Below are 117,375 nucleotides of genomic sequence, written 5' to 3' on the forward strand. Positions count from 1 at the left end.
AGGGCTGGTGTCAATCGCAGCACGCTCCCACCTCATTATAGAGGTCTGGTGACAATCACAGCACGCTCCCACCTCATTATAGAGGCTTGGTGACAATCACAGCACGCTCCCATCTCATCACAGATAGCCCATGACAATCACAGCACGCTCCCACCTCATTATAGAGGCCTGGTGACAATCACAGCACGGTCCCATCTCATTATAGAGGCCTGGTGACAATCACAGCACGCTCCCTCCTCATTATAGAGGCTTGGTGACAATCACAGCACGCTCCCACCTCATTATAGAGGCCTGGTGACAATCACAGCACACTCCCTCCTCATTATAGAGGCTTGGTGACTATCACAGCACTCTCCCACCTCATTATACAGGTCTGGTGACAATCACAGCACACTCCCTCCTCATTATAGAGGCTTGGTGACAATCACAGCACGCTCCCTCCTCATTGTAGAGGCTTGGTGACAATCACAGCACGCTCCCACCTCATTATAGAGGCCTGGTGACAATCACAGCACGCTCCCTCCTCATTATAGAGGCTTGGTAACTATCACAGCACGCTCCCACCTCATTATAGAGGGTTGGTGACAATCACAGAACTCTCTCTCCTCATTATACAGGTCTGGTGACAATCACAGCACGCTCCCACCTCATTATAGAGGCCTGGTGACAATCACAGCACACTCCCTCCTCATTATAGAGGCCTGGTGACAATCACAGCACGCTCCTACCTCATTATAGAGGCCTGGTGACAATCACAGCACGCTCCTACCTCATTATAGAGGCCTGGTGACAATCACAGCACGCTCCCTCCTCATTATAGAGGCTTGGTGACAATCACAGCACGCTCCTACCTCATTATAGAGGTCTGGTGACAATCACAGCACGCTCCCACCTCATTATAGAGGTCTGGTGACAATCTCAGCATACTCCCACCTCATTATAGAGGCCTGGTGACAATCACAGCATACTCCCACCTCATTTATAGAGGTCTGGTGACAATCTCAGCATACTCCCACCTCATTATAGAGGCCTGGTGACAATCACAGCACGCTCCCACCTCATTATACAGGTCTGGTGACAATCACAGCACGCTCCCTCCTCATTAAAGAGGCTTGGTGACAATCACAGCACGCTCCTACCTCATTATAGAGGGCTGGTGACAATCTCAGCACACTCCCACCTCATTATAGAGGCCTGGTGACAATCACAGCACGCTCCCACCTCATTATACAGGCCTGGTGACAATCACAGCACGCTCCCTCCTCATTATAGAGGCTTGGTGACAATCACAGCACACTCCCACCTCATTATAGAGGGCTGATAACAATCACAGCGCGCTCCCACCTCATTATAGAGGCTTAGTGACAATCACAGCACGCTCCCACCTCATTATAGAGGGCTGGTGACAATCACAGCATGCTCCCACCTCATTATACAGGCCTGGTGACAATCACAGCACGCTCCCTCCTCATTATAGAGGCTTGGTGACAATCACAGCACGCTCCTACTTCATTATAGAGGGCTGGTGATAATCTCAGCATACTCCCACCTCATTATAGAGGCCTGGTGACAATCACAGCACGCTCCCACCTCATTATAGAGGGCTGGTGACAATCACAGCACGCTCCCACCTCATTATACAGGCCTGGTGACAATCACAGCACGCTCCCTCCTCATTATAGAGGCTTGGTGACAATCACAGCACGCTCCCACCTCATTATAGAGGCCTGGTGACAATCACAGCACGCTCCCACCTCATTATAGAGGCCTGGTGACAATCACAGCACGCTCCCACCTCATTATACAGGTCTGGTGACAATCACAACACGCTCCCTCCTCATTATAGAGGCTTGGTGACAATCACAGCAGGCTCACACCTCATTTATAGAGGTCTGGTGACAATCACAGCACGCTCCCACCTCATTATAGAGGCCTGGTGACAATCACAGCACGCTCCCACCTCATTATACAGGTCTGGTGACAATCACAGCACGCTCCCTCCTCATTATAGAGGCTTGGTGACAATCACAGCACGCTCCCACCTCATTATAGAGGCCTGGTGACAATCACAGCACGCTCCCACCTCATTATAGAGGCCTGGTGACAATCACAGCACGCTCCCACCTCATTATACAGGCCTGGTGACAATCACAGCACGCTCCCTCCTCATTATAGAGGCTTGGTGACAATCACAGCACGCTCCCACCTCATTTATAGAGGTCTGGTGACAATCACAGCACGCTCCCACCTCATTATAGAGGCCTGGTGACAATCACAGCACGCTCCCACCTCATTATACAGGTCTGGTGACAATCACAGCACGCTCCCTCCTCATTATAGAGGCTTGGTGACAATCACAGCACGCTCCTACCTCATTATAGAGGGCTGGTGACAATCTCAGCATACTCCCACCTCATTATAGAGGCCTGGTGACAATCACAGCACGCTCCCACCTCATTATACAGGCCTGGTGACAATCACAGCACGCTCCCTCCTCATTATAGAGGCTTGGTGACAATCACAGCACGCTCCCACCTCATTATAGAGGCCTGGTGACAATCACAGCACGCTCCCACCTCATTATAGAGGCCTGGTGACAATCACAGCACGCTCCCACCTCATTATACAGGCCTGGTGACAATCACAGCACGCTCCCTCCTCATTATAGAGGCTTGGTGACAATCACAGCACGCTCCCACCTCATTTATAGAGGTCTGGTGACAATCACAGCATGCTCCCACCTCATTATAGAGGCCTGGTGACAATCACAGCACGCTCCCACCTCATTATACAGGTCTGGTGACAATCACAGCACGCTCCCTCCTCATTATAGAGGCTTGGTGACAATCACAGCACGCTCCTTCCTCATTATAGAGGGCTGGTGACAATCTCAGCATACTCCCACCTCATTATAGAGGCCTGGTGACAATCACAGCACGCTCCCACCTCATTATACAGGCCTGGTGACAATCACAGCACGCTCCCTCCTCATTATAGAGGCTTGGTGACAATCACAGCACGCTCCTTCCTCATTATAGAGGGCTGGTGACAATCTCAGCATACTCCCACCTCATTATAGAGGCCTGGTGACAATCACAGCACGCTTCCACCTCATTATACAGGCCTGGTGACAATCACAGCACGCTCCCTCCTCATTATAGAGGCTTGGTGACAATCACAGCACACTCCCACCTCATTATAGAGGGCTGATAACAATCACAGCGCGCTCCCACCTCATTATAGAGGCTTAGTGACAATCACAGCACGCTCCCACCTCATTATAGAGGGCTGGTGACAATCACAGCATGCTCCTACCTCATTCTACAGGCCTGGTGACAATCACAGCACGCTCCCTCCTCATTATAGAGGCTTGGTGACAATCACAGCACACTCCTACCTCATTATAGAGGGCTGGTGACAATCTCAGCATACTCCCACCTCATTATAGAGGCCTGGTGACAATCACAGCACGCTCCCACCTCATTATAGAGGCCTGGTGACAATCACAGCACGCTCCCACCTCATTATAGAGGGCTGGTGACAATCACAGCACGCTCCCACCTCATTATACAGGCCTGGTGACAATCACAGCACGCTCCCTCCTCATTATAGAGGCTTGGTGACAATCACAGCACGCTCCCACCTCATTATAGAGGTCTGGTGACAATCAGAGAACGCTCTCTCCTCATTATAGAGGCTTGGTGACAATCACAGCATACTCCCACCTCATTATAGAGGCCTGGTGACAATCACAGCACGCTCCCACCTCATTATACAGGCCTGGTGACAATCACAGCACGCTCCCTCCTCATTATAGAGGCTTGGTGACAATCACAGCACGCTCCCACCTCATTTATAGAGGTCTGGTGACAATCACAGCACACTCCCACCTCATTATAGAGGCCTGGTGACAATCACAGCACGCTCCCACCTCCTTATAGAGGCTTGGTGACAATCACAGCATACTCCCACCTCATTATAGAGGCCTGGTGACAATCACAGCACGCTCCCACCTCATTATAGAGGCTTGGTGACAATCACAGCATACTCCCACCTCATTATAGAGGCCTGGTGACAATCACAGCACGCTCCCACCTCATTATACAGGCCTGGTGACAATCACAGCACGCTCCCACCTCATTATAGAGGCCTGGTGACAATCACAGCACGCTCCCACCTCATTATACAGGTCTTGTGACAATCACAGCACGCTCCCTCCTCATTATAGAGGCTTGGTGACAATCACAGCACGCTCCTACCTCATTATAGAGGGCTGGTGACAATCTCAGCATACTCCCACCTCATTATAGAGGCCTGGTGACAATCACAGCACGCTCCCACCTCATTATACAGGCCTGGTGACAATCACAGCACGCTCCCTCCTCATTATAGAGGCTTGGTGACAATCACAGCACGCTCCCACCTCATTATAGAGGCCTGGTGACAATCACAGCACGCTCCCACCTCATTATACAGGCCTGGTGACAATCACAGCACGCTCCCTCCTCATTATAGAGGCTTGGTGACAATCACAGCACGCTCCCACCTCATTTATAGAGGTCTGGTGACAATCACAGCACGCTCCCACCTCATTATACAGGTCTGGTGACAATCACAGCACGCTCCCTCCTCATTATAGAGGCTTGGTGACAATCACAGCACGCTCCCACCTCATTATAGAGGCCTGGTGACAATCACAGCACGCTCCCACCTCATTATACAGGTCTGGTGACAATCACAGCACGCTCCCTCCTCATTATAGAGGCTTGGTGACAATCACAGCACGCTCCTTCCTCATTATAGAGGGCTGGTGACAATCTCAGCATACTCCCACCTCATTATAGAGGCCTGGTGACAATCACAGCACGCTCCCACCTCATTATACAGGCCTGGTGACAATCACAGCACGCTCCCTCCTCATTATAGAGGCTTGGTGACAATCACAGCACACTCCCACCTCATTATAGAGGGCTGATAACAATCACAGCGCGCTCCCACCTCATTATAGAGGCTTAGTGACAATCACAGCACGCTCCCACCTCATTATAGAGGGCTGGTGACAATCACAGCATGCTCCTACCTCATTATACAGGCCTGGTGACAATCACAGCACGCTCCCTCCTCATTATAGAGGCTTGGTGACAATCACAGCACACTCCTACCTCATTATAGAGGGCTGGTGACAATCTCAGCATACTCCCACCTCATTATAGAGGCCTGGTGACAATCACAGCACGCTCCCACCTCATTATAGAGGCCTGGTGACAATCACAGCACGCTCCCACCTCATTATAGGGGGCTGGTGACAATCACAGCACGCTCCCACCTCATTATACAGGCCTGGTGACAATCACAGCACGCTCCCTCCTCATTATAGAGGCTTGGTGACAATCACAGCACGCTCCCACCTCATTATAGAGGTCTGGTGACAATCACAGAACGCTCTCTCCTCATTATAGAGGCTTGGTGACAATCACAGCACGCTCCCACCTCATTATAGAGGTCTGGTGACAATCACAGCACGCTCCCACCTCATTATAGAGGCTTGGTGACAATCACAGAACGCTCTCTCCTCATTATAGAGGCTTGGTGACAATCACAGAACGCTCCCTCCTCATTATAGAGGCCTGGTGACAATCACAGCACGCTCCTACCTCATTATAGAGGGCTGGTGACAATCACAGCACGCTCCCACCTCATTATAGAGGCTTGGTGACAATCACAGAACGCTCTCTCCTCATTATAGAGGCTTGGTGACAATCACAGAACGCTCCCTCCTCATTATAGAGGCCTGGTGACAATCACAGAACGCTCCCTCCTCATTATAGAGGTCTGGTGACAATCACAGCACGCTCCCACCTCATTATAGAGGCTTGGTGACAATCACAGAACGCTCTCTCCTCATTATAGAGGCTTGGTGACAATCACAGAACGCTCCCTCCTCATTATAGAGGCTTGGTGACAATCACAGCATGCTCCCACCTCATTATAGAGGCTTGGTGACAATCACAGAACGCTCTCTCCTCATTATAGAGGCTTGGTGACAATCACAGCACGCTCCCTCCTCATTATAGAGGCCTGGTGACAATCACAGCACGCTCCCTCCTCATTATAGAGGCTTGGTGACAATCACAGAACGCTCTCTCCTCATTATAGAGGCTTGGTGACAATCACAGAACGCTCTCTCCTCATTATAGAGGCCTGGTGACAATCACAGCGCGCTCCCTCCTCATTATAGAGGCTTGGTGACAATCACAGAACGCTCTCTCCTCATTATAGAGGCTTGGTGACAATCACAGAACGCTCTCTCCTCATTATAGAGGCTTGGTGACAATCACAGAATGCTCTCTCTTCATTATAGAGGTCTGGTGACAATCACAGAACGCTCTCTCCTCATTATAGAGGCTTGGTGACAATCACAGCGCGCTCCCACCTCATTATAGAGGCTTGGTGACAATCACAGAACGCTCTCTCCTCATTATAGAGGTCTGGTGACAATCACAGCACGTTCCCACCTCATTATAGAGGTCTGGTGACAATCACAGCACGTTCCCACCTCATTATAGAGGCCTGGTGACAATCACAGCATGCTCCCACCTCATTATAGAGGTCTGGTGACAATCACAGAACGCTCTCTCCTCATTATAGAGGTCTGGTGACAATCACAGCACGTTCCCACCTCATTATAGAGGCCTGGTGACAATCACAGAACGCTCTCTCCTCATTATAGAGGTCTGGTGACAATCACAGCACGTTCCCACCTCATTATAGAGGCCTGGTGACAATCACAGAACGCTCTCTCCTCATTATAGAGGTCTGGTGACAATCACAGCACGTTCCCACCTCATTATAGAGGCTTGGTGACAATCACAGAACGCTCTCTCCTCATTATAGAGGTCTGGTGACAATCACAGCACGTTCCCACCTCATTATAGAGGCCTGGTGACAATCACAGCATGCTCCCACCTCATTATAGAGGTCTGGTGACAATCACAGAACGCTCTCTCCTCATTATAGAGGCCTGGTGACAATCACAGAACGCTCTCTCCTCATTATAGAGGCTTGGTGACAATCACAGCGCGCTCCCACCTCATTATAGAGGTCTGGTGACAATCACAGCACACTCCCACCTCATTATAGAGGCCTGGTGACAATCACAGAAAGCTCTCTCCTCATTATAGAGGGCTGATAACAATCACATTATAGAGGACCTACTCTAACGAAGGCTGACGCCGAAACGCGCATCCGGATGGGCGCATCCAAGGGCCACACTGCACTTATTCAGGTAGTTATGGATGATATACTTGTATGGCGATCTGTATATACACTTGACTATGATTTAAATTCTCAGTGATTATCAGGACTATTAACCTAATGCACTAGCACTTTATACATACACTCTGACTTTTCACTTGATTGTTATTTTGCCATTTTTTTGCATTGATCCATTTTAGCAGCATCATTAACTTCTATTTTCCTGCACTTTACATATTGTTGCACATAATCACTTTTTTTTCATTGCACAGCACATAATTATTTTTAGGCATGACCAATTTTTTTGCATGGGTCCTTTTTTGTTTTAATTTTGCTCTTACCTGCTACTTAATTTCTTTTCTTTCTTTTAAATTGATTTTTTTTTAAACATCTTTTCATTTATTAATTTGTACTTATTGCACATTAAATTTGTCTCTTGTGATGTGTCCCACAGTCTCCTGGTATTGCCCACTTCTACTACAGTGGTTTATTTCATAATAAATTATTCACTTTAATTGCTGGATTTTTGTTTTCGTTTTCTTTGTTTTTTTTATGCTTTCTTTACCAATGCTCGTCCATACATAAGCATGCAGCATACTTATACACCCATAGTGGTTCACGTTCATTGACATCTACGTTCATAATGATACGTGCTTTGTACCTTTTCTAGGTTTTTTCCTTAGCAAGGACCTACAACTAGTAGAACAGCGATGTGACGTCACCGCACAGACGTCAGAACGTGACGTCACAACACATGAACACCCCCCCCCCAGCAGCTGCGCACTCCTGCCCCGCCCACAGGGGAGGGCTTTGTCCCGGAAGGAGCGCGCTCATTGGCTGTGTGGACTGGACGGTGCGGCGTGCGCTGTTGGCGATGCTGTGGCTGCTGCTCGGTGTCCCCGCGGTGCTCGGTCTGGACAATGGCCTGGCGCGCACTCCCCCGATGGGCTGGCTGCACTGGGAGAGATTCATGTGCGAGACGGACTGTGTGAACAATCCCACCGGCTGCATCAGGTGAGGGCGCGGCCAGGAAGCCCGGTGCGCTAAGTGACGGGTCATGTGACTGACGGGTCATGTGACTGACTACTCAGACAGGCAGGTGCTGTAAAGAAGTATATTGTACCCACAAATGTGAAACGTGACCAAGAACAGGACAATGCTGAGGTATAGGTGAGCATCAAAAACGCATAGAATAGTTCACATACGGAGAGCTTGTGAAAACCGCACAGGCTGGAGGAGGATTCACCAGACTCTGTATCCTGAGTGCATAAAGGTAAACACCAAGGAGTTTGGGGATATCACACCTAGGTAGTGTGAGGGGTCCAAATTCAGGGCGATGAACCCATGGAAATGCTCATAGAAGTGTAGGGATCACATCCTGTGGTGGAGGCTCATAAATCAGCAGGGCGCACATGTGTGGCTAAGGCTGGTTTCACATTTGCGTTTCAAAACGCAGCATTTTAAATGCAAACGCATTTGGTGAAAAAACGCATCTAAACGCTGCGTTTTTTTGACGCATGCGTTTTTGCATGTTTTAATACAAATGCGGCGTTTTGACGCGTTTCCATGCTTTTTCATGCGTTTGCATTTTTTAAACGCATGATGAGAAGTGTGTGACAGCTGCCAATCATCAAAATCAACAAGAAAACCCACTATAAACAAAAATAGCTAGGGTTAGGATCCCTAGGGATCCTAACCCTAAGGGACCCTACCCCTAATTCTAAGGGATCCTAACCCTAACCCTAAGGGATCCTACCCCTAAGGGATCCTAACCCTACCCCTAACCCTAAGGGACCCTAACCCTAAGGGACCCTACCCCTAATTCTAAGGGATCCTAACCCTAACCCTAAGGGATCCTACCCCTAAGGGATCCTAACCCTACCCCTAAGGGATCCTAACCCTACCCCTAACCCTAAGGGACCCTAACCCTTAGGGTTAGGATTCCCAGGGTTAGGGTTAGGATCCCTTTAGGGGTAGGATCCCTTTATCAATTTTATGGTGTGGGGTGGCTTATCAGTGTGTCTTTTTTAAAAAAATAAAAACGCATGCGTTTTTAACGCATGTAAACGCATGTGCTTAAAAACGCATGCGTTTACATAGACAGCAATACATTTTGTTGCCGCAAAAAAACGCCGCTAAAAATTACTACATGTTGCATTTCTGCAACACAACGCATGCATACAAAAGACGCATGCGGTGGCAAAATGCGGCAAAACGCATGCAAAAAAAGCATGCGTTTTTAATGTTAAGTATAGGGGAAAAAAACGCATGCGTTTTTTTGCGCAAAAACGCAGCGTCAAAAAACGCAAATGTGAAACCAGCCTAAGGGTACATACCAGGGAGCTGCTGCACCAAACCCCAACGCGCGTTTTTGGAACAGACGCCCCTGACGAAGGTCTGGTCCTGGCAAATCGCTCTCTTAAGGATATACACTTCTACTAGCGTTGCCGTGGATAAGGAAAGCAGTAAACTCTACATTTGGTCAATTGAACTTTTACTGTGAAACTCAGACTGGTTACGCTTCCACCAACCAGCAAAATGTGACAGGTTAATTCACACACGGGGTCAGAGCTGAGCTGGGCGGCTGTGTTGAAAGTGTGGACTACGATACTATAACCTAATTGTGCACCTGCCTAGTGCGACTCCTGAGCATTTACCTGGAAGACTGGAACGATCCGATGAATGCCAGGGGCGGCCTATTGGTGATGCAGCACAGCAGCTTACAAACGTAACAAAACAACTCTAAACCCCGATGTAGAGCCCAGTTGTGGATTTATACACCTTCGTGTTTACTTTAAGGATCGTGTGAGTGCACTGGTCTGCTCCTCGGATCACCTTTCTAGACTTCGGTAGATCCCCTTTATTACTGTCATCTCTGTAAGGGCAGATTCACTCGTCCTGATATTTCCGGTATCGGAGATGACAGTGTCTGTGTGTGTAATACTTGCGGCACACGTGTGGCAACCGTGTGCCGCATCGGTGCTACACGGACGGGCGTCGGGAAAGGAGCACTGTACCCTGGCGGCACCAGGTGCTGAGGATGGCTCTTAATCATTCTCCCCTGCTCTGCTGGCTAGCAGGGGCGAATGATGAGAGTTGTGTTCAAGTGGTAATAATGACAGCACCAGCGGCTGATGAGAGTATTCATAGGTGCTGCCTGCACTACAAAAAAAAACTTAAAAGAAAACTGCGTGGGGTCCCCCTCATTTTCAACAGCCAGCCCTGGTAAAGCTGACAGCTGTGGGCTGGTATTCTCAGGCTGGTAAGGAGCCATTGATACAGGAACCCCCCCCCCCAGCCTAAAAATAGCAGAACGCATCTGCCCAGAAAAGGTGCATCTATTAGATGCATCAATGCCGGCGCTTTGCCTGGCTCTTCCCACTTGCCCTGTAACAGTGGCAAGTGGGGTTCACAAATATGGCCTACTGAAATGTATGTTCAGTAAATGCTCTCAAAACTTGGTCGGGGCTCCTTTTGCATCAATTACTGCATCAGTGTGGCGTGGCATGGAGGCGATCAGCCTGTGGAACTGCTGAGGTGTTATGGAAGCTTTGATAGCAGCCTTCAGCTCGTCTGCATTGTTGAGTCTGGTGTTTCTCATCTTCCTCTTGACAATACTCCATAGATTCTCTATAGGGTTAAGGTCAGGCGAGTTTGCTGCCAATCAAGCACAGTGATACTGTTGTTTTTACACCAGGTATTGGTACTTTTGGCAGTGTGGACAGGTGCCAAGTCCTGCTGGAGAATTACATTTCCATCTCCAAAAAGCTTGTCGGCAGAGGGAAGCATGAAGTGCTCTAAAATTTCCTGGTAGACAGCTGCGCTGACTTTGGTCTTGATAAAACACAGTGGATCTACACCAGCAGATGACATCTCTCCCCAAACCATCACTGATTGTGGAGACTTCACACTAGACCTCAAGCAGCTTCAATTGTGGCCTCTCCACACTTCCTCCAGACTCTGGGACCTTGATTTCCAAATAAAATGCAAAATTTACTTTCATCTGAACACAACACCTGGAACCACTGACAACAATCCAGTTCTTTTTCTCCTTGGCCCAGGTAAGAAGCTACTGGCGTTGTCTATTGGTCATGAGTAGGGTTGAGCGAAACGGATCGGACAAATTCAAAAATCACCGACTTTCGGCAAAGTCGGGTTTCGTGAAACCCGACCAAATCCTAGTGTGGGATCGACCATGAGGTCGCCGATCTGCACGCAAAAGTCACATCTCATATGACGCTTTCAGCGCCATTTTTCAGTCAAAGAAGGAGGACGCAGAGTGTGGGCAGCGTGATGACATAGGTCTATGTCCCCACCATCTTAGAGAAGGGCATGGCAGTGATTGGCTTGCTTTCTGCGGCGTCACAGGGACTATAAAGAGGCGTGCACGCCGACCGCCGTCTTACTTCTGCCGATCTTAGTGCAGCGCCCCAGAGACCTGGTCATTGCAGTATGACGCTCCGCCACTAAGGGGAGTGATGGTTCGTCTGATGGCACTAAAGGAGTTCTCCTGACCAGGTATCACCAGAACACATTACACTTCACACTCCGGCCACTATGGGGAGAAAAAGGCTTTATTTATTGGGCCACTCCTCACACTGGTAGAACTTGGGGCTGGGGAGGAAGTTAGTCAGAAGCTGACTGCCTTGGATTCAGGCAACATCCCGTGGCAGGGGGTGTTGCAGGGTGAAGACACAGGGTGGTCCCTGTCAGGCGTGGGAACCTGGCAAGTGCCTAGCGAACAGAACGTAACGGAACCGCGCCTGCACACCCCGCGGCGGTATCCAGGAGAGAGACACGAAGGGAAGGATATTGTGGAACAGAGTAAACGAGATAAAGCACAAAGGAGAGCCAGTAGGAGTTGTGCCGTGTAACCGAAGCAACATCTTACTGAGGCGCGTAGCCGATGGCCGGAACACCGCGGGAGTAACTGACTCTAGGCCTTACTTCAAACTCCACAGGACAGTTAATTATAGGTTGGCTGTCTACCTTACTACACCTACGAAGACATAGGGGGCAACGCGTGGAGAGGGGCGTCTCTAGGGTTCCGGAAGAGCTCTGAGCCTTCCCGTCATACGGGTGCGTCCTAGCCATAACATACCTGGGGGACGTTGAACTAGAAAGATCTGGAACCAAAGAACGAGAGAGAGCTGTAGAGAACGAACGAACGAGAACAGCAGTTGTGAGGACTATTCCAAATGCTCAGCAGGGTAGGACTACAACACACAGGCGCTAGTGGTAGGCAACGATTTCCATCTGCGAGGGAAACTCTGGATGTGCCCATCGGACCGGCCGGTCTCATATAGCCCTTAAGGCTATGTTCACACATAGCGTCCTGTCCCTGCCGGTTTTCCAGCAGCGGATTTGATAAATCTGCAGGGCAAACCCGCTGCGGTTATCCCTGCAGATTTATCGCGGTTTGTCCTGCGGGTTCCGCTGCGGGATTTTACCCCTACTATTGATGCTGCATATGCAGCAATATGCAGCATCAATAGTAATGTTTAAAATAATGATATACTCACCCTCTGACATCCCGATCTCCTCGGCGCTGCAGGCGGCGGTCCGGTTCCAAAGATGCTGTGCGAGCAGGACCTTCGTGACGTCACGGTCATGTGACCGCGACGTCACCGCGGGTCCTGGTCGCATAGCAAACCTGAGACCGGACGGCCGCGTGCAGCGCTGAGACTTCAGAGGTGAGTATATCATGATTTTTTATTTTAATTCTTTTTTTTTTTTTTTACTCAAATATGGTTCCCGGGGCCTGGAGGAGAGTCTCCTCTCCTCCACCCTGGGTACCACCCGCACATTATCCGCTTGCTTCCCGCATGGTGTGCACAGCCCCATGCGGGAAGTAAGCGGATCAATGTATTTCTATGGGTGCAGAATCGCTACGATTCTGCACAAAGAAGTGACATGCTGCGGGTTGTAAACCGCTGCGTTCCCGCGCGGTTTGTCCCGCAACATGTGCACAGCGGTTTCCATAGGGTTTACATGTTACTGTAAACGCTATGGAAACTGCTGCGGACCCGCAGCTGCAAAATCGCCGCGGTTCCGCGGTAAAAAACCGCAATGTGTGAACTTAGCCTAAGCGTACTCTGGATTGAGGATCCTGAAGTCTTCAGTAAAGAGGTAAAGAGACTGCAACCTTGTGTCCTCGTTATTGACCGCACCTTACACCATCACCTTTTACCCTACTGGGAAGCCCTGGGGACATACTTCACATGTGGGAAGTTATACCATCCAGCTGCCATTCCATCACCCCAGCGGACCCCACAGCAGCGTCGGTCCCCCTGACCGAACACCACAGGTGGCGTCACGAATCCTTGACAGACTGTACCACCTTTATTGGACACCCCTTAGCAGGGTCACGGACCGGGCCTAGCCACCGTGACAGCCTCAGAACCGAACCAGAGAGAGGCTCGGTACCGAGAACTCGTGGCCCTGTGTCTGGGGGCGCTCCATTAGCATAGGGAGAGGTTGCTGCAACTTCTTCAGAAGAAGGGATATAGTTAGGGAGGGAAGATTAACCCCCAAACTGCTTGTGCTGTAGCGATTTCCACTGTCCAACACCACCTTTTCTTTGCAGGGACAGTGGAATTTATATTTTTGTGCCTCAGCTCTGTAGCTTATTAGGCTGCCTTATAAGGCTCCCTGATAGCTGCATTGCTGTTTGTACGCTGCTGTGCAAACCAACTGCTTTTTTAAAAGCAAAAATCCTGTTGCTCCTTTCTGCACAGTTATCTTGTTTATTTGTCCACACTTTTGTGTGCAGCATTCCTTTTTATTGCTGCCATACTTGTCCTGAGATCATTGTAGGGAGATTGAAATTGTACTACAGTCCTTGTATTTTTTCATATATCTTCCAGCCACTTTCTGCCACTTACATTGTGTTGTTTTATACACTGGGCCTGAGTTTTGGTTCAGTCTCCCCCCAAAAAAGAGGGAGATTCAAATTCTCAACAAATTTATATACACCTTCTACCTTGTTTTACAGTACCATATAACGGTTGTTATTTTGGTTAGATTTTCCAAAAAATGAGGAAGTCTGGTGGAAGAGCCCGTGGGCGGTGGTTGCCAGCTGGTTCTGATGGTGGTGGTGCATCTGGTGGTAGTGGCAAAAGCACAATAGCACCTAAGGCTGGAGGTGTTGAGCCAGCGTCATCGTCTGGCTACACAAGGCCTCGAAGGCTCCCTTATCTGGGAGGTCACCACCTGGCGCAAGCACCCGTGCGAGTGCCGTTTGCCTGGACAGGTGGGTGGGCCCACTCTTGGGCAACGGCACTGGCACAGGGTCCCTCATAGTACAATGAAGTGTCTCTGACGGTGGTGGTGCACAACCAACTTTCAGACACAACGTTGTAATATGAGGGGCCCTGTGCCAGTACCGCCGCCCACGAGAGTGTTCCCCCCCAGCTCGAACAGTGCTCTACCACTTGCAATACTTACCTCTCCCTGCTCCACCACTGTGTAGTCTGTGCTGTTAAATCCTTCAGTGGCACTGCCAATCCAAATTTGTTGAAATGATAGTTAAAATATACAGGGGCCCTGGCCTCCATTTAGACCAGTTAATACTTTGCGCCTACAACCACTGTCTGCTACTCGGCATAGGAGCCAACTCCTGTACCTAGCTATGCCACCTGTTTATTTATGAACAGTTTTTAGCAGACATTTAGCCCACTTTATTATTTGGGCCTTCTAACTGTCTGTCACTCATTACAGTTGTCCTCCACTGAACAAAGCAATGCCGCCTGTTTAGTCCTGTTACTAGTTTTGAACTGCATTTAGCCTACTTTATTATTGGGGCCTATATGTGTTTCCTCCTCATCCTGCCCATTGCCCAGCCACTGCTAGATGAGTCTGCTGGTACATTGACCCAGACCACTACATTCCCCTTGCACTCTACACAGCCAGAATCTGACCCTGCTGAAAGTCAGGTTCCCCTTCCCGCATACTATACCACCTTACACGGGGACAAAGAGGAAGGTGCAGATGAAAGTGCAGGTTCCTTCATCAGGTGGGGGGCATACTCGTTAGCGACGTCACTGGCACTGGGCCCCTCATAGTACGCAAAAGTGTCTCTGCCAGTGGGAGGTGCCACCTACCGTCAAACACACCGCCGTACTATGAGGGGCCCTGTGCCAGTGCCAACGAGTGGGCCCCCCTGCTTGCTCAGGATCACAGCACTTGCAAAGTTGAAATACTTACCTCTCCCTGCTCCACCGCCGTGACGTATTCCGCGTTTCCTGGGCCCACGAAAATCTTGAGCCAGCCCTACCCCCCCACAACTTTAGCCAAATGACCCCCAGTTTTCAATGCCTAACTATTATTATAAAGTAAATTAAGATTGACAAGCTTAAGTAATAAGAATTGATGCTTTTGGCATTAAAATGGGCACTGTAGGTGTTTTCCTGTCCTCCACTCACTGCCAACTTTGATTCCCCATTGACTTGCATTGGGTTTCGTGTTTGTCGGCCCCCGACTTTTCGCAATAATCGGCCGATTTCACCCGACCCGACTTTTGACAAAGTCGGGTTTCGCGAAACCCGACTCGATCCAAAAAAAGTAAAAGTCGCTCAACTCTAGTCATAAGTAGTGTTGAGCATTCCGATACCGCAAGTATCGGGTATTGGCCGATATTTGCGGTATCAGAATTCTGATACAGAGTTCTGATATTTTCAGTATATGGGATACCGGAATCGGAAGTTCCCATAATTCAAAGAGCCCGAATTCAGCTAATGAGGAATGATTAGAAGTGTGGGCACATCCTGTTCTGCATGATAGGCATGTAACTACTGGCATGGCTGTGATTGACTGCTGAAATGATGTAATGATGCACTATAAAAGTTGCCGCCGCCATTTTGGGTTCACACTGCTGTGAATTCAGTTAGGGGCAGGACGCTGTGTTCTAAACTGTCCCTCAGTCAGAGATAGCGATTTGCTTCATTATGCTTTACCGAGGCTAATTTAGCAATCGCTGTGTGAGAACCTTGTTTTTGCCTTGCAGCGCTGTTCACGGCTGTCTGCACGGTCTTGCAGCTCACTCTGTAGTCTGTTCTGCCGCCACAGCCGGTTGTAGTCAGCTCAGGGTGCGCCACTGCCTCATAACGTTCCATTGTCCGTTTCTCAATTGGTTCTGCCTGCTGCACCTTTTTTCAAATTTAGCCTATTAGTGGGTTTCCATCCATATCCTGCTAGATTGTGGAAAAACACTATATAGGAGTACATAGAGGAGCTTTTTTTGGCCTTGCAGCGCTGTTCATGGCTGCCTGCACGGTCTCTGTGTGAGTGCAGACACTCCACTTTACAGTTGTGTAGGCCACATTAGCTCATATTAAAGTCTAGTCCACACTTTAGAAAATTAGTGTTTCTTATACCTGTTAGCAGCTGTTCAGGAATAAGCACACTAAGCTCTTTGTATTTTTCTGCCTATCTTTATCAGTCTACCAAGATGAAGGCAGGGAGTAAGGCACGTGGGCGTGGAGCAGAGAGAGAATGTGGGGATTCTGTGCCTGCTGCGGGCACCCGTGACTCATCATCACCCAGTTTCAGCAGGGAACAGTCTTTCATGCGCAGCTTTGTAGGAGATCGCCGGACCCCGCTGCTGCGGGAAGAACAAATTGAAGCCGTTGTCGGATGGATGGCAGCTAACGCATTGACTTCAATTAGTGCCACATCCTCTCAGGCAGAGAGCACCCATCTGTTTCTTCACCACCTGCCAAATTTCCCAGGAAGTCAGAGAGCCCAGGACAGGAGCCATCTCTACTTCTGTTCTCTGAATCTCTTGGCTTGGAAAGAGGGGGCCAACCAAGCAGCATTGGAGAAATGGAAGAAGAGGCAGTATGCAGTGATTCCCAACAGCTTTGTCTCTCTGAATCTGAAGAGGCGGGTGGGCCAGTGCCTCCAGTCAGCACACCTCAGTACACATCTGATGATGAGACTCAGGTGCCACTTTCTGGTGTGTACTGTGCTGCCGAGACTACCCAGGAGAAGCAGTTGGTGGAAGAGGGTAGTGTAGATGAAGAGCTCCTTTACCCATCACGGCGTGAGGTACAGGAAGGTGGTAGGAGCAGCTCTGAGGAAGAGATTCCCCAAACAGCCCAAAGAGGGAGGGGGAAGACTGCGTTGCCTGTAGCCTCCACTTCGGCACCCATTAGGAGCATGCCTCTTCCAAAAGCCAAAACGGGCGCTACCAAGACTTGCAGTGCCTGGTCCTTTTTTGACACAGCTGCAGATGACATTTGCTTTGTCAAATGCAAGTCAAAAAAGGGAAAAGTGTCCGCAACCTCAATACCACAAATATGTGGAAACATGTGCGGACCAAGCACATGGTGAAGTTACAAAAACACACTGAAGACCTGGGCCAACCAACAGCGGCACCTACCACCTCTTCAGCTCGTGTTGTGGCCTCTTCCTCCAGCTCACACACAGCTGGTTCGGCTTCCTCACAGGATCGCCATGGAAGAACCTCTGAAACTGTTGTCCAGAGACCCAGTGTAATTCCACCCACAGCACCACGTTCCCAGTCATCCTCACACTCCCAGCCCAGTCTACAGCCATCGGTAGCACAGGCATGGGAGAAAAGGCGGCCATTCTCGGCAAACCACCCCAGAGCACAGGCTCTGAATGCTGGCATTGCAAAACTACTGTCCCTTGAAATGCTGTCGTTCAGGCCGGTGGAGACTTACACCTTCCGTAACTTGATGGCATTGGCAGTCCCACAATACAACATGCCCAGCAGCTTTTATTTCAGCAGGCAAGCCGTCCCTGCCCTGCAAAAGCATGTGGAGGGAAACATTAAACATGCACTACTAAATGCCGTCAGTAGCAAGGTCCACCTCACCACCGATGCGTGGACCAGTCACCATGGACAGGGACTATACCTTTCCCTCACTGCCCATTGGATCAATGTTGTGGAGCCGGGTACAGATCTTGCGAGTGGCGCTGCATGTGTTCTGCCAACTCCAAGGATTGCAGGAATCCAGTCTGTACACATTGCCTCCTCCTCATACTCCAGGACCTCTGAATCATCGCTGCAGGAGCTGTCACGGTCTACCTCCACCTTGACCCGTGAACGCTTACCTGTTACGACCGATCTGAACACAGCCGTGGCCAAACGTCAACAGTCCGTACTGAGATTAATTTCTTTGGGGAATCGAAGAGACACAGCGCAGGAGCTCTGGAATGCCATCAAGCAGGAGAGCGACGTGTAGTTTGTGCCAACGAATCTCCAGCCAGGCATGGTAGTGTGTGACAATGGCCGAAATCTGGTGGCAGCTCTGGCCCTAGGCAACCTCACTCACATCCCCTGTCTGGCACATGTGCTCAACTTGGTCGTGCAGAGTTTTTTTTAGGGACTATCCGGATCTTGATGCACTGCTGCACAAGGTCCGCCTAGAGTGTGCTCACTTGCTGCGTTCCATCATGGCAAGATCGCGCCTTTCAGCTCTGCAGCGCCGATTCCAACTTCCGGAACATCGCATCATATGTGACCTACCCACCAGGTGGAATTCAACGTTACACATGTTGGAGCGGTTGTGTGAGCAGCAGCCAGCAGTAATGGAGTACCAGCTGCATCAGGCGCAAAGAAGTCGCACTGCGCTGTGCAGACTTCACAACCACTGAGTGGGCCACTATGAAGGACATCTGCCAGGTTTTGTGTGCCTTCGATGTTTCCATGCGAATGGCGAGTGCAGATGATGCACTAGTCAGCATGACTGTCCCCCTTATCTACCTGCTTGAAAGAACACTGCAAGAGGGATGAGGTTATGGAAGAGGTGGAGGATGAGGAGTCACAAATGCCATCTGCTTCTGGACAGTCTGCGCAACGTAGTTCCTCACAAAGGCCTAGGCAGGGGACACTTTGTGAGGAGGAGTCATTGGAGGAGGAAGACATCTTTACAGAGGAGGGAGTTACACAATGCTCCAGTAGTCAGTATGTAGAGCGAGGGTGGGGTGATACAGAGCAGGCAGATATCACGCCTCAAGCAGGGGACAGCGTTTCTTGGCCAGTTGGCAGTCTGCATCACATGGTTGATTTCATGCTGCAGTGTCTGAGAAACGACCGCCGCATCGCCCACATTGTCAACACGGCTGATTATTGTGTGTACACCCTCCTAGATCCGCGCTACCGGGACAACTTACAAACCCTCATAGCACCATTGAACTGGGAGCGTAAAATGCGAGAGTATCAAGACACACGGGTGCAGTCCATCATCTTCTCCAGTCCAACTGAGAGCAGTGCTGCTAGTGCTTTACAAAGCAGCTCAGTGCGTCGAGGCAGTGGAGGAAGCTCAGCACAAACGGAGCAGAAGCAGTGCCTCAGCACAAGGCAAGACCAGTATGGCCCAACTGTGGCAAACTTTTGTGTGCCCGCCACAAATGTCTACACCATCACAGACGGCTCCAGTCAGCAGGAGGCAACGTTTCTGTCAGATGGTGACAGACTACATGTCTTGCCCTCTCAGTGTACTCCCAGACAGCTCTTCCCCCTTCAAGTTTTGGGTCTCTAAGCTGGATACACGGCCAGAGCTTAGCCAGTATGCATTGGAGGTGCTGGCTTGCCCTGCTGTTAGTGTATTATCAGAACGCGTCTTTAGTGCCGCAGGGGGTGTACTAACAGACCGTCGCATGCGACTATCCTCCGATAACGTTGACCGGCTTACTTTTCTGAAAATGATCCGCCTGGATCTCGCAGGAATTTGCCACTCCTCTTCCAGATTAAATACTTGGTTGGCAACAGTATCCAGGTCTCCTGTTGTGTTCATGTTTCTACCACCTGAACTGTAATCCCTGGGCTCCAACACTGCCAGTTGCTGCTCAGAAGTGCCGTCTGCACAGTCAACACATGACCCAGTGTTATTGGGTTTCAGTAACGTCAGCTGATCTCCAGCTGTTTATCCGGCAATTGCTCCTGCTTCCTCCACACTCACACTACTACAGAAATTAAAGGAAACCTGTCCCCCCCCCCCAGACATTTGTAACTGAAAGAGCCACCTTATGCAGCACAAATGCTGCACCACGAAAAGGTGGCTCTTTTAGTTTTGCTCCTTGCAGACGCAGAACTTAACACTTATAAAATGTGTCCCGTCATACCATGAAACCATCCCGGAGGTGGGACTTTCCTTCATAATGAGACGCAGCACAGCCAACATTCCTTCCCCCTTGGCGCGGGACGCCCCCCACTCAGCGTTGTTTGAATCTGTCCTGGAGCCTGCGCTGTTATGTTAAACCTTGGGCATTCGCAGTTAGTGCTGCCCGTCTTCTGACTTCATTTGATGTCAGGCTGACTGCTGTGCAGTCGCGCTGTCCGAGATCCCGCCCCGCAGTGTCTTCTGATTTATTCACATTGCGGGGCTGGGATTCATGGCCATGCCCTGTGCATATCTTTGCCTGTCACTCATCTCTTTCCGCCTTCTTCAGACTGTGAGGAGGTGGGACTTTCCTTCTTAAAGAGACGCAGCACAGCCATCATTCCTACCCCCTTGGCGCCGGGCATCGCCTCCTCAGTGTTGTTTGAATCTGTCCCGGAGCCTGCGCTGTTATGTTATCCCTTGGCTATGAGCAGTTAGCGCTGCCCGTCTTCTGACATCATTTGTTGTCAGGCTGGCTGCGCCTGTGCGGCCGCCATGCTCGAGATCACGCGCCGCAGTGTCTTATTTATTCCCACTGCGGAGCTGGGATTTGTGGGCATGCGCAGTGCATATCTTCGCCTCTCACTCATCTCCTTCCGCCTTCTTCAGACTGTGCGGCGTCACGGCCGCGACATGTAATTAGGGATCAGCTGACGCCGCACAGTCTGAAGAAGGCGGAAGGAGATGAGTGAGAGGCGAAGATATGCACTGCGCAAGGCCATGAATCCCAGCCCCGCAGTGTGAATAAATCAGAAGACACTGCGGAGCGTGATCTCGGGCTGTGCGACCGCACAGGCGCAGTCAGGCTGACATCAAATGATGTCAGAAGACGGGCAGTGCTAACTGCGCATGGCCAAGGGATAACATAACAGCGCAGACTACGGTACACAAACAACGCTCAGGAGGCTGCGCCTGGCGCCAAGGGGGTATGAATGACAGCTGTGCTGCATCTCATTAAGAAGAAAAGTCCCACCTCCAGGACGGTTTCACGGTATGAGGGGCCAAATTTTATAAGTGTTTCGTTCAGCGTGTGCAAGGAGCATAATTAAAAGAGCCACCTTTTCCTTGTGTAGCATTACTGCTGCACAAGGTGGCTCTTCTAGTTGCTAACGCCTGGGGGGTTTAAAGTTTCCCTTTCAACTTGCTCCAATTAGGCCTCAGCCTACACTCTGTTTGTCATGTAATCCCTGGGCTCCAACACCGCCAGTAGCTGCTCAGAAGTGTCTTTGGCACGGGTACTCCCTCCTGCCCAGCCTTGTTCCAGCACGCCAGCTGTTTCATGGTAGTGTCAAGGTCACTTTGCCTCCAATACGTTGTCCTGTCATGTTGTGGTTCGGTTAGCCGACTCTATGGTGTATGCAGTTTAGGTGCTTCCTATGTGGGCTGCGGAAACTAGCAATCAAGGCTAGTTCCGTAGTGCCAATAGGACAAGCTCCCCCTGTAGTACTGTGGATTTTCGGTAACTACGGCCGGCTCGTGGCCTAGCAACTTTTGTTTTTCCTGTGGACCTTCTGCTGCCTATCTGAGTTCCAGCACCATTAGCTGGTTCTTAGGAATACAATCTTGAATAGGTCCCCCTGGTTCCAGTACCATCAGCTGGTTCCGGGCAGAGCCTTTGGCTTAGGTGCCTCCTTCTGGGTATCCGCGTTCCACCGTCTGGTGGTCCTTGGTAGTGCTTTCTGGCACGGGTGTCTCCTGCTTAGTAACTGGGTTCCAGTAACGTCAGCTGGTCCTCGGTTGTTCCATTGGCTCTTGTACCTTCTGCTATCCATCCGGGTTCCAGTACCGTCAGCTGGTTCCGGGCAGAGCCTTTGGCTTAGGTGCCTCATTCTGGGTATCTGAGTTCCACCAACGTCAGGTGGTCCTTGGTAGTGCTTTCTGGCACGGGTACTTCCTGCTTAGTAACCGGGTTCCAGTAACGTCAGATGGTCCGCGGTTGTTCCATTGGCTCTTGTACCTTCGGCTACCCATCCGGGTTCCAGTACCGTCAGCTGGTTCTCGGCATTTCCTCAGCCTTCTTGTACGTTCTGCTACATTTCCAAATTCAAGACCCTAAAGACGACGACCCTGAAGACCACCCCTAAGATGACGACCCCTGAGACGACGACCCTGGAGACGATGACCCTGAAGACCACCCCGAAGACGACGACCCATAAGCATAAGACTAAAAATCAGAGCAAAAGATATTATCTAAATTATAAGCAGAAGAAGACTAAGCAGTGTAATGGGGGTGAGTCCGTTCCTCCTCGTGCTGCCCCTGGAAAAAGTTTGCTGCTGCAGGCCAAACTGAACGCGGACAAATCCTGTTGTAATTGTAACTCTTTTGTGACAGGCAGAACGGAAGGTGTAATCCTCAAACTTTTATAGATAACTACGGGAAGTAGAATATGAAGAAGAATAAGGCTATGTGCACACGTTCAGGATTTCTCGCAGAAAATTCTGAGAAAAACCGGACATTTTCTGCAAGAAATCCGCAAGAAAACCGCATGCGTTTTTGACACTTCCCAATGCATTTTGTAATCCGCCAAAAAAACGCAAAATTAATGAACATGCTGCGGTTTTTACCGCGATGCGTTTTTTTGGCAGAAAAAACGCATCATGTGCACAAAACATGTGGAATTCATTCTAAATGATGGGATGCTTATTGTATGCGTTGTTTTTGCAGTTTTATAGCGTTTTTATCTGGAAAAACCACGAAAAAAACGCAACGTGTGCACACAGCCTTATAGTTTAATAAAAAAATATGAATAATGTAACAAAAAAGAATAATAGGAAGAATGTTAAGAAGAAGATGAATAAGGTGAAGAAGTTGATGGAAAAGATGCTGCTGCTGAGGATGATGGTGAAGAAAGTGTGGGAGAAGTAAAAAAGAAGGTGAAGAGCATGGAATTAGTGAAACATCAATATCTGACAAAATCTATAAAATCTTAACATAGTCAATATCTTTGTAACTCCGAACGTCTTAAAAAAAAAAAATTAATAATTCCTGCTATTCCATGTGATTGGGCTAAACCTCTATGCCTTTAATGTCTCCTCCACCTCTCCCAATACATCCTACATTATTCTTAGTTGTTTTCCTTCATTTAGAATTAACCTACAAGGAAAGAAAGGGTTTATTTTAATTCCGATATTTTGGTCCCATTGACTTGCATTGGTATCGGGTATCGGCGATATCCGATATTTTTCTAATATCGGCCGATCCAATCCGATACCGATATTTTCAAATATCGGAAGGTATCGCTCAACACTAGTCATGAGTGGTTTGACACAAGGAATGTATCACGGGTCACACCGTGCTGCCAACAATATGTCACGGATCCCGGGGAGGGAATCTTTATCGTCCTCACACCAATTTGTCACGAACCAGGGTTGTTTGGTTGCCCCTGGCTCCTTCCGAAGGGGATTTATCTATATCCCACTTCTGGTTTGGGACTTGCAGCTCTCTGGCGCCCCCCTTATCCTCAGGTCAGACTAGATACTGTACCTAGGGTAATTAGTCACCAGAAAGGCTGCCTGCTATGTACTGGCTATTGAGCACGCTGCAGCGAGGGCGTTATAACTACTCCCACGCAGGCGGGAACAATAATTATCAAAGCCGCTGTCACTGCAAAGATTCCCAATCACACAGAACAAACTATGCTGCCACCAGCTCCGATTCCACAAGGGCTAACTGGTCCGGAGCCAACCCAAATCAGTAGTGTAATTCACCTCAGAGGACGCGACAGTTTGTTTATAGAGTAGAGAGACAAGCTAGTAAATTGTTTATTTTACTCCATAAAAAGGTATAAGTATAAAAGATATTATAAAGAAGACAAAATTGTGTACATTACAGATAAAAAAGGATTAACATTGAAAAGAGAACTTACAGGTCATTATCTCATGGCATCATCATGGCAGCTGTGTGCTGGGGGGGAAGAGTGAGCATATATCCAGATGCATAAAAACCCTCTCTATAGCAGCTAGACCCCCGGACAAAAGACCCTGCAAACTTCTGTCCCAGTAAGTTATCTCACAGCCCAAAACCCAGGCACTCCCCCTTTGGTGACATCACTTAGGGGCTAATGCCTCCCTCTGTACTTAGAATATGAAAACTATTTTTATGCATATCTTGCTGTTTGACCCTCATATAATTAATACCCCAGGATCACGAGTTGCAGCACATCGGGGCGATCCTTTTAAGTGTAAATACGGATTAATTACATGACCTGCTTTCGAAGAAATCCACTTTGCACTCGTGCTTAGCTGTTAGCGGTTTCAGTGAGTGATAGATCTATAGAGGGACATCTTGAATATGTAATTCGCATATTTCTAGCCCGGGTCGGTGCCCATATATATCACGTTAATAGAACAAAGGAACTCAGGGTTTCTACACCAGTTTTGGCTGGTATTCAATGGGAGGGGGAATGAGTAGTTTTAGGAAGATGTCTGCTATTTGTAGCTAAAAGCAATACAAATTCTTTTGGGAGGGGGAAATGAGGGGATTAGGATTCACACACACACAAGCAGGCAAAGTGAGAAGAGGGGGGTCAGAATGGCCCGCAGCATGTCGGCTCAGCTTTAAGGGACTTAGCAGAGATCAGTGTGCGTGATAATACACAATCAAATACCTCATGTTCCTGACAGATGCGACACTTGTAGCCCATTTCCTAGAGACGTCTGTGTGTGGTGGCTCTTGAAGCAATGACTCCAGCAGCAGTCCACTCCTTGTTAATCTCCCCCACATTTTTGAATGGCCTTTTCTTAATAATCCTTTCCAGGCTGCAGTTATCCCAGTTGCTTGTGCACCTTTTTCTACCACACTTTTTCCTTCCACTCCACTTTCCATTAATATGCTTGGATACCACACTCTGTGACCAGCCAGCTTCTTTAGCAATGACGTTTTGTTTCTTACCCTCCTTGTAGAGTGTCAATGACTGCCTTCTGGACATCTGTCAGGTTAGCAGTCTTCCCCATGATTGTGGAGCCTACTGAAGCTAACTAAGGGACCTTTATAAACGCTTAGGAAGCCTTTTTATGTGGTTTTGGTTCATTCTAATTGACTGAGATAATGACTTTTGGGTTTTCATTGGCTGTAAGCCATAATCATCAGCATTAACAGAAATAAACACTTGAAATAGATCACTCTGTAATGACTATATAATAAGTTTCACTCTATGTATTGAAGAACTGAAATAAATGGACTTTTTAATATTCAAATTGTGTGAGAAGCACGTGTAACACAGCCACAGGGTGTCGCACACAATAATGGTGACCGATATAGTTCAACCAGAATCAGCGTAGGGTTTATTACAATAATTACGAAATTGCTGAATGGCAAAGAGACCTTACTAAAGATCCTTAGATAATAAAATAAAACTTTTAATGATTAATTACAATAATGAAAAATTGTGCTCATTAAAAATGCAAAGTCCACAATAGGTATCGATGTCCTGATTTGATGTATTGCATCAATGTAAGGCTATGTGCACCCGATGCGTTTTTTGCACGCATGTAAATGCTCCAAATACGCAATGGAATACTAAAGCAATGTAATTCAATGACAATCCTGAAGTGTGCACATAATTAGTAAATATCCGTCCGTATTTGCAGCATTTTATTTCTTATGGCATGTTAATTCTTTTTGCATCATATTTTACTCATTGACTTCGAGTCAGTCAAATTTGAAGCAAAAATGCAGGTGTTAAAAGGTTTCCATATGTGCTGCACATTTGCTACCAAAAACGCTGCGATTTGACAAAGGGAAATTATGTCAGAATGAGGAAGAGTGTGTGGTCAGAGAGTGTGTGTGTGGTCAGAGAGTGTGCGTGTGGTCAGAGAGTGTGCGTGTGGTCAGAGAGTGTGCGTGTGGTCAGAGAGTGTGCGTGTGGTCAGAGAGTGTGCGTGTGGTCAGAGAGTGTGCGTGTGGTCAGAGAGTGTGCGTGTGGTCGGAGAGTGTGCGTGTGGTCAGAGAGTGTGCGTGTGGTCAGAGAGTGTGCGTGTGGTCAGAGAGTGTGCGTGTGGTCAGAGAGTGTGTGTGTGGTCAGAGAGTGTGTGTGTGTGTGTGTGTGGTCAGTGTGTGTGTGGTCAGAGTGTGTGTGGTCAGGGTGTGTGTGTGTGTGTGTGTGTGTGTGTGTGTGGTCAGAGAGTGTGTGCATGTGGTCAGAGAGTGTGCGTGTGGTCAGAGAGTGTGCGTGTGGTCAGAGAGTGTGTGTGTGTGTGTGTGTGTGTGTGGTCAGAGAGTGTGTGTGTGTGTGTGTGTGTGGTCAGAGAGTGTGTGTGTGTGTGTGTGGTCAGAGTGTGTGTGTGGTCAGAGTGTGTGTGTGTGTGTGTGGTCAGAGAGTGTGTGTGTGGTCAGAGAGTGTGTGTGTGTGTGTGGTCAGAGAGTGTGTGTGTGTGTGTGGTCAGAGAGTGTGTGTGTGTGTGGTCAGAGAGTGTGTGTGTGTGTGTGTGTGTGTGTGGTCAGAGAGTGTGTGTGTGTGTGGTCAGAGAGTGTGTGTGTGTGTGGTCAGAGAGTGTGTGTGTGTGTGGTCAGAGAGTGTGTGTGTGTGTGTGTGGTCAGAGTGTGTGTGTGTGTGTGTGGTCAGAGAGTGTGTGTGTGTGTGTGTGTGTGTGTGTGGTCAGAGAGTGTGTGTGTGTGTGTGGTCAGAGAGTGTGTGTGTGTGTGTGGTCAGAGTGTGTGTGTGTGTGTGGTCAGAGAGTGTGTGTGTGTGTGTGTGTGGTCAGAGAGTGTGTGTGTGTGGTCAGAGAGTGTGTGTGTGTGTGGTCAGAGAGTGTGTGTGTGGTCAGAGTGTGTGTGTGTGTGGTCAGAGTGTGTGTGTGTGTGGTCAGAGAGTGTGTGTGTGTGTGGTCAGAGAGTGTGTGTGTGTGTGTGGTCAGAGAGTGTGTGTGTGTGTGTGTGTGTGTGGCTGGAGAATGTGTGTGGGTGTACAATATGTGCGTGCCTCTGCATGTGTGGGTGGAGAATGTGTGGGTGTCTTTGTGTGTGTGTAGGCGGAGAATGTGTGTGTGTGTGTGTCTGTGTGTGTTTAGGCAGAGAATGTGTGTGTCTCTCTTGTGTGTGTAGGCAGAAAATGTGCGTATGTGTCTGTAGGCGGAGAATGTGTGTGTGTGTAGGCGGAGAATGTGTGTGGCCGGAGAATGTGTGTGTGTGTGTGTCTGTGAGTATAGCAAATAGAGAAATGGCTGCACTCAATTGTACTAAAGCAAATGAATGTGTGATACATGAAATGTGAATAGTATAATGGCTTGTGAAATATATGAAGAAACACGAGATGCTTAACACAAAATTTGGCCAAAAATTGTGAGCCCATCCATCAACTTCAAGATAGTCTCATGGATCTGAAGGTTCCCTAACCTGACTGCCTGGTAAGATATTAGCCAGAGGTAAGTGTTCTATTTTGTGCTAAGCATCTCATGTGTTTTTTCATATATTTCACAAGCCATTATGCTATTCACATTTCATGTATCACTTTGCTTTAGTACAATTAAGTGCAGCCATTTCTCCATTTGCTATGTAAGTTGTTTTTGGTTATGCACCAGTTCAGACTAGTTCTCTGTTCAGTCAGTTTACCATTACTTGTCTCTGTGTATAGGTGGAGAATGTGTGTGTGTATGTGGGCGGAGAATGTGTGTGTGGATGGTAAATATGTGCGTGTGTCTCTGTGGGCAGAGAATGTGTGTGTGGCCGGGAATATATGTGTGTGGGTGGAAAGTGTGTGTGTGGCCGGAGAATGTGTGTGTGGGCGAGAATAGGTGTGTGTCTCTGTGTAGCCGGAGAATGTGTGCCTGTGTGTGGCCGGAGAATGTGTGTGTGGGTGTAGAATGTGTGTGTGCGTGTGTCTCTGCGTGTGTGGGCATAGAATATGTGCGTATGTCTTTGTGTGTGCAGGCGGAGAATATGTGTGTCTCTGTGTAGGCGGAGAATGTGTGTGTCTGTGTGTGTGTTTGGCGGAGAATGTGTGTGGGCGGAGAGTGGGTCTGGGAGGAGAATGGGTGTGTGTCTGCATGTGTGTGTGTGGGTGGAGAATGTGTGTCTGTATGGCCGGAGAATCTGTGTGTGTTGGGGAAGAATATGTATGTGTGTGTCTGTGTGTTTGGCGGAGAATGTGTGTAGGCGGAGAGTGGGTGTGGGAGGAGAATGTGTGTGTGTGTGTGTGGGCGGAGAATGTGTGTGTGGGTGGAGAATGTGTGTCTGTATGGCCGGAGAATCTGTGTGTCTGTGTGTGTTGGCGTAGAATATGTATGTGTGTGTAGGCAGAGAATGTGTGTGTCTGTGTGTTTGGCGGAGAATGTGTGTGGGCGGAGAGTGGGTGTGGGAGGAGAATGTGTGTGTCTGCGTGTGTGTGGCCGGAGAATCTGTGTCTGTGTGTGTTGGCGTAGAATATGTGTGTGTGTGTAGGCAGAGAATATGTGTGTGTGTGTGTGTCTCTGCGTGTGTAGGCAGAGAATGTGTGTGTCTTTGTGTGTTGGCGGTGAATGTGTGTGTGTGTCTGTGTGGGCAGAGAATATTGTGTGTGTGGCCAGAGAATGTGTGGGGGGGGGGGGGCTGTGGTGCAGTGACTTCTGTTACAGCTAGGGGGCGCTGTATGTGCTCCCCAGGACACACATGGAGGTGTAATGGGCAGGCCCGGATTTAGGGGGACCCAAGGGACCCGGGCCCTGGGCCACCCACCAATATAGGTATAAATATCTCAAAACATGTAAAATACACGTCTCTTTGCTGTGAAACGTTTCTAATGATAAGGAACATTTAACAAAAGAGAAACTATTGAAAGTGTACGGACCTGGCTACGATCCTACATCTCAGTGGTTGGCGCAGTCATGGCACCTTACCTGCATCAGCGTCCACTGACCTGGCTAGCCTAGCCAGACTTCCTTAGTGCCCTCCCTGTACCTAATGCTTAGCTTATGGCATGCGGCATCCTTCTCCGTTCCCAACAGAAGTTTCTAGGCGCTACCTATTCAGCTATATTATCGCTCCCTCGGATTAGATCAGATGAGAGTTTGTTCAGCTACTTTCGAGGAAGGAGGCAGAGCCACTATGTCGGTGCGAGAAGAGGCTTCTCCACTGCGGAGCGCGGCAGGACTTCACTCTGGATCTTCAGTCACTGAAGATCCAGAGGTGAAGTGGTTCAGTCTTAACAGTGTCGCGGTGGGTGAGTATGATCTGTCTGTGTGTGTATGTCTGTCTGTCTGTCTGTATCTTTCTTGCAGCTCCTGTCCTACACAGTACCATACTGTATGTACAGGTCCACACTATATCCTGCATTACAGTGTGTCTGTGTGTACTGTATGTACAGTTATATGAAAAAGTTTGGGCACCCCTATTAATCTTAAGCTTAATGTTTTATAAAAAATGTTTTTTTGCAACAGCTATTTCAGTTTCATATATCTAATAACTGTTGGACACAGTAATGTTTCTGCCTTGAAATGAGGTTTATTGTACTAACAGAAAATGTGCAATCTGCATTCAAACAAAATTTGACAGGTGCATAAATATGGGCACCCTTATCATTTTCTTGTTTTAAATACTCCTACCTACTTTTTACTGACTCAATAAAGCACTTTTTTTGTTTTCTAACCTCATTGAGCTTTGAACTTCATAGCCAGGTGTATGCAATCATGAGAAAAGCTACTTAAAGTGGCCACTTGCAAGTTGTTCTCCTGTTTGAATCTCCTCTGAAGAGTGGCATCATGGGCTCCTCAAAACAACTGTCTAATGATGTGAAAACAAAGATTATTCAACATAGTTGTTCAGGGGAAGGAAACAAAAAGCTGTCTCAGAGACTTAACCTGTCAATTTCCACTGTGAGGAACATAGTAAGGAAATGGAAGAACACAGGTACAGTTCTTGTTAAGCCCAGAAGTGGCAGGCCAAGAAAAACATCAGAAAGGCAGAGAAGAAGAATGGTGAGATCAGTCAAGGACAATCCTCAGACCACCTCCAGAGAGCTGCAGCATCAACTTGCTGCAGATGGTGTCACTGTGCATCGGTCAACTATACAACGCACTTTGCACAAGGAGAAGCTGTATGGGAGAGTGATGCGAAAGAAGCCGTTTCTGCAAGCACGCCACAAACCGAGTCGGCTGAGGTATGCAAAAGCACATTTGGAGAAGCCAATTTCTTTTTGGAAGAAGGTCATGTGGATTGATGAAACCAAGATTGAGATGTTTGGTCATACAAAAAGGCGTTATGCATGGCGGCCAAAAAACACAGCATTCCAAGAAAAACACTTGCTACCCACAGTAAAATTTGGTGGAGGTTCCATCATGCTTTGGGGCTGTGTGGCCAATGCCGGCACAGGGAATCTTGGTAAAGTTGAGGGACGCATGGATTCCTCTCGGTATCAGCAGATTCTTGACACTAATGTTCATGAATCCGTGACAAAGTTGAAGTTACGCAGGGGATGGATCTTTCAGCAAGACAATGATCCAAAACACCGCTCAAAATCTACTCAGGCATTCATGCAGAGTAACAATTACACTGTTCTGGAATGGCCATCCCAGTCCCCAGACCTGAATATCATTGAACATCTGTGGGATCATTTGAAGAGGGCTGTCCATGCTCGGCGACCATCAAACTTAACTGAACTGGAATTGTTTTGTAAAGAGGAATGGTCAAAAATACCTTCATCCTGGATCCAGGAACTCATTAAAAGCTACAGGAAGCGACTAGAGGCTGTTATTTTTGCAAAAGGAGGATCTACTAAATATTAATGTCACTTTTCTGGTGGGGTGCCCATACTTATGCATCTGTCAAATTTTGTTTGAATGCAGATTGCACATTTTCTGTTAGCACAATAAACCTCATTTCAAGGCAGAAACATTACTGTGTCCAACAGTTATTAGATATATGAAACTGAAATAGCTGTTGCAAAACCAATTTTTATAAACAGTTATTAAGGTTGAAGGAAGACTTTAAGTCCATCTAGGTCAACCCATAGCCTAACCTAACATGCCCTAACATGTTGATCCAGAGGAAGGCAAAAAAAACCCATGTGGCAAATAGTAAGCTCCACTTTGGGGAAAAAATTCCTTCCCGACTCCACATACGGCAATCAGACTAGTTCCCTGGATTAAGACCCTATCAAGGAATCTAGTATATATAACCTGTAACATTATACTTTTCAAGAAAAGCATTCAATCCCCTCTTAAATTTAAGTAACGAATCACTCATTACAACATCATATGGCAGAGAGTTCCATAGTCTCACTGCTCTTACAGTAAAGAATCCGCGTCTGTTATTATGCTTAAACCTTCTTTCCTCCAGACGTAGAGGATGCCCCCTTGTCCCTGTCTCAGGTCTATGATTAAAAAGATCATCAGAAAGGTCTTTGTACTGTCCCCTCATATATTTATACATTAAAATAAGATCACCCCTTAGTCTTCGTTTTTCCAAACTAAATAGTCCCAAGTGTAATAACCTATCTTGGCATTGCAGACCCCCCAGTCCTCTAATAACCTTGGTCGCTCTTCTCTGCACCCGCTCCAGTTCAGCTATGTCTTTCTTATACACCGGAGACCAGAACTGTGCACAGTATTAAAACATTAAGCTTAAGATTAATAGGGGTGCCCAAACTTTTTCATATAACTGTATATACTGTAGTGTGGACCTGTTTACAGTATAGTGCTGTGTATACACTTCCTCCTCAGCCTCTATTCTATATACAGCCGGCACAGCAACAGCCTCTGATATATATACAGCCCAGCAGCAGCTTCTAATATACACAGCCCAGCAGCAGCCCCATATATCTATATACATAATTGTCTAAGGGGTACTTCCGTCTGTCTGTCCTTCTGTCACGGTTATTCGTTCGCTGATCGGTCTCAGCAGCTGCCGGTCATGGCTGCCGCGACCAATCAGCGATAGCCACAGTCCGATTAGTCGCTCCCCTGCACTCACTGCCCGGCGCCCGCTCCGTAATCCCCTCGACTCACCGCTCACACAGGGTTAATGGCAGCGGTAATGGCCCACGGTGTAACGCACTCCGTTACCGCTGCTATTAACCCCGTGTGTCCCCAACTATTTACTATTGTTGCTGCCTATGCAGCATCAATAGTAAAAATATGTCATGTTAAAAATAATAATAAAAAAAAACCTGCTATACTTACCCTCCGCCGCCTTTCTCGCTCCTCGCCATGCTCCCGGGACCGCTCCATAGCAAGCGGCAGCTTCCGCTCCCGTCCCAGGGCTGGTGTGCGGCAAGGACCTGCTGTGACATCACGGTCATGTGACCACGACGTCATCATAGGTCCTGCTCACACCAGCCCTGGGACGGGAGCGGAAGCTGCCGCTTGCAATGGAGCGATCCAGGGAGCGTGGCGAGGAGCGGCAAAGGCGGCAGATGGTAAGTATAGCAGGACTTCAACGGGCTATAGGTGAGTATATGTTTATTTATTTTTTTTTTTTTTAAGTCTCTATACTACGTGGCTCTGTGCTGGGCAATATACTATGTGGCTGGGCAATATACTATGTGACTGGGCAATATACTATGTGACTGAGCAATATACTATGTGACTGGGCAATATACTATGTGACTGGGCAATATACTATGTGACTGGGCAATATATAATAATAATTTTTATTTATATAGCGCCAACATATTCCGCAGCGCTTTACAAATTATAGAGGGGACTTGTACAGACAATAGACATTACAGCATAACAGAAATACAGTTCAAAACAGATACCAGGAGGAGTGAGGGCCCTGCTCGCAAGCTTACAAACTATGGGGAAAAGGGGAGACACGAGAGGTGGATGGTAACAATTGCTTTAGTTATTCGGACCAGCCATAGTGTAAGGCTCAGGTGTTCATGTAAAGCTGCATGAACCAGTTAACTGCCTAAGTATGTAGCAGTACAGACACAGAGGGCTAATACTGCATAAAGTGTATGAGAACATGATGCGAGGAACCTTTTTTTTTTTTTTTTTAATTATAAATAGGCCACACAGGGATCGTTAGGTTAATGCATTGAGGCGGTAGGCCAGTCTGAACAAATGAGTTTTTAGGGCACGCTTAAAACTGTGGGGATTGGGGATTAATCGTATAAACCTGGGTAGTGCATTCCAAAGAATCGGCGCAGCACGTGTAAAGTCTTGGAGACGGGAGTGGGAGGTTCTGATTATTGAGGATGCTAACCTGAGGTCATTAGCGGAGCGGAGGGCACGGGTAGGGTGGTAGACTGATACCAGGGAGGAGATGTAGGGTGGTGCTGAGCCATGGAGTGCTTTAAGGATGAAGGTAGTAGTTTTGTACTGGATTCTGGAGTGGATGGGTAGCCAGTGTAATGACTGGCACAAGGTAGAGGCATCGGTGTAACGGTTGGTGAGGAATATGATCCTGGCTGCAGCATTCAGGACAGATTGGAGCGGGGAGAGTTTTGCAAGAGGGAGGCCGATTAGTAGAGAGTTACAATAGTCCAGACGAGAATGAATAAGTGAAACAGTCAGAGTTTTTGCAGAGTCGAAAGTAAGAAAAGGGCGAATTCTAGAAATGTTTTTGAGATGCAGGTAAGAAGAGCGAGCCAGTGATCGGATGTAGGGGGTGAATGAAAGGTCAGAATCAAGGATGACCCCAAGGCAGCGGGCATGTTGCTTTGGAGTAATGGTGGAACCGCACACGGAGATGGCAATGTCAGGCAAAGGTAGGTTAGTAGAGGGAGAGAACACGAGGAGCTCAGTTTTTGACAGGTTTAGTTTCAGATAGAGGGAGGACATGATGTTAGAGACAGCGGTAAGACAATCACTGGTGTTTTCTAAAAAGGTTGGTGTGATATCAGGAGCAGAAGTGTATAATTGGGTGTCGTCAGCATAGAGATGGTACTGGAAACCAAATCTACTGATTGTTTGTCCAATAGGGGCAGTATACAACGAGAAGAGGAGGGGGCCTAGGACTGATCCTTGAGGAACCCCAACAGTAAGGGGAAGGTGAGAGGAGGAGGAACCAGCAAAACATACAGTGAAGGATCGGTCACTATCGGTCACATATACTATGTGACTGGGCAATATACTATGTGACTGGGCAATATACTATGTGACTGGGCAATATACTATGTGACTGGGCAATATACTATGTGACTGGGCAATATACTATGTGACTGGGCAATATACTACGTGACTGGGCAATATACTACGTGACTGGGCAATATACTACGTGACTGGGCAATATACTACGTGACTGGGCAATATACTATGTGGCTGGGCAATATACTATGTGGCTGGGCAATATACCGTACTACGTGGCTCTGCTATATACTATGTGACTGGGCAATATACTACGTGGCTGGGCAATATACCGTACTACGTGGCTCTGCTATATACTATGTGACTGGGCAATATACTACGAGGGCTGGGCAATATACTCCGTGGTTGGGCAATATACTACGTGGCTGGGCAATATACTACGTGGCTGGCCAATATACTACGTGGACATGCATATTCTAGAATACCCGATGCGTTAGAATCGGGCCACCATCTAGTGTGTGTATGTATGTATGTATGTATGTATGTATGTATATATATATATATATATATATATATATATATATATATATATATATATATATATATATATATATAGTATGTATGTATATATATAGATATAGATATAGATATAGATTCAAGATTCAAAGAAGCTTTATTGGCAGGACCAAATACACATCAGTTTTGCCAAAGCAAGTGTATAAAGGCAATAGGGATAGGGACTGTGGGGATGTTGGGTAGGAGCTGTAGGGGAGGTGGATGGGGCAGGTCCATTGTGGGGGGTATAGTCCATGGCATAGGGGAGGTGGATGGGGCAGATCCATTGTGGGGGGTATAGTCCATGGCATAGGGGAGGTGGATGGGGCAGATCCATTGTGGGGGCTATAGTCCATGGCATAGGGGAGGTGGATGGGGACAGATCCAGGGTGGGGGCTATAGTCCATGGCATAGGGGAGGTGGATGGGGCAGATCCATTGTGGGGGGCTATAGTCCATGGCATCATAGTTCTCTTTCTCGCAGTCTATGACATTCGCTCACATACCGCGCTGCTATCTCCACTGCGCGCTCTTCTTCTCCCAGCAGGATATATGTTTTCTCTTCCACTTTCATGGTGATGAAATCTGGGAAGAGATGTGCGAGTCTCCTGAAGTGAGTGTCCCTCACTGCTGAGTATTTGGAGCAGTGTAGCAGGAAGTGGGTTTCGTCCTCTATGGCCTCCTGATCACAGTGTTGGCACAGTCTTTCCTCCCTGGGCTTGTAGCTCTGCCTGTGTCGGCCACATTCGATGGCCAGACTGTGGGCGCTGAGTCTATATCGGCTCAGGATCTGGCGGTCTCTGGGGTCCGGGAGTTTCTCCAGATATGGGGCCAGTCTGTAGTCTCTCTGTAGGCTCCGGTACATGGTCAGTTTCTGTGAGCTGATGATATCATTCTTCCAGTCACTGACATACCTCTCCTGGCCTTCGTCTGCCATCTTCCTAATTCCGGCTTTTGTCAGGTTGTTGTGATTGGTGTTCTGGTCCGGTTGGGTTTGGCTGGGCTGTTCCGAGGGTTCTGGTTTTTCTGTTTCACCTACATGTATCATGGCTTTATGGTGATGGGAGCTTGGATTGCTCCTATGCAGGTGAGCCCGGAATGACAGCGCCCTCTTTAGAACTGTTAGGTGTAGAGGGAATCTGCCCAGCTCGGCCCGACAAGCATTGTTGGAGGTGCTCCGATGGACCTGGAGAAGGTGCTTGCAGAATTCCAGGTGGAATATTTCTGTTGGACTGGAATCCCACTTTGACCAGTCTGGGTAGGTGTGAGGACCCCAGACTTCGCTGCCATACAGGAGGATTGGGGCGATGATGGAGTCGAAGATTTTTAGCCAGACCCTCACTGGTGGCTTCAGATGGTAGAGTGTCCTTCGGATGGCATAGAAGGTTTTGCAGGCCTTGTCTTTCAGGGTCTCTATGGCTTGTTTGAAACTCCCTGACCGGTGAATCTCTAGGCCCAGGTAGGTATATTTGTCAGTTCCTGTGAGGTCGCAGTTGTTGAGGACGAATGGTGGGTGTTGGTCTGATCTTCTCTTTCTCCTCTGGAACACCATGGTGTTGGTTTTCTTTAGGTTGACCGGTAGAGCCCAGGTGGAGCTGAATTTCTCTAGGATTTTCAGGTTGTCCTGGAGGCCTTTCTCGGTTGGTGACAGCAGCAGCAGGTTATCTGCATACAGCAGGAATTTCACCTGAGCGTCGTGGAGGGTGAGACCTGGTGCTGAGGAGGATTCCACCAGGCCTCGACCAGGCCTCGACCAATCAGCGACGAGCACAGCAACGATGATGTCATAAAGGACGTAGATATCCCGCGTCTTTGATTGGTCGAGGCCGCCAGGCCTCGACAAAATCAGCAACGGGCACAGCGACGATGATGTCATAAAGGACGTAGACATCTCACGTTTCTGATTCAGCGACGGGCACAGTATCGACGTAGATGTCATAATGGTTGCCATGGCGACGATGATGTCATAAAGGTTGCCTCAACCAATCAGCGACGGGCACAGTCTGCCGCGAATTCTGGAATCATCATTGTCCATATACTATGGGGACATGCATATTCTAGAATACCCGATGCATTAGAATCGGGCCACGATCTAGTATATATATATCTATATCTATCTATATACTAGATCGTGGCCCGATTCTAATGCATCGGGTATTCTAGAATATGCATGTCCCCGTAGTATATGGACAATGATGATTCCAGAATTCGCGGCAGACTGTGCCCGTCGCTGATTGGTCGAGGCAACCTTTATGACATCATCGTCGCCATGGCAACCATTATGACATCTACGTCGATACTGTGCCCGTCGCTGAATCAGAAACGTGAGATGTCTACGTCCTTTATGACATCATCGTCGCTGTGTGTATATATATGTGTATGTATGTGTATATATATATATATATATATATATATATATATATATATATATATATATATATATATATATATATATATATATATATATATAATCTAATATTATATTGCCCAGCAGCAGCCCCTCATATACATACAGTCCAGCAAAAGTCTCTGACATATAGAGCCCAGCAGCAGTCTTTGATATAGACATATCTTATTCTTTAATTCCCTTTCAGGACTTTGTGAGTTGACAAGGTCATTTTATTACTTTTAGATTACCATCATGGACAATTGTGAAGGAGAGAGGCACAGATATCGCACAAGAATTTGGGAGTCTGGGGCTTCTAAAAGACGTAAAGGTACCGTCACATTTAGCGACACTGCAGCGATCTAGACAACGATGCCGATCACTGCAGCGTCGCTGTGTGGTCGCTGGAGAGCTGTCACACAGACAGCTCTTCAGCGACCAACGATGCTGGTCCCCGGGTAACCAGGGTAAACATCGGGTTACTAACGCAGGGCCGCGCTTAGTAACCCGATGTTTACCCTGGTTACCAGTGTTAATGTAAAAAAAAAAAAACACTACATACTTACATTCCGGTGTCTGTCCCCCGGCGCTGTGCTTTCCTGCACTGACTGTGAGCGCCGGCTGGCCGTAAAGCACAGCGGTGACGTCACCGATGTAATCTGCTTTACGGCTGGCCGGCGCTGACAGTGCAGGGAAGCAGAACGCCGAGGGACGCGACAGACACCGGAATGTAAGTATGTAGTGTTTGTTATTTTTTACATTTACACTGGTAACCAGGGTAAACATCGGGTTACTAAGCGCGGCCCTGCGCTTAGTAACCCGATGTTTACCCTGGTTACCAGTGAAGACATCACTGAATCGGCGTCACACATGCCGATTCAGCGATGTCTGCGGGAGTCCAGCGACGAAATAAAGTTCAGGACTTTCTGCTCCGACCAACGATGTCACAGCAGGATCCAGATCGCTGCTGCGTGTCAAACACAACGATATCGCTAGCCAGGACGCTGCAACGTGATGGATGGCTAGCGATATCGTTGTGAAGTTGGTCAGTGTGAAGGTACCTTAAGGCAAAAGAAGCAACAATGAAATCAACAGAAGAGATAGCGAAGACAAGAAAATTGGACGAGTTCACTGTTTATTCAAGGCAAGTGTTGGAAAGGAGTAATGACCTTGTAGAATCTGATAAACCTGACAATGCTTCAGTGGAAATGGTTGTTGATCCTGGCAAAGAAAAGGCTGAAGTAGTAATGTGTACAACTGAAGAACACAAAGAAAAGGAGACTGATAGTGGCACATCTTATGAAGAAGGGGAAGTTGAGGGTCCTCCAGGGGGCGATGACATTGGACTTTGGCCATCCATTATTTCGGAACAGATGCGAGATTACTGGCTGAAAAGGGGTGTAGCAACAATCCAGCACTGTGATGAAAGTTTGTTCATTGCACACTTGGTTCAGCAACCTAGAAAGGTACTCAATATTCCAAAAATGTGCACACTTGGGTTTTTCTGTCGTCAAAATCATAATGGAGAAGTCATAACGAGGAACTGGCTATGCTTCTCTCCCTCTAAAGGATGTATTGACTGCTGTGCTTTATTACAGCATCTGAGTCTTCTCAGCTTTTGTCTAATGGATTCTGTGATTGGAAACATTCACAAGAACGTATAAAAAGTCATGAGCAGTCAGCGAAATATCTGAACTCTACAGTTGCCTTCAATATGAGGTTAAAAGCGATTGGGCGAATTGATACGGAGATAACACAACAGGTCAAGGCTCAGGAGCATTATTGGAGGTCAGTATTGAAACGAGTAGTAAATATTATTCAATTTATTGCCGAGCGTGGCTTAGCATTTAGAGGAGATAATGAATTGGTTGGATCACCAAGAAATGGAAACATTCTGGGCATTCTTGAACTCATCGCCCAGTACGACGACTTTCTTGCACAGCATATCAAAACTCAAGCCAATCGCGGCAAGTGTTATACAAACTATATGTCATCTACAATTATGGAAGAAATTATCAATGTAATGGGCGAACAAGTCCTCAGAGAAATTTTCTTGAGTTAACAAATCAAAATCCTACTCCATCTCTTTGGACTCCACACCCAATGCAGCTCACGTTGACCAACTAACCCTTGTATTGAGGTATATGGAGAAAGATGGCCCTGTGGAACGCTTTGTAACATTCAAGGCCATGGCGCTCAAGACATGTTCAATGGCTTGATGAAATTTTTGAAGAGACATGACCTAGACCTGGGAAATTGCCACTGTCAGTTATGAAAATGCATCTGCAATGGCAAATACATGGCCTGCAAGCCAAAGTGAGAGAGAAGAACAATCTTGCATCCTGGATTCCTTGTTCGGCACACTCTTTAAATCTGGTGGCTAAAAATTATGTAGAAAGCTGCTCGAGTGCTGTACATTTTTTTGACTTCCTTGAAAAGCTGTTCCTCTTCTTCACAGTTTCAACGCATCAGCATCAGCTCCCGATTGAGGTTTTGAAAAATATTGACTCAGCAACAGCATTGACTCTCAAACGTGTCACAACAATACGTTGGTCCTGCAGAGCTGACGCTACTAAGGCCCTTGAGGTACCGTCACACATAACGATTTAGTTAACGATATTGTTGCTTTTTGTGAAGTAGCAACGATATCGTTAACGAAATCGTTATTAATGACAGCGACCAACGATCAGGCCCCTGCTGGGAGATCGTTGGTCGCTGCGAATGATCAGGACCTTTTTTTGGTCGCTGATCACCCGCTGTCATCGCTGAATCAGCGTGTGTGACGCCGATCCGGTGATGTGTTCACTGGTAACCAGGGTAAATATCGGGTTACTAAGTGCAGGGCCGCGCTTAGTAACCCGATGTTTACCCTGGTTACCATTGTAAAAGTAAAAAAAAACTACATACTCACATTCCGATGTCTGTCATGTCCCTCGCCGTCGGCTTCCCGCACTGACTGAGTGCCGGCCGTAAAGCACAGCGGTGACGTCACCGCTGTGCTGTGCTTTACGGCCGGCGCTCACACAGTCAGTGCGGGAAGCTGACGGCGAGGGACGTGACAGACACCGGAATGTAAGTACCGTATATACTCGAGTATAAGCCGAGATTTTCAGCCCAAATTTTTGGGCTGAAAGTGCCCCTCTCGGCTTATACTCGAGTCAATGTGGGTGGCAGGGTCGGCGGGTGAGGGCGCTGAGGTATACTTACCTAGTCCCAGCGATCCTCGCGCTGTCCCTGCCGTCCCACGGGCTTCTGTGCTGCAGCTTCTTCCCCTCTTCAGCGGTCACGTGGGACCGCTCATTAGAGATATGAATAAGCGGCTCCACCTCCCATAGGGGCGGAGCCGCCTATTCATTCCTCTAATCAGCGGTGCCGGTGACCGCTGACAGGAAGAGCTGCGGCACCGAAGACCAGGCAGAGGGACAGCGCGAGGATCGCCAGGACTAGGTAAGTATAGCATATTCACCTGTCCTCGTTCCAGCCGCCGGGCGCCGCTCCATCTTCCCGGCCGGCGCCTCCATCTTCCCGGCGTCTGCGCTCTGACTGTTCAGGCAGAGGGCGCGATGACGCATACAGTGTGCGCGGCGCCCTCTGCCTGATCAGTCAGAGCAGAGACGCCGGGAAGATGGAGGCGCCGGAACGAGACGCCGGGAGCTGCAATCAAGGGAGGTGAGTATGTGGTTTTTTTTTTTATTGCAGCAGCGGCGGCAGAGATTTCTATGGGGCACAATGAACGGTGCAGAGCACCGTATATGGCACAGCAATGGGGCACAATGAACGGTGCAAAGCACCGTATATGGCACAGCAATGGGGCACAATGAACGGTGCAGAGCACTGTATATGGCACAGCAATGGGGCACAATGAACGGTGCAGAGCACCGTATATGGCACAGCACTGGGGCACAATGAACGGTGCAGAGCACCGTATATGGCACAGCAATGGGGCACAATGAACAGTGCAGAGCACTGTATATGGCACAGCAATGGGGCACAATGAACGGTGCAGAGCACCGTATATGGCACAGCTATGGGGCACAATGAACGGTGCAGAGCACTATATGGGGCACAGCTATGGGGAAATAATGAACGGTGTAGAGCACTATATGGCACAGCTATGGGGAAATAATGATCTATTTTTATTTTTGAAATTTACCGGTAAATGCTGCATTTCCACCCTAGGCTTATACTCGAGTCAATAAGTTTTCCCAGTTTTTTGTGGCAAAATTAGGGGGGTCGGCTTATACTCGGGTCGGCTTATACTCGAGTATATACGGTATGTAGTGTTTTTTTTTTTTTGTTTGTTTTTTTTTTTACTTTTACAATGGTAACCAGGGTAAACATCGGGTTACTAAGCTCGGCCCTGCGCTTAGTAACCCGATGTTTACCCTTGTTACCCGGAGACTTCGGCATCGTTGGTCGCTGGAGAGCTGTCTGACAGCTCCCCAGCGACCACACAAGGACTTTCCAACGATCACGGCCAGGTCGTATCGCTGGTCGTGATTGTTGGAAAGTTGATCAGTGTGAAGGTACCTTTAAGCATGACTATCAGCAGATTAAAGATGCACTTAAACAGATTGCTGATGACTTTGAAGAAAAAAAGCTGCGTACGTTGTGAAGCAGAAGGACTGTTAAGACAAATGAATCAGCTTGAAATTGGTATTAACGCCACCTTCTGGAATGATATCCTACAAAGAACAGATGCTGCTAGTAAAAATCTACAACACATAAAACTCGATCTATACACTGCTGTGGTGTCACTGTCCAGCTTAAAAACTGTCGCATCAAAGCGTGACTCCTTCAAAATTGATGAGAAGCAAGGCGAAGAGCTGTCTGGTTCATGTGATTATGTTCAAACGATAACTCGACACAGGTGCTGAAGTGTGTCTCAATCCATTGGATTATGGCCATACAGAAGAAGTACAACTCCGCCCTTCTGAAAAATACAGAACAGAAACTTTCTTGCCTATCATTGTTCAGTTTATCGCTTCTCTTGACCAACGTCTTCATATAAAGATATATCAAGCAAATTTAGCTTTTTTAGCCATCTGAAAGAACTGTCTTCAGACGAGCTTAAGGCCATAGCAGAGCAACTCGTCAGATCTTATTCAGATGACTTGGACATCACATTTATCGACGAACTGTGTCAGTTTGTAACATTTGCAAATTTATTCACAGGCGAGGAGCCAAAAGATATCAGCACTCAACTTTTCATGTACAAGCTTATCATGGAAAAGGGTGTGCAGGACGCTTTCCCAAATATTGAGATAGTTCTAAGGATATATCTAATTTTGATGGTAACAAACTGCAGTGGTGAGCGTTCCTTCTCAAAACTCAAATTAGTTGAAAACCAATTAAGGACATCCATGAAGCAGGAACGACTTGTAAATTTGCATATCATTAGCATCGAGTCAGATATACTGCGTGAATTTGACTTTAGTGACCTCATTAGTGATTTTGCAGCACGAAAATCAAGGAAATTGTCTGGATTGTAAAAAAAAATGAATGATTTTACCTGAATTACTCTGCGTAAATGATTTCTGTAAACTTGCGTTCATTTCGTTTTGTGTTTTTGCATTACATATTGCAGCGCCTTGAAAAGCCTCCATCCAAAATGGGCTCCGGGCCACCCACCTCTTAAACCCGACCCTGGTAATGGGGATAGTGAGACAGTGTCCGATATGTGTCACAGAGGAGGAGGTCTTCTGCGCTGTAAGCCTCCCTTGATATGGGGACCTGCTCCCTGCAATGCAACCCAGAGTATTTGGTCTTTGGTGCACATGAGCACTAAGATGCTTAGTGAATCTGGGTCCGGGTTTTGGGTAGCTATGAGCGATAGGAGGGTCTGGCTACCCACATACCTCACCTCTGGGTGAGGGTGCTCACTGTACCCCTTTTTCCTGCGGGAAGTGCAGATGTTTGAGGACCTGCAGTGATGTCAGGATCACGTGACCAGCCCATGTGATCCATACCTTACCTGTGGGTGTGGTTACAAACTACATAATGGAGGTGTGTTTGGCACATGGGAGGTTGTCTGGGAGTCTGTCAGCATGGACAGACTTCTATGTGTCCAGGCTGGACACTACAGAGTGGTCTGTGTGCAAAGTCAGTGACGGCGCTGTGCTGAGGAGCTACTGACTTCGGTGGACCTGGACTGTCGGGAGTTCCCTGGTCACAAGGACAGTGATCCCCGTAAGGCAGCTCCCAGGAGAGAGGACTGATAGGTCAGTTTGTGGAGCAGGAGCTCCGGGAAGATGACATCAGACAAGGGAGTTGTAATAAAAGCAGAGAAGTGTATCTGCTATATGAACTGACTGATGTCCTATAATGTTTCATGGATGTAAAGAAACGGACTGTACTCTATCTGGTTTATGCGGAGTTTAAATAAACCGGATTGCCTGCTTACATGAAGTAACTGTTCCTGTGAGCCTGAATATCGCAGTCAAGCGAGTGTCCCCCAACACGTTAGTGTGTGGAGAGGAGGAGGAAAAGATCCGTGCATACAAGGCGCACACCCCAAATCACAAGATAATGTTGAAATTATGTGCAATATTTATTAGTAGACATAAAGCCATTAAAAGACAAAACACATAGCCAGAAGTCTCATATGACTATGACATAACATTATAATGTCAGGCCATGTGTGCACACATGGATAATCAGCCCTGGAAAACAATATCAATGCCAATCAATCTTAAATCACATGAAGTCTCCCACCGGGCGTCCCCAGGGAAACAGAAGAAAAAAGGAACTTAAGGTACCGTCACAATTAGCGACGCTGCAGCGATCTAGACAACGATGCCGATCGCTGCAGCGTCGCTGTGTGGTCGCTGGAGAGCTGTCACACAGACAGCTCTCCAGCGACCAACGATGCCGAAGTCCCCGGGTAACCAGGGTAAACATCAGGTTACTAAACGCAGGGCCGCGCTTAGTAACCCGATGTTTACCCTGGTTACCAGCATAAATGTAAAAAAAAAAAAAAACACTACATACTTACATTCCGGTGTCTGTCCCCCGGCGTTAGCTTCCCTGCACTGACTGTGAGCGCCGGCTGGCCGTAAAGTAAAGCGGTGACGTCACCGCTGTGCTCTGCTTTACGGCCGGCGCTGACACAGTGCAGAGAAGCAGAACGCCGAGGGACGCGACAGACACCGGAATGTAAGTATGTAGTGTTTTTTTGTTTTGTTTTTTACATTTACACTGGTAACCAGGGTAAACATCGGGTTACTAAGCGCGGCCCTGCGCTTAGTAACCCGATGTTTACCCTGGTTACCAGTGAAGATATCGCTGAATCGGTGTCACACATGCCGATTCAGCGATGTCTGCGGGAGATCCAGCGACGAAATAAAGTTCTGGCCTTCTAGCTCCGACCAACGATGTCACAGCAGGATCCAGATCGCTGCTGCGTGTCAAACACAACGATATCGTTATCCAGGATGCTGCAACGTCACGGATCGCTAGTGATATCATTGTGAAATTGTTCAGTGTGAAGGTACCTTAAATGCAAGATCACAATAAATCCTGATATAGAACTACAAACCCCTCTTAGCAAGTAGAAAAGTGAGCAGTTTTCTGGTTGTATAAGAAATGGAGGAACGCTGAAAACAATTGCAAAAAGAGAGAGGAAAAGAGAGGAAAAAAAAGAGGATGTCCAGGATGAAAAAGCCATCCGATTTACCAGATAAATTAGTGAAATGGGCATCAGGGCATGAAGTCCAGGAGTCAATAGCCAAGGGACCGAGGCGATGTGGGGAGCCCAATGCGTTAGTGAGCGCTATCTCACAGGGCGGAGAATGTGCGTGTGGCTGGTGAATGTGTCTGTGTAGGCAGAGAATGTGTGTGTCTCTCTGCGTGTGTAGGCGGAGAATATGTGCGGGTGTCTTTGTGTATGTGTGTGTAGGCAGAGAATATGTGTGTGGGTGTAGGCGGAGTGTGTGTGGGTGGAGAATGTGTGTTTATCTGCGGAGAATGTGTGTCTGTGTGTGGCCGGAGAATCTGCGTAGGCAGAGAATGTGTGTGTGTGTGTGTGTTTGTGTGTGTGTGTGGACGGAGAATATGTACATGTGTGTCTGGGTGGAGAATATGTGTATGTGTAGGCGGAGAATGTGTTTGTGTGTCTCTGCGTGTGTGGGTGGAGAATGTGCGGGTGTCTCTGTGTGTGTAGGCAGAGAATGTGTGTGTGTGGGCGGAGAATATGTGCGTGTGTGCAGGTGGACAATGTGTGTGCCTGTGTGTATAGGCGGAGAATGTGTGTGTGTGGCCGGAGAATGTGTGTCTGTGTGTATATAAAATAGAGAAATGGCTGCACTCAATTGTACTAAAGCAAATGAATGTGTTATACATGTGTGATACGGGGCTCACCTGTAGAAGCGCTGTTGAGCGCGAAATGGCCGTCGTCAGCACTGGCTCACACACTCCATCTGTTCTCCTGGCCATGATGTTTTAAACGTTGAAATAAAGCAAGAGTTTTAAGGATCGGTGAGTGCTATCCATTTTTTGCACAGAATATGTGTGTGTCTCTGCGTGTGTGGGTGGAGAATATGTGCATGTGTCTCTGTGTGTAGGCGGAGAATATGTGTGTGTGTGTAGCCGGCGAATGTGTGTCTGTATGTGGACGGAGAATATGTGCATGTGTCTCTGGGTGGAGAATGTGTGTGGGTGGAGAATGTGTGTATGTGTCTGTGTGTGTGTGGCCAGAGAATGTGTGGCTAGAGAATGTGCCTGTGTGTATGTGTAGGCAGAGAATGTGTCTCTTGCGTGTGTGGGCGTAGAATATGTGCGGGTGTCTGTATAGGCGGAGAGTGTGTGTGTGTGTGTTTGGCTGGAGAATGTGGGCAGAGAATGTATGTGTCTGTGTGTATAGCAAATGGAGAAATGGCTGCACTCAATTGTACTAAAGCAAATAAATGTGTGATACATGAAACGTGAATAGCATAATGGCTTGTGAAATCTATGAAAAAACACATGAGATTCTTGGCACAAACTTTGGCCAAAAAGTGTGAGCCCATCCACCAACTTCAAGGTAATCTCATGGATCGTATGGGCCCATGACCTGACTGCCTATTGTGATATTAGCCAGAGGTAAGTGTTCAATTTTGTGCTAAGCATCTCGTGTTTTTTCATAGATTTCACAAGCCATTATGCTATTCACATTTCATGTATCGCACATTCATTTGCTTTAGTACAGTTGATTGCAGCCATTTATCAATTTGCTATGTAAGTTGTTTTTGGTTATACACCAGTTCAGACTAGTTCTCTGTTCAGTCAGTTTATCATTACTTCTCTGTGTGCGTAGGTGGATATTGTCTGTGTGGCCGGAGAATGTGTGTGTGTATGTGAGCGGAGAGTATGTGTGTGTGTGTGGATTGAAAATATGTGCATTTGTCTCTGTGGGTGGAGAATGTGTGTGTGTGTGTCTGTGTGGGCAGAGAACGTGTGTTCTCGGAGTGTGGTCGGAGAATGTGTGTGTCTCTGTGTGAGTGTGGCTGGAGTGTGTGTGTGTGTGTGTGTGCAGAGAATGTGTGTTTGTCTCTGTGTGGCCGGAGAATGTGTGTGTGTTGCTGGAAAATGTGTGTCTGTGTGTAGGCGGAGAATGTGTGTCTCTCTGCGTGTGTGGGCAGAGAATATGTGCGAGTGTCTGTGTAGGCAGAGAATGTGTGTCTGTGTTTAGGCGGAGAATGTGTGTGTGTGTGTGGGCGGAGAATGTGTGTTTCTGTGTGTGTCTGTGTGTGTTTGGCGAAGAATGAGCGTGTGGGTGTAGGCGGAGAGTGTGTGTGTGTGTCTGGGTGGAGAATGTGTGTGTGCCTCTGTAGGCGGAGAATGTGTGTGGGCGGAGAATATTTGTGTGTGTGTGTGGCCAGAGAATCTGTGTGTGTGTATCTGTGTGTGGGCAGAGAATGTGTGTGTGTTTGTAGGCGAGGAATATGTGTGTCTTTGTGTGTAGGTGGAAAATGCGTGTGTATGCGGAGCATGGGTATCTCTGTGTGTGTGTGGGTAGAGAATTGGTGTGTGGATGGAGAGTGTGTGTGTGGCCAGAAAATGTCTGTGTAGGTGGAGAATGTGTGTCTGTGTGTGTGGGCAGAGAACATTGTGTGTGTGGGTTAATAACGTGTGTGTCTCTGTGTGTGGGTGGAGAATATGTGCGTGGGTCTGTGTGAGCGGAGAATATGTGTGTCTCTGTGTGGGCAGAGAATGTGTGTGGGTGGAGAACATTGTGTGTGTGTGTGTGTGTGTCTCCGTCTGCTTGAGAATGTGTCTGTGTGGGCGGAGAACGTGTGTGTGGTGTCTCTGGGTGGAGAATATGTACGTGTGTCTCTGTGGGCGGAGAATGTGTGTCTGTGTGGGCAGAGAGTATATGCGTTTGTGTGGGCGGAGAATGTGTGCGTGGGTGGAGAATGTGTGCGTGGGCGGAGAATGTGTGTGTGTCTGTGTGGGAGGAGAATATGTGCATGTGTCTCTGTGTGTGGGTGGAGAATATGTGCGTGTGCCTGTGTGTGTGGGTGGAGAATATGTGCGTGTGCGTCTGTGGGCGGAGAATGTGTTTGTCTCTGGCGACGGAGAACATGTCTGTGAGTCTCTATGTAGGCAGAGAATGTGTGTGTGTGCGGAGAATATCTGTCTGTCTGTGTCCCCATGCGACGTGTGTACCCAGACATCGCCTGATGTGACTACTACTCCCATCCAGCTACGTTTTTTGTCACATATTACAGAGACAGCATGAGTCGATGATGGGAGAATAGTTAAGTAAATAGGGCAGCACACTGCAGCGCCAAAACATGCAAACTTGAAAACACGAAATTTGAACTGCATTACTGCACTAGAAATATGAAAAATGAGAGCTTTTAGCGCATAAAAATGGCCATATTTATGTGTACCTCGTAGCCACTTTACGGCATCTCTCTTATACGAGGTCCTACGCTTGACCTACCTCGCTGAGAATAAACGTCTCCATCTGAATGGGTACATGTGAAACCTCTTCTTGGACTCAAATTCTCTCTGTCTGTGGAGGGGTATTGGACCTACTATAATTAAAACACCTGTGGCTAGGTGTCCACAGACAGAGAGAATTTGAGTCCAAGAAGAGGTTTCACATGTACCCATTCAGATGGAGACGTTTATTCTCAGCGAGGTAGGTCAAGCGTAGGACCTCGTATAAGAGAGATGCCGTAAAGTGGCTACGAGGTACACATAAATATGGCCATATTTATGCGCTAAAAGCTCTCATTTTTCATATTTCTAGTGCAGTAATGCAGTTCAAATTTCGTGTTTTCAAGTTTGCATGTTTTGGCGCTGCAGTGTGCTGCCCTATTTACTTAACTATATACGAGTTGGCGACTCTGGGTTCAGCACCTGTTCATACTCAGTCTATGTTTGGATGTGCAGGTCAGGTTTTTGAAATGTATTCTTTAGCCTTCTGATCGTGCACTCCCCGCCTCCTAGCCACAGGTGTTTTAATTATAGTAGGTCCAATACCCCTCCACAGACAGAGAGAATTTGAGTCCAAGAAGAGGTTTCACATGTACCCATTCAGATGGAGACGTTTATTCTCAGCGAGGTAGGTCAAGCGTAGGACCTCGTATAAGAGAGATGCCGTAAAGTGGCTACGAGGTACACATAAATATGGCCATTTTTATGCGCTAAAAGCTCTCATTTTTCATATTTCTAGTGCAGTAATGCAGTTCAAATTTCGTGTTTTCAAGTTTGCATGTTTTTTGCGCTGCAGTGTGCTGCCCTATTTACTTAACTATATACGAGTTGGCGACTCTGGGTTCAGCACCTGTTCACACTCAGTCTATGTTTGGATGTGCAGGTCAGGTTTTTGAGATGATGGGAGAATAGTCTCATCACCCGGCGACTGTGTTCAATTGTAAAAAAAAAAAATAATCAAAACATTTGCATATTCACATACACAATACATGCTCACCGAACACCTAATCCCCGATACCGGTGTCTCCTGCAAACAATCAAAAATAATAAACCAATATATACTCACCTTTCCGCCATAGTCCATTTAATACCGAATGTCCCACGTTTATGTCACCCGGCCGCCGGCGATACACTGAGAGGAGGTGATCGCTCCTGCAGTGTATCACTGAGCCACTGTGAGAGTTCACCGGAGTTCATCAGCTGATTAGCTCCTGTGCTCTCTTACGGCACCGCTGTGTGGGAAAGTTCTCACATAGTAGTAGTGCCGTAAGTGAGAGCACTGGAGCTGATGAACTCCAGTGAATTCTCACGGTGGGGATACACTGCGGGAGCAATTACCTCCTATCAGTGTATCGCCGGAAGCTGGGTAGGGCGGTCACATCTCTCGATGTGACTGTTCTACATGTGAGATCGCCGTGGGACACTTTGTATTAAATGGACTACGTCGGACCGGATAGAATTATATGTTGGTTTATTATTGTATTTTTGTTGCAGAAGGCAAGGGCGTCGGGGATTAGGCGTTCAGTAAGTATGATAAATTTAGATCCAATAAAGGAGTCTGTGTGATTATTTCAAATAAAGGACTTTATTTTGGCAGTCTCTTTATTTACCATGTAACTATAGGATTAGTAATGGATAGGTTTCTTATAGACACCTCTTCATTACTAACCTGTGGGTTTGATGTCACCTGACAATACAAAGTTGACATCAACCCCTCAAATATGAACCCCACTTGCCACCGCTACAGGGCAAATGGGAAGAGCGAGGCTAAGTGCCAGAATTGGCGCTTCTATACGATGCGCATTTCTGGGGCAGTTGAGAGCTGATATTTTTGGCCTGGGGAGATGCCAATATCCATGGTCCCTTCCTAGGCTATTATCAGCCTGCAGCTGTCGCCTAGCCTTTGGTGGTTCAAATTTTTTTAGAGGGACCCCATGTCAATTTTTTTTCTGGGGTTCCCCTGTAAACTAGGTAGTAAAGGCTAAGAAAACAGCTGTGAGCTGATATTAATAGCGTGGGAACCTTTGGCAATTTTCTCCTTCCCAGAATATTACAGCATATGTAGGTTAATTATGTTAATGCTCCTACCCTACATAGGCTTGTGTGTGTGTCTTTCTTTATTTAATATTAATTAGGGTATGCCTGAAGCAGTTGAACAAGGAAATGACATCACAATTCTTTTTTTTTATTTTTTTTAATTTAAATATATATTTAGCTCTATGGATTTACAACAACACATAAAGTGCGTATTTCCAGCTGCGTTTTTCTGCCAAGAGATTCAAACACCTTGCAGAAATTTCTGCAAGCAAATATGCAACGTGTGCACATAGCCTTATACCTCCTCAAACAGTATGACTATAAACTGCTGGGGGTATTACTACTGTGGTAGATATTGGGAAGTATTTCTCTTAGTGTATAGATCTACAGTGGGTACGGAAAGTATTCATACCCCTTTAAATTTTTCACTCTTTGTTTCATTGCAGCCATTTGGTAAATTCAAAAAAGTTCATTTTTTTTCTCGTTAATGCACACTCAGCACCCCATCTTGAGTGAAAAAAACAGAAATGTAGCAATTTTTGTAAATTTATGAAAAAAGAAAAACTGAAATCTCACATGGTCATAAGTATTCAGATCCTTTGCTCAGTATTGAGTAGAAGCACCTTTTGAGCTAGTACAGACAGCCATGAGTCTTCTTGGGAATGATGCAACAAGTTTTCACACCTGGATTTGCGGATCCTCTCCAACGGTTGGATGGTGAACAGCCATTTGCAGATCTCTCCAGAGATGCTCAATTGGGTTTAGTTCAGGACTCTGGCTGGGCCAGTCAAAAATGGTCACAGAGTTGTTCTGAAGCCACTCCTTTGTTATTTTAGTTGTGTGCTTAGGGTCATTGTCTTGTTGGAAGGTGAACCCTTGGCCAAGTCTGAGGTCCAGAGCACTGTGGAAGAGGTCTTCACCCAGGATATCTCAGTACTTGGCCACATTCAGGTTTCCTTCAATGACAACCAGTCGTCCTGTACCTGCAGCTGAAACTACCCCTATAGCATGATGCTGCTGCCACCATGTTTCACTGTTGGGATTGTATTAGGCCAGAGGTGTCAAGCTGCATTCCTCGAGGGCTGCAAACAGGTCATATTTTCAGGATTTCCTTGTATTGCACAAGGTGCTGGAATCATTCTGTGCAGGTGATTAAATTATCACCTGTGCAATACAAGGAAATCCTGAAAACATGACCTGTTTGCGGCCCTCGAGGAATGCAGTTTGACACCTCTGCATTAGGCAGATGATGAGCAGTGCCTGGTTTTCTCCACACATACCGCTTAGAATTATCACCAAAAAGGTCTGTTTTCATCTCATCAGACCAGAGAATCTTATTTCTCATAGTCCGGGAGTCCTTCATGTGAAATGAATTACTATAACTCGCATAAAGGGAGGAATTGGACAATACCTACCGTCATGTGAGATCATCTATGATTATTACGGTAGATCTATATACTAATAGAGAAATACTTACCAATATCTACCACTGTAGTAATACCCCCCAGCAGTTTATAATCACACTGCTTGAGGAGGTATTACATTGATGAATACCAGCATTACATCAAATTAGGGCATCAATAACTATTGTGGACTCTGCATTTTTAATAAGCACAATTTTTTCATTATTATAATTAGTAATTAAAAGTTATATTTTGTCTAAGGATCTTTAGTTAGGGTCTATTTGCAATTGAGCAATTTTTTAATTTCACAATAATGGTGGGCGCACGGCACACAGCCACAGAGTGACACACAATAATGATGGGTGCACATCACACAGCCACAGGGTGCCGCACACAATAATGGGGGGCACATCACAGCCACAGGGTGCCTCACACAATACTGGGGAAATGAGGGCAGCATATAACACAGCCACAGGGTAAACACAATTATAGGGGCGCACATCACCCAACCACAGGTTGCCGCACACAATAAAGGGCACACATCACACAGCTTCAGGGTGTCGCACACAATAATAGGGGGCTCACATCATACAACCACTGGGTGGTACACACAATTATCGGGGCTGCACATCAAAATTAAAAACTTGGACAAAGTCACAGGCCAACCTTGTTATTTTATTTAAAAATTTCTGCAATTGAGGAAGTTTTCCTTTACAGAATATTGACTCCACATAGACTTCCATACAGAATAAGGGGCCCCACATAGTCCTCCATACAGAATAATAAGCCAATCATAGTCCTTCATATAGAATAATGATTCCACATAGTCCTCCATACCGAATAATGGGCCTCATATAGTCTTCCATACAGAATAGTGGGCCAAAAATAGTCCTCCATAAAGAACAATGGGCCAAACATAGTCCTCCATACAGAATAATGGGCCAAACATAGTCCCACATACAGAATAATGGACCCCACATAGTCCTCCATACAGTATAATCGTCCTACATAGTACTCCATGCAGAATAATGGTCTCCACATAGTCCTCCATGCAGTATAATGGGCCTCATATAGTCCTCCATGCAGTATAATCGTCCTACATAGTACTCCATGCAGAATAATGGTCTCCACATAGTCCTCCATGCAGTATAATGGGCCCCACATAGTCCTCCATGAAGAATAATTGCCATACATAGTCCTTCATATAGAATTATGGGCCCCACATATTCCTCCATATAGAATAATAGGCCCTGCATAGTTTTCCATTCAGTATAATGGACCTCACATAATCCTCCTTACAGTAAAATGCATCCCACAATAAATAAAATACCTCTACCTTGGTCTCCGTAGAGTGTCTTCAGCTCTTCACTGTTCGGCACAGTGAGTGTGAAATCCAAGATACCGTTATAGGTGCAATGTTGGGGAGGGGGCAGTGCCAACGTGACTGGCCAAATCTAATCACCCAGCAGGACAAATTTACCCATGGACCAGAGTTTGGCATGTGTGCCTTAAACCATTGTTCCACCACCGACCATTGGCTGCTTAATGTATAGAAAACAGCTATTGTACTATTGAAAAGACAGAATAGGTGGCTCCATGGTGAAGTCCTGGTGATAAGAATTGGAGGAGTAGATGGGATCTTCTCACCTGGTGGAGGTGTGCAGGTCAGGCACAGCACTGATGAGAATAGTAGTGAAGTGGTAGTCCTTGTATAGACAGAACGGCTCAATAAAACCTAGATAAAAAAATGAGAAAAAAACGTTGTGGTGACACTGTCACAATGAAGACAGTGGTGAGAAGCTGCAGAAAGACCATGGACATTTATTAGTTTATGCCATAATACAGATGAAGAAAGCAATAAATACAATCTCTAGATGACAAAGTAAAACATTATAAAGGCGGAAAAAATCCCCTAAAAATGTTTGTAAAATATTTTTTTAAAGTTTGTTCTAAACAATAAAGATCTGTCTTATCTAAAATTGAAAATCACATGAAATCTCCGAGTCTCGCCTATCGTCGTAGAGAGGTGTTTAAAGGGAACCTGTCACCCCCGTTTTTTGAGATTGAGCTATAAATACTGTTAAATAGGGCCTGCGCTGTGTGTTCCTATAGTGTATGTAGTGTACCCCGATTCCCCACCTATGCTGAGATATAACTTACCAAAGTCGCCGTTTTCGCCTGTCAATCAGGCTGGTCAGGTCGGGAGGGCATGGTGACATCGCTGGTTCTTCCTCAGCTTTACGTTGGTGGCGTAGTGGTGAACAAGCAGCGCGCGATCTGCGCTGTCATCCCTTTCGTCGGTGGGGGCGGCCATCTTCCTGGGGCCGCGCGTGCGCAGATCGAGTGCTCTGCTGCACGGGGCTTCAGGAAAATGGCCGCGGGATGCCGCACGTGCGCATTAGAGATCGCGGCGGCCATTTTCCCAAAGCCGAGATGCAAACTCTGCTTTGGGAAAATGGCCGCCGCGATCTCTAATGCGCACGCGCGGCATCCCGCGGCCATTTTCCTGAAGCCCCGTGCAGCAGAGCACTCGATCTGCGCACGCGCGGCCCCAGGAAGATGGCCGCCCCCACCGACGAAAGGGATGACAGCGCAGATCGCGCGCTGCTTGTTCACCACTACGCCACTACGCCACCAACGTAAAGCTGAGGAAGAACCAGCGATGTCACCACGCCCTCCCGACCTGACCAGCCTGATTGACAGGCGAAAACGGCGACTTTGGTAAGTTATTTCTCAGCATAGGTGGGGAATCGGGGTACACTACATACACTATAGGAACACACAGCGCAGGCCCTATTTAACAGTATAGCTCAATCTCAAAAAACGGGGTGACAGGTTCCCTTTAAGGCTACGTTCACATTTGCGTTGTGCGGGGGGGTGTCGGCCGCACAACGCAAACAAGAACGCATGCAAAACGCATAGTTTTGCGACGCATGCGTCCTTTTTTTGCCGGATTTTGGACGCAAAAAAAATGCATCTTGCTGCGCCCTAACGCTTGCGGCAAAAAAGACGCATGCATCGCAAAACGCATGTCCATGCGCCCACATGTTAAATATAGGGGCGCATGGCGCATGCGTCGCCGCGGCTGCCCCCGACGCAGCCCGGCAGAACGCAAATGTGAACGTAGCCTAATAAAGAATCCCTTTGAGTTTTCACATTTTTCACTTTGTCCTTTGAGGGTTTACATGAAAAAGTCAGAGACCATGCCTATAATAATAGGCCTTGTGTGACTTATTGTAGGAATAATGGGGGGGGGGGAGATTATTTACAGCGATTTAGTTTTTATCTAGAGATTGTATACTTCATCTATGTCATGGCATAAACTCTTCCTACATTGCTCTCGTGTCCGGGTTTGATTTTCCGCAGTCGGTGGGACAAGTCATCAGGTTTTTTGGCACCTTCTCCTCCGTGTCTTCATGGTGACAACACCACCTGTAGATGCCATTTGTGGTGGCACTACTTCTTGTAACCATCTCATGTTTTCCAGTGAGCAGCTCTTCATGCAGATGGCAGATATGATGGTGGCAGACGGATGGGTGAAAGCTGGATACAAATACCTGTGCATTGATGACTGTTGGCCGGCCACACACCGGGACAAGGACAACAGGCTGCTAGCAGATCCCACCAGATTCCCTGGAGGCATCAAGAAGCTGGCCGACTATGTGAGTAACAGCCACACATCTAATACCTGCAGAAATGAGACTTTCCGGGATCTGGGGCCGGTGGCTTATTCTGCTTCCTGAGCTGACGTTTTTATTGATACCATTTTGGGGTACATACGATGTTTTGATCGCCTCTTGTTACATGTTATTGCAATCAGGGCTGTGGAGTTGGTTAACCAAAGCTCCGACTCAGTCTACTCAATTTCAGTGACACCGACTCCAACTACACCAAAATGGGCTCCGACTCCACGGCCCTGATTGCAATGTTGCATCGGCTAACAAGTCATTATTCTGGCTCTTCTATTTTTATTTATTTCCTTTATATTTTGATAGATCAGACTGTTACAAACACATCAGTGCCAAATATGTGTATTTTTCTTTTATTATTTTACTTTTAATGGGGCAAAATGAGGTGATTTGAACTCTTGTTTTTGTTCGGCTGAGTCCTAACCACAACTGTTCCATTAACAAAATATGTCTAAGGCTAGGTTCAGATTGCGTTAGTGCAATCCGTTTAGCGCCTAGCGCTAGCGGATTGCGCTAACGCAATGTTTGGTAAAGGGGTCGCGTTAAACGTCCCCGCTCTCGCAGATCAGCGTCCGCGGCGCGCCACAAAACACTGGCACATCGCTAGCGCGTGCCGAAAATGGCACGCGCTATTGATGCGCGTCCCCATTGCTGTGAATGGGCGCGCTAACGGACGCGTTGCACGGCGTTAATTTCGCTGTGCAACGCTGTCCGTTAGCGCGGTCCCATTAACGCAATGGGAACCTAGCCTTAGGTATAAGTGGAAAACGCCACTAAAATATCAAATATAAACACCCCCCCAGGAAATCAATCCTGGTAAACGAAGGCCTGAATGCAAAGCTACAAAACTGTACTTTTAATGAGACATATGTATTAAAAATTAGACTTACAGTGCAAACAAGGAAAACAATAAGTAGCGTGTTACAATAGGCAAATATCTTGGCATGAGCTGGCATATAACACGGAGACAATGCAATATATAAGGGTGTCCGTTTGAAAAAGCTCAGGCGAAACAGCGTAGTCGGGGTGGTAGCCTGTTACATATATTGACTAGGCACTGGTTGCTTTGTAAGTATACCCTTATGCAATTTATAAAATCTTTCTTCTCATTTTATTGCTGTCACTTGACACTTATTGACATACATTGCTATAGCTAATAGCATGGAGCTTGAATTGTAAGCCTAATTTTTATGAGATCGTGTTGTTCTGATGGTCTCCATGGAAACACCCGACACCAAGATGGCCACGGGGTCTTTCCAGGTCCTGCAGGGAGGTGGCTTGTCAGCGCCTGCTGGGAGCAGGAACTGAGAAGCCTCCTTCCCTGCCTGTCAGATCGCTAATCTGATACTGCTGTGCAAAGTGTCAGATCAGCGATCTGACATTATATAGTGATGTCCCACCCCAGGACAATGTAATAAAGTAAAAAAAACATGTATTCTAATGTGTAAAAATATAAAAATAAAAAAAAACCCAAGTAAAGAAAAATAATAAAATACATATTTTTCCAATAAATACATTTACTTATGTAAATAAAAAAAACAAACAATAAAAGTACACATATTTGGTATCGCCACTACCATAATGACCCGGTGTATAAAACTGTCCCACTAGTTAACCCCTTCAGTGAACACCGTAAAAAATAAAAGAAAAACCGAGGCAAAAAACAGTGCTTTATCATTATACCGCCGAACAAAAAGTACAATAAAACGTGATAAATAAGACTGATGTAAATAAAAATGATATTGCTGAAAGTGTCATATTGTCTCCCAAAAAGAAGCTTCCATACAGCTCCATCAGCAGAAAAATAAAAGTTATAGCTCTCAGAATAAAGCAATGAAAAAATAATTATTTTTTCTTTAACCCTTTTCTGTCATTGGACGTACTATTCCATCCATGTGGGGTGGGCCTTAATTCCCAATGACGGAATAGTACGTCCAGCGCGATCGGCCGCGCTCACGGGGTGAGCGTGGCCGGGTGTCAGCTGCCTATCGCAGCTGACATCCACAACTATGTGCAAGGAGCGGTCACGGTATAGGGAAGCATCGCGCAGGGAGGGGGCTCCCTGCGGGCTTCCCTGAGACGCCCGCAGCAACGCGATGTGATCGCGTTGCTGCAAGGGTCTCTAACCTCCTTCCTCGCTGCAGGCCCGGATCCAAAATGGCCGCGGCATCCGGGTCCTGCAGGGAGGGAAGTGGCTTACCAAGTGCCTGCTCAGAGCAGGCGCTTGGTAAGGCTGCAGTGCTCTGAGACAGATCGGTGATCTGACAGAGTGCTGTGCAAACTGTCAGATCAGCGATCTGTGATGTCCCCCCCTGGGGCAAAGTAAAAAAGTAAAAAAAAAAAATTTCCACATGTGTAAAAAAAAAAAAATTTAAAAAAATTCCTAAATAAAGAAAAAAAAAATATTATTCCCATAAATACATTTCTTTATCTAAATAAAAAAAGCAAACAATAAAAGTACACATATTTAGTATCGCCGCGTCCGTAACGACCCAACCTATAAAACTGTCCCACTAGTTAACACCTTCAGTAAACACCGTAAGAAAAAAAAAACGAGGCAGAAAACAAAGCTTTATTGTCATACCGCCGAACAAAAAGTGGAATAACACGCGATCAAAAAGACAGATATAAATAACCATGGTACCGCTGAAAACGTCATCTTGTCCCGCAAAAAACGAGCCGCCATACAGCATCAGCGAAAAAATAAAAAGTTATAGTCCTCAGAATAAAGCGATGCAAAAATAATTATTTTTTCTATAAAATAGTTTTTATCGTATAAAAGCGCCAAAACATAAAAAAATGATATAAATGAGATATCGCTGTAATCGTACTGACCCGAAGAATAAAACTGCTTTATCAGTTTTACCAAACGCGGAACGGTATAAACGCCTCCCCCAAAAGAAATTCATGAATAGCTGGTTTTTGGTCATTCTGCCTCACATAAATCAGAATAAAAAGCGATCAAAAAATGTCACATGTCCGAAAATGTTACCAATAAAAACGTCAACTCGTCCCTGCAAAAAACAAGACCTCGCATGACTCTGTGGACTCAAATATGGAAAAATTATAGCTCTCAAAATGTGGTAACGCAAAAAATATTTTTTGCAATAAAAAGCGTCTTTCAGTGTGTGACTGCTGCCAATCATAAAAATCCGCTAAAAAACCGCTATAAAAGTAAATCAAAACCCCCTTCATCACCCCCTTAGTTAGGGAAAAATTAAAAAAATGTATTTATTTCCATTTTCTCATTAGGGTTAGGGATAGGGTTAGGGTTGCGGCTAAGGTTAAGGCTACAGTTAGGGTTGGGGCTAGGGTTAAGGCTACAGTTAGGGTTGGGGCTAAAGTTAGGGTTAGGGTTTGGATTACATTTACAGTAATAGGGTTGGGATTAGGGTTAGGGGTGTGTCTGGGTTAGAAGTGTGGTTAGGGTTACCGTTGGGATTAGGGTTAGGGGTGTATTTGGATTTCAGTTATAATTGTGGGTTTTACACTGTTTAGGCACATTAGGGGCTCTCCAAACACGACATGGCGTCCGATCTCAATTTCAGCCAATTCTGCGTTGAAAAAAGTAAAACAGTGCTGCTTCCCTTCCGAGCTCTCCCGTGTGCCCAAAACAGGGGTTTATCCCAACATATGGGGTATTAGCGTACTCGGGCAAAATTGGACAACAACTTTTGGTGTCCAATTTCTCCTGTTACCCTCGGAAAAATACAAAACTGGGGGCTCTGCATTATAAACTTCTGTGAAGCGCTTGGTGGGTCAAAGTGCTCACCACACATCTAGATAAGTTCCTTAGGGGGTCTACTTTCCAAAATGGTGCCACTTGTGGGGGGTTTCGATGTTTAGGCACATCAGTGGCTCTCCAAACGCAACATGGCATCCCATCTCAATTCCTGTCAATTTTGCATTGAAAAGTAAAACAGCGCTCCTTCCCTTCCGAGCTCTCCCATGCGCCCAAACAGTAGTTTACCCCCACATATGGGGTATTAGCTTACTCAGGACAAATTTACAACAACTTTTGGGGTCCAATTTCTTCTCTTACCCTTGGGAAAATAAAAAAATTGGGGGCGAAAAGATAATTTTTGTGAAAAAATGATTTTTTATTTTTATTGTTCTGCATTATAAATTTCTGTGAAGCACTTGGTGGGTCAAAGTGCTCACCACACCTCTAGATAAGTTCCTTAGGAGGTCTACTTTCCAAAATGGTGTCACTTGTGGGGAGTTTCAGTGTTTAGGCACATCAGTGGCTCTCCAAATGCAACATGTGGTCCCATCTCAATTCCAGTCAATTTTGCATTGTCATGCGCCCAAACGGTGGTTTACCCCCACATATGGGGTATCGGCGTACTCAGGACAAATTGTACAACAACTTTTGGGGTCCATTTTCTCCTGTTACTCTTGGTAAAATAAAACAAATTGGAGCTGAAGTAAATTTTTTGTGAAAAAAAGTTAAATGTTCATTTTTATTTAAACATTCCAAAAATTCCTGAAGGGTTAATAAACTTCTTGAATGTGGTTTTGAGCACCTTGAGAAGTGCAGTTTTTAGAATGGTGTCACACTTGGGTATTTTCTATCATATAAACCCTCAAAATGACTTCAAATGAGATGTGGTCCCTAAAAAAAAAATGGTGTTGGAAAAATGGGAAATTGCTGGTCAAATTTTAACCCTTGTAACTCCCTAACAAAAACAATTTTGGTTCCAAAATTGTGCTGATGTAAAGTAGACATGTGGGAAATGTTACGTATTAAGTATTTTGTGTGACATATCTCTGTGATTTAATTGCATAAAAATTCAAAGTTGGAAAATTGCGAAATTTTCAAAATTTTTGCCAAATTTCCATTTTTTTCACAAATAAACACAGGTAGTATCAAAGAAATATTAGCACTATCATGAAGTACAATATGTCACGAGAAAACAATGTCAGAATCACTGGGATCCGTTGAAGCGTTCCAGAGTTGTAACCTCATAAAGGGACAGTGGTCAGAATTGTAAAAATTGGCCTGGTCATTAACGTGCAAACCACCCTTGGGGGTAAAGGGGTTAAAATAGTTTGTGTAAAAGCGCCAAAACACAAAAAAATTATATAAATGAGGTATCACTGTAATCGTACTGATTTGAAGAATAAAGCTGCCTTATCAATTTTACCATACGGGGAACAATATAAAAAAAGCAATTCCAGAATTGCTGTTTTTTGTTCATTCTGTCTCCCAAAAATCGGAATAGAAAGTGATAAAAAAAAAAAAAGTCATGTGCCCGAAAATGGTACCCATGAAAACGTAAGCTCGTCCTGCAGAAACAAGCCCTCTCCTGACTCTGTCGGCCGAAATATGAAAACATTTATAGCTCTCAAAATATGGTGATGCAAAAACTAGTTTTTGCAATAAAAAGCATCTGTTAGTGTGTGACAGCAGCCAAATATAAAAATCCAATATAAATCTGGTATCGCTGTAATCGCACCAACCCGAAGAATAAAGTCACCTAATCACTTATACCGTATGAGCAACGGTGTAAAAAATAAAACCAATTCTTCACCTACTGTTGATTTTTTTTCCTTCTGCCTCCCAAAGACCGCAGTAAGGCTCGGCGCACATTTATCCTGTGCTCTGCGCTGATCGCTTACACCGGGGTTTCTGTGTAAATCTCTGAAATACATGATTCAGACAGATCCCCAGGTGGAAAATTCCTGGGGCAGATGGAGGCACTTTGGATGCCGTCTGACCTGTGATCCGGCGGTGTCAATTCTTTTTAGGATTGTATAAAAGTGCCGTCGGACAGTTTTGAGCACTTCTGAAAAAAAGGAAACCACGGAACAGAGGCCAGCTGGAGTCCAGAGTAACTTTGCTGCCTCACTATAGTGAATGGATCCCTTGGGGGTTTCATCTGGATCACGTCACTCAGAGATTTAGATAAAAATCGCAAAGTAAGTGCTCCGCGTAGAGCGCCGGATAAATGTGATCCCTAAAGTTATGTAAAATGTTCCCAATAAAAGCTTCCTCTCAATCCACATAAAAAGCAAGTCCCCACTCAGATCTGTCATTTGTTAACAGAAATATAGGGGGCTTCCACATTACTGGTAGCACAAAGCTTCTGGAAAAGCAAAATGGCTCCATAACCCTCCAAAGCAAATTATTATTATTATTTATTATTATAGCGCCATTTATTCCATGGCGCTTTACATGTGAGGAGGGGTATACATAATAATAACAGGTACAATAATCTTGAACAATACAAGTCACAACTGGTACAGGAGGAGAGAGGACCCTGCCCGCGAGGGCTCACAATCTACAAGGGATGGTGAGGATACAGTAGGTGAGGATAGAGCTGGTCGTGCAGTGGTTTGGTCGATCGGTGATTACTGCAGGTTGTAGGCTTGCCGGAAGAGGTAGGTCTTCAGTTTCTTTTTCAAGGTTTCGATGGTAGGTGAGAGTCTGATATGTTGTGGTAGAGAGTTCCAGAGTAGGGGTGATGCGCAGGAGAAATCTTGTATGCGATTGTGGGAAGAGGAGATAAGAGGGGAGTAGAGAAGGAGATCTTGTGAGGATCGGAGGTTGCGTGCAGGAAAGTACTGGTAGACGAGGTCACAGATGTATGGAGGAGACAGGTTGTGGATGGCTTTGTATGTCATGGTTAGGCTTTTGTACTGGAGTCTCTGGGTAATGGGGAGCCGGTGAAGGGATTGACAGAGGGGAGAGGCCAGGGAATAGTGGGGGAACAGGTGGATTAGTCGGGCAGCAGAGTTTAGAATAGATTGGAGGGGTGCGAGAGTGTTAGAGGGGTGGCCACAGAGCAGAAGGTTACAGTAGTCGAGGCGGGAGATGATGAGGGCATGGACTAGGGTTTTTGCAGATTCTTGGTTTAGGAATGTACGGATCCGTGAAATGTTTTTGAGTTGAAGGCAGCAGGAAGTGGAAAGGGCTTGGATATGTGGTTTGAAGGAGAGATCAGTGTCAAAGATTAACCCGAGACAGCAAGCTTGTGGGACTGGGGAGAGTGGGCTGCCGTTTTACTGTAATGGATAGGTTCGTTGGGGGGGTCGCGTGAGATAGTGGAAAGACAATTAATTTTGTTTTGTCCATGTTAAGTTTTAGAAATCTAGCGGAGAAGGAGGATGAAATAGCGGACAGACATTGAAGGATTCTGGTTAGTAGGGTGGTGATATCTGGTCTAGAGATGTAGATCTGTGTGTCATCAGCAAGTTCTTCGCTCCAAAATCCAAATGCCCCCTTGAGCCCCAGTGTACGTGTTACGGAACCCCACCGCACCAAGAATATGTTGTGCAGTTATATGTATGTATAATAGGTTCCAGGTGAGACGCATGTCCCTAAAGGTACCGTCACATTAAGCGACGTTGCAGCGATATAGACAACGATGCCGATCGCTGCAGTGTCGCTGTTTAGGTCGCTAGGAGACGTCAAACACAGCAGCTCCAGAACGATGCAGGAGCGATCCAGTGACGTAACGGCGACTCACTTATCGTTCACGCTCCATGTGAAAACATTGCAGGCATCGTTGCTTTTGCTGTCAAACAGGACAAATCACGCCGACCTGACAACCAAATAAAGTTCCAGACTTTCAGCAACGACCAGCGATGTCACAGCAGGATCATGATCGCTGCTGCGTGTCAAACACAACGAGATCGCTATCCAGGACGCTGCAACGTCACAGATCGTTGTCGTTCTCGTTGTAAAGTTGCTCAGTGTGAAGATACCTTAATGCATCAGCCCACAGGATGCGCCCCTGGGCAGAGATGACAAGATATTCCCCTTTTGACCTTCCCCACCTTTGTAATTCCCACAGTAAATATCGGCAGGCTCCGGCCACCTGCGGCTATGGTAATGTATGTCTGGCCTGCCGCTTTTCAATTGGCCCGCCCTCTGTATCTGTGTGATATATATTCTGTGTCCTTTGAGTAAAGTGTATCATACTGGAAAGATGTAGAGATGCAGTGATCTTTTATATGCGCCCATGTAATCAAGGAATTCCAGCCAGTGTCCTTCATTCCGACTCCAGCCAAAGCAGAGTGGACCTCCTGAAACACGAGGTGGTACTGAATGTGGTACTCCAGCATGGCAGACCATGTTACACTGGTGGCAGACAGCGGGATGTGATACCCAGTCTACAGGAGGAAAGGAATGAATGGAAAACAACTACCAGAAGTTAAAGGGAACCTGTCACCCCGTTTTTTCAGATTGAGCTATAAATACTGTTAAATAGGGCCTGTTCTGTGCGTTACTATAGTGTATGTAGTGTACCCTGATTCCCCGCCTATGCTGAGAAATACATTACCAAAGTCGCCGTTTTCGCCTGTCAATCAGGCTGGTCAGGTCGGGTGGGCGTGGTGACATCGCTCTCTTCTTCCCCAGCTTTCCGTTGGTGGCGTAGTGGTGTGCGCATGTCCAAGTTCCGAATTCCCTGCGCGCACGTGAAGACACCGCGCGCGATCTGCGCTGTCATCCCTTTCATCGGTGGGGGCGGCCATCTTCCTGGGGCCGCGCGTGCGCAGATAGAGTGCTCTGCTGCACGGGGCTTCAGGAAAATGGCCGTGCGCAGAAGAGATCGCGGCGGCCATTTTCCCAAAGCCGAGATGCAAACTCTGCTTTGGGAAAATGGCCGCCGCGATCTCTTCTGCGATCTCTTCTGCTCACACGCGGCATCCCGCGGCCATTTTCCTGAAGCCCCGTGCAGCAGAGCACTCCATCTGCGCACGCGCGGCCCCAGGAAGATGGCCGCCCCCACCGATGAAAGGGATGACAGCGCAGATCGCGCGCTGTGTCTTCACGTGCGCGCAGGGAATTCGGAACTTGGACATGCGCACACCACTGCGCCACCAACGGAAAGCTGGGGAAGAAAATAGCGATGTCACCACGCCCACCCAGCCTGATTGACAGGCGAAAACGGCGACTTTGGTAATGTATTTCTCAGCATAGGTGGGGAATCAAGATACACTACATACACTATAGTAACGCACAGCACAGGCCCTATTTAACAGTATTTATAGCTCAATCTGAAAAAACGGGGTGACAGGTTCCCTTTAAAGAGGACTACATTAAAAGATCTAGTGGAAGCTCGAGGGTTAATCGCCAGCAACAAAACAATAGTGGATTTGATAGCAGCCATCATGGAACACGACAGTTCAGCGCCCCCCAATGTGAACGTGAAGGAGACTGAATTCCAGAGGGAGGTAAAGAACAGACTGGCGTTCTATGGCCCAAACCCTGCAGTAGAGATCATACGAGAGGTGATGGCTGATGTGTGTACTGATCTGAAGGAAAAGATGGCTGTTGGCAGAGCGGACCAAAGTGGAGCTGGCCAAGATGGAGAGTCAGTGAGCAGGGGGATCTCTGGCCTCCACCCAGGTATCTTCAACAGTAAGCCACAAAAAGATCCAGTATAATGCCTTCCGACAGTTGGGGAAGGCAGAGGAAGACATTGATGGCTTTCTGCAGGACTTTGAGCGGCAGTGTGCCCTTCATCAAGTGAAGCCAGAGGAATGGGTTCAGATTCTGGCCGGCAAGCTGACAGGCCGGGCAGCGGACGCCTATCGCACGGTACCTGATGAGGACTGTACAGACCAGAGGTGTTAAACTGCATTCCCCAAGGGCCACAAACAGGTCATGTTTTCAGGATTTCCTTAGCATTGTACAAGGTGCTGTAATCATTATGTGTGTAGGTGATTAAATTATCACCTGTGCAGTACAAGGAAATCCTGAAAACATGACCTGTTTGCGGCCCTTGAGGAATGCAGTTTGACACCTCTGGTATTGACTATGAGCGGATCAAAGAAGTGATCTTGGCCCGGTATACGCTGACACCAGAGGCATACCGACAAAAGTTCCGCGGACTTATAAAACGAGTAACCAATACCCACGCTGAATGGGCCTGTAAATTACGGCGGTCACTGCTACAGTGGGTACAAGGGAGCCAAGCAACCACTAAGGAGGACGTCCTCCAGCTCTTCTTGTTAAAATGATTCTTTAATGGACTAACCCCCGAGACACAGGAATGGCTTTGGGACAGGCGCCCAACGACTCTGAGGAGGCCTCTCGTCTGGCCGATGAACATCATGATGCCAGGAGGCCTCAGCTGTCCGGATCAGAGATGGTCACTAGGGGTCCACCCATGAAACTGGAGGCCCCCAAACCACAGAAGATTGTAGGGGGATCACCTAAAAACCGGCCTACCACAGTCCCCCTGGGGCGCGATGCCACACCTGACATCAGCTGGGCCACCTGCAAAGACAATGTCCCAATTGGACTCAGCATACCCTGTGGCCAAAGGCGGGAACAGCTACCTTCTGCTGGGCCGCTGTACACTGCTACCAAGGTGAAGCTGACCCGGCATTGGGGGCTATGACTAACCAGGGGGTGGAAGAGATGGAGGAAGTGCTGCATGAAGTAGACCCTGTGCAGGCAGCCCGGGCAGATAATCGACAACAGCATCGACAGGTCGTGTGGGTTAATGTGAAACGTATGCAGGGACTAAGAGATTCCGGGGCAACTTTGACCCTGGTGAAGCCTCATCTCGTCCGGGACCAATAGAAGACGGACTGGACAGTGGCAGTCCATGTAGCAGGGGGAGCCATACATCGACTGCCCACTGCCAGGATTCACCTGAACTGGGGAGTCGGGGATGGCCTTTTTTAGGTTGGCTTGATGGAGGATTTGCCTGCAGACGTCATGCTGGGAAATGACTTGGGGCCCATGTTGTCTTCTCGGTTGCCCCTCTGGCTGAGACATATCCTGTGACCACCCGGAGACAAGCTCGGGCTGCAAAGGCGGAATCACACTCAGAGGAGGCACAGGTAAGACATCCCAGCCCTACACATATTCCCCTAGCCAGACACATTTATTCGGCCACTCCAGCTAAATTTAAGAGGGAGTTACTTGAGGATCCTTCATTGGAGGGATATCGTGGGAAGGCACAGGAGGGGAGAGGGGTACTGGAAGGGGAACAGTTTGTATGGAAGCAGGTACTCCTCTACCGGATCACAGAGCAGCATCACACAGTGACGAGCCCCACTATAAAACGACAGCTGGTAGTTCCCAAGAAGTATAGGCAGGAGTTACTGCGAATCTCTCATGACATACCCTTGGCCGGGCACAGTCGCACCAGGCATCGTCTGACACAAAACTTCTTTTGGCCGGGGGTAACGTATGATGTTTGTCAGTACAGCCAGACCTGTGACAGTTGCCAGCGCATTGGCAAGAGGGGAGATCAATGCAAGGCCAAATTACGCCCCCTCACCATTGCAGAGGAACCATTTAGCCGGGTAGCGGTCGATCTGATAGGGCCATTAGCCAAACCCAGTCCGTCAGGGAAAAGGTATATATTGACAGTGGTAGATTTTGCCACACGGTATCCAGAGGCGGTTGCGTTACCTAACATACTGGCAGAGACGGTGGCGGCTGCCCTGCTCCAGGTTTTCTCACGGGTTGGATTTCCCCGGGAGATTATCTCGGACCAGGGTACCCAGTTAACAGTAGAGGTGACCAACCAACTGTGGAAGCTGTGCGGCGTAAAGTCCATTAGAAGCGCCCCATACCACCCGCAAACCAATGGGTTGTGTGAATGCTTTAATGGGACATTAAAACAACTCATTGGGACTTTTACCAGGACCTACAGGGACTGGGAGAAATTCTTGCCACACCTCCTGTTTGCCTACCGGGAGGTGCCCCAAGAATCCACGGGGTTCTCCCCGTTCGAACTGGTATACGGGAGGCGGGTAAGGGGACCCCTAAACTTAGTGCAAGATCACTGGGAAGGGGAGGGCATCATAGAAGGGGTACCTATTGTACCCTATGTGCTGGAATTCCAGGACCGCCTACAGGAGCTGACCCAGGCTGTACGTGGGAACATGCAGGTGGCCCAGGGGCGCCAGCGCCTATGGTACGATCGGAGGGCCAGAGAACGCATCTTGGAAATAGGACGGAAGGTCCTGGTGTTAGAGCCCACTAGGCAGAACATGTTCCAAGCTGCATGGCAGGGGCCCTACCAGGTAGTGGGGAAAATAGCCGACACCACCTATAATGTCGCCGATTGTGATGACCCCAGGGTTATCCGCATGTTTCACGTGAATATGCTGAAGCCCTACCGGGAGCGCCCTGAAGAGGTAGTGGCCATCTGTGCACCTGAAGCAGAGGGTTTAGCCGGACTTCCCTTGCCTGATGTCTTAGGGGAAAGGACTCGGTCTAAAACATGGGACCAGGTACACTTGGGTGAAGACCTAGGTCCCCAGGAGAGACAGCAGGCGGAGGCGTTGTTGAGGCAGCGACAGGATGTTTTCGGGGAGACCAGGGTACACTCTCCTGGCACAACACAAGGTGGAGACCCAGGATCAGACCCCCCTGCGACAACCCCCCTTCCGCATCCCTGAGTACGAGAAGGGATGTGACAAGAAATACAAGACATGTTGCTGTTAGGGGTCATTGAGGAGTCAGATAGTCCCTGGGCATCCCCCGTAGTGTTAGTGCCCAAGAAGGATGGGACTACACGGTTTTGTGTAGACTATCGTAAGCTCAATGAGAAAACGGTGACGGATGCGTATTCCATGCCGCGTGTGGATGAGTTGTTAGACCGGCTGGCGGGGGCAAAGTATTTGACCACCATCAATCTATGCAAAGGCTACTGGCAGATTCCCCTTAGTCCTTACGCTATTTCCAAGTCGGCATTTGTCACCCCGTTCGACTTATTCCAGTTTCGAGTTATGCCATTCGGGATGAAGAATGCCCCGGCGACCTTCCAGAGGCTGGCTGACCGGCTTCTGGATGGTCTTCAGGACTATACTTGTGCCTACCTGGATGACATCGCCATCTACAGCGCGACATGGGAAGAGCATCTAAATCACCTAGATACAGTATTGGAGAGGATCCACAAGGCCGGAATCACCCTGAACCCAAACAAGTGTCACGTGGGCAAAGCAGAGGTTCAGTATTTAGGACATTGGGTGGGAAGTGGGAAACAGCGACCAGAGCCAGCCAAGATTGAGGCCATAGCCAAATGGCCCACCCCAAGCACTAAAACCCAGGTCATGGTGTTTCTAGGGACAGCGGGGTATTACAGGAAATTCGTCCCCATTACAGCAGCGTAGCCAAGCCCCTCACTGATCTGACCCATAAGAACCAACCACGCCAGGTAACCTGGACCCCAGAGTGTGAGGAAGCCTTCTGCCAGCTAAAGGACGCCCTCACCAATACCCCTGTATTGGCCACACCCAATCCAACTAAACGTTTCCTGGTTCACACAGACGCTTCTATGTTTGGATTGGGAGCAGTACTGAGCCAAGTCGGGCCAGACAGCCAAGAACACCCGGTAGCTTATCTGAGTCGGAAACTACTGCCCCGTGAAGTAAGCTATGCGGCCATCGAGAAGGAGTGCCTGGCGGTAGTATGGCCACTCAAAAATTTGCAACCATATTTGTATGGACGACAGTTTTTCCTCCTAACGGACCATAATCCCCTAGTCTGGCTTAATCGGGTCTCCGGAGACAACGCCAGATTACTACGGTGGAGTTTAGCCCTACAACCTCTGGATTTCACCATCCACTACAGACCCGGCAAACAAAACGGTAACGCCGATGGACTAAGTCAACAAACGGAACTTGTACCCACCCCATAAACTTCGGTCATCCCCAAACCGATCCGTTAAGGATCAGACTGTGTATGCCGATTGCATCGCTGAAAAGGGAGCCGTGTTACGGAACCCCACCGCACCAAGAATATGTTGTGCAGTTATATGTATGGCGGGGAGAAATCTAATAAGAAGCATAAATTTAAAAGACGCAACCAATACCGCCGAAAGGACTATGTGACCACCGAGTCGGACTCAAGTTTCAGTGAAGGGTCCATCACCAGTATGGACCCTATGGAAAGTTCAACATCTGAGGCTATTGCGACCGCCGCACTCCCTTTAGGAGAAGACCTCGGGGGGGGGGGGGGGGGGGGCGGAGGGCACGCCCCCGATTGGGTACGCAAGAGAAAGAATGTCTCTTGGAAACGGGTGGTAGGACAGCTATCACCTGAGGACTGTGTGATTAACCTGACAGATCATATTTTGGAACCGGCACAGTTAACCCTTTTGTCCAAAGGTTTAAACTATTGTATACCTGACAAGTTCGATTTTTCTGAATTCCAGATTGACTTATTTAAGGCCGTAAGGAAGATTCACCTGTATAAAGCCTTCCTCTCTAGTCCTAATAATGCTATTACATTAGAATGGGACCAACCCTGTAGCATAGGGCCGCTGGGTTTCCTGGCAGGGCCGACCGGGGAGGCGTTGGCGGACATTCGGGAGGACGCTGACTTATTGCTAAGCTTGAGTAACTCTCTCGCTCCTGAAGACGGGGTAGTGTCTAGTATCTTTGTCCCTTTTACTGGTGGGGTTCCCTCCACGTATATGCCACTTACCTCCCCCGGTAATATGATTGACCTCTTGAGACCTTGGTCCTGAGGGATATGGAAGCTTTGATGTACAAACAGGCACCTTATAATTTGACTGACCTAGAAAGGACAGCTTTAAGGGATATAGCTAACTGGACAGACGTGATTGTGCGCCCAGCGGTCAAGGGGGGTAAGACAGTGCTTATACCTAAGGGGGCATATTTGTTGGAGGCTGAATGACAGTTATCAGATACGGCCACTTACCAGAAGTTGTCTAAGGATCCCACACATAAATTTAAGATTGAATTACTTTCTTTCTTGAGGGTATCGGTAGAGCTTCGGGTCATAACCCAGAAAAAGGCAGAGAAACTTTTGCCTGAATTTCCAACGAAACCTTATTGGTACTATCTCCCAAAGGTGCACAAATCTCCTACACACCCAGGGGTAGACCCATCGTGTCGGGGATAGGATCACTTACAGAACCTCTGTCCCAATACATAGATTGGCTATTACGCCATTTACTCCGGTCCGTCCCGTCGTACATCAGGGACACAAATTCCTTTTTGGGTCACATTCAGAACTTTGCATGGCAGCCGGGGTTCTCCTTGGCGTCCATTGATGTGGTAAATCTGTATACCAAAATACCGCAAAAAATGGGGGTTGATACGATCAGACGTGTTCTAAACGCTACTGATAGAGGTCATACCTTCATTGATTTTGTGTGCGGTAGGCTTAGTTTTATACTTACCCACAACGCCTTCACTTTCTTGGATACCTGGTATATACAGACCACTGAGACTGCCATGGGGACCCCAGCTGCATGCACGTTTGCTAATCTCTATCTAGCGGTTTTTGAAGAGGATTACGTTTATTCCGCCAAAAATATTTTTTTGAAACATATTAAGCTTTTCCTTTAGATATGTGGATGACGTGTTCCTGGTGTGGGACGGTACGGAGGAGGAGTTTGAATGTTTTGTGGACTATCTGAACAACACTAACACGATGGGAATGTCCTTTACTTCTGTGTTCGGTGGCCTTAGTTTGGAGTTTTTGGATGTGTCGGTGGTTGTCCAAGAAGGGGAAGTCTGTACAACTATATACCGTAAGCTGAATGCCACTAATTCGGTTTTACGTTTTGATAGCTTCCATCCCGTACACACTAAGCGGTCTTTACCGTATAGCCAACTATTAAGGACACGAAGGGTTAACAACACACAAAGAGGCTTTGAACAACAATCTGAGGAATTGTGCCAGAGACTCCGGGACAGAGGTTATCCAGATGCTTTGTTACGAACAGCAGTTGATCGTGTTAAGAAATACCCCCAGGATAATAAGGGTGAGGTAGGTGCTGCGACAGGACAGCGTTTTTCTTTTTGCTTCCGATATGGTCCAATGGATCAGGAAATACGGGCTTCCATTAGGAGGCATTGGCATGTGCTGGAGAGGGATAAGGATCAGTCGGGGAGGGTGGCCGGAGGGCCACTTATTTCCAATAAACGCAGTACACGTATCAGGGATATTTTGGTCCGCAACCGCACGTTAAACTCAAGGGCGACATGGCTGGAACAGGTAGCCCTCAGGGGTAATTATCGCTGTGGGCATTGCCATTTCTGTAAATTTCATGTCACCGGGCAGACGATACTTGTAGGTCCCATTGTATTTATTTTTTATTTTTTTATTTAACTTTTCTGTCTGGTGCAATCCCCATTAGGAAATGTGCTCCACTATTGTTAATGCCATCCAGTGCACATCTTGCCACATGTATGCAGTCCTTGAGCAGCCGGTCGAGGGTGCATACTGCTGTGCGAGATGTGAGCACGTTGTGCATCTGGAAACCCAGAGTCTGAATCTAAATGTGCAGCTGGCAACACTGAGATCCATAGACAATATGGAGAGGAGTCTTCTGCTCACTGAGCAGGCGCTCAATGGGATAGATGGGGGGGGATGGTAGGATGGAGCTGCAGGATGGTGAAGTAGCAAGCTGGGTGACAGTTAGGAAGCGGGGTAGAGGGAAGAGTGCCAGGGAGGCTAGTCCTGATCTGGAACACCCCAATAAGTTTGTTAACTTGGCAGATGAGGGGGGTGCCAGTACAGGGGTAGCACTGCTGCAGCCAGGCATGTCCTCTGAAAGCCGGAGGAGTGACTGCTCCAGTAAGGAGGGAAATCGGAGAGCAGGGCAGGCCAGACAGGTGCTGGTAGTGGGGGACTCAATTATCAGGGGAACAGATAGGGCAATCTGTCACAAAGACAGGGATCGTCGAACGGTGTGCTGCCTACCTGGCGCTCGAGTTCGACACATCGCTGATCGGGTGGACAGATTTCTGGGAGGGGCTGGTGAGGACCCAGCGGTCATGGTGCACATTGGCACAAATGACAAAGTTAGAGGTAGGTGGAAGATGATTTTAGGGAATTAGGCTGCAAGCTGAAAGCAAGGACCTCCAACGTGGTATTTTCCGAAATATTGCCTGTGCCACACCAGAGAGGCAATGGGAGATTAGGGAGGTTAATAAGTGGCTCAAGAATTGGTGTAGGAAGGAGGGGTTTGGGTTCCTGCAGAACTGGGCCGACTTCTCAGTTGGCTACAGGCTCTACGCTAGGGACGGGCTGCACCTCAATGGGGAAGGAGCAGCTGTGCTGGGGGAGAAAATGGCTAGAAGGTTGGAGGAGTGTTTAAACTAGGGATTGGGGGGAGGGTATTCAATTTATAGGAGGGGAAGATAGTGCAGACAGAGACCTGGGCACAAATAAGGAAGTTGGGGGTGGTGGTGGCATGGGGGGTGGGGTTAGAACAGTTAATAATTTAAAAAAGAATAGAGGTGCAGAGAGATACATAAAGTGCATGTATACTAATGCGAGAAGCCTCGCCAAGAAAATGGACGAATTAGAACTAATGTTGATGGAGCATAATTATGACATGGTGGGGATATCTGAAACATGGCTGGATGAGAGCCATGACTGGGCTGTTACCTTGCAGGGCTATAGCCTGTTCAGAAATGACAGTACAGATAAGCGAGGGGGTGGGGTGTGTCTATATGTAAAATCGTCCTTAAAACCCATTCTGCGTGATAATATAGGTGAATTTAATGAAAATGTAGAATCCCTGTGGATGGAGATAAGGGGAGGGGGAAAAAATAATAAATTACTGATAGGGGTTTGTTATAAATCTCCAAAAATAATGGAAGCAATGGAGAATATCCTCGTAAAGCAAATAGATGAAGCTGCGACTCAAGGAGAAGTCTTTATTATGGGGGACTTCAACTACCCTGAAATAGATTGGGGAACAGAAACCTGCAGTTCCAACTTCCAGCAAAGGTAATCGGTTTTTGACAACTATGAGAGACAATTACCTTTCACAACTGGTTCAGGACCCAACAAGAAGGGGGGCACTGCCAGACCTAATATTAACCAACAGGCCAGACTACATATCAAATATAAGGGTTGGGGGTCACTTGGGGAATAGTGATCACAAAATAATAAGTTTTCATGTATCCTTTAAAAAGATGTGTAATAGAGGGGTTACAAGGACACTAAACTTCAGGAGGGCAAATTTCCAACGGATGAGAGAGGAGCTTGGTGCAATTAACTGGTACGATATCCTGAGACATAAAAATACACAAAGAAAACGGGAGACGTTTATTAGCATCCTGGATAGGACCTGTGCACAGTATATACCTTATGGGAATAAACATACTAGAAATAGGAGGAAACCAATATGGCTAAATAAAGCTGTAAGGGGCGCAATAAGTGACTAAAAGAAAGCATATAGAGAATTAAAGGAAGTAGGTAGTGAGGAGGCATTAAATAAATACAAAAAATTAAATAAATTCTGTAAAAAGCAAATAAAGGCAGCTAAGATTGAGACAGAGAGACTCATTGCCAGAGAGAGTAAAAATAATCCCAAAATATTCTTTAACTACATAAATGGTAAGAAACTAAAAAATGGTAGTGTTGGCCCCCTTAAAAATAGTCTGGGTGAAATGGTGGATGAGGATGAGGAAAAAGCCAATATGCTAAATGATTTTTTTTCATCAGTATTTACAATATAAAATCCCATGGCGGACAAAATGATCAGTGATAACAAAAATTCCCCATTAAGTGTCACCTGCTTAACCCAGCAGGAAGTACGTTGGGGTCTAAAAATCACTAAAATTGACAAATCTCCGGGCCCAGATGGGATCCACCCCTGAGTACTGCAGGAATTAAGTACAGTCATTGATAGACCATTATTTTTAATCTTTAAAGACTCCATAATAGCAGGGTCTGTACCACAGGACTGGTGTATAGCAAATGTGGTGCAAATATTCAAAAAGGGGACAAAAACTGAACTCGGAAATTATAGGCCAGTAAGCTTAACCTCTACTGTGGGTAAAATCTTGGAGGGCATTCTAAGGGATGCTATACTGGAGTATCTGAAGAGGAATAACCTCATGACCCAGTATCAGCACGGGTTTACTAGGGACCGTTCATGTCAGACTAATTTGATCAGTTTCTATGAAGAGGTAAGTTCTGGACTGGACCAAGGGAACCCAGTGGATGTAGTGTATGTAGTGTATATGGACTTTTCAAAAGCTTTTGATACGGTGCCACACAAAAGGTTGATACATAAAATGAGAATAATGGGGATAGGGGAAAATATGTGTAAGTGGGTTGAGAGCTGGCTCAGGGATAGGAAACAAAGGGTGGTTATTAATGGAGCACGCTCGGACTGGGTAGCGGTTAGCAGTGGGGTACCACAGGGGTCAGTATTGGGCCCTCTTCTTTTTAACATATTTATTAATGATCTTGTAGGGGCATTCAGAGTAGAATTTCAATATTTGCAGATGACACTAAACTCTGCAGTGTAATCAATACAGGGGACGACAGTTTTTATATTTCAGGTTGATTTATATAAACTAGAAGCTTGGGCTGATAAATGGTAAATGAGCTTTAATGGGGATAAATGTAGCAGAAGGTTTTATGTGGGCAACACTATACACCATCTGTATGTGCGTTATAGGGAGCACTTCAGGTCCATTCAGACAGGGAAAGGCGTCCCCAGACTTATTAGTCATATTAGAGACACGCATGGGGGAAATCCGGAGGTTCTCACTAATTTTTGCGGGAATAGAGAGGGTCATTTTACCGGCAAAGGGAGGGGATTTAAATAAGCTACTATTGAGGCAGGAGGCTAGGTGGATCATACGCACACAGGCGACAGGTCTTGCCGGCTTAAACGACAGAATTGATATGTCTGTCTTTCTATGATTCCATAGTGTGGTTATGCTATGTATTTGTCTCATCCCTTATGTGCTTTTTGGTTATATTTCCCTCTCCGCCTTGCATGACTATGGAGATTCCTGTTCCCTGTTCTTTAGCTTTGTAATTTTGGGGGGATATGCAATGTATGTGTTGCTAACTAAGGGATTAATATTGGCTATATTCTTACAACTCTCCCTTTGGGTTACTTTTAGTGTTTGAGTTATTGGAGAAAGAAAAAGACGCAAGTATTCATTCCGGTCCATTATACATGTTATTGTTCTATTTTATGCACATGTTGTACTTCGGTTTCAGGTGATTGGGGGCGTGGGGTGGGAGGGGTTTTGCCCTGTCTCACCTATTTATGTTAGCGTCACTTCCCAACACTATGGACCCGTGGAAGCGCTGCCATTAGACGAAACGGCCGTCCTCTACCCCTGTACACCACCTCTTCGTCTACACACCCCCGAGCCGTGAAGATGTTTTGTATGTTCCAATAAAGGACTTAGACCACTCTAGGACTGGTGAGTGCTGCCGCATTTTTTTCTTTGTTCTAGTGATGGTCTCATCTTGATTTCCATGCGAGCACCCCGGTTATGCTGTCAGGTGTCCACTGCACCACACATGGGCTACGACCGACTCCAGGTTTCACAGCTTTGCGGCTTTCCTTTTTTCTTTGTTGGTCCGCAGTTATATGTATGTATAATAGGTTCCAGGTGAGATGCATGTCCCTAATGCATCAGCCCACAACCTGCGCCCCTGGGCAGAGAGGACAAGATATTCCCCTTTTGACCTTCCCCACCTTTGTAATTCCCACAGTAAACATCGGCAGGCTCCGGCCACCTGCGGCTATGGTAATGTATGTCTGGCCTCCCGCTTTTCAATTGGCCCATCCTCTGTATCTGTGTGATATACAGGTCCTTCTCAAAAAATTAGCATATAGTGTTAAATTTCATTATTTACCATAATGTAATGATTACAATTAAACTAATTATAGATTCATTATCCACCAACTGAAATTTGTCAGGTCTTTTATTGTTTTAATACTGATGATTTTGGCATACAACTCCTGATAACCCAAAAAACCTGTCTCAATAAATTAGCATATTTCACCCATCCAATCAAATAAAAGTGTTTTTTAATAACAAACAAAAAAACCAACAAATAATAATGTTCAGTTATGCACTCAATACTTGGTCGGGAATCCTTTGGCAGAAATGACTGCTTCAATGCGGCGTGGCATGGAGGCAATCAGCCTGTGACACTGCTGAGATGTTATGGAGGCCCAGGATGCTTCAATAGCGGCCTTAAGCTCATCCAGAGTGTTGGGTCTTGCGTCTCTCAACTTTCTCTTCACAATATCCCACAGATTCTCTATGGGGTTCAGGTCAGGAGAGTTGGCAGGCCAATTGAGCACAGTAATACCATGGTCAGTAAACCATTTACCAGTGGTTTTGGCACTGTGAGCAGGTGCCAGGTCGTGCTGAAAAATGAAATCTTCATCTCCATAAAGCATTTCAGCCGATGGAAGCATGAAGTGCTCCAAAATCTCCTGATAGCTAGCTGCATTGACCCTGCCCTTGATGAAACACAGTGGACCAACACCAGCAGCTGACATGGCACCCCACACCATCACTGACTGTGGGTACTTGACACTGGACTTCAGGCATTTTGGCATTTCCTTCTCCCCAGTCTTCCTCCAGACTCTGGCACCTTGATTTCCGAATGACATGCAAAATTTGCTTTCATCAGAAAAAAGTACTTGGGACCAGTTAGCAACAGTCCAGTGCTGCTTCTCTGTAGCCCAGGTCAGGCGCCTCTGCCGCTGTTTATGGTTCAAAAGTGGCTTTACCTGGGGAATGCGGCACCTGTAGCCCATTTCCTGCACACGCCTGTGCACGGTGGCTCTGGATGTTTCCACACCAGACTCAGTCCACTGCTTCCTCAGGTTCCCCAAGGTCTGGAATCGGTCCTTCTCCACAATCTTCTTCAGGGTCCTGTCTCCTCTTCTCATTGTACAGCGTTTTCTGCCACATTGTTTCCTTCCAACAGACTTACCATTGAGGTGCCTTGATACAGCACTCTGGGAACAGCCTATTTGTTGAGAAATTTCTTTCTGGGTCTTACCCTCTTGCTTGAGGGTGTCAATGATGGCCTTCTTGACATCTGTCAGGTCGCTAGTCTTACCCATGATGGGGGTTTGAGTAATGAACCAGGCAGGGAGTTTATAAAAGCCTCAGGTATCTTTTGCATGTGTTTAGAGTTAATTAGTTGATTCAGAAGATTAGGGTAATAGGTCGTTTAGAGAACCTTTTCTTGATATGCTAATTTATTGAGACAGGTTTTTTGGGTTATCAGGAGTTGTATGCCAAAATCATCAGTATTAAAACAATAAAAGACCTGACAAATTTCAGTTGGTGGATAATGAATCTATAATATATGAAAGTTTAATTGTAATCATTACATTATGGTAAATAATGAAATTTAACACTATATGCTAATTTTTTGAGAAGGACCTGTATATTCTGTGTCCTTTGAGTAAAGTGTATCATACTGGAAATATGTGGAGATGCAGTGATCTTTTATATGCGCCCATGTAATCAAGGAATTCCAGCCAGCGTCGTTCATTCCGACTCCAGCCAAAGCAGAGTGGACCTCCTGAAACACGGGATGGTACTGAAAGTTACTCCAGCACGGCAGACCCCGTTACAGTACGTAAACCACATTTAGTGCCCACATGTTTGGCATTTCCGTGTCTCCAAAAGCACGGGCTGGGTATAATGTACTGGTGACTACAGCGTACTATTCACTACAATGGCAGTTTTCACTCATCAACATCCACTGCTGCTTGTTTCTGGAAAACACCCATGGAGTCAAAATCGTCACTATATCTGTAGATAAATTCCCAAAGGGTTAAAATTTGGGGGGTACATCTGCGCTGTAATATAGTACTACTTCCCTTCTGAGCTTTGCAATGTGCCTCAAAAGTAGTTTTCGACCACGTAAGGGATATCTGTGTACTCAGGAGAAATTGCACAACAATCTTTGAAGTCCATTTACTTATTTTGCCCTTGTGAAAATACAAAATTTGTAGCTAGAAAAGATTTTTGTGTGAGAAATGTGATATTTTTTTTTTTTCACGGCTTAACATTAGAAACTTCTGTGAAGCACCTGTGGGTTCAAGGTGCTCAATACACATCTAGCTAAGGTCCCAAAGAGGTCTACTTTCCAAAATGATGTCACTTGTGGGGGGGTTCCAACTGTTTAGGCACATCAGTGGCTCTCCAAACAGGACAAATTTTGCATTCAAAAAGTCGAATGGCGCACTGCCATTCACCCAAACAGTGGTTTTTCCCCATCAGCGTACTCAGGTGAAATTGTACAACAAATTGTATTGAGCAATTTCTCCTGTTACGCTTACGAAAATGCAAAATCTGGAGCTAAAAAAGAGTTATTTGAGAAAAATGTGATTTTTTTTTTTTTTGATTTTTTTTTTTAATACATGGCTCCACGCCATAAACTTCTTTGAAGCACCTATGGGTTCAAGGTGCTCAATACACATCTATATAAGTTCCATAAGGGGGTCTAGTTTCCAAAATGGTGTCACTTGTTGGGGGTTTCCACTGTTTAAGCACATCAGGGTCTCTCCAAACGCGACATGCCAACCGCTAATTATTCCAGCATATTTTACATTCAAAAAGTGAAATAGCGCTCCTTCCCTCCGAGTCCTGCCGTGTGCCCAAACAGTAGATTTCCCCGACATATGGGGTATTGGCATGCTCAGGAGAAATTGCACAATTTATGGTCCATTTTCTCCTGTTACCCTTGCAAAAGTAAAAAAAAAATTAGGTCTAATGGAAAATTTTTGTGAAACAAAAGTAAATACTTATTTTTTCCTTCCACATTCCAAAAAATCCTGTGAAGCACCGTCTTGAATGTGGAGCACCTTGAGAGGTGCAGTTTTTAGAATGGTGTTACTTTTGGGTATTATTCTGTCATGTATAGCACTCAGTCACTTCAAGTGTGAGGTGGTCCCTAAAAAAAATGGTTTTGCAAGTTTTGTTGTAAAAATGAGAAATCGCTGGTCAACTTTTAACCCTTATAACTTCCTAAAAAAATTGTTTCCAAAATTGTGCCGAAGTACAGTAAACATGTGGGAAATGTTTTTTCTTAACCATTTTGTGCGATATGACTCTCTGATTTAAGGGCATAAAAATTGAGAAATTTGAGATGTTCAAAATGTTCGCCAAATTTCCGTTTTTTCACAAATAAAAACAAGTCATATCGAAGAAATTTTAACACGATCATAAAGTACAATATGTCACAAGAAAACAGTCTCAGAATCACCGGGATCTGTCAAAACGTTCCAGAGTTGACACCTCATAAAGTGACATTGGTCAGAATTGTAAAATTTGGCCTGGTCTTTAAGGTGAAAACAGGCTTCGTCTCAAAGGGGTTAAAGGTGGTCTCCGACCTTAGTATGCTCCTGTTAACCCCTTCATGACCCAGCCTATTTTGACCTTAAAGACCTTGCCGTTTTTTGCAATTCTGACCAGTGTCCCTTTATGAGGTAATAACTCAGGAACGCTTCAACGGATCCTAGCGGTTCTGAGATTGTTTTTTCGTGACATATTGGGCTTCATGTTAGTGGTAAATTTAGGTCAATAAATTCTGCGTTTATTTGTGATAAAAACGGAAATTTGGCGAAAATTTTGAAAATTTCGCAATTTTCACATTTTGAATTTTTATTCTGTTAAACCAGAGAGATATGTGACACAAAATAGTTAATAAATAACATTTCCCACATGTTTACTTTACATCAGCACAATTTTGGAAACAAATTTTTTTTTTGTTAGGAAGTTATAAGGGTTAAAATTTGACCAGCGATTTGTCATTTTTACAACGAAATTTACAAAACCATTTTTTTTAGGGACCACCTCACATTTGAAGTCAGTTTGAGGGGTCTATATGGCTGAAAATACCCAAAAGTGACACCATTCTAAAAACTGCACCCCTCAAGGTACTCAAAACCACATTCAAGAAGTTTATTAACCCTTCAGGTGCTTCACAGCAGCAGAAGCAACATGGAAGGAAAAAATGAACATTTAACTTTTTAGTCACAAAAATTATCTTTTAGCAACAATTTTTTTATTTTCCCAATGGTAAAAGGAGAAATTGAACCACGAAAGTTGTTGTCCAATTTGTCCTGAGTACGCTGATACCTCATATGTGGGGGTAAACCACTGTTTGGGCGCACAGCAGGGCTTGGAAGGGAAGGAGCGCCATTTGACTTTTTGAATTAAAAATTGGCTCCACTCTTTAGCGGACACCATGTCACGTTTGGAGAGCCCCCGTGTGCCTAAAAATTGGAGCTCCCCCACAAGTGACCCCATTTTGGAAACTAGACGCCCCAAGGAACTTATCTAGATGCATAGTGAGCACTTTGAACCCCCAGGTGCTTCACAAATTGATCCGTAAAAATGAAAAAGTACTTTTTTTTCACAAAAAAAATCTTTTCGCCTCAATTTTTTCATTTTCACATGGGCAGTAGGATAAAATGGATCATAAAATTTGTTGGGCAATTTCTCCCGAGTACGTCGATACCTCATATGTGGGGGTAAACCACTGTTTGGGCACTCGGCAGGGCTCGGAAAGGAAGGCGCGCCATTTGACTTTTTGAATGGAAAATTAGCTCCAATTGTTAGCGGACACCATGTCGCGTTTGGAGAGCCCCTGTGTGCCTATGCATTGGAGCTCCCCCACAAGTGACCCCATTTTGGAAACTAGACCCCCCAAGGAACTTATCTAGATGCATATTGAGCACTTTAAACCCCCAGGTGCTTCACAGAAGTTTATAACGCAGAGCCATGAAAATAAAAAATAATTTTTCTTTCCTCAAAAATGATTTTTTAGCCTGGAATTTCCTATTTTGCCAAGGATAATAGGAGAAATTGGACCCCAAATATTGTTGTCCAGTTTGTCCTGAGTACGCTGATACCCCATATGTGGGGGTAAACCACTGTTTGGGCGCACGGCAGGGCTCGGAAGGGAAGGCACGCCATTTGGCTTTTTAAATGGAAAATTAGCTCCAATCATTAGCGGACACCATGTCACGTTTGGAGAGCCCCTGTGTGCCTAAACATTGGAGATCCCCCAGAAATGACACCATTTTGGAAACTAGACCCCCAAAGGAACTAATCTAGATGTGTGGTGAGGACTTTGAACCCCCAAGTGCTTCACAGATGTTTATAACGCAGAGCCATGAAAATAAAAAAAAAAAATTATTTTCTCAAAAATGATCTTTTAGCCTGCAATTTTTTATTCTCCCAAGGGTAACATGAGAAATTTGACCCCAAAAGTTGTTGTCCAGTTTCTCCTGAGTACGGTGATACCCCATATGTGGGGGTAAACTACTGTTTGGGCACATGCCGGGGCTTGGAATTGAAGTAGTGACGTTTTGAAATGCAGACTTTGATGGAATGCTCTGCGGGCGTCACGTTGCGTTTGCAGAGCCCCTGATGTGCCTAAACAGTAGAAACCCCCCACAAGTGACCCCATTTTGGAAACTAGACCCCGAAAGGAACTTATCTAGATGTGTGGTGAGCACTTTGAACCCCCAAGTGCTTCATAGAAGTTTATAATGCAGAGCCGTGAATATAATAAATACGTTTTCTTTCCTCAAATATAATTATTTAGCCCAGAATTTTTTATTTTCCCAAGGGTTACAGGAGAAATTAGACCCCAAAAGTTGTTGTCCAGTTTCTCCTGAGTACGCTGATACCCCATGAGTGGGGGTAAACCACTGTTTGGGCACACGTCGGGGCTCAGAAGGGAAGTAGTGACTTTTGAAATGCAGACTTTGATGGAATGGTCTGCGGGTGTCACGTTGCGTTTGCAGAGCCCCTGGTGTGCCTAAACAGTAGAAACCCCCACAAGTGACCCCATTTTAGAAACTAGACCCCCCAAGGAACTTATCTAGATATGTGGTGAGCACTTTGAACCCCCAAGTGCTTCACAGACGTTTACAACGCAGAGCCGTGAAAATAAAAAATAATTTTTCTTTCCTCAAAAATTATGTTTTAGCAAGCATTTTTTTAGATTCACAAGGGTAACAGGAGAAATTGGACCCCAGTAATTGTTGCGCAGTTTGTCCTGAGTATGCTGGTACCCCATATGTGGGGGTAAACCACTGTTTGGGCACACGTCAGGGCTCGGAAGTGAGGGAGCACCATTTGACTTTTTGAATACGAGATTGGCTGGAATCAATGGTGGCGCCATGTTGCGTTTGGAGACCCCTGATGTGCCTAAACAGTGGTAACCCCTCAATTCTAACTCCAACACTAACCCCCCCACACCCCTAACCCTAATCCCAACTGTAGCCATAACCCTAATCACAACCCTAACCACAACCCTAATTCCAACCCTAACCCTAAGGCTATGTGCCCACGTTGCGGATTCGTGTGAGATATTTCCGCACCATTTTTGATTTCCAGTGTTTTTTGTGCGGATTTCACCTGCGGATTCCTATTGAGGAACAGGTGGAAAACGCTGTGGAATCCGCACAAAGAATTGACATGCTGCGGAAAATACAACGCAGCGTTTCCGCGCGGTATTTTCCGCACCATGGGCACAGCGGATTTGGTTTCCATATGTTTACATGGTACTGTAAACCTGATGGAACACTGCTGCGAATCCGCAGCGGCCAATCCGCTGCAGATCCGCAGCAAAATCCGCACAGTGTGCACATAGCCTAATTCTAAAGGTATGTGCACACGCTCCGGGAAACGCTGCGGATCCGCAGCAGTTTCCCATGAGTTTACAGTTCAATGTAAACCTACGGGAAACAAAAATCGCTGTACACATGCTGCGGAAAAACTGCACGGAAACGCAGCGGTTTACATTCCGCAGCATGTCACTTCTTTGTGCGGATTCCGCAGCGGTTTTTCAACTGCTCCAATAGAAAATCGCAGTTGTAAAACCGCAGTGAAATGCGCAGAAAAAAACGCGGTAAATCCGCCATAAATCCGCAGCGGTTTAGCACTGCGGATTTATCAAATCCGCAGCGGAAAAATCCGCAGAGGACCAGAATACGTGTGCACATACCGAAACCCTACCCCTAGCCCTAACCCTATCCCTAACCCTACCCCTAACCCTACCCCTAACCCTAGCCCTACCCCTAACCCTACCCCTAGCCCTACCCCTAACCCTAACCCTACCCCTAGCCCTAACCCTACCCCTAGCCCTAACCCTACCCCTAACCCTAGCCCTACCCCTAACCCTACCCCTAGCCCTACCCCTAACCCTACCCCTAACCCTACCTCTAACCCTACCCCTAACCCTAACCCTATTCTAACATTAGTGGAAAAAAAAAATTTCTTTATTTTTTTATTGTCCCTACCTATGGGGGTGACAAAGGGGGGGGGGTCATTTATTATTTTTTTTATTTTGATCACTGAGATAGATTATATCTCAGTGATCAAAATGCACTTTGGAACTGCGCATGCGCCCGCCATTTTGGAAGATGGCGGCGCCCAGGGAGAAGACGGACGGGACCCCGGAATGGAGCACGGGGGGGTGGAACGGAGCACCGGGGAGGGGGGGGGTGATTGGAGCACGGGGGGGGTGATTGGAGCACGGGGGGAGCGGACAAGAGCACGGGGGGGAGCGGAGCACTGGACGGAGGGGAGCCGGAGCAGTGTACCGGCCAGATCGGGGGGCTGGGGGCACATTAGTATTTCCAGCCATGGCCGATGATATTTCAGCATCGGCCATGGCTGGATTGTAATATTTCACCAGTTATAATAGGTGAAATATTACAAATCGCTCTGATTGGCAGTTTCACTTTCAACAGCCAATCAGAGCGATCGTAGCCACGAGGGGGTGAAGCCACCCCCCCTGGGCTAAACTACCACTCCCCCTGTCCCTGCAGATCGGGTGAAATGGGAGTTAACCCTTTCACCCGATCTGCAGGGACGCGATCTTTCCATGACGCCACATAGGCGTCATGGGTCGGATTGGCACCGACTTTCATGACGCCTACGTGGCGTCAAAGGTCGGGAAGGGGTTAATGTACTAGGCAGTCCCCTCACCCAGGAAGCCTGGTACAGATATACACGTAAGACAATCAGCGCGAGCAGGGGAAAATGATGAGTTATATTCAAGTGATAACAATGACAGCAGTCGGCGGCTGATGGGACTATTACTCCCATCAGCCTACTCCTGCTGCCGCTAATAAGAGTGTTAGCAGGAGCAGATGATGGGAGTATTCCTCACCTGCCACCTGCGCAATAAATAAATGAAAAAAATGGCGTTTCCCGCATATTTTTTAAACCAGCCAGGCACAACTCACAGCTGGGGGCTGCAACCCTCAGCTTCTGCAAGGTTGGTTATCAAGAATAGAGGGGTCCCCATGCTTGTTTTTAAAATTACTGAAATAAATAATTAAAAAATGGTATGGGATTCCCTTCATTTTTGACAACCAGCCTTGCTAAAGTTTACAGCTGGGGGCTGGTATTCTCAGGCTGATAAGGGGCCATGGATATTGACCCCCCAGCCTAAAAATAGCACCTATTCTGTCTCGTTGCCCAGCTCTTACCACTTCCCCTGTGGCGGTGGCAAGTAAGGTTCATATTTGTGGAGTTGATGTCACCTGACAATACAAAGGTGACATCAAGCCCATGGCTTAGTAATGGAGAAACGTCTATAATTCTATAGTTATCTGGTAAATACCTGTAGAATGTAAGCCCGCAAGGGCAGGGTCCTCGCCCCTCTGTATCAGTCCGTCATTGTTAGTTTGTTTACTGTATGTGATATTTGTAACTTGTATGTAACCCCTTCTCATGTACAGCACCATGGAATCAATGGTGCTATATAAATAAATAATAATAATAATAATAAAAATAAAGACACAGCAAAAATAAAGTATTTAATTAGAAATAGAACAAAAAACATTTTTCCATTTTTATTTAAACCTAACGCGACCATCCAGGCTGAGAACCACTGATGAATCAACTACTGGAAGCACAGCATCATTGACCAGTGGTGACATTATCATGGTTACCGCCGGTCAGTGAGGCTGAGTTCCCAACAGGGCTGAACTGCGGTGATCTCAGCCCCGTGGGAAAAAGTCACCGCCGTTCAGCTCAGTGGCTTTACAGCAGATCACGGTGAGAAATTCTCACGGCACCGTCCAGACTGAAAACTATTAATCCCCCAGACATGGATTACAGCGTGGTACAGAACAACGGACAGGTGAGAGATATTTATAAACCAAAACGTCCAAAATACTGGACAGGCAAAGGAATGTATAAGAATACTTTATTTATAATACAAAATTCAAACAATAATTTAAAAAATTGATGAGGATGCATCCTGTCAAATTAAACAGGTCTAGTTCAGAAACCCACACATGGTATCAATGAAATCAATCACTGCAAAATCCTAAAGGTAATGTGAATCATTTAAATTCTCTGGGGCAAGAGTTCAATTGCCATTACTATATTATATTTCTAAAGTACTCATGTTCATAAAATAAATAAGTATGGACAATATGATGATCCATAGATATAAAGCTGCAAAGTGCCTGAGTGCATGTAAACATTACCAGCCTATAAGGGCAATATGATCAAATAAAGTGCTAACATTATCCTTAAGGTGGAGAGCCAAAATAGGACCTGCTTTCTACCTATTACGGCGCACGCAGATACTCACCTTGCTTCCCGGGTCCCTCGCAGCGTCCCGCCTTCTCTTCCGGGTCCTCAGCTGCACTGGGGATCCCGTTCCCCACACATGTGCGCTAGGCCATTTAGGTCGTGGTCGTGCGCACTCCTGGCTTCCTTTTGATGCCGGGTTGTACTGACCCGGAAGCGCTGTCCTGCCTGGGTAGCAGCCTCCGGGTATATAAAGTCACTTCCTGCTAGAGGAAGCACCTGATTGTTATTGAGCCTTTCCGTGCTCCCTCCAGGTCCACTTAGGTTTCTGTACGTCCGGTCCCTGTATGCTTCCAGTGTGTGCGTGTTCTGCTCTGTCCCTGTATGCTTCCAGTGTGTGCGTGTTTTGCTCAGTCTCTTCTGCTCACGCTTCCAGTGCGTGCTCTGCTCTGTCCCTGTACGCTTCCAGTATGTGCGTGCTCTGCTCCGTTTCTGTATGCTTCCAGTGCATTCTCTGCCCTGTCCCTGCACGCTTCCAGTGCGTGCGTGCTATGCTCCGTCCCTATACTACTCCAGTGCAAGCTCTGGTCCGTCCAGGATCCGGTACCCTCTGTGTGAACCCTGCCGTGTCCTGAGCTACGGGTTTTCTCTGTGGCTGCTCCGCCCGTCTGGTCCTCGGTGAGCACACGGATTCTCCTCGTTGTCCTTGAGCCGCACCTCTGGCACAAGCTATCGTGGTGTATCTCTCTCCTAGGCTTGCCACTAACGGTCCCTGTATAGGGGTCGGTTCCACATTGTCAGCTCACCTGGGAACAGTACCCACCGCGATACAGTGGGTCCACTCCAGCAATCATTACAGAACAATCAGGCCATGGACCCCGCTGGTGCCTCGGCTGACGCTCAGAAGGAGTTGGTGTACTTGCGGGTAAATCAGGCGCATATAAAGTCGTTTATGAAGTCAATGGAATCTCTGTCTGCTTCACTGGCCTCTGATCCTGGGATTCTTCCCAGCTCGCCAGTCTCCAACAGGAGCTAGTTCAGCAGCGTGACACCCAGACTCACATATTATATGGCTTCAGTGTATGACCGTCTGCTCTCCCTTCAGTCTGCCCCCGCAGCCTCTGCCCAAGCTCAGTGTCGCAACCCTGATCCCTCTCCGCATCCTCCAAACCACCCCTGTATAATGGTGACCCCCAAGCTGTGTCGGGTTTTTTTGAATAAATGCCGCCTGCATTTTGAATTATTGCCGCACCAATATCCCACCAGTTGGGCAAAAGTGCCGTTTGTGGTTTCACATTTAGAGGGCGGGGCTCTGGCCTGGGTAAATCCTTTGTGGGAACGTGATGATCCCATAACCTCTTAATTGTCTACCTTTTTAGAGACCTTTTGCAAAGGGTTCAACGAGCCTGGTCTTGTAGCCTAGGCCACTGAGGCTCTCTTTAATCTCCACTAAGGCTCCCTTATGTTTGGGCAATATGCTTTTAGTTTTCGTACTCTGTTCTCGGAGCTGGGGTGGAATAACGAGGCACTGGTCAGAGCATTCTGGCGTGGGTTGTCAGGTCGAATTAAGGATGAATTGGCGGGTCGGGATACTCCAACCTCCCTAGAGGATTTGATCTCTCTGACCACACATATTGACCTACGCTTCCAGGAGCGCTCCCCGGAGTCCATCTGAGAGAGGAGGTACCATCGTCCAGTTTCTTCCATTAATAGATCTCTCAGCCCATGATCTGTGGCATCCTTTTCCGTTCCTGCACCTGAACCTATGCTGGTGGATCAGGTCAAGATGGCAGATCAGCATCGGAAAGACAGGATTGCACAAGGGCTATATTTTATTGTGGTAGTGCCTCGCATTTACTCCGTTCCTGCCACGTTCGGCCGGGAAACTCCCCCTAGGTCAGGTAAGAGAGGCCTCCCTGGGTGTGTGTGATTTCTCTTTAGCTTTAACTATGTCTGTCCAGATAACTTCTGTGCATGAGCGCTACTCGGTGTTGGCGTATTTAGATTCGGGCACGGCAGGCAACTTCATTAGTCTGGAGAAATTCAAGAAGCACCAGATTCCGGTCAGGATTCTGAAGGAGCCGCGTCTAATTTTCTCTGTGGATGGAAGGCCTTTACAAGAGACCGTCACGAAGGTTACAGAAGACGTGGAGTTGCAGGTGGGGGCTCTGCATCACGAGAGAATGGCATTCTATGTCTTGCCCAATTTGTCCCATGCAATTCTTCTTGGCCTACCTTGGCTGAGGGCGCATGAACCTATCCTGGACTAGCACTCAGGGAACATTCTTTGTTGGTGCCCTCACTGTCATGATCAATGCCTGTTATCAGTTCGCCCTGCCAAAATTTGTCATCCCATATCCGGCCCAGCCAGATTACCAGTCGCTTATTGGTACTTCGCTGATGTCTTTTGCAAGAGGGAGGCGGAGAGTCTTCCCCCACATCGGCCATATGATTGCCCGATTGAACTCATTCCTTGCTCTATGCCTCCCAGGGGTAGAATCTATCCGCTCTCTCCAGTTGAGTCACAAGCAATGTCGGAGTATATTAAGGAGAATCTGGCAAAAGGCTTTATCCAAAAGTCGTCTTCTCCCGCTGGCACTGGATTCTTCTTTGGCTCACTTCGTCCTTGCATTGACTACAGAGGGCTCAATGAAATTACTATCAAGAACAAATACCCACTGCCGCTCATCCCTGAGCTCTTTGATTGCCTATGAGGAGTAATAATTTTTACTAAGCTTGACCTCCGTGGGGCCTACAATTTGGTTTGCATCCGTGCTGGAGATGAGTGGAAGACCGCATTCAACACACGTGATGGGCACTACGAATATTTGGTCATGCCCTTCGGTCTCTGCAATGCTCCTGCAGTGTTTCATGAGATTGTAAATGACGTCTTTCGGGATCTCTTATATTCCTGCATTGTGGTGTACCTCGATGACATTCTCGTTTTTTTCTCCGGATCTGCCTACCCATAGACGGAACGTTTGTCAAGTGTTACTTCGTTTGAGAGAGAACGGTCTCTACACCAAGTACTAAAAGTGTATCTTCGAACAGACAAAGGCAGGGCTTTTTTGGGGTACATCATCTCTGATTCTGGTTTAAAGATGGATCCCGAGAAGGTGTCCACCATCCTCAACTGTCCGCGACCCCTCGAGGTGAAGGCCATCCAAAGATTCCTCAGTTTCACAAACTATTACAGGCAGTTTGTGCCCCACTTCTCCTCATGGACCATGCACCTCTCGTCACTTATCCGCAAGGGAGCTGATCCCAGTATTTGGTCTTTGGAGGCCGAGGACGCCTTTTTGACCCTGAAGCAAGCCTTTGCACCAGTGCCAGTACTTCATCTCCCTGACAATAATAAACCATTCATTCTCGAGGTGGATGCTTCCTCCACAGGGGCCGGGGCTGTGCTCTCCCAGAGGTCGTCGTTCGGTCGTTTGATCACTTGCTGGTTCTTCTCCAAGGCATTTTCTTCTTCGGAATGCAACTATTCCATCGGTGACAGAGAACTACTGGCCATCAAGTTAGCATTGGAGGAGTGGTGGTATCTTTTGGAAGGCGCGGTACACCCCTTCTTAATTTTCACCGACCACAAGAATCTGGCTTATATTCAGTCGGCCCAAAGACTCAACCCTTGGCAAGCTTGGTGGTCCCTATTTTTTGCCCGTTTTGCTTTTGAGCTTCACTTTTGACCTGGCGAAAAGAACGTTAAGGCTGATGCGCTGTCAATATCCTTCCAGCCGGCTGATTTTGAAGAGGAACCATCCCACATTATTGATCCCTACAAAATTATCTCTGTTGCTCCCCTGAGGTTTGCTACCTTACCTTACAGGGTAAGACATTCGTCTCTGAGAAGGACAGGGAGAGGGGACACCCTTCTAAAATTGCCGGTCATGCTGGAACTAAAACAACGTACTTCATCTCTCGACACTACTGGTGGCCGTCCCTGCGCCAGGATGTCAAAGAATTTTCAGCCTTCTGTCTATACTTAGTGGGATTACCCCCCATGTCTACCCAGCGTTCTGTTATCACGTGCCATCCCATCTGGTCTGTACCTAATGGGATTACCCCCATGTCTACCCTGCATTCTGAAACCACGTGCCATCCCATCTGGTCTGTACCTAACTGGATTACCAAGCATGTATACCCAGTGTTCTGTAACCACGTGTCATCCCATCTGGTCTGTACTTAGTGGGATTACCCCCATGTCTACCCAGTGTTCTGTAACAACGTGTCATCTCATCTGGTCTGTGCTTAGTGGGATTACCCCCATGTCTACCCAGCATTCTGTAACCACATGCCATCCCATGTGGTCTGTACTTAGTGCGATTACCCAGGATGTCTACCCAGCGTTCTGAATCCACGAGCCATCTCATCAGGTCTGTACCTAATTGGATTACCAAGCATGTTGGTGTTCTATAACCACGTGCCATCCCATCTTGTCTGTGCTTATTGGGATTACCCCATGTCTACCCAGCATTTGTAACCATGTGCCACTCCATCTGGTCTGTACTTAGTGAGATTTCCCCCATGTCTATCCAGTGTTCTGTAACCACGTGCCATCCCGTCTGGTCTGTACTTAGTGGGATTACCCAGCATGTCTACCCAGCGTTCTGTAACCACATGCCATCCCATGTGGTCTGTACTTAGTGCGATTACCCAGGATGTCTACCCAGCGTTCTGAATCCACGTGCCATCCCATCAGGTCTGTACCTAATTGGATTACCAAGCATGTTTACCCAGTGTTCTGTAACCATGTGCCACTCCATCTGGTCTGTACCTAGTGCGATTACCCACCATTTCTACACCGCGTTCTGTAACCACATGCCATCCCATGTGGTCTGTACTTAGTGCGATTACCCAGGATGTCTACCCAGTGTTCTGTAACCGCGTGACATCCCGTCTGGTCTGTACTTAGTGGGATTACCCAGCATGTCTACCCAGCGTTTTGTAACCAAGTGTAATCCCATCTGGTCTATGCTTAGTGGGATTACCCACCATTTCTACACAGCGTTCTGTAACCACGTGCCATCCCATATGGTCTGTGCTTAGTGGGATTAGGATTACCCAGTATGTCTACCCAGCATTCTGTAACAATGTGCCATCCCATGTGGTCTGTACTTAGTGGGATTACCCAGCATGTCTACCCAGTGTTTTGTAACCAAATGCCATCCCATGTGGTCTGTACTTTAGTGGGATTACCCAGCTCAGAGGAAAGAGGGGGGACTGGGAACCACAACACAGAGGACTGAGGCATGAAAATCCAGTAGAGGTTGTCGATATGTACCTGTGGGTACTGATCCTGCTGGTGAGCACAGCAAACAAGCTGAAGGAAAAGGATGGATAGCTGGCTCTCCGAACAGTTAAAATCCAAATTTATTTGAACATGATTAAAACAAAAAGCATTAAAACAACCTGGTTGTTATACAGGTTTAAAGCAAAAAAACAATAAAACAGCCGCGAGACATGCAGTCGTAGGGACTCAAACCTATTTTTCGAGCACGTTCCAGACACACGGTTAGCACACGCGCGTGCTCGGATAACACCTTATCCCAGCATGCTCTCTCATCACTTCTCAGCATTTCTCAGAACTCCTTCCAGACTGTTGGAAGACATTCCAGGTGACGATCCAGTGAAGCTCCTAGAGAAAATGGTAACGGGTTTAAGGCCGTCATCAGAGTAAAAGGGGGGTACTGTGAGGAAGGTATAAAACATTCTGGTTTGTTTTACTTGTTTTTTTTACTCCTTACTGCTCTGTGTGGAAAGCAAGATAATCTTGTAGTTATTATCCTTCTTAATGGCTAACAAAAATAAAATAAATGATGTTACAAAGCTTCTATTCCATATTTATATACATAAATAGAATATAAGGCCTTTTTATTCTATTCAGTGTAGACATTCATATATTATATACACAGTGGTGGAAATTGGCATGCGCTATAATTTCTTTTGAAAAACAAAAGGAAAATCCAGTCATGTTGAGCCGGACTCCAATTTTTTCTATTTTCCTTGATGTGAGGCCAAGGCGAGGCTGTTGTCTGAGCCTCAGGTGGATGGGCATAGAGCAACTGGGTGAGCTGGAATCAAGTTTCTATGCAACAACACACCCTGGCTGCCATCAGTGAGGTCATTTATGTTCGGCTGCTGAATGCACTTGGGAAAATCATCAAGCTCCTCTGCCGACAGCTCCTGTGTAATCCCCTACCAATGACGTCCTCCATTTGCTCGATGGAGACAAGTCCAGAGGCGCTGCACGTATAAGCCATACAGGCTGCTCACAGTAGCAGAACCAACATGTGGCCTGGCATTCTTGTGTTGAAAAACTGCAGCTGGGATACGTTGACATTCCCTTATGGAGTACTCTTCATGGTGGTAGCCATGTGTTCTCCAGGCTATTTTCCAGCTAGCCTTTGCGAGTGCTAGGCATGAGATCAATGGAGCACCTGTAGCTGGATGTCTGGCTCCTAACCCACTGTTGTACATATGCCTTCTGGTGGTTTGTGTAGCATGGTTTGATGCCTTGGGCTCGGCATGTGACATCTCATTTGAGTTGCTGTACAGAATCGATGACTATGCATCATTCTTCAAATCTGATGAGACCTGGTGGACAACAACATGAAGAGGCCTTAACAAGGGAACGTCCTATTGTCCTACTCCTGGGATTATGGTGTGAAGTGGCATAATATATGGCAGCCGGGCCGGATCCCTCTAGTCTTTTGAGGTACTTTGATAGCTCAGCATTAAATGTGTTTCCGTGGCTGCAGCGCATCTGGACATTTCTTCTATTGATAAAGGATGTCATTGGTCAGTGATCACACAGGAGCTGCCAGCAGCGGATCTTGATGATTTGGCCAACTGCATTTAGTAGCAGGACCTTCCTCAGATGACCATTAATGACCTCAGTGACAGCAGCCGAGGTTGGACACGCCGGGATTACTGCAGGAGGCCCAGACTCCAGACTGGATAAATTGACATGCTATGAAAAGGTTTCCATTCTTTCATCATTTACTTATCAGTAACATGTCTGTTTATCCAGTGATTTCCATGATTCAACAACTTTTATATTGCAAGAGACATACCGTAGTTCCTAAGATGTTCAGAGACCACTCTGCTTGTCTTCATTGCCCTAGGTCCATGCTCGTGGATTACTGCTGGGAATATACCAGGATGTGGGGAAACAGACGTGCGCTGGATATCCGGGGAGCCAGGGCTTTTATGAGCTGGATGCACAAACCTTCGCTGACTGGGGAGTCGATCTGCTCAAATTTGATGGTTGTAATTATGGTAGTCTGGACCAGCTAGAAAACGGTAGGAGGGAAAATATTGTATCATTCTAATGTTCTAGACGACGGTGAGAGCGGAAATATTGTATCGTTCTAATGTTCTAGACGACGGTGAGAGCGGAAATATTGTATCGTTCTAATGTTCTAGACGACGGTGAGAGCGGAAATATTGTATCATTCTAATGTTCTAGAAGACGGTGAGGGTAAATATTGTATCATTCTAATGATCTAGAAGATGGTGAGAGGGGAAATATTGTATCATTCTAATGTTCTAGAAGACGGTGAGAGAGGAAATATTGTATCATTCTAATGTTCTAGACGACGGTGAGGGGAAATATTGTATCATTCTAATGTTCTAGACGACGGTGAGAGGGGAAATATTGTATCATTCTAATGTTCTAAACGACGGTGAGGGGAAATATTGAATCATTCTAATGTTCTAGAAGATGGTGAGAGCGGAAATATTGTATCATTCTAATGTTCTAGACCAGGGGTCCCCAACTCCAGTCCTCAAGGCCCACCAACAGGTCATGTTTTCAGGATTTCCTTTGCATTGCACAGGTGATGCAATTATTACCTGGGCAAGACTAAGGAAATCCTGAAAACATGACATGTTGGTGGGCCTTGAGGACTGGAGTTGGGGACCCCTGTTCTAGAAGACGGTGAGAGGGGAAATATTGTATCATTCTAATATCCTAGAAGACGGTGAGAGCGGAAATATTGTATCATTCTAATGTTCTAGACGACGGTGAGAGCGGAAATATTGTATCATTCTAATGTTCTAGAAGACGGTGAGAGGGGAAATATTGTATCAATCTAATGTTCTAGACGACGGTGAGAGGGGAAATATTGAATCATTCTAATGTTCTAGAAGACGGTGAGGGTAAATATTGTATCATTCTAATGATCTAGAAGATGGTGAGAGGGGAAATATTGTATCATTCTAATGTTCTAGAAGACGGTGAGAGAGGAAATATTGTATCATTCTAATGTTCTAGACGACGGTGAGGGGAAATATTGTATCATTCTAATGTTCTAGACGACGGTGAGAGGGGAAATATTGTATCATTCTAATGTTCTAAACGACGGTGAGGGGAAATATTGAATCATTCTAATGTTCTAGAAGATGGTGAGAGCGGAAATATTGTATCATTCTAATGTTCTAGACCAGGGGTCCCCAACTCCAGTCCTCAAGGCCCACCAACAGGTCATGTTTTCAGGATTTCCTTTGCATTGCACAGGTGATGCAATTATTACCTGGGCAAGACTAAGGAAATCCTGAAAACATGACATGTTGGTGGGCCTTGAGGACTGGAGTTGGGGACCCCTGTTCTAGAAGACGGTGAGAGGGGAAATATTGTATCATTCTAATATCCTAGAAGACGGTGAGAGCGGAAATATTGTATCATTCTAATGTTCTAGACGACGGTGAGAGCGGAAATATTGTATCATTCTAATGTTCTAGAAGACGGTGAGAGGGGAAATATTGTATCAATCTAATGTTCTAGACGACGGTGAGAGGGGAAATATTGAATCATTCTAATGTTCTGGATGACGGTGAGAGGGGAAATATTGTATCATTCTAATGTTCTAGACGACGTTGAGAGGGGAAATATTGTATCAATCTAATGTTCTAGACGACGGTGAGAGCGGAAATATTGTATCATTCTAATGTTCTAGAAGACGGTGAGAGGGGAAATATTGTATCATTCTAATGTTCTAGAAGACAGTGAAAGGGAAAATATTGTATCATTCTAATGTTCTAGAAGACGGTGAGAGGGGAAATATTGTATCATTCTAATGTTCTAGACGAGGGTCAGAGGGGAAATATTGTATCATTCTAATGTTCTAGACGACGGTCAGAGGGTCAGAGGGGAAATATTGTATCATTCTAATGTTCTAGAAGACGGTGAGAGGGGAAATATTGTATCATTCTAATGTTCTAGACGACGGTCAGAGGGTCAGAGGGGAAATATTGTATCATTCTAATGTTCTAGACGACGGTGAGAGCGGAAATATTGTATCATTCTAATGTTCTAGAAGACAGTGAAAGGGAAAATATTGTATCATTCTAATGTTATAGAAGACGATGAGAGTGGAAATATTGTATCATTCTAATGTTCTAGATGACACATTCTTCAGGATGTCCGCCGGTAAAAACATCCAGAGCGGCTGTAAAGAGAAGCCTGCACTGGGGTTGTGAATGTAAACTGGGCCCCCTGAAATTGCCGCTGTTCTGCTGATTGGGCAGAGTTTTCCTTTTATTCCCGTCCATTGTAAAGTTCTGCCCCAGATCATAAAGAAGCACAGAACAAGGGAGGAAAAGCAAACGCCCACAGAGGATCTGCTTCTTTATTACCTGGGGCACAATTTCGGGACAGAAGGAAGGAAAGCGATTCCCAAGCAGAGCAGCAGCAATTGCACAAGGTTTTAATCCATGTAAATGAAAAATAATTCCAGTGACGGGTCAAGAACCAGTAAAAGCGTGGTCTCATCCCCAGACACGTTGGATGAAGAAGTATTTGCACTAAAAACGTGTCTTTGTAGGAAAAATACAGCATACAATACTTACATTTTTAATGCGTTTTTATGCTTTCATTTCAGTGAGTAAAAAGACTGCAAACACACAGAATTTAATAAAGAATCACATGGTTTAAAATGCGCAAGGAAAAACAGCATGTGCATGAAATGTCAGAAATGTCATTCATTTTGTTGGTAGTGTAAAACGCTTCTTTTTTATGCATGAAAGACCATTTTGAAAACAAATGCTCTGTGTGCACTAGCCTTAACCGTCCTCATAATTGTTATTTCATAAATTGATAGTGCACATGAAAATACAAAACTGGAATTTATTTGATGAGAGAACTTCGCTTCTTTCTCCTCTGGGACTTATCTTTCCCCCTCAGTTCCTTGGTAAAACCTGTATACATTGATAAAAGATGTTCACATTATTGAGTTAGGAGAGCACTGTTGGTGATTATAAAATGTTATGATAAGGGGATGAGGAGCTAGAGGCCAACACAGACATCCTGCTGCAAGTTCTCCTGAGGTAGGAAGAGCTAGAGGCCGACACAGACATTCTGCTGCAAGTTCTTCTGAGGTGGGAGGAGCTAGAGGCCAACACAGACATCCTGCTGCAAGTTCTCCTGAGGTAGGAAGAGCTAGAGGCCGACACAGACATTCTGCTGCAAGTTCTTCTGAGGTGGGAGGAGCTAGAGGCCAACACAGACATCCTGCTGCAAGTTCTTCTGAGTTGGGAGGAGCTAGAGGCCAACAGACATCCTGCTGCATGTTCTCCTGAGGTAGGAAGAGCTAGAGGCCAACACAGACATCCTGCTGCAAGTTCTTCTGAGGTAGGAGGAGCTCGAGGCCAACAGACATCCTGCTGCAATTTCTCCTGAGGTAGGAAGAGCTAGAGGCCAACACAGACATCCTGCTGCAAGTTCTTCTGAGGTAGGAAGAGCTAGAGGCCGACACAGACATCCTGCTGCATGTTCTCCTGAGGTAGGAAGAGCTAGAGGACGACACAGACATCCTGCTGCAAGTTCTTCTGAGGTGGGAGGAGCTAGAGGCCAACAGACATCCTGCTGCAATTTCTCCTGAGGTAGGAAGGGCTAGAGGCCAACACAGACATCCTGCTGCAAGTTCTTCTGAGGTAGGAAGAGCTAGAGGCCGACACAGACATCCTGCTGCATGTTCTCCTGAGGTAGGAAGAGCTAGAGGCCGACACAGACATCCTGCTGCAAGTTCTTCTGAGGTGGGAGGAGCTAGAGGCCAACAGACATCCTGCTGCAATTTCTCCTGAGGTAGGAAGAGCTAGAGGCCAACACAGACATCCTGCTGCAAGTTCTTCTGAGGTAGGAAGAGCTAGAGGCCGACACAGACATCCTGCTGCATGTTCTCCTGAGGTAGGAAGAGCTAGAGGCCGACACAGACATCCTGCTGCAAGTTCTTCTGAGGTAGGAGGAGCTAGAGGCCGACACAGACATCCTGCTGCAAGTTCTTCTGAGGTAGGAGGAGCTAGAGGCCGACACAGACATCCTGCTGCAAGTTCTTCTGAGGTAGGAGGAGCTAGAGGCCGACACAGACATCCTGCTGCAAGTTCTTCTGAGGTAGCAGGAGCTAGAGGCCGACAGACATTCTGCAGCAAGTTCTTCTGAGGTAGGAGGAGCTAGAGGGTGACACAGACATCCTGCTGCAAATTCTCCTGAGGTAGGAAGAGCTAGAGGCCGACACAGACATCCTGCTGCAAGTTCTTCTGAGGTAGGAGGAGCTAGAGGCCGACACAGACATCCTGCTGCAAGTTCTTCTGAGGTAGGAGGAGCTAGAGGCCGACACAGACATCCTGCTGCAAGTTCTTCTGAGGTAGGAGGAGCTAGAGGCCGACACAGACATCCTGCTGCAAGTTCTTCTGAGGTAGCAGGAGCTAGAGGCCGACAGACATTCTGCAGCAAGTTCTTCTGAGGTAGGAGGAGCTAGAGGGTGACACAGACATCCTGCTGCAAATTCTCCTGAGGTAGGAAGAGCTAGAGGCCGACACAGACATCCTGCTGCAAGTTCTTCTGAGGTAGGAAGAGCTAGAGGCCGACACAGACATCCTGCTGCAAGTTCTTCTGAGGTAGGAGGAGCTAGAGGCCGATACAGACATCCTGCTGCAAGTTCTTCTGAGGTAGGAGGAGCTAGAGGCCGACACAGACATCCTGCTGCAAGTTCTTCTGAGGTAGCAGGAGCTAGAGGGCGACACAGACATCCTGCTGCAAATTCTCCTGAGGTAGGAAGAGCTAGAGGCCGACACAGACATCCTGCTGCAAGTTCTCCTGAGGTAGGAAGAGCTAGAGGCCGACACAGACATCCTGCTGCAAGTTCTCCTGAGGTAGGAAGAGCTAGAGGCCGACACAGACATCCTGCTGCAAGTTCTCCTGAGGTAGGAAGAGCTAGAGGCCGACACAGACATCCTGCTGCAAGTTCTCCTGAGGTAGGAAGAGCTAGAGGCCGACACAGATATCCTGCTGCAAGTTCTCCTGAGGTAGGAAGAGCTAGAGGCCGACACAGACATCCTGCTGCAAGTTCTTCTGAGGTAGGAGGAGCTAGAGGGTGACACAGACATCCTGCTGCAAGTTCTTCTGAGGTAGGAGGAGCTAGAGGCCGACACAGACATCCTGCTGCAAGTTCTTCTGAGGTAGGAGGAACTAGAGGCCGACACAGACATCCTGCTGCAAGTTCTTCTGAGGTAGGAGGAGCTAGAGGGTGACACAGACATCCTGCTGCAAGTTCTTCTGAGGTAGGAGGAGCTAGAGGCCGACACAGACATCCTTCTGCAAGTTCTCCTGAGGTGGGAAGAGCTAGAGCATCCTTTTGCAAGTTCTCATGAGGTAGGAGGAGCTAGAGGCCGACACAGACATCCTGCTGACACAGATATCCTGCTGCAAGTTCTCCTGAGGTGGGAGGAGCTAGAGGCCAACACAGATAACCTGCTGCATGGAGGAGCTGGAGGCCAACACAGACATTCTGCTGCAAGTTTTCCTGAGGTGGGAGGAGCTAGGGGCCGACAGACTTCCTGCTGCAAATTCTCCTGAGGTGGGAGGAGCTAGAGGCAGACACAGACATTCTTCTCCAATTTTCCTGAGGTAGGAGGAGCTAGAGACAGACATTCTGCTGCATGCACTCCTGAGGTGTGAGGAACTGGCGAGAGACAGGGACATTCTTCAAGTTCTCCTGAAACAGTAGGTACAGTTCTCCATAGAATTTTTTATAAGCAACAACTGTCATCTATTGTATTCACTGAGGCAGATTTTACTCATGTATTGAGTATAAATGATCAGTCCAGAATGAGAAAGAAGTAGATTTCTCTGATAAGATATATTACAAAGTTTCACACTTTCACATGAGCTATTGATTTATGATTTAAAAAAACACTGTTTCTTTTTATAACTGATTTTCGTGAAGCGCCTTCCAATCTAATACGTTCGGGGACTGTCCTGATTCTGATACTTCACTCCCCTCTGCAGTGGGTGCCATCTTTGCCATCAGCTTTCGTCTACCATTTTTTTGAGCTGGAGCTTCATTTTACTGGATTCCCCGTGTCCCACATGCCAAGCCCCCTTGTTGCTTCCAACAAGCTCCTTTGTTTTGTTTTCTGTTTAAAGGGCCACTGTCACCCCCCTCCAGCCGTTATAAACTAAAAGAGCCACCTTGTGCAGCAGTAATGCTGCATTCTAACAAGGTGGCTCTTTTAGTTTTTGTTTCTGTTATTGCCCCAATAAATGTATTTATAATTCTGCTGAAATACCTATCTTTGTCCATGGAGGCGGGACTGAAGCCTCCTCTTAGAAGCACCCAACTGCCGTCAGTCATCTCTTATGTAGATTTTCGCTGCCCCCTCAGCGCTATTATTGTATGAAATCCGGCGCCTGCGCTCTGCTCTTCTGCCTTGCGCAGGCGCATAGAGCATTATCCGTCCGAGCGCTGGTGCCGGGTTCCTTTCTGCGCCTGTGCGGCCAGCCTGTTACTGAATCCCCGCCCCGCACTGTGTTATGCAGTATGCACAGTGCGGGGCTGGGATTCCTGGGCATGCGCACTGCGCTTGTCAGACGCTCCACAGGTCCCCCGCCTTCCAGCGTTGTGCGGCTGTTCCAAACGCCGGCAAGGATACCTGTATATTCCGGCAACGCTGAAAGGCGGGGGACCTGGGGAGCGTCTGAGAAGCGCAGTGCGCCTCCCCATCATGCCCAGGAATCCCAGCCCCGCACTGTGCATAATGCATAACACAGTGCGGGGCAGGGATTCAGTACCAGGGTGGCCGCACTTCCCGCACAGGCGCAGAACGGAACCCGGCACCAGCGCTAGGACGGCAAATGCTCTATGCGCCTGCGCAAGGCAGAAGAGCAGAGCGCAGGCGCCGGAATTCGCACAATAACAGCACTGAGGGGGCGGCGAAAATCTACACAAGAGATGACTGACGGCAGTTGGGCTTCTAAGAGGAGGCTTCAGTCCCGCCTCCATGGACAAAGACAGGTATTTCAGCAGAATTATAAATACATTTATTGGGGCAATAACAGAAACAAAAACTAAAAGAGCCACCTTGTTAGAATGCAGCATTACTGCTGAAAAAGGTGGCTCTTTTAGTTTATAACGGCTGGAGGGGGGTGACAGTGGCCCTTTAATTTCCATAAGCCTTATTTTGGCCAGGGATATGCAAATCATTGCAACTATTTGAGGGTTTGTTTTCTTTCTTCAGACCAATCGTCTCACTAATCCTAATACCACATCCCATGGTCGTGAGGATCATGATTGGCAGCATGTCACACGCCCACCGGGGCAATATAATATTATCAGCGAGACGATTGATCCGGGGGAGATGACGCCCCTTTGGCCAGACAAGGTATTGGAGATTTCCGCCATCTAGCCCCCAGAGAGCAGATGTGGAGCGGACTGTCGTTATTGTGCGGCTCTGCAGTGACCGATGCTGGAACAGGATTATGTCGCTAGGACATGGTCCCGGACATAGGGACTCACTGAACACTGTACTTTCTCCAGCTCTGTGTTTCTTACCTGTCACATGAAGCTTCTGCTCTGGGGTTATAACCAACCAGTGCCTTTTTCTTATATTTTTGCAGGTTACCGCCGCATGTCCATAGCGTTGAACCGTACAGGGAGAAATATAATGTATTCTTGTGAGTGGCCATTTTATGCTCGTCGTTTAACAAAGGTATGTGAAAAATAATGCAAAAGAAAGATGTCTCCTCTAATGTGACACAGCCTGCGTGAGATATGGAAGCCACGTTCGTAGCTGTCAGTGATGGCAGTGGTGGATTAATGACGTGACGGGCAACGTGGGCCTCCAATTCTGACCCTTCACAACCATGTTTGTTGTATCGTTTCCATTTTTTCCTCCCCTTTTCCCAGAACCATAACTCTTTTTTATTTTTGCTTCCATATAGATGTATGAGGGCTCGTTTTTGTGGGACAAGTTGTAATTTTTAACAACCCCATTCATTTTACCACATCATGTACTCGAAAAAAATTCAAAATGCAGTGAAATTGTAAAAGAAACACAATTCTGACATTTTTTGGGAATTGATTTTACAGTGTACATTTTGTGGTAAAAATGACCATGTGATATGGTTCTCATCAGTAAGATTAAAGAGATACCAAACATGTCCAGTTTTTTATTACCGTATAAGCCGACCCCCAGTATAAGCCAAGACACCTAATTTTGCCACGGAAAACTGGCTAAGCTTATTGACTCGAGTATAAGCCAGGTATGCATTGTCCCTTCATCCCTGTACTGCTATGTGTGGCTTCCCTGGTCTCCTAGTTCTATGCATGGCTGGGCGTCCTCCCCCTTCTATGCAATGCTCAGCATCCTCCCCCTTCTATGCATGGCTCGGTGTCCTCCCCCTTCTATGCATGGCTAGGCATCCTCCCCCTTGTATGCATGGCTCGGCGTCCTCCCCTTCTATGCATGGCTCGGCGTCCTCCCCCTTCTATGCATGGCTCGGCGTCCTCCCCCTTCTATGCATGGCTGGGCGTCCTCCCCCTTCTATGCATGGCTGGGCGTCCTCCCCCTTCTATGCATGGCTGGGCGTCCTCCCCCTTCTATGCATGGCTGGGCATCCTCCCCCTTGTATGCATTGCTGGGCGTCCTCCCCCTTGTATGTGTGGCTGGGCGTCCTCCCCCTTCTATGCATGGCTGGGCGTCGTCCCCCTTCTATGCATGGCTGGGTGTCGTCCCCCTTCTATGCATGGCTAGGCATCCTCCCCCTTCTATGCATGGCTGGGCGTCCTCCCCCTTCTATGCAAGGCTTGTCGTCCTCCCCTCTATGCATGGCTCGACGTCCTCCCCCTTCTATGCATGGCTGGGCGTCCTCCCCTTTCTATACATGGCTGGGCGTCCTCCCCCTTCTATGCATGGCTGGGCATCCTCCCCCTTCTATGCATGGCTGGGCGTCCTCCCCCTTCTATGCATGGCTGGGCGTCCTCCCCCTTCTATGCATGGCTGGGCGTCGTCCCCCTTCTATGCATGGCTAGGCATCCTCCCCATTCTATGCATGGCTGGGCGTCCTCCCCCTTCTATGCAAGGCTTGTCGTCCTCCCTTCTATGCATGGCTCGGCGTCCTCCCCCTTGTATGCAACGCTCGGCGTCCTCTTCCTTCTATGCATGGCTCGGCGTCCTCCCCCTTGTATGCAAAGCTCGGCGTCCTCTTCCTTCTATGCATGGCTCGGCGTCCTCCCCCTTGTATGCAAGGCTCGGCGTCCTCTTCCTATGCATGGCTCGGCGTCCTCCCCCTTGTATGCATGGCACGGCGTCCTCCCCCTTGTATGCATGGCTAGGCGTCCTCCCCCTTCTATGCAAGGCTAGGCATCCTCCCCCCTTCTATGCATGGCACGGCGTCCTCCCCCTTGTATGCAAGGCTCGGCGTCCTCTTCCTTCTATGCATGGCTCGGCGTCCTCCCCCTTGTATGCAAGGCTCGACGTCCTCTTCCTATGCATGGCTCGGCGTCCTCCCCCTTGTATGCAAGGCTCGGCGTCCTCTTCCTTCTATGCATGGCTCGGCGTCCTCCCCCTTGTATGCAAGGCTCGGCGTCCTCTTCCTATGCATGGCTCGGCGTCCTCCCCCTTGTATGCAAGGCTAGGCATCCTCCCCCTTCTATGCATGGCACGGCGTCCTCCCCCTTGTATGCATGGCTGGGCGTCCTCCCCCTTGTATGCATTGCTCGGTGTCCTCTTCCTTCTATGCATGGCTGGGCGTCCTCCCCTTCCTCCCCCTTGTATGCATGGCTGGATGTCTTCCCCCTTCTATGCATGGCTCAGCGTCCTCCTCCGTCCTCCCCCTTGTATGCATGGCTCAGCGTCCTCCTCCGTCCTCCCCCTTGTATGCATGGCTCCGCGTCGTCCTCCGTCCTCCCCCTTGTATGCATGGCTCCGTGTCCTCCCCATCATACTCACCCTCTTCGTGCGGTCCTGCGCGTCCCTGCATCTCCATTGTTTGGCGCCGGCAGCTCTCCTCTCTCGGTCATGTGGCACCACTCATTAAGGTAATGCCTAAAGGAGTATAGGCCTATAGGAGTGGAGATGCATACATATTCATTAACTTAATGAGCGGTACCACATGACCGCTGAGCAGAAGATAGGAGAGCAGCCGGTGACGGACAATGGAGATGCAGGGACGTGCAGGACCGTGCGAGGAGGGTGAGTATGATGTCACAGCCGCCGGCTCCTGCTGCTGCTCCCCCTACCCCGTCGGCTGTCTGGCAATGACTCGTGTATAAGCCGAGGGGGGGCATTTTCAGCACACAAAAATGTGCTGAAAATCTCGGCTTATATATGAGTATATATGGTATTTTAGTGGTGCAAAAAAAAATAAAAATTTGTGGCGCTTTCACCATTTTCCGAGATATGAAACCTTTTTATTTTTTGACCAATGAAGCTGTAGTATGATGGTTTGTTTTTTTGGGGGGGTGAGATGACGTTTTTATTAGTACCATTTTGGGATAGATATGACTGTTTGCAGCATTTTTTGTGGAATTGTGGCAACTAGAAAAATTTAATTTTGGCATTCTTGAATTTTTGCCGTTTACGGTGTTTACCGATCGGGTTAATTGTGTTTAGATTTTGATGGATCTGACTTTGATGGAACACGGCGATACCAAATGTGTATTTTTTTTTTTTCATATCTTTATTTTCACTAGCGGGAAAGACGGGTGCTTTGAACTTATTTATTTATTTAGCAAATAACTTAAGCATCTCTGCATATGGCAGAAATCACGGTCTCCTGTGAAGCCCGGACAAAGGAGCTCCGTAATGACAGTTATGAAGGTACCGGCTGCCATGTGCCATGACAACCCATTGGCGACCTGCGATCACATCACGGGCTGACTGGCGGAAGTAAGCACACGCTCGCTTGTTGGCGCAAGTTAAATGCCGCTGTCAGAGGTTGACAGCAGAATTTAACAGGTTAACAATCGCAGACGGAGCTCTAGAGAAGTGTTTTTGTTGAACTGTACTGAACTCGGTTGTTATATCCTGAGCAGCCGAAGATACTGAACACCATGTTGTTTTCTTTTCCTGTTTTGGGCAAAGGGCCGTGTTTATTTTTCAGTTTGCACTGGTTTATGCCACGTGTATATAGTAAGCCAGTTTGATTTAAAGAAACAGTGTACCTGTGTATACCTCCGAGTGAGCCGATCTGTCACAGGGTGTGTGCACTTGTATCTGTATGTGTTTGCTGCCCTCGTGTGGCCATTTATTGATACTACACCTCTAACGATTTGGCGTTGTGATGATAATTTCTAATTTCTATAGTGCCAAAATACAGCAGCATGTAAATGTTTGGGCACCTCTGATCAAAATTACTGTTATAGTTAACAGTTAAGTAAGTTTAAGATGAAATGATCTCTTAAAGACCTAGTTAAAGTTGAAGCATTTTCTTTGTATTTTAAGCAAACAAAAATGCTCAAATCACTCAAAATTACAAAAAGGAAAATGAGCCGATGCAAAAGTTCGTGTACCCTGCATTGTTAGTACCTGATAACACCCCCTTTTGCGAGTATCACAGCTTGGTCTTCCAGACCTTATCTTGGCCTACACTGTTCCTGGTAACGGACATTTCTTAATTACATTTCGACCTGAGGAAAGGGCAAGTTGAAAATGCTTTGCTATATTCTTATCGCCTTCTCCTGCGTTGTCGCCTCCACCATTTTCATGTTCAGAGTGCCAGGCAGCTGTTTAGGAGAACACATGGCTGCTGTTTTGTGGCACAAGGTTAGAGGAGGCTGGGTTTCTACAAAGCTGGGAGATTTTGAACACCTGGCCTTTCCTAACAATGGTAGTAACCAAGTCATACCCCCAGCAGGCTAAATAAGGTCTGAAACCTTGGTCAGTTATCTGAGCTCACAAATCTCCAAGGGTGCCCAAACTTTTACATGCCACTGTATCTCGCAGCAGTTTACATTGTATAGGGGATTTGTGCAGACAGTAAAGACCACTCCGCGTCTGCAGCATCGCCACCTGGTAAGTTATCCTGACATTTCACCACCACCTACGCCGCTGCCATTATTAGAGATACTACAATATATATGTTACCTTTCTACTATAGGCTGCATTCAGTACATTCCTCTAGCCTATGTCCTCCACCCAAGGGGTATGTTGTCATACGTTATTCACACCATGTTGATGCACCGCTATTACCTGCTCATTTAGTGCACCTATCCCCATTGTATTTCAGATACTAATACCAATTATCTTAGTTCACCCGTCTTCATGGGTGTAAATACTCACCACTCTACCACTCACAGTACGGTACGTATTTTTGTCCAGTGTCCATCATCTTTCACAACTGTGCCCGGATTCACTTCTCCACAATTTTCTTTTTCCCATTGAACTTCGTTATTGCCATGCAATATTTGTATATACTTTATTTTATGTATTTTTCTATATATTTTTTTTTTCCATTTATTAATTTTGTAATATCATCTGTATTCACAGTAACTGATGAAGGTCGCTGTTTATGACCGAAACGTTTTACTGTTACTGTATTACCGCTTGGAATGGAATAAAACCACTTGCATAGAAAGAGTTGAGTGCCAGGTTCTTGTTACATATGTCAGTAAGGTTTGGGAACCTACCTTGGCACCACGCTATTGAGCTGTGCACATGTCTATTAGAGTGTTGTCGTTGAGGCAGGTGGCGTCATTGTAGCGGGCAGTGTTGTCGTTGAGGCAGGCGGCGTCATTGTGGCGGGCAGTGTTGTCGTTGAGGCAGGCGGCGTCATTGTGGCGGGCAGTGTTGTCGGTGTGGCAGGCGGCATTGTCATTGTGGCAGGCAGTGTTGTCATTGAGGCAGACAATGTTGTCGTTGAGGCAGGCGGTGTCATTGTGGCGGGCGATGTTGTCGTTCAGGCAGGCGGTGTCATTGTGGCGGGCAATGTTGTCGTTGAGGCAGACGGTGTCATTGTGGTGGGCAGTGTTGTCGTTGAGGCAGGCGGTGTCATTGTGGCGGGCAATGTTGTCGTTGAGGCAGGTGGTGTCATTGTGGCGGTCAATGTTGTCGTTCAGGCAGGCGGTGTTGTCATTATGGCGGGCAGTGTTGTCGGTGTGGCAGGCGACGTCATTGTGGCGGGCAGTGCTGTCGTTGAGGCAAGGCGGCGTTGTCATTGGAGCGGGCAGTGTTGTCGTTGAGGCAGGCGGCGTCATTGTGGCGGGCAGTGTTGTCGGTGTGGCAGGCGGCATTGTCATTGTGGCGGGCAATGTTGTCATTGAGCCAGGCAGCGTTGTCATTGTGGCGGGCAGTGTTGTCGGTGTGGCAGGCGGCATTGTTATTGTGACGGGCAATGTTGTCGTTGAGGCAGGCAGCGTTGTCATTGTGGCGGGTGGCTTTGTCGGTGTGGTGGTCAACTACGTTGTAATTTGCATATACACAATAACGATTATTTTGCTCTGTGATTCATCCATCCTTGCGTCTTGGATTTCTTTGCTGCGTATATCCGTTTCCAGGTATGAGGTGCTAGGACCTTCTTTGGGAAGGAGGAGTGACCATTCCCTCGTCAGCCTGAGTGATGATCACACGCACCCCTCACCATCGTTTGCAGAATTAGTTTCCATTCTTCCACTTTTCCGCCCTGTAGGTGAATTACACTGAAGTCGCCGAGTACTGTAACTCCTGGAGAAATTTTGATGATATTCAGGACTCTTGGACAAGTGTGAAGTTTGTGATGGATTTCACTGCAGCTTTACAGGAGGAGCTGGTTCCTGCCGCCGGGCCGGGAGCCTGGAACGACCCCGACATGGTCAGCACATAGCGGCTTATTAAGTAATTCACTCTCTTCAGATCTCCCAGAATCTATTTCTTGTTCCTTCAAGGAACCCGTCAGCAGGATGTCGCCTCCCCCATATATTCATATGTGCATGTAGCTCTCACTAAGATCAGTCCTGCAAAGCCGTTACCTAGAAGGTCCATTACTTTGAATCAATATGTAAATGAGGCTAAAGTGCTTTCAACTTGTGGAAGCACTTCCCAAGCCTCTTTTAGGCTAGTTTCACACTAGCGTTTATCCGGGCTGCGGAGGGATGCGGACTTCCTCCGTGAAGCCCCGCCCACTCCTGCGCCTCTTCGTTCAGCTCCGCCTATGGCGGCGTGCGGACCCTATCTTTAACATTGGGTACGCAGGCCATGCCGCTGTATGCGGATGCCACCGCATGCGTCGTTTTGACGGTGCGGCATCTGCACGAAAATGCAACATGTTGCGTTCGGCGCAGGTCGTCACACCATCAAAACGCCGCATGCGGCGGCATCCGCGTACAGCGGCATGGCCTGCGTACCCAGTGTTAAAGATAGGGTGCGCACGCCGCATGCAGCCATAGGCAGAGCTGAATGAAGAGGCGCGGCAGTGGGCGGGGCTTCACTGAGGAAGTCCGCAGCCTGGATAAACGCTAGTGTGACACTAGCCTTACTCTTGTTTTTTTCTTTTTACACTCGGTGCCGCCGACGCTGCCTCTTCCTTCCTGCCTGTCCACTCGTTTGCTTGAAACCACACAACCAATGATCTATCAGTCAAGTAGGAGGAGGCAGGACTTAGCGTGAAATAGAGCTGGAGTGACAGAGGGTTGGGAAGTGCTTCCACGTGTCAAAAGCACATTGTTCTCATTTGCATATTGATTCAAATACAGATTTCTCCGTAATGGAGGCACAGACCGGTCATGTAAAGTTGTTTCTGGACTCAGAGTGACATGCACATACTGTATAAATAGTTTGGGAAGGGGACATCCTGCTGGCAGATTTCCAAGCTTCAGGTTACTGAGATACTAATATGCTGAAAAACTGACCATAAACGGCCCTTTTATAAAATTGCTGCCGCAATAAAGCAGAAATAATCTGAAAATCTCTGTAAATGTCCGATATCTTTTCATCTACATCTCATTACAACCTGACTTGTTCTCCCTTTCATCATTGTGTTGTCTTCATAACGATTTCTTTTTTTGTTATTTTGCAGCTTGTGATCGGTAACTTTGGCTTAAGTTGGGAGCAAGAAGTCACACAAATGGCTCTCTGGTCCATCATGGCGGCTCCATTACTAATGTCTAATGATTTGCGAGATATCAATCCGAGATCCAAAGCCCTTCTGCAAAACCAGGAGGTGATTGCAATTAACCAAGACCCCCTGGGTGCTCAGGGATACAGAGTGCTGAAGGTAATGTAGGATGGAGCGCGCTGTGAGACCAACCTGTGTAATCCAACCAGATTAATAGGACTACATTGTTTACTTTATTTCTAGGCGTTTTCTGATTTATACAGATTATCAGCAAGCCCCTTCCATCCAATGAGGGGTTGAATAGAGCGCTGCGGGTCGCACAAGTGTCCTGCTGCTCCAGTCACGTTGTAGGGCAGTAATGCGTCAGGGCAATTTATGGCCAGGGCTTTATTCAGCACCCCTTGGTTGTGGACACAGGACGTCCCTTTGGGAGATTGATGGGGACCTGAGTGGCTGGACTGACGCCAATCTAATGTTGGGCAAGCCATTTGATATGGGAGCACTAGCCAATAGATTGTCGGAGACAATATAGATCCGGCATGTCCGATTTCTAAATGCCGGTCGCTTGGTGTCCTGGAGATCCACTGCCAGTAGAGATGTCTGCCTTTAGCTTTCTCATAGAGAGGACATGTGCACGTCTATGTATGGGAGAGACGGCTGTCGGTAGAGCGTTCTATCAGCGTATTGTATGACCGGCAGCTCTCTCTCTGTGTATGGGGCCTTAACATTATCAGCATCCAGTGAATTGGTGATTATTTGTATGAAGTGGAACATCCATCTAACATAATTAGCTCCTAGCTCTACGAAGTGTTTCTACGCCTTTTGTCTACAAAACTTTTATTTCTACAAGTAAAAAAAGCAAAAAAATTTGGTATAGAACATGCTCTCTAAATTGAAAGATTTCTCAGCGAGCATGCACCACTGTTGTGAATTCTGCTCTTGGGCTCCCTCCGGTGGTTGTTGATGGTAATGCAGTTGTGCCTGGGCGGCAGTCCTGGACAGGTGTTTCTGCTAATTGCAAATCTGACTGGGGTATTTAGCTTTGCAGGACTCATTAGTCCTTGCCAGTTGTCAATGTTCTATTGGAAGTATTGGTTCTCTGCCTGGCCTCTCCTGCTTGCTGTCATTTCAGCTAAAGATAAGTGTCTGCTTCATTTTCTTAGGCACACAGGCTGTGTGTCTATTTTCTGTGTTGTTCATAGTTTCTATTTTGTTCCAGCTTAGACTGTCCTGTTGTTTTCTCAGTCTGGTTGGATTCGCTGGAGTCGCAGATATACTCTCCACATCTTTAGTTAGGTGGTGGAGTTTTTGTATTTTTCTGCTGTGGATATTTTGTAGTTTTTTTACTGACCGCTTAGTGTTCTGTACTATACTTTCCTATCTAGGTAGAAGTGGCCTCCTTTGCTAATCCTGTTTTCCGCCTGCGTGTGTCTTTTCCTCTCCTACTCACCGTCATTATTTGTGGGGGGCTGCCTATCCTTTGGGGGTCTACTCCGAGGCAAGATAGTTTTCCTATTTTCCATCTTTAGGGATATTTAGTCCTCTGGCTGTGTCGAGGTGTCTAGGTCTGGATAGGCACACCCCACGGCTACTTCTAGTGTCTGTGATAAGATCAGGGTTTGTGGTCTGTATAGTTACCACTACTCCAGCGAAGGTTTTTTCATGCTGTTCAAGGTCGCCTGATCATAACACACCACCAAAGAAACTGAGCCAGCCACCCCTCCGGGAGTCCTAATAATGGCCGAGGGCGAGCGATCCTGGGTCCACCGTTTGTATCGTAGTAAATAAGGGGAAAAGCTACTGCACTACAGAGTCACATGCATCATCTCAGAGAGGGCTCACTGGCGGGCCTGCCTCACAGAAGGCTCGCTGGCGGGCGTGCCTCACAGAAGGCTCGCTGGCGGGCTTGCCTCACAGAAGGCTCGCTGGCGGGCTTGCCTCACAGAAGGCTCGCTGGCGGGCTTGCCTCACAGAAGGCTCGCTGGCGGGCTTGCCTCACAGAAGGCTCGCTGGCGGGCTTGCCTCACAGAAGGCTCGCTGGCAGGCTTGCCTCACAGAAGGCTCGCTGGCAGGCTTGCCTCACAGAAGGCTCGCTTGCAGGCTTGCCTCACAGAAGGCTCGCTGGCAGGCACACACGCCTCACAGATGATGTGTAAATGGAGTGCGCTGTTTTTGACATTTATTAGACATTTAGTATTTTTGTTCAATAATGGAACTTAATATAAATGTCTTCTTCCAGGTGGATAATTTTGAATTGTGGGAAAAGCCCCTTACTGGAGGATCTGTGGCAGTGTCTGTGACGAATCGCCAAGAGATAGGCGGTGCTCGCCGGTTCACCTTGTCGCGCGGCGTGCTCTGGAAAGGACTAGCTTGTAAAGACAAGTGTTACGTGACGCAGCTGCTCCCCACACGATACGAGTACGGGAGCTTTAATGGAACTTTCGTCGTACAGCTATCAGTGAACCCTTCGGGCACCGTATTGTTGAGGGTCAACAAAGGTCCAACTGTGTAAAGAGGACCTGGCACCTGCTAAAAAAAATAGATTAAAAGGAACCTGTCTTGTCCTCAGACGCGATTAGGTTAATAGCGTTATAGTGCTTTCCACACACCTTATTAAAAACGCGCCTACCTTGAGAAAATTAATTTTGTTCCTCCCAGTCGCTGAAGGCTTTTAGTCATAGAGATGTGGCCGGAGCGGTGACAGTCACTGCTTAGTACACAATGAGTGGTGGCTGTAAGAACTCCACTGTAGTTTGTATCAAAGTAGAAACAGAGCGGAAGCTTTGTGCCAATAAAAACACTGAATTTTATTAACAATACAATAAAAAATTCTAATAAAGTCCAATAACACTCAGTGGGGATACATGAGACAGAATATACTGTCTGCTAAGGAAAATACGTACAAAACACCTATCAATAATCAAATGATCCCAAGTAATTGCAGGTAAGACCCAACAGCAATCAATGAGGCATAAATAATAAACCGCTGTATATGCAGTAAGACCATAATTATGTCATAATGCAAAAATGCCTAAGATATGTGGGCTGAAGATAATATGCCTAAAGGCCAATATAAGCAATTATATGCCACATGCCACAGCGTTAGCAAAGGATACAGTGGGATAAACATATAATAATAAAATGTATGTTGGCATACAAAAACGCCTAACACAGGGAATATGAAGGCCCTAGAGATCCTTAAATGGTGTTACTATATTTATCCATATAATGGCTGCAAAGTGCGTGCGTTTCGCGGTTAAGCTTCATCCAGGGGGATAGACTATCCCCCTGGACAAAGCTTAACTGCGAAACGCGCGTCGGGGCCCATCTACTGATCTGCTTTCTCAGGTAAATACACCTCTCCCTATGCCTTGCACTTTAGCACTACATGCACTTTGCAGCCATTATATGGATGAATATAGTAACACCATTTAAGGATCTCTAGGGCCTTCATATTCCCTGTGTTAGGCGTTTTTGTATGCCAACATACATTTTATTATTATATGTTTATCCCACTGTATCCTTTGCTAACGCTGTGGCATGTGGCATATAATTGCTTATATTGGCCTTTAGGCATATTATCTTCAGCCCACATATCTTAGGCATTTTTCCATTATGACATAATTATGGTCTTACTGCATATACAGCTGTTTATTATTTATGCCTCATTGATTGCTGTTGGGTCTTACCTGCAATTACTTGGGATCATTTGATTATTGATAGGTGTTTTGTACGTATTTTCCTTAGCAGACAGTATATTCTGTCTCATGTATCCCGAGTGTTATTGGACTTTATTAGAATTTTTTATTGTTTTGTTAATAAAATTCGATGTTTTTATTGGCACAAAGCTTCCGCTCTGTTTCTACTTTGATATTTGCTTTAATTTGGAAGTGCCTCAGACATAGGCCATTGTTTTGGATATCCACTGTAGTTTGATTGACAGCTCTGTCATCAACACATATGTGCACTGTAAGCTGTCTAGTGTGCCGCTGCATGCTTATAGCTGCTGTTAACAGTGCTGTGAGCGATGACTGCAGCTGTTCTGGCACATGTCTATGACTGAAAGCCAGTGGCTCCCAGGACGAATAAAGTTCATTCTCAGTACAGCGGAAGGACAGCATTGTATCGCTGTTTACTCGCAGATTACCCTATATCTGCTGGTTAAAAGCATTTGAGGAAATGACAGGGTGCTTTCACATGGCTTGTAAAAATCCCTGAGCTCCCCTGATTCTGCTGCTCTTTTCTGTTTTGTCCTGTGTTGCTCCATTGCAGAGATATTCACATTTGTCGCTTTTAGAGCGCAGTGTGTGACATCTCTGCTTGTAGTGCTACTGAGCATTTCTTCATAGCCTACACCCCTGACTCCCAGACACGTCAAATCACAGCACAGCCGTACCGGAGACTGCTAGATCAGCTGCCGAGCAGTGTTGACAGCTTTTGCGAGGGAGGGGTAAAAGCACACTCTGCCAGAGAAGACTCTGAAGAAACACCCAGTTGAAAAATGATCAGAGATGTCACATACTGCACAGCAAAAGAATCAAATGTGAATATCTCTGCAATGCAGCGTCGCAGCAGAAAACAGAAAAGAGCGTCAGAATCAGGGGAGCTCAGAGACTTTTACAAGGTATTTCACTCAATTTATTTAGCAAATAATACGTCCTCTTTACAGGCCATGTACTGCAGGGGTGTCAAACTGCATTCCTCGAAGGCCGCAAACCATGCGTGTTTTCAAGATTTCCTTAGCTTTGCACAAGGTGCTGTAATCATTATGTGTGTAGGTGATTAAATTATCACCTGTGCAGTACAAGGAAATCCTGAAAACATGACCTGTTTGCAGCCCTTGAGGAATGCAGTTTGACACCCCTGATGTACTGTACACTGTCACATAAAATTTTCTTTATTATTCATTTGCTTCCTAAATGCAAAGTTAAGCAACTTACAAAAATTCTTCACTAAAAGTCCTTAAGCTGAATGATTTAATAAAAATGTTCTAAATCCGTCAGATCTCCTCGTCTCTTCTCTCCGTGTTGGGGTTTGTGCAGTCAGATTTTCTGACTGTATGCTGCCAAATGAATTGTGCATAAACTGAAGTAAGCAAATTTGCAAAAGCAAAGAATTGTAACCCGCACGACTATCCTCCATTCTTCGGATCAGACCTACATGTTTAAGATAATGCACACATGGGGGACGTGGCCTGACCTGAATGGTGTAGGACGCAGGTTCAGTGAGCTCTGAAGGAAACCCTAACAACGCTACTACAATGCGACAAGAAGATTTTGCTATTCATCTTTTTTATTCTGGACTTTTATTGAAATCGGTTAATTTTTGCCTAGGTTGTAGGCTTTTGTTGGTTACCTCATATCTGATCTGAGGCAACACTTTTGCAACGTGATAAGAAGTGTGTTTATTCATTTTTGCATTTGTTCTTAGATGTTATACTAAGTCCCAGGATCATTTTAAGACTAATTTCATCAAAATCGGTCTATTTTTTCCTGAGCTATCAGATTTTACAAAGTGCGCCACATAGACACTGCGGGTGAGCTAACAGCTGATCGCTAACTGACAGCCGCCATTTTACAGGACTTCACTTCTGCTGATAATAAAGAAGATAGCTTTGTGTGACAGGAGGGACCCGTTATTTTAATGAAAATCAAGGAAGGTATATCCAGCCGAGATCGCTGTTTGCGCAGCAATAGCTGATCTCTGGCTGCTATCCACTATCTAGTGGTGCTGCAGCCTGAAAACCGTGGTACCGGAGCCCTGCTTGGATAGCTGAGTGGAAAACACCGGCGGCTTCTTGTGGTTTGATGAAGCGTCGGACACTGTAACTTTAGTGCATGGTGAATCGGCGGATCGTGATCTTCTGTGCCTTTCCTTGAAGCATCAGAAATAAAGATCAAGAGAGGGTGAGAAGGGGAGAGGTGACCTAGGTAATATATTACCGTGACCGCTAGCCTCACTGAGTCTCTTCTCCTCCCCCCTCTCCTAGCTTAGCCATGGCGATTAGCTGATTACCGGCTGCCGCCCGATAAAGGGTTGTTAGGAGCCTTTATCTGGACTAAAGGACCCTGTTTGCCATTTGAGTCACTGCTTTGCTACTAAACGGCTCAAGTGAAACTACTATCGGCACCTGGAGTCAGTTGCTAAAGGAGGATCTGTCGTCCTATTACTGTGTCTGCAGCTCAGTGGAGCTTATATTATCGATTTGATAATTTGGCACTTTTTTTGGTATTATTTTTATAAGACCTTCGGCCACATATATAATTTTTGCCTCTAACGCTCAATGCCGAAGTAGATATTTAAAGCTAAAGTACAAAGTGGCTGATAACAGAGAATTTTTATGAGTTTTATAATAAGTCTCATTCATCTGAAATATTAGTGTCTTTGGTTTTGACACTAAATTATTTTAAAAATAATTTTTGAAAGTGGTTATTCACTCATTTAAAGGATTTAATTCAGATATAAGCTTTAGGTATAAAATATAAATTTAGGTCGCAGAGTTAAATAAATACATAGACAATAATACAGATTTTAAATAAGCTGTTGAAACATACTACTAGGTCTTTGTCTATTTTAAGCCTCTTTGAATTTCAGAAATAATCTAATTTTACCTAATTGTTGGCCTATGTCAGTAGCAAAAACTACTATTATGTTTTGAGTCTTATTTTTTCTTTTTCAAACTCACTTTTTTTGTTTGAGCCTACTCTAAGTAGGGGAATCTACCTTCACTAACATTACTAATAATAAATCTACTTCCTCCATCTCAAACAAGTCTTTTAAAAACAAGGATACTATTCATCATCCTTCCGAGGACTCCGTAAATACTTTTAAGTCCTTTAAAGTCCAGGTCTCCTATAAAATAGGATATTCAAACATCCTTTCAATCTTCTCAAACATCCTCTTTAGGAAAAGATAATAATCATACAGGTTATTGTCCATTAAAGATACTGAATCCATTAACACGTCTCTTAAATCAAAAAGGAAAGATCCGGGCAATTGGGGTGAAACATTTGATTCTTGGGGAGAAGAGTCAGGATGTAACGGGGTCTACTGTGTTGTACTACCTCTTCAGATCCCCCCGTGTTTCAGGAGGTCCACTCTGCTTTTGCTGGATTCTGATAATATAATTGCAGCATACATAGTACACACATGGAGCATACAAAAGATAGAGACTAATTAAAGATAATAGTAGCACATAGTGTACCATGTGTGTATGCATGGACAAAAATATCAGGGACAACTGTTAGACAGGAATCCTAATGCACCACAGAGAAACTACAGTCAGAGTCCCCAAAAAATATAAAATGTAAACCTTTATTGGGTATATATAAAAAACACACAATAACCATACAAACGGACAGGTACGTGAGGTAAAAAAGGGGGGCCAATGAGACCAACCGTGTCATAAATGCCCAAATACACACAGGGCTCCAAGGTACCCCCCACTACATCGGCACATCAAAAAGTATGGTAGTCAAAATCACACAATGTTAGTGGGAATATGGGCATAAAGTAAGAAAAAATAGTAACGGCCTATAAGGGTCCGTAATGGGCTTTTATAAAGAATATACCGCCAATGCAGAAAAACATTTTTTGCTCATTAGACCACAGCCGGCCATATATCCGACCACATATACATATTAGCTACCACATGTATTCCCCCAGTGTTACCTGATGTGCACCAATAGTGGGGGATCCTGAGCCCTCCCCGACGCGCGTTTCGGAGCGCAGCACGGCTCCTTCCTCAGGGGGTGTTTTTATATATATATATACCCAATAAAGGTTTACATTTTATATTTTTTTGGGACTCATTGACTGTAGTTTTGCTGGATTCTGAATGAAGGACGCTGGCTGGAATTTCTTGATTACATGAGAGCATATAAAAGCTGACTGCTACTCCACATATTTCCAGTCTAAAAGAACACACTTTATTCACAGAACACAGAATATATAACACAGATACACAGGGCAGGACAATAGAAAAAGCAGGCCAGACATACATTACAATAGCCGCAGGGGGCCGGAGCCTGCTGATATTTACTGTGGGAATTACAAAGGTGGGGGAGGTCAGAAGGAGAATATCTTGTCCAGGGGCGCAGCCTGTGGACTGATGCATTTCACATGGAACTTATTATACATAATATATACTGCATAACATATTCTTGGTGCTGGGGGTCCTGTAACGCAGGAGAATTACTCCTCTAATATAAGTCCAGATAAGCCTCGCTTTAAAAAAAGAGTCAACTACTTTCCCTGACTTTCCTATTACAGATAAAGATACCATTGAAAAATACCTAATTTAGCTAAAAAAAAATGGAGAAGATCTATCCATTAAATTAGAAAAACAATTCTTAATTTTTCATTATACCTTTGATTTATTTAATAAAAAATTTGAACAACATGATTGAAGTGGAAAAAAAAAATTGGAAAAATTAACAAATGATAATCAAGATATTGTTTCAGAATTGCAAAAATTAAAATTAAAAATGGCAGACCTCGAAGATGGAAATAGAAGAAAAAATCTCAAAATAAGAGGAATTCCAGAAAATGTATCAAATCATAAACTTACTATGTCAAGACCGTATTTAAAAAAAATTTGTCCCACTCTTTCTGATCAAGATTTAACTCTTGAAAGAATACATCGTCTCCAAAAACAGTCTAATATACCGGCAGAGTTCCCTAGGGATACTATCTTACGCTTTCACTTCTTTCATGTAAAAGAAAAAGTTCAAAATGACATTAAAACAGAGAAGAAATTCCCAGTACGCTACCAACACCTGAAACTCTTCACGGATCTCTCTAAGGGTATGTGCACACGCTGCGGCCTGGTGTGCGGATTTTTCCGCACTGATTTTGATGAATCCGCAGGGCAAAAACACTGCGTTTTTCCTGCGGATTTTCCACGGTTTTTGTTTGGATTCTACTGCAGTTTTTTAATATGGAGCAGGTGTTAAACCACTGCAGATTCCGCACAAAGAATTGATATGCTGCGGAAAATAAACCGCAGCGCTTCCGCACGTTTTTTTCCGCAGCATGTGCACAGCGGTTTTTGTTTTCCATAGGTTTACATGGTACTGTACACCGCATGGAAAACTGCTGCGGATCACGTTTTTGAAGCTGCGGATCCGCAGTAAAAACCGCAACGTGTGCACATACCCTAAGCTCCTGTAGATGGTAGAAAAGCATTCAAACCAATTACCGTAGCTTTGAGAGACAAGGAGATCCCCTATGAATGAGGTTTCCCCTTAAAACGTCTAGTCCTCTTTAAAGGTAAAACAATACCGCTTCTCACCCAAAAAAAAAAGGTTCTGACTTTCTAACCTCAATTGCTCATAATGTTCAGACAAAAATCGGTCCCTCATCAGATCCTAATAAAATTACTTGAATTAACTTCCTATTCTGCTATATTAACAAGTTTTTATTGTAATGGTTATATTTTAGATATTACATATATTATATTTTCTTCTAAATAAAGGATGTTTCCTTTT

General features: G+C 46.6%; 1 protein-coding gene across 3 annotated transcripts; it reads left to right on the top strand.

Annotated features, from left to right (window-relative positions):
• The first annotated feature begins 8,080 nt into the window (after positions 1-8,080).
• GLA (galactosidase alpha) lies at positions 8,081-112,884 on the top strand. Of its 3 annotated transcripts, none has more exons than XM_069748667.1 (7): positions 8,081-8,268; positions 55,116-55,290; positions 92,706-92,883; positions 100,475-100,566; positions 106,484-106,645; positions 107,849-108,046; positions 110,127-112,884. In XM_069748667.1, the coding sequence occupies exons 1-7, from the start codon at positions 8,129-8,131 to the stop codon at positions 110,397-110,399; spliced, it is 1,218 nt and encodes a 405-aa protein (XP_069604768.1). In that variant the 5' UTR covers positions 8,081-8,128; the 3' UTR covers positions 110,400-112,884. The 3 variants fall into 3 exon arrangements, with proteins under 3 accessions (XP_069604768.1, XP_069604770.1, XP_069604769.1); XM_069748668.1 differs by lacking the exon at positions 8,081-8,268 and adding an exon at positions 8,373-8,424; XM_069748669.1 differs by lacking the exon at positions 106,484-106,645.
• The last annotated feature ends 4,491 nt before the right edge of the window (positions 112,885-117,375 follow it).

Source organism: Ranitomeya imitator, chromosome 2 (genome assembly GCF_032444005.1).
Source record: "Ranitomeya imitator isolate aRanImi1 chromosome 2, aRanImi1.pri, whole genome shotgun sequence".
NCBI lineage: Eukaryota > Metazoa > Chordata > Amphibia > Anura > Dendrobatidae > Ranitomeya > Ranitomeya imitator.

What these genes read in the sequence shown, in the direction of transcription:
- GLA (XM_069748667.1), top strand. Translation starts at nt 8,129, where the DNA reads ATGCTGTGGCTGCTGCTCGGTGTCCCCGCGGTGCTCGGTCTGGACAAT. An exon ending in CCTGGAACGACCCCGACATG is followed by an intron (nt 106,646 to 107,848) that starts GTCAGCACATAG and finishes GTTATTTTGCAG; the next exon opens with CTTGTGATCGGTAACTTTGG. An exon ending in AGGGATACAGAGTGCTGAAG is followed by an intron (nt 108,047 to 110,126) that starts GTAATGTAGGAT and finishes GTCTTCTTCCAG; the next exon opens with GTGGATAATTTTGAATTGTG.